General features: G+C 42.3%; 2 protein-coding genes across 3 annotated transcripts; one reads left to right on the top strand and one right to left on the bottom strand.

The window, feature by feature from the left end:
- The first annotated feature begins 39,590 nt into the window (after positions 1–39,590).
- On the top strand, positions 39,591–66,634 carry LOC109878197 (beta-galactoside alpha-2,6-sialyltransferase 2-like). Of its 2 annotated transcripts, XM_031792459.1 has the most exons (7): positions 39,592–39,854; positions 40,967–41,021; positions 52,477–53,337; positions 55,688–55,785; positions 56,169–56,270; positions 60,002–60,176; positions 64,568–66,634. In XM_031792459.1, exons 3-7 carry the CDS (start codon positions 52,548–52,550, stop codon positions 64,813–64,815), a joined length of 1,413 nt encoding a protein of 470 aa, XP_031648319.1. In that variant the 5' UTR covers positions 39,592–39,854; positions 40,967–41,021; positions 52,477–52,547; the 3' UTR covers positions 64,816–66,634. The 2 variants fall into 2 exon arrangements, with proteins under 2 accessions (XP_020326024.1, XP_031648319.1); XM_020470435.2 differs by lacking the exon at positions 40,967–41,021 and having other exon boundaries at positions 39,591–39,854.
- Positions 63,846–90,164, bottom strand: LOC109878166 (pinopsin). The gene is made up of 4 exons (XM_020470386.2): positions 89,424–90,164; positions 70,588–70,913; positions 66,885–67,118; positions 63,846–64,273 (listed from the first exon to the last, which is right to left on the bottom strand). Exons 1-4 carry the CDS (start codon positions 89,791–89,793, stop codon positions 63,929–63,931), a joined length of 1,275 nt encoding a protein of 424 aa, XP_020325975.2. The 5' UTR covers positions 89,794–90,164; the 3' UTR covers positions 63,846–63,928.
- Between the last annotated feature and the right edge of the window lie 54,015 nt (positions 90,165–144,179).

Below are 144,179 nucleotides of genomic sequence, written 5' to 3'. Positions count from 1 at the left end.
CATTCAGGCCAAAGAGTTCAATCTTGGTTTCATCAGACCAGAGAATCTTGTTTCTCATGGACTGAGTCCTTTAGGTGCCTTTTTGGCAAACTCCAAGCGGGCTGTCATGTGCTTTTACTGAGGAGTGGCTTCTGTCTGGCCACTACCATAAAGACATGATTGGTGGAGTGCTGCAGAGATGGTTGTCCTTCTGGAAAGTTCTCCCATCTCCACAGAGGATCTATGGAGCTATGTCAGAGTGACCATTGGGTTCTTGGTCACCTTCCTGACCAAGGCCCTTCTCCCCCGATTGCTCAGTTTGGCTGGTCGGCCAGCTCTAGGAAGAGTCTTGGTAGTTCCAAACTTCTTCCATTTTAAGAATGATGGAGGCCACTATGTTCTTGGGGACTTTCAATGCTGCATGTTTTGGTACCCTTCCCCAGATCTGTGCCACGACACAATCCTGTCTCGGGGCTCTACGGACAATTCCTTCGACCTCATGGCTTGGTTTATGCTCTGACATGCACTGTCAACTGTGAAACTTTTATATAGACAGGTCTGTTCATTTCCAAATCATGTTCAATGAATTGAATTTACCACAGGTGGAGTCCAATCAAGTTGTAGAAACATCTCAAGGATGATCAATGGAAACAGGATGAACCTGAGCTACATTTTGAACCTATAGCAAAGGATCTAAATACGTATGTACATAAAGTATTCTTTAAATATTTTAAATCTGCAAACATTTCTAAAAACCTTTTTTTTTATGTTTTAATGATTATTTTTATATATACATTTTAGAATAAGGCTGTAACGTAACAATGTGGAAAAAGTCAAGGGGTCTGAATACTTTCCGAATGTCAGAAAGTCAGACACTGATGTGGTTTCCAACAGCAAGGCTCAGTGTAACATGGCAGTGTTTCCATTGTTGGTAAAAGCTTTTCTTTGTAATGTTGAAATAAACATGTCTCCAAACCCCCATGTCACACACTCAAACTGTAAATATACTGAACGTGTGTACACTATCATCAATTGAGGAGAGGGGGCTTCAAATAACACATTAATTTGTTCACATCTACTGTATACATATGAATCGCAGCAAAGCTGCCTTCCGTTTCAGTCACGTCTTTCATCCCACTCGTGTGGGTCAAACAAAAACACTCTAATCATTGGTTGACAAATAATGCTTTCCACAATGCAGGCGATGATGGTGAGGAGTATGTATGGAGTGAAAGAAACTATATTTCTATTTATCACGTGATTACCTCCAGTGCTACATAAGATTCCCCCCCCTGTGTGAATCATATTGTGATACTTCAGAGAACTAACCTGAGCAAAACATTTGCCACAGACCTGTCAGCGATATGATTTCTCCCCTGTGTGAATCCTCCTATGACTATTCAGGAAAGAAACATGTGATAGTTTAGATATCCAGCTTGGGGAGAGAAAAAACATTTGCCACATTCACCACAGCGATGTCGATTCTCTCATGAGTGTATCATGATCCTATGAGAATTCAGTATTCCAATCTAAGTGAAACATTCACCACGATCACTCCAGCAAAATTATTTCTCCTCATGTGCAAAATATGATTTATTGTCTTTGGAAAACGCCTGCTACAATACTGACAGTGATATGGTTTCTCTTATATGTGACTCCTTTGCACTGGTGATTTCAGAGCCATGGAGTTTCTACAGTTAGAGCAGATAATGAAGCCTTGTCCTTTTTCTGTCTGCAAAAGCGTCCTCTTTGATTTGCGCAGGGGCCGAGAGTCATTGGTTGGCTATGAGGAGTCCTCTTCCTTAGGTTCTGTTTTGATCTGTTCAGTTGAGGCCATTCTGTCTTTGTATTCTTCACTTTGGGTTTGTGAGGACTGAGTTGAGTACTGATCATAGTCACTTTTCACCCAGGTAGGAGTGAATACAGAGTCTTCCTCCTCCTGGATGATACTGAATTCCCCCTGTTCCTCTTTAATCTGTATGGGGTTCCAGTCATCTTTCCCCAGACTGGGGCTCCACTCCTGCTTATAATGCTGCTGCTCGAGGGGAAACTCCTCTTCAGAGACAATGACCTGCTGGAAATCTGAAGGGAAGGAGAAAGGGTAAGTTAGAACTGAAATGCTGATTAGTTGGTTTTTGCAACACCAGTATTTACACACATATGAGATATGTCAGATAGTCCATCAACGCCTAAGCTCATAGGGTCTAGGATAGGATACGTTCAGGAATTGGCATCTTACCTGTACTGTTGTCGATTGACCCAAACAGTTTTTGAAGTGTATATAATGAGCAATCATTTTACCAGCAGTCGCAATCTGACTTGACTGATTATAATGGAAACGGTATGGCTCAATACTGGTATAAACACCACCAATGGTCCATTTAAAAAAAATGCAAGGGTAGTACAGCGAGCGACTTTGTCTTCAGAGGTTGTATGGTTTATTCTATTTACAATTAAAATGATTAATATTGACTAAATTTGTGATGATAATCATGATTGATATTCACTACATTTGAGACGTGTTCATTGATTTCGCTATATGAAACCGGTATGGATTGTAGATTTAGAATGTTACACCCCAAACCCTGATCAGACCAGGGCAATTCCAGTCAAATATCAGGAGGAAGATAGCTTGATTAACAGTGGCCTGCAGTTGAAGGGCTGTGGCGCAGACGGACCACAAACTGCTGCCAGCTGCGGGCCGGCAACTGTGTGTCGGAGACGGCACTAGTAAAGTGCATTAGCTGATGGAATAAAATTACTCTCATCATTGGCCATTGACAACATGGTGCTATTTAGCCACAAGCAGCAGATTTTTGACCGACATTTACATGGCGATGCTTTCTTCATTCTCGACTTGGAAGCAACCAGTGTCTTCTAAACTCCCATCGCTAGTTGCAGGTAAAACATTTGAATTGAGAAAATGCTCCATTAATTTATTTTTTATTTTTGCTCCATTAAGTAATTCAACAATGTATAAGCTACGCTGCCATTTTAGAGTATATTTGTCTTGTCTCATTGATCATTGAAAAGCAACGCTTGATTTCTGAGTTGCATACATGAAGTGTAGCCATTGTTCCCTCCATTTTTTTGGGGGGGGGGGTTCAGTCTGCCTAGTGTAAACTTGAACGTTGTGAAAATTCTGAGTTTACTGTGAACACTGAGGCTGTATCCACTTTAAGTTATAGTTTTAACAGCGGTCAAGTAGGCTACTGTGGCTATTTGATTGTAATGTAGGCCTACCATAGTGGTCTACCATCAAAAACAACAGAGAAAATACATCCCATAACATTTTAACACAGAAATAGCTGGTCGATCATTCAGCCTACAGTAGCAGACAATGTGTGGTGTTCAATGTAGGCCTATATTCCATTAGACGATTGAAAAAAAACATGCAGGTCTTGACATTAACCTGTTTCTCCACTTGTCCTTCAGACAAGGTGACTTAAAAATGTTGTGCTGTTTGATGCAAGAAACCACTTTCCAAATAAAATGCATCATTATTCCCATACCATTATTACAGAGAGTCAGACAAATGATGCTACCCTTAGGCTACTTGTTGTCTACTTAGCTTATTCAAGCCGGTCTCAAAATGTAACACTGCCCCTTTAAGACAAAAAATCTCTGTACCTTTCATCTTTTCAACCTAAAGATGACAACAAATCAGTTTTTGACAATCACAAAATGATTTATCAATGTGGATAATGTAGCTAGTTTGACCATATTGTCAATGTTAAGCAAGCTAGCTAACTTTTATTATTGGCAACGTTTGCTAGCTTATCTAGCTAGCTAAAATCGCATTGGTTGAAGAATTGTACCGACTTCAAAATCACCTGAAAACAATCATGTTGGACAAGCAATCCAGTGACTCACCAAAGTGTGTCTGGACTCAGAGCATAGGACTGGGTAATGTCCAGATTGCATAATTTCGGCAGTGCAGGAGAGACACAGAAATAAAATATCTTCAGGCCACCAATGGAATATGCCACACTAGCAACACTCCTCAATGACTGTCCTCTGGGTCATGTCTAGAAATGATGCAGCTAATGGAAAAGAGATGTCAAAAGTTGCATGTTTGAGTTCGTCAGGGAGATTATTATTTTTTCCATTTTTACTAGATCAGCAAGTTCTTTTAACTTGTCACTTCTGACATTTGCGGCATCCCATCTATCCAAAGCCTGTCCTATTGGCTGGAGTCTTCAACTAGGGTGTGAAGGGAATATAAACACCGTTCGCCTCTGCACATGTATTATTGTTTTTGTTTCGTTTATAAGACCGAGCCGAATAGCATCATGGTAATAAAAAAAATCGCAATACATAGGCTACTGTACTGTTCTAATGCGCATGTAATTATGTGCAATGATTTCCGAGGGGGGGGGGGGGGGGGGTCGCTGTTTGAAGTAATGTTTATGTTGTAATATCGCGAACTGACGTAACAGTTTTACCATTACTGATTCCAGCTTTAAATTGCCCTGTGCCATCATGATCCCTCTCAACGTATTCCTTCCCAACCTTCAATCTCTCTCTATCTCTCTATTCAATGTCTTTATTGGCATGGGAAACATCTGTTAACATTGCCAAAGCAAGTGTAGTAGACAAACAAAAGTTTATTATCGCTCTCTTGCGCTCAGTAACTCGTGGCACTACCTCTCCTTGCCACTTGGAGCCGCAATGGTAGAAGACAGCACATACAATGTGGATATGAAACTAGTACACAAATGAAATTTTATTGGTCACATACACATGGTTAGCAGATGTTAATGCAAGTGTTGCGAAATGCTTGTGCTTCTAGTTCAGACCGTGCAGTAATATCTAACAAGTAATCTAACAATTTCACAACAACAACCTTATACACACAAGTGTAAAGGAATGATTAAGAATATGTACATGTAAATATATGGATGAGCGATGGCTGAACTGCATTGGAAAGATGCAGTAGATGGTATAGAGTACATTATATAAAGTTGCATTGTTTAAGTGACTAGTGATACATTTATTACATCCAATTATGAATTATTAAAGTGGCTAGAGATTGAGTCTGTATGTTGGCCGCAGCCACTCAATGTTAGTGACGGCTGTTTAACAGTCTGATGGCCTTGAGATAGAAGCTGTTTTTCAGTCTCTCGGTCCCAGCTTTGATGCACCTGTACTGACCTCGCCTTCTGGATGATAGCGAGGTGAACAGGCAGTGGCTCGGGTTGTTGTCGTCCTTGATGATCTTTTTGGCCTTCCTGTGACATCGGATGGTGTAGGTGTCTTGGAGGGCAGGTAGTTTGCCCCCGGTGATGCGTTGTGCAGACCTCACTACCCTCTGGAGAGGCTTACGGTTGTGGGCAGAGCAATTGCCGTACCAGGCGGTGATACAGCCCGACAGGATGCTCTCGATTGTGCATCTGTAAAAGTTTGAGTGTTTTTGGTGACAAGCCAAAAACAATGGTAAAGAAATTGCCCATTGTCATACTTGAGTAAAAGTAAAGATACCTTCATAGAAAATCAAGTAAAAAAAGTGAAAGTCACCTAGTAAAATGCTACTTGAGTAAAAGTCTAAAAGTATTTGGTTTTAAATATACTTAAGTATCAAAAGTAAATGTAATTGCTTAAAAATAATTAAGTATAAAAGTAAAAGTATAAATTATTTCAAATTCCTTATATTAAGAAAACCAGATGGCACTATTTTCTTGTTTTTTATTTATTTACGGATAGCCAGAGGCACACCAACACTCAGACATCATTTACAAATGAACATGTGTTGTTTAGTGAGTCTGCCAGATCAGAGGCAGTAGGAATGACAAGTGATGTTCTTTTCTTGATAAGTGCGTGAATTGGACCATTTCCTGTCCTGCTAAGCATTCAAAATGTAACAATAATTTTTGGGTGTCAGGGAAAATGAATGGAGTAAAAATGGCATAATTGTCTCTAGGGATGGAGTGAAGTAAAGTAGTCAAAAATAAAGTTAAGTGCAGATACCCCCAAAAAACAACTTTAATAGTACTTTAAAGTATTTTTTACTTAAGTACTTTACACCACTGCTAGTACATTTCTTCACACAACAGTCACACACACATCCCTTTGTGTATGGAAAACTTACTTCATGATTCTTCTAAAGTACTTATAATGGAGTAAGTCTTTCCCTGGGCACCCAAGCCATTCCAGAGTGTGCGTCCTGACACAAAGCACTTCTCTATTAAACTAACTTTGCTCACCCAGCTGTCGGACTGTGTCAGTGGAGACAGAGGACAGCATTAATGAAAGCAGGAGGTTTGGGAAAGTGTGTTAACACTGCATTTGAAGAGCTGCCATTGACAGAGGCAGACAGGTAAGTTCCAAATGGAAACCCACTCCTTACATAGTGCACCACTTTTGACCAGAGCCCTCTAGCCCCTAATCAAAGGTAGTGCACTGTGTAGGGAATAGGGTGACTTTTAGTACACAACCAAAGTGAAATAGCACTTCCTGTCTGACAGCTCTCCGTTAGTGGAGGGTTCTCTCGAGTGGAGTGGAAGGGCGGGTACATCCCCTGGGATGCCACTGGTCTAGCGCTGTTGCTTCTGGAGAGAGAGGGATGCCACTGGTCTAGCTCTGTTTCTTCTGGAGAGAGCGGGAGCCACTGGTCTAGCTCTGTTTCTTCTGGAGAGAGAGGGATGCCACTGGTCTAGCTCTGTTTCTTCTGGAGAGAGAGGGAGCCACTGGTCTAGCTCTGTTTCTTCTGGAGAGAGAGGGATGCCACTGGTCTAGCTCTGTTTCTTCTGGAGAGAGCGGGAGCCACTGGTCTAGCTCTTTCTTCTGGAGAAAGAGGGATGCCACTGGTCTAGCTCTGTTTCTTCTGGAGAGAGAGGGAGCCACTGGTCTAGCTCTGTTTCTTCTGGAGAGAGAGGGATGCCACTGGTCTAGCTCTGTTTCTTCTGGAGAGAGAGGGAGCCACTGGTCTAGCTCTGTTTCTTCTGGAGAGAGAGGGAGCCACTGGTCTAGCTCTGTTTCTTCTGGAGAGAGAGGGATGCCACTGGCCTAGCTCTGTTTCTTCTGGAGAGAGCGGGAGCCACTGGTCTAGCTCTGTTTCTTCTGGAGAGAGCGGGAGCCACTGGTCTAGCTCTGTTTCTTCTGGAGAGAGAGGGAGCCACTGTGATTATGCAGGCAGCCCAATTCTGATATTTTTTCAACCAGTTGGTCTTTTGAACAATCACATAAAAATTCTCATCACTTGGAAATTTAATTCACAACCTCTCGGTTGCTAGCAACCTGAATGTTATGCCACTGGATCTGTGGGTATGATAAAAAAAAATAAAAGTTTAGAACCAATAGGCATTCTGTCATTTGTCCCTGTAAGGGAACCCTTTTGAAGAACCCTCTGGTTCCAGATAGAACCAATACCAGGTTAGGTTAGGATATTTCAGATATGCTTTAGGCACACACTGTTAAAGATGATCTGTAATTTGACGGTAAATTACCGTCTATTGTGCATTTTCCAGTAACCTAATGGCTGTTGGTCACTGGGAAATTCCTGTTTAATTTTCAATAACTTACTGTCAGCTGGTTGCCATGTAGTAATACAACATTAGAGCAATTTCCAGGCAACACACTCCCATTAGGTTACGGTGAAATGCAAAGGACGCTCTTAAATATCATATGCTTTTACAACAATTGCAGAACTGACAGTGTTAAAAGAGGTGCTTAACTTCTGACAACAACCATCAACCACTTAAACTGGTACAACACTTCCACTGACAGTTGGCACATATACACATATATTAGATTACACCCCCAAATATGATAATGAGCCCCACTGGTTCATTGCCCCCACCTAAATTTCAAAGCAGATGATTGTACCTTTTATTAAAAGTATTGGGTAGAATTTTTTTACCATTATACTAGATTATCCACACATGTACCCTAAAAGGAACTGACCAGTTCCATGAGTTCCTATGTGTTCCTACCGTATGTGTACCTTTGAACTTTTTGAACCACAGGGAACAACACTGTACCCTAACTGTACCCTAATTTTGAAAGTACCTGGTGACACTGCTAACACATTTATGTCCTTCCACCTAAAAGCTTGCAAGTTCAAATCCCCAAAGCATCTATGCACACTTTGCATCAAATGTCCCTGAGCACTGCTATTTTTTATGTTGGTGTTGTCAGATAATCAGAAAATGATTTAATTGATTCAGGCCAACTTTTAGCAGAGAACATACATTTATTTTTGCCATTAAATCTGTGATCAATCTCTGTCATGCCACAGATTTGGTGGTGTAGCAGGAAATTATTTTCATTCGTATGCAGGCGGTTTTGGGTTCAAATCCCAAGTGAGGTATAGACTAGTAATCAGCATTCAGCAGCATACTGTCATTTTACAGCAATAAGACCTTATTTCAGCTTTTAAAAAAACAGTAACTTGTAGTTGTTTCCTTTACTTTCCCTGACAAAGAACCCCTTTTTTGTTTGTTTTGTGTATGCTGGTCCAGCATGCTCTAGCTCAGGGATGTGAAACTCCAGTCCTCAGGGGCCTGATTGGTGTCACACTTTTGCCCCAACTAATCCACCTTGTTCCAATAATGAACTAATCATGATCTTCAGTTTAGAATGAAATGAGTTTAATCAGCTGTGTTAGCTAGGGATGGGGAAAGGTGTGACACCACTCCGGTCCCCTGAGGACTGGAGTTGTGCATCCCTGGTCAAGCTGGTCTGCAAAACCACACCCATCATTATCATATTTCCCAGCATGGCCTATCGCAGTTTGATTATTTAGAATGGTTTGTTTCAACATCTGTGTTTTTGCGTGTACATTGATTGATTCATGAATCAATTAATTTATCTAATGCTACACAAAGATGAAATACATTTGACTAAACTAATCCAATCGTTTAGTTGGACTTATTGCACTTATTGGTTCTTCCAGTTTAGATGGCTTAGCTAGTCTCATTCATCTATTTTACACTGGCAGTCATTCTGAATGCAGATTGTGGGTGAAGATAACATTCCAATTGTTGGACATTGCCACTCAGGCTGGATTCCAATGGAAATTAGATATCACTTTGGAAGTCAGCATAAGGTGACTTGATGCTGGTTTTGTGGGTAACCAATTTATGTTGGTCACCAGCAAAAATACAGCAAAGACTGGTCACCATTGCAAAAAAAATTGAAGGCTGGTTTATGTTTTTTTTTTTCATCAGGGTTGACCAAGCTACATATAGGCTATTATGGGGATGGGCCACTCAGACTGCAGGCTGCTGGTTGGGAAACTAGAGTAATGGCAGCAGCATCTCTCCCTCCCTGGGCTGTTGATGTAGAAGTAGGAAGACAGGAAGGAGAACTAGAGAGTCTATATGCCTGGCAAGGGCACATCTGGCTCGAAGTTAGTAAGGCATGAAACACCTATCTCTGAATGGCTTCTGGAAATTACAGTTATGTGTGTAGCTTCACTTTAGAAAAAAAATGTAATTTGAGGACAAGGACATTTTGAACATGACAGGAAAAATCATTGCCACTGTCACACCATTATTCCTTTCTCCAGTGTGGTGCCGATTTTGTAATCTTGTACAGGCCTCTGTATTGTGTTCACAATGGATTCTGTCCTCATCCTCGTTAGCCACTCACTTTCTAAAGAACCTGAGGAGAAAGTACATTGATTTCTAAGCATGATGGGAGAAAAGCCTCCATGGTTCCCTGGCTGGCCTGTGATGTAATTTGAGCTCAGATTTATTTTTCCACCGAATGACTTTCAGAAAACAGCCAAGATGCCATTCATCTGATTACCACTAACCTAGTTCCAGGAAAGCTATACATAATTAACACTAGAAGCTTATCACCTAAAATGGATCAATTGAAAGTGTGGGTTCACAGCTCCAATCCAGATGTGTTGGTCATTACTGAGACGTGGTAAAGGAAGAGTGTTTTGAATACTGATGTTAACCTTTCTGGTTATAACCTTTATCGGCAAGACAGATCTTCCAAAGGTGGGGGAGTGGCAATCTTTTTACCAAGGATCACCTTCATGCACGGTTGTCTCCACCAAGTCTGTCTCTGAACAATTTGATTTGCTGGTTTTAAGCATTAAACTTTTAAATAGTTCTTTGTTGACTGTTGCTGGGTGCTATAATCCTCAATCAGCACAGGCCTGTACCCTACCTGCCCTAAACTCTCTCCTGGCCCCTTACACTAAGTCTGAATTTGTCCTGCTTGGTGACTTAAACTGGGACATTCTAAACCACCTGACTTAAGTCCTAAAGCAATGGGAATCCCTAAATCTTTCTCAGATTATTACAAATCCCACAAAGTATGACTCCAAACACCCAGAAAAGGCTACTCTCCTCAATGTTATCCTCACAAATAATCCTGATAGGTGTCAGTCTGGTGTTTTCTGTAATGACCTTAGTGATCACTGTTTTACGGCCTGTGTTCGTAATGGCTGCTCAGTGAAATGATCTGTCTTGATTTGTCATAGATGCTTGCTAAAAAACTTTAATGAGCAAGCTGTCCTTCATGAACTGGCCTCTGTAAAATTATATAGAATCAGCTTGATCCCCTCTGTCGAAGATGCTTGGACCTTCTTTTTTGAGATTTTCAGTGGTATTGCAGACAAACACACCCACATAAACAAAATTGAAAACAGGTTCAGCCCCTGGTTTGACCGTGATCTTGCAGAGTTACTCCACCTCAAGAATTGCATTTGGCGAAAGGCTCGGCACACACATACTCAGGCTGACTGGCTATCGTTCAGACAAATTAGAAATACGTGCACTCAGGCTATCCAGAAGGCCAAAGTTTGTTACTTTAAGGAGCAGTTAGTTCTCTCTCTGTGGGTCTAACCCCAAGAAGTTCTGGAAAATGGTCAAAGATCTGGAGAATAAACCCTCCTTCTCACAGCTGCCCATGTCCCTTAATGTTGATGATGTGGTTGTTACTGACAAGAAGCACATGACTGAGCTCTTTAATCACCACTTCATTAAGTCAGGATTCCTATTTGACTCAGCCATTGCCTCCTTGCCTGTCCAACATTTCCTAATCTTCCACCCCTTCTAATGCGACTATCCCCGATGCGTCTCCCTCTTTTTCCTCTGCCCCGCTACAAAGTTTCTCCCTGCAGGCAGTCACTGAGTCCGATGTGCTAAAGGAGCTCCTTAAACTTGACCCCCAAAAAACATCTGGGTCAGATGGTTCAGACCCTTTCTTCTTTAAGGTTGCTGCCCCTATCATCGCCAAGCCTATCTCTCCTTTCTGGGGAGGTTCCCATTGCTTGAAAGTGAGAGATCAAGCTGATCTCAACTGTTATAGGCCTATTTCTATTTTGCCCTGTTTATCAAAACTGTTGGAAAAATGTGTCAATAATCAACTGACCGGCTTTCTTGATGTCTATAGTATTCTCTTGGGTGTGCAATCTGGTTTCCCGTTCAGGCTATGGATGTGTCACTGCAACCTTAAAGGTCCTCAATGATGTCACCATTGCCCTTGATTCTAAGCGATATTGTGCTGCTATTTTTATTGACTTGGCCAAAGCTTTTGATACGGTAGACCATTCTATTCTTGTGGGCCAGCTAAGGTGTATTGGTGTCTCTGAGGGGTCTTTGGGCTGGTTTGCTAACTACCCCTCTCAAAGAGTGTATAAAGTCAGAAAATCTGCTGTCTTAGCCATTGCCTGTCACCAAGGGAGTACCCCAAGGTATGATCCTAGGCCCCACACTCTTCTCAATTTACATCAACAACATAGCTCAGGCAGTAGGAAGCTCTCTCATCCATTTATATGTAGATAATACAGCTGTAGATATATGTAGATTATACTCAGCTGGCCCCTCCCCGGATTTTGTGTTAAATCCTCTACAACAAAGCTTTCTTAGTGTCCAACAAGCTTTCTCTACCCTTAACCTTGTTCTGAACACCTCCAAAACAAAGGTCATGTGGTTTGGAAAGAAGAATGCTCCTTCTCCCACAGGTGTTATTACTACCTCTGAGGGTTTAGAGCTTGGGGTAGTCACCTCATACAAGTACTTGGGAGTATGGCTAGATGGTGCACTGTCCTTCTCTCAGCACATATCAAAGCTGCAGGCTAAAGTTAAATCTAGACTTGGTTTCCACTATCGTAATCGCTCCTCTTTCACCCCAGCTGCAAACCCTGATTCAGATGACCATCCTTCCTATGCTAGATTACGGAGACATAATTTATAGATTGGGAAGTAAGGGTGCTCTCAAGCGGCTAAATGTTCTTTACCATTCGGCCATCAGATTTGCCACCAATGCTCCTTATAGGACTCATCACTGCACTCTTCTCCTCTGTAAACTGGTCATCTCTGTATACCCGTCGCAAGACCCACTGGTTGATGCTTATTTATAAAACCCACTTAGGCCTCACTCCCCACTATCTGAGATCTATACTGCAGCACTCATCCTCCACATACAACACCAGTTCTGCCAGTCACATTCTGTTAAAGCTTCCCAAAGTACACACATCCCTGGTTCGCTCCTCTTTTCAGTTCACTGCAGCTAGCGACTGGAACGAGCTGCAACAAACACTCAAACTGGACAGTTTTATCTCAATCTCTTCATTCAAACACTCAATCATGGACACTTTCACTGACAGTTGTGGCTGCTTTGTGTGATGTATTGTTGTCTCTACCTTCTTGCCCTTTGTGCTGTTGTCTGTGCCCAATCATATTTGTACCAAGTTTTGTGCTGCTACCATGTTGTGTTGCTATGTTGTGTTGCTACAATGCTGTGTTGTCATGTGTTGCTGCCTTGCTATGATGTTGTCTCTTTATGTAGTGTTGTGTTGTCTCTCTTGTTGTGATGTGTGTTTTGTCCTATATTTATATTGTAATTTTTATTTTATTTTAATCCCAGGCCCTCGTCCCCGCAGGAGGCCTTTTATCTTTTGGTAGGCCGTCATTGTAAATAAGAATTTTTTCTTAACTGACTTGCCTAGATAAATAAAAGTACAAAATAAATATATACAAAAATATTTATACCACTGTATGGTATGGTTCCTAGCATAGAAGGTAGACCTACAGACACCTACTCACATAAAAAAATTATTATAAATACTATTCCCTATAGTGTTTTTGCATACTAAAGTACTAAAGTGTAATATTTACTGTAGTATACTGTAGGATTTACAGTTCACTATAGTATAAATACTGTAGTTAAAGAAAATTGTAGTATATACTCAAGTAATTATTGTAGTGTTTTTGTGGACTATACTATACTGTATTATTTACTCAAGATTTTTTGCAGAGATTACTGTAGTATTATAGTGTTTTTGTTTTATTATCTTTGACATAGGCGCACAATTGGCACAGCGTCGTCCGGATTTGGCCAGAGTAGGCCGTCATTGTAAACGAGAATTTGATCTTAACTTTATTTGTCACAGGCGCCGAATACAACAAGTGTAGACTTTACCTTGAAACGCTTACATATAAGCCCTTAATTAACCAACACCGCAGTTCAAGAAGAAGAAAATATTTATCAAATAGACTCAAATTAAAAGTCATATTAAAAAGTAACACAATAACGAGGTTATATACAGGGGGCACCGGTACCGAGTCAGTGTGCGGGGGTACAGGCTAGTTGATGTAATCTGTATACTGTATGTAGGCGGGGGTGAAGTGACTACCCCCAAGTGACTTGGGGGTAGAAACTGTTGAGGAGCCTTTTGGTCTTAGACTTGGCGCTCCGGCACCGCTTGCCGTGCGGTAGCAGAAAAAAACGTCTAACTTAGGTGATCCAGTTGCAGAGGGAGGTGTTTAGTCCCAGAGTCCTCAGGTTAGTGATGAGCTTCGTGGGCACTATGGTGTTGAATGCTGAGCTGTAGTCAATGAACAGCATTCTCACATAGGTGTTCCTTTTGTCCAGGTGAGAAAGGGCAGTGTGGAGTTCGATTGAGATTGCGTCATCTGTGGATCTGTTGGGGCGGTATGCGAATTGGAGTGTATCTAGGATATCCGGGAGGACGCTGTTGATGTGAGCCATGACCAGCCTTTCAAAGCACTTCATGGCTACCGACGTGAGTGCCACGGGGCGGTAATCCTTTAGGCAGGTGGTCTGCTTGAAACATGTAGTTATTACAGACTCGGTCAGGGAGAGGTTGAAAATGTCAGTGAAGACACTTGACAGTTGGTCCGCGCATGCTTTGAGTACACGTCCTGGTAATCCGTCTGGCCCAGCGGCTTTGTGAATGTTGACCTGTTTAAAGGTTTTGTTCACATCGTCTACCGAGAGCGTTATCACACAGTAATCCAGAACAGCTGGTTCTCTCATGCATGCTTCAGTAATGCTTTCCTCGAAGAGAGCATAAAAGGCATTTAGCTCGTCTGGTAGGCTCACGTCACTGGGTAGTTCGCGTCTGGGTTTCCCTTTTTAACTTCCCTAGTTAAATAAAGGTTCAATTAAAAAAATAGAAGTGGAGGCTTTCTCCTTCAGGAAACCTACTCGAGAAATCTTTAAATATCTCATTTTTCATAACCTGTAGGTAGGAAAGAAGGAAGGACGGGCTGGGGTCTGAACAGAGTTCAGAGATTCTGCTCTTTTCTATAACATGTAGTGAAGACAACATATGGTCTTCACTTGGCATGTAGATTTCTCACTTACGGTATGCACAAATTGCGACATGAGGAGAGGAATGAGCAGGGAAAATGCTAATTCAATACTGTAGTATTTTCTGTAGTTAAAGTGTAGTGTTTCTGCAGACTGTAGTGTTTTGCAGACATTGTACTATTTGCTACGGTGTTTTTACTATAGTATTCTACAGTATGCTACAACATTCTATAGTAAGTACTACACACGATTGAGGGATAACACAGTGTGTAGTATAGTATTCTACAGTTTACTATAGAATTCTATAGTATGTTCTGTAATATTCTATAGTAAACTGTAGTATTCTTTCATGTGGGTACTCTGTCTCAGAGTGAGTCTGTCTCAGAGTGAGAAAAAAGCAGTGCCATATTTTCCAGAGATGTTATGAGTGGTTGTGCATTCTGATTAGGGTGTATGGCAGGTAAGATGCCTTTCTGTTGTAATACGCAAGTACTATTGCATGCAAACAGCCTGACTCCCATACAGTCTTGAGTGTGACCCATCACCACAGCAATTAAAACCTGCCTGCGGGCTTCTGGATCAGGTTTGCTAACCACCACCAGTCAATCTGTAAACTGAGTTATAGAATTGGTCCAAGCCACAAGGCACCTTTAAGAAGCTCTAGTCCTGAAGTCTGATCTAGTTGGCCAGTCATAAATAAAAACATAACCACCAGCCACTACCATGTCAAAGCAGGTATGAACTCAGACTTAGCCTATAACTATCTCTTTTAAAATAACAGAGCCAGCATCTAATCTATCAGTAGGGATCTCACGTTACTTCTCATTAACTGTATGTGTGTGTCTGTGTGTGTGTGTGTGTGTGTGTTTCTCCAATTACTTCTTGTCATGGAACTCCCAGCAGTTACCCTGCATGGCCCAAAAACCAAATTATGCCCCTACTCACTGTTGTCTCCAGTAATCCCACCTAGCCTCTCCCTGTTAGTGGTTATCTGACCGTGTGGCTGCAGCTCCTTTCAACAAAACACTTCCTTCCTCTATCTGCCAGGACCTTCAGGCCTGAAGCACTACAATGTTTTTCCAAATAACTGGAGGATGTTTTCTGTCTACTACAATGTCAATGTGTAGTCTACACACAAGTTTTTTCAAAGTTAAAAATATTTTGAGTTTTAACTTGCCTCGCGATCCCTCAACTATTATCAGGCAGCGTGTATTACACTGGGGTGAAACCCCCGATTATAGGCTACTTATTGACTTGTCTCTGTTACAGTACCCTGTGTGTCGACTGGTACACGGTGTAAGCCGAGGATCTGTGGCTTTTAAAAGGGTGAGAGATCATTGCGGTCATACACCTGATTGCATTAGAAGACGAGCGTGTTTCGTGATCAAACCACAGGCCTAAAGGGGTGTGCCTAATGTGCTCTCCAGTGGCGTCTACTGTGGTTGTGGAGCTTTCAGTGGTTTTGAGAGAGATTCTAAAGCCACCTTATTACACACACACACACACACACTCATCGTCATCATCATCAGCTTTCACCTCAATAACAGTCTGAAAAGCTACACAAATGTGTTGTTGCACGAAAATAGGATGGACTAGTGATAGTGTGACAAGTCCATAAATGGTTAGAACGTTAGACTCCAACCACAGCCGATGTTGCCTTTCACAATGTGTGTGGAATTATACAGGGCTTATAGAGAGAGAGAGAAAAAAGGGACTACGTCAAAAAATGGTTGGAGTGTTGGAGTGGATGGAGGCAGGCCCAATGCTTGGAGTGAGTCCATATTCCTCACAGCCTTTGTCAGTGGTGAAACGAGTTAAAGCACTTTCATGCAACTCAGCATGTACTGTCTCTGTCTAAATCTGATCCACAAAAGTAGGGCAGGATTTATATGGCAGAATGCACAAAGCCCCGGTGATAGATTCACTGTGAAGAATTCAATGGATAAAGATAAATGCTGCGGATGTCAATTCAACAGACAAAGCTATTACAGCTTAGGCAGGGAATTACACCAGTGACATTATTGGTTAACAAAAAGCTGGAAACGGCTGTTTTTTGTCATCTAAAGGTGCAATCAATGTTCGTGTGACAGCGTCAAGTAAAATATAATTTGACATTTCTGCATTATTTACAATGGGGCAACATGTACATGTTCAGATAGTCATATGAATGTACTGAATGTGCCTTTCATACAAAACACACATGTTAGGCCGAAGCACCCTTGAGACAATTGAGTCCTGGTGTGGAGAAGCCTGGCCACTCAGCATCTACTAGTATGTGTGACCACATTACGATGTACAGAACAGAGAGAGCGGGGTGATGTTTGGTGTAATTATGGTAATGCTGCGTGACTCAAGTACCCCTAATAGATGGGCACTAAGAGTTCTCTGTGTTCCATACACAGATGATCATTCTGCCGTGCCAAACACGTTCCTGCTGAATCAACTCTCGTTATGAGCAAACACGTGTCTAGGACAGGAGCATCCTGACTGCAGAGTACAGTCAATCTCAGAGAGGCAGATTTGAACTTTAGTTACTGCTCCTGTGTTTCAGCCACTAGCTGAGTGCTGATCTCTGAGTGAGTGAGTGGGTGAGAGAGCTGCCACACTATAATCTGGCTATTCCCTGTCCCCCACTGGAAAGTCTGGCTCCAGGAAGAGAGAGCACATGTGATGAAGTCATCCTCCTCATCTGTTCCCACAGTCAGAGCTCCTAGTCTCGACCCTAACCAGCCTCTCTGGGGTCTACCCTGTAACCGTTCACTGGGTTAATCAATAACTCAGCTTGCCAAAGTTTCAGACATATTACAAACATGCAGCTTCCAAATTGAAGTATTGTCACAGTAAACATGTTAAAGATGTTGCACTCAGGATAACACCATATCTGTTTATTTTGTGCTTGGCTCTACAATTGTCTACCATGGTTTATTGAAGTATAGAAATATCATCTGTATCTCAATCCCACCACAGAGTAGCCTGAGAAACCAACATGAAGTGAAAGGGTTAACAACATAGCGAGATTCTTCCTCGCATTCCTTTACACAACATCTCTCTCTCTCTCTCTCTCTCTCTCTCAAGGTAGTGGAAAGGTTAAACAGAGGTAGATTCTCTCTCTCTCTCAAGCACCACCCTAGAGGACAGAGAGAGAGAGAGAGAGAATCTACCTCTGTTTAACACTTCCACTACCTTGATCACACGATTCTTCCACGTCCTTCAAAGTCCTATAGATAGACTCAGAGGAGAGGAGGGGGAGGGGATATCTATATGCAGTGTGTGGAGAAAACCAATACATCATTCGCACCTCTTTAAGTGGTCAATGCTCAATTTGCAGATGAAATGGAGTGATTTAGTTCCTGTGGTGGAGAGAGTGAGAGAATTGGAAGGCACAGTGCTTTGAATTCAGAGGGGGGCATGCAGACGTGAGGAGAGAGGTAGCAGAGAATGGATGCTTTCCATTATATAGAATGTTCAAGGACATTACAGTTCCAAATTGTTGAAGCCATGTCGTAGTGCCACTGTATGTGAAACAGGAGAGTGGATCACTGAGCTAAGAGTGTATTACTATCTCATATAGGAACACAATATATTGTATTACCAACTTTTAAGGCACCTTGAGGTTTGTGTTGTGGAGATTGAATTCTGGATTTGATTCTATTTTCAGCACGGTGATTGTTTTCTCCCACTTGCTACAGTACCTCGAAGCCGTTTCCTTCAGATGCTCGTTTCTGTCTGCGCCGAATACAACAAGTGTAGACTTTACCGTGAAATGCTGACTTACAAGCCCTTAACCAACAGTGCAGTTCAAGAAGAGTAAAGAAAATATTTACCAAGTAGACTAAAATAAAAAGTAATAATAAAAAATAACACTAAGAATAACGAGGTTATATACAGGGGGCACCGGTACCGAGTCAGTGTGCGGGGGTGCACGTTAGTTAAGATAATCTGTACATGTAGGGGGGTGTCAATGTAAATGGTCCGGTGGCGATTTTATTAATTGTTCAGCAGTTTTATGGCTTGGGGGTAGAAGCTGTGAAGGAGCCTTTTGGTCCTAGACTTGTTACTGGACTGTGGCTTAGAGTGCTAAATGAATGCAATGCAAATGTACAATACTCTGATTGTGCCTTATCCTTCTTCGTCCGGCAGTTTTGTGGGCCTTTCATGACAATGTGTAGTTACACTAGCTGCCATCTCTTTGTTAATTGGATTATTTATATACTGTATATACAGTGTATATACACTACCGGTCAAACATTTTAGAACAACTACTCATTCAAGGGTTTTTCTTTATTTGTACTATTTTCTACATTATGAAAATGATGAAATAACACATATGGAATCATGTAGTATCCCCCCCAAAAAGGGTTAAACAAATCTAAATCAATTATACCCCCACACCATAACACCTCCTCCTCCATGCTTTACGTTGGGAAATACACATGCGGAGTTCCACAAATCTCCACCGGTCTAATGTCCATTGCTCGTGTTTCTTGGCCCAAGCAAGTCTCTTATTTTTATTGGTGTCCTTTAGTAGTGGTTTCTTTGCAGCAATTTGACAATGAAGGCCTGATTCACACAGTCTCCTCTGAACTGTTGATGTTGAGATGTGTCTGTTACTTGAACTCTGAAGCATTTATTTGGGCTGCATTTCTGAGGCTGGTATCTCTAATTAACTTATCCTCTGCAGCAGAGGGTCTTCCATTCCTGTGGCGGTCCTCATGAGAGCCAGTTTCATCATAGCGCTTGATGGTTTTTGCGACTGCACTTTCAAACGTTCACATTTCTTTACATTTTCCATATTGACTAACCTTCATGTCTTAAAGTAATGATGGATTATCTTTGCTTACTTCAGCTGTTCTTGCCATAATATGGATTTGGTCTATCTTCTGTATACCCCCCCCAACTGATTGGCTCAAATGCATTAATTAAGAAGGAAATATATTCCATAAGTTAACTTTTAAGAAGGCACACTTGTTAATTGCATTCCATGAAGCTGGTTGAGAGAATGCCAAGAGTGTGCAAAGCTGTCATCAAGGCAAAAGGTTGCTGCTTTGAAGAATCTCAAATATAAAATTTGTTTAACTCTTTTTTTGGTTACTACATGATTCCATACGTGTTATTTCATAGTTTTGATGTCTTCACTATTATTCTACAAATTGTAATTATAAAGAAAACCCCTTTAATGAGTAGGTGTTCTAAAACGTTGGACCGGCAGTGTATATATATATATACTGTATATATAAAGGATGTCTCTTTTCTCCAAAATTCCTATGGAATCCTTTACCCATGTGTGTTTGAAGTGAACGACAGAGTGAGTGTCAACTCTATCAGTCTGAAGTTAATTCAGTCAGAATTAGATTATTCTCTAATTGAAGAGTTCCATGTTCCACCCGACAGGGAATGGAATTGACCCCAACTTTGGTGGATAGGCTACTACCATCCTTCCTGGGTATGGTTGTGGTGCTGGGAGATGGTCCACTTGAACATAAAGTCCATTCGTTTCGATACGTATTTCTCAATATCTAAGATGGTAGTCTATTCTGGAGAGTGTGTTTCTGACTGTCCTATGTCACGCTTTCATGTTATTTTCATGTTCATCCACCAGCTTATCTCAACTCAAGCTGTTCGCTCAACAGAGCAGAGATATTAAATCACAATCTCCCAATTACTTTGCTGTGAAACTAAGGAAACCTATCCTTTTGAGCGAGAAATTTGAGTTATTTTTTTCTGTGGTTCTGAGTGGCTACTCTTCTGTCTGAAGCTATACAACTGGCATGGTGTCTGACCTTCAGTGCCAAACACCCCCGCCGAGGCCTGGCTGACAGAGAGAGAAAGTGTTGCATCTCTCACTCTCTCCCTGTCTCTCGTCTCCCCTTCTGTCTCTCAAAACCACAGAGACACACAGACGTGATCTCTGACTCAGACTGTAAATCAATAGAAGCCGTTCATAATCCCAGTTTCTGACGGTCGATACATTGCATTCATTTGAGTTTGGCAGCTACTATCAGTCCGTCTGGCACTCTGACACCAGCCGGTTGGATGACACAGCAGGGCTTCTTGGCCACTTACATACTCTGAGAAGGCCCTCAGTCCTGTGTTATTACACAATCACCATTTCCTCAGATCTCTAGTGAGTGAGCTTGGAGGAGAAGGAAGAGCCTGTTGTCAAATTTCCGATAATAAGCAGTTAATAGGTTCTAGCCTAGGAACAGTGTTGGGGAACCGGCTCTGAAAACAGTTTATCAAGCTACCAATGACTTCACACTGGAAGAAGACAAGCTACACCAAAGCTACCCTTAAGAAGAATATACAAAACTACTTAGATTTTTTTTTATATCGAAATCTGAAACTTCATAGACTACAAATTGCAAGAAAACAGATCACTCTGCAGTCAGAATGTGTAATGTAGCCTATTAGACACAAAAACGATATTTCAATTGAGAATTAGGCGGGTCTGCTCCTGAAAAAGAAAGGAAATTCTTGCCAGCTTAATAATTTAAATTTGTTATATTTTAGCAAAAGAAAGTTGTGTGTTGTTCCATTAATTAGCTACACCGCTACATGGCAAAACAAAGTTAACTACTAAAACACTACCAAGACTTTAGTTCAACTACCACCAAGCTACTGTAACATGTACTTCAATTACTAGTTAAACTACATGTAGTACACACCACAAGAATTCCCCTAACTTCCTTTTGTTCATGGAATCCAAACTATGATATCAATCTGCAACACAGACAGACTGTAGAGTACTCTGCATGTAACCCTATCACCAACCCCTTTCCTTTATCCACTCCCCCTCCCCATCTCCTCCCTGCCTGCCTGAGATTCTGGGAATATCCACTCTACTTCCTGGAGGTCACATCAAAGCCATCTAATCAGATCTATTATCCTCATGTTGATCTTCACCCCCTGGACATGCAGAGGAATCACAGGAAAACATGTGGAATGGTTACCACACAGACCACACTGTAATGCATCTACCCAGAGTAAACACAACATGTCATCTGGATCTTTTTGCTTTGTGCCAGTTGTCTATCCCTACCTGGGTACTCAGCGTGAAAGCTTTTTGATGAGATGTCTTCCATCTCTCATAAATATCCTTATTATGACCAAGAGGCAGACTGTAATCAATCAATTTACATTCTCCCATCATCACCGCTCTGAAGAACAAAGAGAAGGATGTGGAGACACAAACAGGTTGTTTCCCTATATACGCTTGCCAGGCTAGTCTGTTCCCCTACAGAGAAGACGTTGGTTCAATATTGAGTAATGAATATCTCTGTCCTCCAAACAAGATGGCAGGTGTTTGGCAGGAAATCAACTCCTACTGTGTCTCCATTGGAGCATTCGTTCACTCCTTTTACACATATTTACTAGTCTCTCTAGAGACAGACAGGTTGCCTCCCTCAATATTCCATTGTTCTGGCCATGGCCTTGCTCACAATGCTCCGAGGTCTGAGACTACATATTTACCAGTCCCTTAAACCCTTCCTCATCTAGCTTGCTCTGTACATTCAGACTCTGTATAGCTCTTATCTATGGCAGAATACAGGTGACTATCAGAGCACACAGTAAGTTATTGTAAAGTAGAACTTACTTCTGCTTTGCTCTGTCCTTCCACTGTAGGTTAACAAACCCATTGAGATATAGTAATAAGGCCATAGTCCATTTTGTGAGGATCAACGCACCCAGGGGGTTCGTGACTGAGCTGACGTCTCAGGGCAGCCAAGTTTACTTTTTGGCTCCTACTGCAATTTGAATGCTTCCTGTTTATTCCAGATGCTCAGTCAGTCACACAACTTGACTCAGTTCATTCCTACTGAACCTCCTCTCCTCTTTCACAATCCCACCAGCTGTCACTTCCTGTCTTGTCACAGAGACAGGGACTAACTGCAATCTGTCCCTGCATATCTGTGCGTACTGCACTGTACAGCTTGTATGGTGGAATAAACATCACATTAAAACAGGAAGAAAAATCATCCGCAGCCAATTTTCTTTGTTGATCTCCAGTTTTTAAATCTATGCTGCAGAGGCGAAAGACAAAGGATTAGACTTTGCCGTCATCATGTGTGTGTTGGGAAGATAGGCTTACATGTTTGAGGGAAGGAGTCGTTCTGTTTGACATCCTCGTCTTCTGTTAGCAAAGAGGATTGAATCAATTTGAGTGTTGCCTAGTAAGTAAACCATGACTTACTGTGATGTTTGTATGTCAGCAGCAATGCAAGACAGACAGCACTGTGTATAGAGGGCAATGTGTGTGTGTGTGTATGAGTTGCATTTCTGAATGAAAGAATTAATGGATCACAATGAATAAATGCATGAAGGAATGACAAATCGCCATTTGCAACCCATCCCTTATGGGATTAATTGACATATATTTTTTTACAATAATTCAATGTGATAATACAGTGATAGTTCTTCTTTGGGTGTTCTCTGCAGTGAGTTTTTGCATAAAAAAATATTTGTATATAATGTATGAGCACACGCTCGTGCACGCGTGACTGCATAATTGCTTCACCTAACAATGCAATTCCATTTCAGAAATGTACAGCAAGACTCCTTTCTACTCATGTATATTTCTGAGTTGCAGCACACAGGGGTGGCAGCAGAAGCCCCGCCTCAGTCAGCAGACTGAGCATCGAATATATTTGACTGAATGAAATGCCCCATTAGAGTTGGTGGAGAGTGTGTGAGGGTGTGTGTTTTTGAGAGAGAAGACTGGTGTCTTACTACTTACTCTTACTTCAAATGTTTCCACCTGATGAAACACCACATTTTAGTCTTGGTTGTCAACATGATCTAATCATTGGACCGATTTATTAGTCGCCATCCAGTCCTGCAGCTTTCTTTTATTTGACAGGTGCACAAAGAAACAATAGTCTCCCTTTTATTCACAGGAGCTTCTTTTCCTGGAATTTGTGTGCTGACAGACAGACAACAATATGTCACTTACAAAGGGCTCTCTGAGAGACAGCGGGAGATGAGAAGGCATTATCATAGTAGTAGGGTTTAAAATAAATCTGGAGAAGTAGTGCAAAAGTAGGCTCACACACACACACACACACACACACACACACACACACACACACACTAAACTAATGGGCCCGGAGAGCTTTCAGACTGCGATGGAGAGAGAAACTTATCTTCCGCAGCCCTTGTTGTGGGTGAGAGACAGCTGGAGAGTACTGGGCACCATGCTAAGCTCAGTTCCGACCCATTTGGAGGAGGACGCGGCTGGGTGCCCTGGAGGGACGGATGAATACGGGTCACAGGTAATTGGCAGAGTAGACTGGAGAGCTGAAGGGTGTAATTTTCTGCCTCCCAAAGCAAAGAAGAGATGGAAGGATGGCTCGGACTGAGCCGCTGCAAGGTTATTCAATGATGGGAGATTTTGTGTTCTGTTCCTCACATTCCTGCCTGATGCGAGAGGGAGTGAGAGTGAGTGAGTGAGAGAGAGTGAGTGAGTGAGAGAAGCTTAAAGAAGATGAAAGAGGAGAGAGAACGCTGCAGAGAGCAGAGCTACATGAAAATATGAAAATTGTTGGAGGGGGTAGATGAGGGATGATGACAGCTTACTACATGACACATTGGCATGGTACACCCTCCTAAGTGAGGAATGGGCTCTGGATTCGACCCACCAGCCAAACAGGAGGCTTATACATCTGATGACCATCCTTCAGAATCATGATGAAGGGTGGAAAGATTTCTCATATCTGAATGATACACGATGGGACCACTTCCGTTTAGACTTGCTCTTCAGGTGCAAAACACACAAAAATAAAAACCAGTGCTGTCAACAATTCAAATTGTAATCGAGTTAATTGCAGGATTTGCTGACAATCGCAAATTCAGAATTTGCTCAAATTGAACTGTAATTTAAAAAGGGACAATCCGCATTTTCTACATCCATTTTAAGAATGATAAATGAATGATATGTACCCATTGCCTCATGAGCTTAGTTCAACTGTTGTAGCCCATCAGAACCCAAATTATAAGCTTATTTTTACTCCAATGTTTCGAAACAAGTACATTTAAACAAACACTGTATAGCCTCAAAACATGCTTATGGATGGTCAGTACTTGACTCCATAGCTCTGTCTATAATTTGATAGTGGTTACATTTCTCCATGCTTTACAAGAATATTGAAGTCTTGATTCTGTCCAAAGTAACAGTAAGCAAAATCTGGTAAATTCATAAAGCATACTTTCTATAATCTCAATGGCAACTTGTGTTGACAGCGCATTGTTGTATTTAGCTGTATAGATGATGTATTTGGACGTTGTCAGTGTATTTTGAGAGCTTTCAGACAAGGCAAAAAAATATAAAAACTCTGGCAGCACTAATAAAAGCACAATCAAGAATCTTCATAAAAGGCATCCTGTAGAAATAAATTGATCTACCGATATGAATATCATTTTATATTAACAGTATCAGGTTTGGACATACCTACTCATTCAAGATTTGTTCTTTATTTATTTTTTTACAGTTTTCTACATTGTAGAATAATAGCAAAGACATGAAATAACATATGGATTCATGTAGTAACCACAAAAGTGTTAAACAAATCAAAATATATTTGAGATTCTTCAAAGTAGCCACCCTTTGCACAATCTTGGCATTCTCTGAACGAGTGGTCGGGTGATTGTGGAGGTCAGGTCATCTGATGCAGCACTCCATCACTCTCCTTCTTGGTCAAATAGCCCTTACACAGCCTGGAGGTGTGTTTTGGGTCATTGTCCTGTTGAAATACAAATGATTGTCCCACTAAGTGCAAACCAGATGGGATGGCGTATCACTGCAGAATGCTGTGGTAGCCATGCTGGTTAAGTGTGCCTTGAACTCTAAATAAATCACGGACAAGTGTCACCAGCAAAGCACCCCTACACCATCACACCTCCTCCATGCTTCACAGTGGGAACCATACATGCAGAGATCATCCATTCACCTACTCTGCTTCTCCTCAGTCCAACGGCTAGTCGGAGCGAGCCAATCAAGGTCTAGAGACGACTCTTCGCTGCCTCTTCACCAACCCCACCACCTGGAGCCAGCAACTTGTGTGGGTTGAATACGCACACAACACGCTCCCCTGCTCTGCCACCGGGCTCTCGCCTTTCGAGTGTTCCGTGGGTTATCAGCCCGCGCTCTTCCCGGAGCATAAGGAAGAGGACGGCATATCCAAGGCCCAGGTGTTTGTCCGCCGCTGTCGCTGTAACTGGAAGAGAGGCCAGTTGGCTCCAGACTACCTCCAGGTGTCGGCGACAAGTGGACCGCCACCGGACCCCGGCTACCCGGTATCATCTCGGGCATAGGGAATGGTTGTCCATCTGAGATCTGCCCCTCCGGCCCCATCCCACTTATCATGTGTCAAGGATTAAACCTGTGTCTCACAGCCCTTTGTCTCCTGCCCCTGGGGAGGGGGGTACTGTCACCCCCTGATGTTTCACCTGTCTTTGTGCTTGTCTCCACCCCCCTACAGGTGTTGCCCATCTTCCCCATTATCCCCAGTGTATTTATACCTGTGTTGTCTCTTGCCAGTTTGGTTTGTTTCGTCAAGCCTAGCAGCATTTTTCCTGTGCTCTTTTCTTTCTGTGGTTCCCGTTTTCCCGGTTTTGACCATCCTGCCTGCCATTCTGTACCTTTCGGACTCTGCTCTGGATTACTGACCTCTGTCTGCCCTTGACCTGTCATTTGCCTGGCCTCCTGTCTTTGTAATAAACTTTTGTTACTTCGAAACTGTCCGCAGCTGGGTCTTCTCCTGAGTCTTGACAGTGGGAACTCCTTCAAGACTGTTGGAAAAGCATTCCAGGTGAAGCTGGTTAAGAGAATGCCAAGACTGTGCAAAGCTTTCATAGAGGCAAAGGGTAGCTAAAATGAAAAATATTTTGATTTGTTTAACACTTTTTTGGTTACTACATGATTCCATATGTGTTACTTCATAGTTTTGATGTCTTCACTATTATTCTACAAAGTAGAAAATGGTACAAATAAAGAAACCCTTGAATGAGTAGGTGTGTTCAAACTTTTGACTGGTACAGTACATGTAAACAGGGCTGAAAAGTGGCTGGTAGCAGTAATATACACTTAAATCAAACATTAGGAACACACACGCAATCCATGTCTCAATTGTCTCAAGGCTTAAAAATATTTCTTCAACCTGTCTCTTTCCCTTCATCTACATTGATTTGAAGTGGATTTAACAAATCAAATTGTATGCACCGAATAAACAAAAGGTGTAGACCTTACCGCGAAATGCTTACATACAAGCCCTTAACTAACAATGCAGTTAAGAAAAATAATAATTTTTTAAAAGTATTTACTAAAAATATAAAATAAACAATAAAAAAGTTACACAATAACGAGGCTATAAGGAGGGGGTACAGGTTAGTAAAAATAATTGAGGTAATATGTACATGTACTGTATACCCAGATCCTCTCCACATAAAAACAATCCATCTAGATCCTGACGGTAATGTCAAGGTGTAGGCGAAAACAGAAACAGCATGGCTGAGATAGACAAGGGAAGCCAAACAACAGCTGTGGATGTTTCCTCTGTGCCTCTGAGATGACTGAGATGATTCATAAAACCACATCCGAGAGAGGGGGAGATAGAAAGATGAAAAATACAGAGATAGGTCCTGGTTCCTGCCTTATATCCAATCATTCTCTCTACTATTATTCTGACATTTCACATTCTTAAAATAAAGTGGTGATCCTAACTGACCCTAAGACAGGGAATTTCTACTGGGATTAAATGTCAGGAATTGTGAAAAACTGAGTTTAAATGTATTTGGCTAAGGTGTATGTAAACTTCCGACTTCAACTGTATGTAGGGGTAAAGTGACTATGCATAGATAAACAGCAAGTAGCAGCAGTATACAAATAAATAAAAGTGACATCAATAAGGGATCATAGCTTTTCACCTGGTCAGTCTATGTCAGGGAAAGAGCAGGGGTTCTTAATGTTTTGTACACTCGGTATACAATGCTAATTTATTTAACTAGGCAAGTCAGTTAAGAACAAATTCTTATTTTCAATGACGGCCTAGGAACAGTGGGCTAACTGCCTTGTTCAGGGACAGAACTACAGATTTTTATCTTGTCAGCTCTGGGATTTGATCTTGCAACCTTTCGGTTACGCTCTAACCACTAGGCTACCAGTCCAATGCTCTAACCACTAGGTAGCCTAGTGAATAGAATAGAGTAAAGAGAAATAATAGTGACCAATAGCAGGATCAATAGATAAATACTAATGGTAAATGCAATCAATAATCAATTGACAGCGGTGCAATGGAGTAATAAATATAATAAATGGAGTAATGATTTTAGCAGCAGCGTAGGTTGTGTCTGACTGAGTAGAGACCTGTGGATAGGCATAGAGTCAGTGTGGATAGTCCGTGGGAGAGAGAGCAGTAGTTGTTAGCCATTTAACAGTCTTGTGGCCAGAGGACAGAAGCGGTTTAGTTTGTCTGAGCCTTGGCGCATGGCAATAATAAAGTAGCTAAGTTGGGTCGGAGCTCTCAAGAAGGCAGCCATACAGTACAGCGCCATCTTGTATCTTGAACGCAGCGTGTCAAAGTGATCCTGACTGAACTGTCTGACTCTGAGCCAGTCATCTCATCTCATTTCCAAGTTCTATATTTTGTGAACTGGGCGGCTGCTCTCTCCTCGCCTGCAAGCTGCTTGGCAAACACAAGTGTGCAGACTGTGCTTAGTTCCAAAGTGAATAGCATCGTTTTCCTCTCGTACCTCAACAAAGCTCCCTAATCCTTTCAAATCGCACATTGAAATGCCGTGCTCTGAAATTTGGATAAGACATATTCTAATGAGGCATTTCTCATTCAACTGATGCACATGAGGATGCAAGATGAATTATATCCCCCCATAGTGTCTTTATCCTTGCATCTGTATTTCCTAGGTAACGCAATCTCCATACCTGGCCTAGAGTGTGTTCTTGCCTGGAGCTGTGAAACTGGTCATGTGACCACTAAACTAAACCATTTTGAGAGTTTAAAAACACATACTACGTTTTATGATCCTATAATACTAGCCTACTATACTAGCCCATTATATCCTACTATTATACTCTAGCCTACTATACCCTACTATAAAACTCTAGTCTACTTTACTAGCCCACTATATCCTACTATAATACTCTAGCCTACTATACTAGCACACTATATCTTACTGTAATACTCTAGTCTACTATACTAGCGCACTATATTGTACTATTGTCACGCTCTGACCTTAGCGAGCCGTTTTATTTCTCTATTTGGTTAGGTCAGGGTGTGATTAGGGTGGGCATTCTATGTTTCCTATTTCTTTGTTTTTGGCCGAGTGTGGTTCCCAATCTGAGGCAGCTGTCTATCGTTGTCTCTGATTGGGAATCATACTTAGGTAGCCTTTTTCCCCACCTGTGTTTTGTGGGTAGTTATTTTTCTGTTTAGTCTCTGTTACCTGACAGAACTGGTCGCTTTCGTTTTGTTACTTTGTTTGAGTGTTTCTTTGATCAATGAAATCATGAACACTTTTCACGCTGTGCTTTGGTCCACTCCTTCCGACCACAGGCGTTACAACTATAATAATCTAGCCTACTATACTAGCCCACTATATCCTACTATAATAATCTAGTCTACTATACTAGCCCACTATATCCTACTATAATAATCTAGTCTACTATACTAGCCCACTATATCCTACTATAATAATCTAGTCTACTATACTAGCCCACTATATCCTACTATAATAATCTAGTATACTATACTAGCCCACTATATCCTACTATAATATATATCCTATTATAATACTTTAGCCTACTATACTAGCCCACTATATCCTACTATAATACTCTAGCCTACTATACTAGCCCACTATATCCTATTATAATATATATCATACTATAATAATCTAGCCTACTATACTAGCTGACTATATCCTACCATAATACTCTAGCCTACTATACTAGGACACTATATCCTACTATAATAATCTAGCCTACTATACTAGCCGACTATATCCTACTATAATACTCTAGCCTACTATACTAGGACACTATATCCTACTATAATACTCTAGCCTACTATACTAGCCCACTATATCCTACCATAATATATATCATACTATAATAATCTAGCCTACTATACTAGCCGACTATATCCTACCATAATACTCTAGCCAACTATACTAGCCGACTATATCCTACCATAATACTCTAGCCTACTATACTAGCCGACTATATCCTACCATAATACTCTAGCCTACTATACTAGCCGACTATATCCTACTATAATACTCTAGCCTACTATACTAGGACACTATATCCTACCATAATACTCTAGCCTACTATACTAGCCCACTATATCCTACCATAATATATATCATACTATAATAATCTAGCCTACTATACTAGCCGACTATATCCTACCATAATACTCTAGCCTACTATACTAGGACACTATATCCTACTATAATAATCTAGCCTACTATACTAGCCCACTATATCCTACTATTATAATCTAGCTTACTACATTAGCCCATTATGTCCTACTACAATAATCTAGCCTACTATACTAGCCCACTATATCCTACCATAATACTCTAGCCTACTATACTAGCCCACCCCATCCTACCATAATACTATAGCCTACTATACTAGCACACTATATCCTACTATTATAATCTAGCTTACTACATTAGCCCATTATGTCCTACTACAATAATCTAGCCTACTACACTAGCCCACTATATCCTACCATAATACTCTAGCCTACTATACTAGCCCACTATATCCTACCATAATAATCTAGCCTACTACACTAGCCCACTATATCCTACCATAATACTCTAGCCTACTATACTAGCCCACTATATCCTACTATAATAACTCCACACTTACAAACCCCCAAATAACTAACTTTAACTAACCCATAGCCTTTGACAACCCTATTACTACCATTACTACTACTACAGTTTAGTAACTGTCACTACCACTACTATTTAACAACCATACAGTGGTGGAAAAAGTACCCGATTTTCAGACTTGAGTAAAAGTAAAGATTCCTTAAAAGAAAATGACTCAAGTAAAGCTGAAAGTCACCCAGTAAAATACTACTTGAGTAAAAGTCTGGTTTTGGTTTTAAATGTACTTAAGTATCAAAAGTAAAAGTATAAATAATTTAAAATGTCTTATTTTAAGCGAACCAGACAAAACGATTTTCTTGTTTTTTAAATTTACAGATAGCCAGGGGCACAGTTCAACACTCAGACAAAATTCACAACCTAAAGATTTGTGTTTAGTGAGTCTGCCAGATCAGATGCAGTAGGGATGACCAGGGATGTTCTCTTGATAAGTGTGTGAATTAGACAATTTTCCTGTCCTGCTAAACATTCAAAATCGAACTAATACTTTGGGTGTCAGGGAAAATGCATTCATTAAAATTTACATTATTTTCTTTAGAAATGTAGTTAAGTAAAAGTTGTCAAGAATATAAAAAATAAAGTATAAATACCCCCAAAATGACTTAAGTAGTACTTTAAAGTATTTTTTACTTACAGTTGAAGTCGGAGGTTTACATACACCTTAGCCAAATACATTTAAAAATACATCATTATCCATTTGGAAGACCCTTTTGCGACCAAGCTTCAACTTCCTGACTGATGTCTTTGAGATGTTGCTTCAATATATCCACATAACTTTCCTTCCCTCATGATGCCATATATTTTGTGAAGTGCACCAGTCCCTCCTGCAGCAAACACCCCCCACAACATGATGCTGCCACCCCTGTGCTTCACAGTTGGGATGGTGTTCTTCGGCTTGCAAGTGTCCCCGTTTTTCCTCCAAACATAACGATGGTCATTATGGCCAAACAGTTCTATTGTTGTTTCATCAGACCAGAGGACATTTCTCCAAAAAGTACAATCTTTGTCCCCATGTGCAGTTGCAAACCGTAGTCTTGCTTTTTTTATGGCAGTTTTGGAGCAGTGGCTTCTTCCTTGCTGAGCGGCCTTTCAGGTTATGTCAATATAGGATTCGTTTTACTGTGGATTTAGATACTTTTGTACCTGTTTCCTCCAGCATCTTCACAAAGGCCTTTGCTGTTGTTCTGGGACTGATTTGCACTTTTCGCACCAAAGTACGTTCATCTCTAGGAGACAGAACGCGTCTCCTTCCTGTGTTTATACTTGCGGACTATTGTTTGTACAGATAAACGTGGTACCTTCAGGCCTTTGGAAATTGCTCCCAAGGATGAACCAAACTTGTGCAGGTCTACAATTTTTTTCTTTGCTGATTTCTCCATAATGTCAAGCAAAGAGGCACTGAGTTTGAAGGTAGGCCTTGAGATACATCCACAGGTACACCTCCAATTGACTCAAATTATGTCAATTATCCCATCAGAAGCTTTGGAAGCCATGACATAATTTTCTGGAATTTTCCAAGCTGTTTAAAGGCACAGTCAACATAGTGTATGTAAACTTCTGACCTATTGGAATTGTGATACAGTGAATTATAAGTGAAATAATCTGTCTGTAAACAATTGTGGGAAAAATTACTTGTGTCATGCACAAAGTAGATGTCCTAACTGACTTGCCAAAACTATAGTTTGTTAACAAGAAATTTGTGGAGTGGTTGAAAAACTAGTTTTAATGACTCCAACCTAAGTGTATGTAAACATCTGACTTCAACTGTAAGTACTTTACACCACTTTACAAGACTTGCAAGCACACATATTTTCTTGTTTTAGTTTTGTAAATGTTATTTTAAGAACGTCAGTGTGTATTTATTCCCCACTTTACAAAAAAAATGAAATCACCTTGGCAGAAAACGCAATATCCTTGTCTGCCTGCTGCAACGCCCACCATAATGGCCTACCTCACGGAGATGCTGTGGCCATTCTGTTGATTTGAGCCTACGGATGCATTAGATGGCTGCTAGGTGATGCCTAGGCTAGAAAATTGTAATTCAACCAAGACACATTCATATCCCCATGATACCAATATCTGAAGGCTTTCATTTATATCATTGTTGCACAACAGAATACCACCTCCATACCTATGTAATAATCACTGTGGAAGTGGGACTCCATATCAGGCCGTATCATCTGGAACTGTAGGCTTACATGTTATTCTCCTCACGCTTCATTCAATATAAATGCATCCTTCTCCAACTCCTCTCATATTTATGAGACACTTTCTAAGTCTGCCAAAAACAATCCCGCTGTTACCGCTTTCATGAGGCTTGTTCGGAAAGGGGAAGGAGGATATACTGTAGCAGGCATGCTATCTGGTCATTCCAAACAATGATGGGCTTCATGAACACACATCTCTAAAACAGAATGCATGTTGATGTTCCCGCTGGAGCTAAACAGGTAGACTCAATGTTGTTTTGACGTTATTTCTTTCATGCACAGAAACTTTGAAAAAAACACAATGCCATTTATCTAATACAGGATATGTAATGGCCCATCATGCACACACGCACTCAGAAATACAATCATGGGCCACCAACGAATGTTGTATCACTGTTTAACATTAAAAACATGATATCTAATTAAGATTCCATTCATATATACAGTATGACGTCTCTGAAAAGGACACTTTCCTTACAGAAAAACCACAACATTTCACATTAAACTTAATTTGGTCCTGTGTGGCTCAGCTGGTAGAGCATGGTGCTTGCACTGCCAGTGTTGTGGGTTTGATTCCTGGGGCCGCCCATATGTAAAATGGCATATATTATATTATTAGAAAATGTGTTTTTGGAACACTATCCAATCGATCATGTTTATACATGTAGTGTCGTGTTATCACGTTGCTTTAGACGTCACATGTTATCACATTCACTTTACATAAGATCACATGGAAAAGTGTGAACTTCATGTGGTTTTAGTATCGGCTTCTTAGAGGACGAAACCAAATGTGATATTTCAGAGGAGAGGAGCAGTAGAGCGCCTAGCACCCAGCCTTGAGGGTAAGAGTATTGCTGGTTACTGTACAGCAATCAGCAATCTCATTCAAATTCCAGGCAAGGAAATCAGCACATTGGGCCAGTGGACACACACACCCACTCATTACCAAAGTTGTCGTGGAAACAACCTAGTTCTGGCTGGCACTGGGCCCGTGTGGAAGGCCCCCAAAAATTGTGAAAGACTCCAGTCACCCAAGTCATAGACTGTTTTCTCTGCTACCGCACAGCAAGCGGTACCAGAGCGCCAAGTCTAGGACCAAAAGAATCCTTAACAGCTTCTACCCCCAGGCCATAAGACTGCTGAACAATTAATCAAATGGCCACCAGGACTATTTACAGTTCGGGTGAAGTCCCTTTGCTTTTACAATGCTGCTACTCACTATTTATTATCTGTGCATAGTCACTTTACCCCTACCTACATGTACAAATGACCTCGACTGCTTGTAAGTAAGCATTTCACGGTATCTGTTGTATTCTGCGCAAGTGACAAATACATTTTGATTTGATTTGGCACATAGGGGTTTGAACTAAAGAAAGCATTGGGGTTCTGTCTGGGGACTGTACTAGCACATGAAATGTTCCCTAGCTCCCCCGAGACAGCAACAGCTAGTTATGTCAACCCAAAACATTGTTAGGAAGTCTGGCATGTACAGATATTAGATCATATTCTTCTGAATCCAACCATACAGCATACAGTGGAAACAATAGTACATAACACCTGTTAACATGCTGATCCAGAACCATCAACCAAGGGAAATAGCAGGTTGTCAGTGCTGTTATTTTGACTGATGGGGAAGAAAGCATATTACACCATCCCTATCCCACAGAGTCTTCCCCTCGTCTCATTTTCATACAGGGCTCAGCAGCTTCTTATGAACCCATGACCCACAGGCCTGGGGAGAGAGGAATGGATTTGAGTTAGAGACTGACTGACAGTCTACCGGTTAAAACTGGTTTTCATCTGCCTGCCCCACTGCTAAGCCCCACAGCCTTTGAATTCAGCTGCAGATTACCGGCAGCAGGTAAAGTGTTGGTCGCATGTTTCATGAGCTGAAATAAAAGATCCCAGAAATGTTCCATATGCACAAAAAGCTATTTTCGCTCAAATGTTGTTTACATCCCTGTTAGTGAGCAATTATTCTTGGCCAATATAATCCATCCACCTGACAGGTGTGGCATATCAAGAAGCTGATTAAAAAGCATGATCATTACACAGGTGCACACAAATGGCGCCGGAGAAGAAGGCAGACGTTTTACGTGCCCCCAACCAATCGTGTTTTTTGTTTGTTTGTTTATTTGCTTTGTTTATTTGCTTTGTTTGTAACTTATATTTTGTATATAATGTTGCCGCTACCGTCTCTTATGACCAAAAATAACTTCTGGACATCAGGACTGCGATTACTCATCACGGACTGGCAGAATCCTTTTTTTCCTATAGTCTGACGAGCCCGACGCGAACGATATACAGGTTTCTCGGGAACAGGCCCAGATCCCCATGATTTGCGTGAAGAGGAGGCAGAGAAAAAGGGTCCGGAGGGGGGGCTGCCTTCTGAGAATTCGAAGGCGATCGAATAAACCCCCAATTCCTTCCATTCTGCTAGCAAACGTGCAATCTTTGGACAATAAAATAGATGACCTATGCGGAAGATTAAACTACCAACGGGACATTCAAAACTGTAATATCTTATGCTTCACGGAGTCGTGGCTGAACGACGTTATACGCTGCACCGGCAGGATAGAACAGCGGCGTCTGGTAAGACAAGGAGCGGCGGACTATGTATTTTTGTACATAACAGCTGGTGCACGATATCTAAGGAAGTCTCGAGCTATTGCTTGCCTGAGGTAGAGTATCTCATGATAAGCTGTAGACCACACTATATACCTAGAGAGTTTTCATCTGTATTTTTCATAGCTGTTTACATACCACCACAGTCAGAAGCTGGCACTAAGACAGCATTGAATGAGCTGTACTCCGCCATAAGCAAACAAGAAAACGCTCACCCAGAGGCGGCGCTCCTAGTAGCCAGGGACTTTAATGCAGGGAAACTTAAAACTCTGGACCACCTTTACTCCACACACAGAGATGCATACAAAGCGCTCCCTCGCCCTCCATTTGGCAAATCTGACCATAATTCTATCCTCCTGATTTCTGCTTACAAGCAAAAATTAAAGCAGGAGGCACCCGTGACTAGATCAATAAAAAAGTGGTCAGATGAAGCAGATGCTAAGCTACAGGACTGTTTTGCTAGCACAGACCTCCGATGGCATTGAGGAGTACACCACATCAGTCATTGGCTTCATCAATAAGTGCATTGATGACATCGTCCCCACAGTGACCGTACGTGCATACCCCAACCAGAAGCCATGGATTATACAGGCAACATCCACACTGAGCTAAAGGCAAGAGCTACAGCTTTCAAGGAGCGGGACTATAACCCGGAAGCTTCTAAGAAATCACGCTATGCCCTCCGATGAACCATCAAACGGGCAATACAAGACTAAGATCGAATCGTACTACACCGGCTCTGACGCTCATCGGGTGTAGCAGGGCTTGCAAACCGTTACAGACTACAAAGGGAAACACAGCTGAGAGCTGCCCAATGACATGAGCCTACCAGATGAGCTAATTCTATGCTCACTTTGAGGCAAATAACACTGAAACATGCATGAGAGCACCAGCTGTTCCAGAAGACTGTGTGATCACTCTCTCCGCACCCGATGTGAGTAAGACCTTTAAACAGGTCAACATTCACAAGGCTGCAGGGATGGATGGATTACCAGGACGTGTACTGTGAGCATGCGCTGACCATCTGGTAAGTGCCTTCACTGACATTTTCAACCTCTCCCTGTTTGAGTCTGTAATACCAACATGTTTTAAGCAGAACCCATGTGCCCAAGAACACTAAGGTAACCTGACAAAATGACTACCAACCCGTAGCACTCACGTCTGTAGCCATGAAGTGCTTTGAAAGGCTGGTCATGGCTCACATCAACACCATTATCCCAGAAACCCTAGACCCACTCCAATTTGCATACCGCCCCAACAGATCCTGGACTTCCTGACAGATCCTGGACTTCCTGACAGGCCGCCGCAAGGTGGTAAGGGTAGGATAACAACACTCCGCCACACTGATCCTCAACACAGGGGCCCCTCAGGGGTACGTGCTCAGTCCCCACCTGTACTCCCTGTTCACTCATGACTGGACAGCCAGGCACGACTCCAACACCATCATTAAGTTTGCCAATGACTCAACAGTGGGCCTGATCACCGACAACAATGAGACATCTTACAGGGAGGAGGTCAGAGTCCTGGCCATGTGGTGACAGGACAACAACCTCTCCCTCAACGGGATAAAGACAAAGGAGATGATTATGGACTACAGGAAAAATAGGACCGAGCACACCCCCATTCTCATCGGCGGGGCTGCAGTGGAGCAGGTTGAGAGCTTCAAGTTCCTTGGTATCCACATCACCAACAAAATATCATGGTCCAAACACACCAAGACAGTCATGAAGAGGGCATGACAAAACCTATTCCCCCTCAGGAGACTGAAAAGATTTGGCATAGGTCCTCAGATCCTCAAAAGGGTTTACAGCTGCACCATCGAGGGTTGTATCACTGCCTGGTATGGCAACTGCTCGGCCTCCGACCACAAGGCACTACAGAGGGTAGTGCGAACGGCCCAGTACATCACTGCATCCAAGCTTCCTGCCATCCAGGACCTCTATACCAGGCGGTGTTGGAGGAAGGCCCTAAAAATTGTCAAAGACTCCAACCACCCTAGTCATAGACTATTCTCTCTGCTACCACACTGCAAGCGGTACCGGAGCGCCAAGTCTAGGTCCAAGAGGCTACTAAACATCTTCTACCCACAAACCATAAGACTCCTGAACATCTAATCAAATGGCTACTCAGACTATTTGCATTGCCCCCCCCCCCTTTACACCGCTGTTTCTCTCTGTTGTTATCATCTATGCATAGTCACTTGAATAGTCACTACCTACATGTACATATTTCCTCAACCAACCAGTGCCCCCGCACATTGACTCTGTACCGGTACCCCCCTGTATATAGTCTCGCTATTGTTATCTTACTGCTGCTCTTTAATTACTTGATACTTTTTTTCTTATTCTTCGCTGTATTTTTTAAAAACTGCATTGTTGGTTAGGGGCTCGTAAGTAAGCATTTCACTGTAAGGTCGTACACCTGTTGTATTTGGCGCATGTGACTAATAACGTTTGTTTTGATTTGTGCTGGGGACAATAAAAGGCCACTCTAAAATGAGCAGTTTTGTCACACAACACAATGCCACAGATGTCTCAAGTTTTGAGGGAGTGTGCAATTGGCTTGCTGACTGCAGAAATGTCCATCAGAGCTGTTGCCAGAGAATTTAATATTAATTTCTCTCCCATAAGCCACCTCCCACATCGTTTTAGAAACTTGGCAGTCTGTCCAACCCTCGTCACAACCGTAGACCACGTGTAACCATGCCAGCCTAGGACCTCCACATACGGCTTCTTTGTCTGTGGAATCGTCTGAGACAAGCCACGTAGCTGATGAAATTTAGGTTTATTTATGTCTGTAATAAAGCCCCTCCCAGTCATGTGAAATCCATAGATTAGGGCTAAATTTATTTATTTCAATTGACTAATTTCCTTATATGAACTTTAATTCAGTGAAATCATTGAAATTGTTGCATGTTGCGCTTATATTTTTTAACGTTCTGTACCAGTGATTTCAATTTAGAATGTTTGAGTCTGCATTACACCATTTAAATAAATGGGGGTACAGAAAGCTTTATGGTTTTAAAAGTAAAAATAGGTTTTGAAGCAATCTAAGATGAGAAAGTCTGCACATTTCAAATTTGATTTGGTGTTTGTAGCTAAAATGGTTAATTGCAGTGGGAAATGCTAAAATCGACTATTATAGCCCATGGATCTTGTATGCAAATGTGATATGCTTTTAGTTCAAAAGTATAAATATGTTCAGCAATCTTTTGACAAGCAAAAGTCAGCCTGCACATTTTAACATTGGTTCCGTATTTGTAGTTTAAACAATTCAAGAGCAGTGGTGAATCCAGGAATGACCCATTGTAGTTTATGGAGCCTTAATGCACATTTTAAATGGCTACAGTTGAAAAAGAATAAACCGTATCAAATCTCTATTGACAAGCAATCTACGCTGAGTCAGTCTGTAAGTTTTAAAGTTGGTTTGGTGTTTGTATCTTAACAGTTGAATACCTGATTTTGTAAAAAAATAATCATTCAAGTCTACGGTCCTTGAAATGCATTGGGATTAATGCCTATATGGTTGTAGTATGAAAAGTATAACAGTATCTAAATATTTTTTCAAGCAACCTGAAGACAGTCAGCGTGCACGTTTTAAAGTCGGTAGCTTTTACGGGTTTGGCACTACAAATTCCAGCATAAGGCAATTAATAAGAAGACATTTTGTTTTAATTTTAGTATGCTAGTTGTTCTTGATTTCAGCAAGCACCGCTAATAAGAGGCAGTATAAATCTAGGGCGATTATGATTTGGTTTTGAAGCCTACACTTATGCACTGCAGTATTGTAGAAATCCTGGGGTGTTTCTTTTAAGTATCTCATGTCGTACATCTGCGCTACTCTGGGTTGCTTTTCCATGGAGAGCTGAGGCTGTGCAAGGCAATTGAACATGATTAGATTAGCTGACAGTTCGAGCAACAGACTCAGTATGTTTGCTTTAAATGACTAGTGTCACTGTAGAGATTTTGCCTGCCAAGGGCATGGTCTCGTGACAATTATGGTGTGCAATGCATCAAGAATCGCCCCTATCCCTATACAAATGACATTATGTTATCTGACTCAGATAGGAAATAATAGCAAATATGTTGGTCTACTCTTCTGTGGTGGCAGGCTGTAATTGGGTAGGGCTATATTTGATGTGGAAGCTTTAGACTGTGATTCTGATCTGTCTGCAAGATTAGATAAACTAGGCATGGTGTAAATATAGTCGACACAGAAGTAAAATAGCAACTTTGTTTCAATATTTTGTCTCCTTAACTAGCAGTTCTATTCCACATCATGACAAGTAAACTGCTCGGCCTGGCACACAGTACATTCACTTATGCCCCGCCCACCCTACTCTACTCTCTCTCTCTCACCGCTCCCGCCCACCCGCTCCCCAAAACAATTATCGAGGAAGGACGGCTCTTTTATACCTCAATTGAAAGAACCACAACGCCACATTACACATTCTATAGTGTGTTGTCGAGCAGCACTGAATAGCGTTCGATTGCAACTTACCTCTTTCTTTGAAGATGGTGCGAAAGCATGCATTCCGTTTAGTCTTTGCATATCGGATCTAAACCTGAAGAAATGTCGATGTTCGCCGGAATTAAGAGCGTTTGACTAGCTCAGGTAAGGCATTTTTACCATCTTTGTACCAGACAGAGCAATCAACGATGCCATGGGTATTTCAAACAGATGGTTGTGATGAGAGGGACGCTTATATAGAGATCACAATGGGTTTCAAACTGTGCCACGGAAAAGGGGGCATGCAGAATGAATGGTTAAAACATTGTCATTGGCTTCTATCCGAAATATAGCGTGAATTACAAAGTTGCCTACATCCTAATAACATGTTCAAAACGTGTGCCTATTTCACCTACAACAAAAATATGGGTTCCCATCGAACTGAAAACGCCAGTGATATTATATTCTTAATGTCTAATTGGAATATTTCTCAATATTTTGTAACCGTCTTCATTCCTGCAGTGAACTGATCCCACAGCACACCTATTGATGAGTGTTGAGAGGATCAACACGAGCTGCCATGTGAAGGCTTTTATTTGAATCAATATTGGTTCTCAAAGTCAACTTGGCTACCTCTTACAGCACAACGAATCATACACACATTGGACTATATTGACTAATCTTTTCATAACTTTACGATGTTATTTTACATTTTGGACATGATAAACTACACTATGGACTCGCACATGTTAATTAATTCAGTGTCCATATGACCACAAATGACCATTGTGGAATGATTTGGGTTTAGGATTGAGGAGTGTCAGGGTCTGGTGTGTGCTCAGAGAGACAGACAGGTGAGAGGCAGGGTGGCCGAGTCTTGCAGCCCTGTCTGATAGCCCTTCTCAAGGCTACCTCAATACCACCAGTTCCAGGACACCTGGCCTGACACTTCTGGGTCAGTAGCCCCAGATACCAGCTGACAATAGACTACAGACTAGGTCCAGTCTGTTAAGCCACCTTTCATAGTCCTGACATCTTAATTACTGGACACCTGTGAACACCTGGTGTTGGGAATGGGGTATCCCTCCCTTTGTTTGTGTGTGTGTGTGTGTGTCAATTGCAGCCCTTTGTTAAAACACCCAATCCTAAATCAACCCATAGCACCTACTGCCTAACCCTGGATAGGTACAGCTGTCAGTAAGGTAATAGCTCCTCTTTGCTCTCTAATAATGGGTGAAGTTGTCACCAAATTGCTTTTTATTTTCCTATTCTCTCAGATCTACACAAGTGCGTATCGCTGTAGCGGGGATTTGGTGAGAAAATGACATGCAGGTAAAGAACACCTTGTCTCGCCATGTGGTGTGTTACCTAATAAGGCCAGAGGAGGTGTTGTGTATATAGCCAATGAATGCCAATATACCACGGCTAAGGGCTGTTCTTGTGCAAGATGCAGGATTCAGCCAATCAGCATTCGGGGCTCGAACCATTCAGTTTAGAATGTTAAGTAAACACCTTCACAGAAATGTGTTGGAAGACAAGCTTCCTGCGTTATGCTGCAAGATACAGCATGAATTCATTTCTGGGGCTTTTTGAAAGCGCCATGGTTTGTTCCAGACAGTATAGGGCATTTCCATGTAAAATGCCCCATGAGCACATCAAATTTGGTGTCACATGAAACTCCTAGTCTATATTTTTTGAAATGAAGGCGTATCTACTTTTTTTAAACCAAAGGCTTTGATTTCTAGCCTAACGGATGGACAAAGGGTTTTAGAAAACATCTAGCAGACAGTCTTTTATAAGCAATTAGAAATGCATCAAAACACAATAACTTTGAAGTAAAGGCCCCTGCCAACTAATATCTACATTTATAATGTAGTTTTGCAAAAATTATTAGTCTTCTGTAAGTTTAAGTAATATTGCCTAGTGTCTTGTCATTCTGTTACCAAAAAACACATATCTTTAAGTTATTTTTTAATTTCTCTCCCTGATGAGAATGGAAGATCACAGAATTAACAAGTAAAGGTAGACCTATCAATTAGCTGTAGGTTTTTACTGATATCAATTTGGTTTATGATTTATTAAGTGATTCAAACACGTCATTCTGTTAATAAATCAGTAAAAGACTATTACAAAACAACTCAGAATGACTGAAACTGAATTGGCTGCAATGGAAATTCATAGTAGTCACAAACCACTGTTGGGTCACCTGCTACGGTCTTCTCTTCCACTGGCATACTGTTAAGTTCAGCTCATAACTGTTTTCTTTCTCTTTCTGTCACGTGGTGGTCAAACCAAGAGTGTGAAAACAGTCTGGACAACCCCTCCCTCTTTGTCTCCCTGTCTCTCCAGTTAATGTCACCTCTCCCAGCTCTTACAGACACCTACCCATGAGCCCCCTCTCTTTCCATTAACTGTAACCAGCCCCTTCACCCACTGAACTCTGACCCACACCGGACCCCCCCCCCCCCCCCAAAAAAAATACAAAATATATGCATGTATTTTTTTTATTTCTATCATCTAATGTAATTCGGGTGCTTTATTAAAAAGTGTAAGAGAATACTGAGATGGTATTTCATATTTTAATGTTGGGATTTGAGTGTGCCGCCTAATCCAGTGATTGTCGTGCATTTCGGGTTAACAATTAGGCTATTGTTATTTTTGACTGTTAAAATAGGGTCCCAGAAATGTCTTATTTTTTTGTTCAATACAGATGAATTTTCCGGCATCTTTATGTGCACTAATATCATAGGCACATTTTATGTGCGGCTAATTTACCACCTGAGTAAGTGCAAATTCCCAAAACTTCAGAACGCAATAAATATAATACTCACTGCAAGTAGCCATGTATCAATCTAACAGTTTTGAGTCAGGTGACCATGTAGAAGGTGCAGCTCGCGTCAATGCGACCAATTGAAGGTAGTGCATTGAGTTGTATGGGTTGTTTAACTTGGCAATCAATGGTTCAGCGTCATTCTGTTACCGTGGAATAGCCCCCATTTGTTTTTTTTGTTGTTGCTTTGAACCCCCTGGCCCCTGCTGTGTGAGTCACGTCTGGTGCCAGCCTGCGTAAGATGGGCCCACTACAGTAGTTGTTATGAGATTTCATTCAGTCACACAGACTCGGTCACGAGGCTTAGGCTACACAACAGGGGTTCTCTCCCTAAAGCCATTCGAGTAGAGAGTTCTGATGTCTTGCTCCTCTCTTTTAATGCAAAACTGGAAACAACTGCTTGGTGAGTTTGTAGGCTAGATAAAACTGGTCCACACAAGAAGAGACATTTGGTGGTTTTTGCTCTGGCGGCACTGAGAGTCCTGAGACTGACATCCATTTTGGGATAAGATTGCAGGAAAACCGGGTCACAGGAGGTAGGACCTGATCACCACACATCCCCCTAGGAGCCCATATATGTGTGACTCATTTTTCTTTAATCTAGAGCTCCCATCAAACAAACACGGAACTTTGCTCTCCTTCCTGACAACAGATGTTATCGTGTACTTTTTCTATCCATGCATTGTGTGATATCTGCACAAATTAGGAAGTGGAGAGGATTTCTGTCAAATGAAAACTGCAATGTAATATTTCTGGGTAGTATACAGTACTGTTACAGTAGCTTCCCCCCCCCCCCCCCCCCCCCATAGTCACATGAAAGTTTCTGGGTACTTTAACTAAGTACAATTTATTATCATGATACAGTGAAGAGCATGTGTTTGCTGTCTCCCCAGTCGTAATATTATCGAGGGAGAAACACTGACAGATAAGGGAATCGCAAGCCAACACAAAACACCACTCCATTTGCTTGAAAATAACCACGTTTTTCTCCTGCAGCCATGTGGGTGTTAAGTCTCTATCTTCTACATGTGACATGAGCTGAGAGGTAGTAGGGTAGATAAGCCTGGTGGTATAACGTGTACTGTAAATTCCCCTCCTGCCATGGTTATTAGAGAGCCTCCCTCAATGTTGCTTTAGCCAGGAGCCAAAGCTACATTTACCTTCCTCCCACATCAAGAGCTTTTGTCATGCACCACATCAAGAGGTAGATTTAAGCAATAAGGCCCGGGGGGTGGGGTATATGGCCAATATACCACGGTAAAGGGCTGTTCTTAGGCACGACGCAACACAGAGTGCCATGATACAGCCCTTAGCCATGGTATACTGGCCATATATCACAAACCCGCAAGGTGCCTTATTGCTATTATAAAATGGTTACCAATGAAATTAGAGCAGTAAAAATAAATGTTTTGTCATACCTATGGTATACGGTTTGATATACCACGGCTGTCAGCCAATCACCATTCAGGGCTCGAACCAACCAGTTTATAATTATGCATATACAGTATGCATTATGTGCCATGACAATGGCAATGTAGGAGCGTTTTCTAAACAGGCCAGCAGCACATGAGAGAAGAGAATAACAGAAAAGATGGAGCTTAGCGAGGCGTGTCATTGAAGATGGAGGAAGGCATTTTGTCAGCAGAAACAGGACAGGCGGGATATCATCTCTCCACGGAGAGACCTCCTGCTGCTGGCTCTCTGGAATGACTTCTACAGGCTGTGTATGTGTGTGTTTGAGAGTGAGAGTGTGTGTCACACTGTGTGCCAGTGTGAGTTTGCGTGTGTGTGAGTGGGGGTTTGCGCGTCTGTGTGTGCGCTTGCCTGTGTGTTTGCATGACTGTGTGTGTGCGTGGGCACTGCTTGAGAGACCAGGGGCCATGTGCCAAACCCCGTGGCCCATTGTGAGACCAGCTGGTGTGTGAAGAGGGCCAGCGGTCAGTTGCGTTCCCAACCAGGCTGGAGCTGAAGATGTCTCTTTTCCACTTTAGAACATAATACCTGCTATGTCTATGATTGGCTATAAGGCAGGAACCAGACCATATCTCTGTTTTTCATCTTTCTATCTCCCCCTCTCTCAGATGTGGTTTTATGAATCATCTCTGTCATCTCAGAGGCACAGAGGAAACATCCACAGCTGTTGTTTGGCTTCCCTTGTCTATCTCAGCCATGCTGTTTCTGTTTTCGCCTACACCTTGACATTACCGTCAGGATCTAGATGGATTGTTTTTATGTGAGAGGATCTGGGTGTATGTGTATCTGTGGGGAGAGGATCTTGGTGTGTTCTTATGTGTTGACTTAGCTAATGTGTATTTGATGAAGCGTTGTGTTATTGCTGTTACAGCACTGTGTTCAGGTTGTTGCTACAGCACTGCGTTCAGGCAGGCAAATGACGCTCGTGCTCGCCCAGTTCAATTTGTGAGTGTCTGGTTGGAGAGAAAGCAGAGGGCCAATTGTGTTCCTCCTGGGGCAAGATTGTCTCTATCTGATTGGAGACAGACGTGTGACCTCTGAAACCTGTGTCCTTATTAGGAGGGGGGGGGGGGGGGGGGGGGGTGCAAGGATCAGTTTAGGCCAGCCAGCTTTCCACAAGGCTTTGTAGTGAGGAATATATAGTCAGTGCCTGTGGAGATGTCAGTGCAGAGTTCATTCATGGTGTTTTTTGCTAAAAACAAGGTTTAGGAAGCCCTATTTTTTTTCTTCTTTTTTTTCTTTTTTTTCTCCCATGCCATACTAATGCCACTCAAATCCTGCTTTTGAAATGGAGGGCCTGCTTTAGTAGCCTAGTTTAAGCACAATTGAATGGAACAAAGAAGAGACTTATCTCTTCAGAATACTGCCAGGGGGTTACCCAATTCAGCATTCAGTAGCGTTTCCCGATGCAGATAGAGGTTATTATTTCAGTTTAACCTTCCGTGTCATTCACGCTAGCCTCCACTGCACTGGCTCACTGGAGGAGATGGAAAGACCCTTTGAAGATGTAATTTTTGTGGGTGAAGTCCTGAGAGAGAGGCTGGGGCTTGGTGGTTCCTTGCCTGGCGCAAGCTCTTGCTGTGAGGGGGAATCAGCCCTCTGACTTTTCAAACCCCGTAAACTCATAATTAAGACACTAGGTTCTGGAAACACTTAACCTAGTCTGCATTAGAGGTCGACCGATTAATCGGAATGGCTGATTTCAAGTTTTCATAACAATCGGAAATCTGTATTTATGGACGCCAATTTTGCCTATTTATTTATTTATTTTTTAAAATATTTTTGTAACACCTTTATTTATTTAACTAGGCACGTCAGTTGAGAACACATTCTTATTTTCAATGACGGCCTAGGAACGGTGGGTTAACTGCCTTGTTCAGGGGCAGAACGACAGATTTTTCACCTTGTCAGCTCGGGGGAACCAATCTTGCAACCTTAGTTAACTAGTCTAACGCTCAAACGACCTGCCTCTCATTGCACTCCACGGGGAGCCTGCCTGTTACGCGAATGCAGTAGAAGCCAATCTTATCTTTATAAAAAACAATTACTCAATCATAATAACTACACATGGTTGATATTACTAGTTTATCTAGCGTGTCCTTCGTTGCATATAATCGATGCAACGCTGGGGGATGATTTAACAAAAGCACATTTGCAAAAAAAAGCACAATCGCTGGACGACTGTACCTAACCATATACACCAATGCCTTTCTTAAAATCAATACACAGAAGTATATATTTTTAAACCTGCATATTTAGCTAAAAGAAATCCAGGTTAGCATGCAATATTAACCAGGTGAAATTGTGTCACTTCTCTTGCGTTCATTGCACGCAGAGTCAGGGTATATGCAACCGTTTGGGCAGCCCGGCTCATTGCGAACTAATTTGCCAGAATTTTATGTAATTATGACATAACATTGAAGGTTGTGCAATGTAACAAGAATATTTAGACTTAGGGATGCCACCCATTAGATAAAATACCGAAAGGTTCCGTATTTCACTGAAATAATAAACGTTTTGTTTCCGAAATGATAGTTTCCAGATTCGACCATATTAATGACCAAAGGCTTGAATTTCTGTGTGTTATTATGTTATAATTAAGTCTATGATTGATAGAGCAGTCTGTCTGAGCGATGGTAGGCAGCAGCAGGCTCGTAAGCATTCACTCAAACAGCACTTTCGTGCGTTTTGCCAGCAGCTCTTCGCAAGCACTGCGCTGTTTGACTTCCAAGCCTATCAGCCTAATGGCTGGTGTAACCGATGTGAAATGGCTAGCTAGTTAGCTGGGTGTGCGCTAATAGTGTTTCAAATGTCACTCGCTCTGAGACTTGGAGTAGTTATTCCCCTTTCTCTGCAAGGGCCGCGGCTTTTGTGGAGCGATGGAACGCTGCTTCGAGTGTGGCAGTTGTCGATGTGTTCCTGGTTCGAGCTCCGGTAGGGGCGAGGAGAGAGACGGAAGCTGTACTGTTACACTGGCAATACTATAGTGCCTATAAGAACATCCAATAGTCAAAGGTATATGAAATACAAATGGTATAGAGAGAAATAGTCCTATAAATACTATATGAACTACAACCCAAATCCTCTTACCTTGGAATATTGAAGTCTCATGTTAAAAGGAACCACCAACTTTTATATGTTCTCATGTTCTGAGCAAGGAACTCAAACGTTAGCTTTTTTACATGGCACATATTGCACTTTTACTTCTCCAACACTTTGTTTTTGCATTATTTAAACCAAATTGAACAGGTTTCATTATTTATTTGAGGCTAAATGGATTTTTATTTCAAATCAAATTTATTTATATAGCCCTTCGTACATCAGCTGATATGTCAAAGTGCTGTACAGAAACCCAGCCTAAAACCCCAAACAGCAAGCAATGCAGGTGTAGAAGCACGGTGGCTAGGAAAAACTCTCTAGAAAGGCCAAAACCTAGGAAGAAACTTAGAGAGGAACCAGGCTATGTGGGGTGGCCAGTCCTCTTCTGGCTGTGCCGGGTGGAGATTATAACAGAACATGGCCAAGATGTTCAAATGTTCATAAATGACCAGCATGGTCATATAATAATAAGGCAGAACAGTTGAAACTGGAGCAGCAGCACGGTCAGATGGACTGGGGACAGCAAGGAGTCATCATGTCAGGTAGTCCTGGGGCATGGTCCTAGGGCTCAGGTCCTCCGAGAGAGACAAAGAAAGAGAGAATTAGAGAGAGCATATGTGGGGTGGCCAGTCCTCTTCTGGCTGTGCCGGGTGGAGATTTTAACAGAACATGGCCAAGATGTTCAAATGTTCATAAATGACCAACATGGTCGAATAATAATAAGGCAGAACAGTTGAAACTGGAGCAGCAGCACAGCCAGGTGGACTGGGGACAGCAAGGAGTCATCATGTCAGGTAGTCCTAGGGCTCAGGTCCTCCGAGAGAGAGAAAGAAAGAGAGAAGGAGAGAATTAGAGAACGCACACTTAGATTCACACAGGACACCGAATAGGACAGGAGAGGTACTCCAGATATAACAATCTGACCCTAGCCCCCCGACACACAAACTACTGCAGCATAAATACTGGAGGCTGAGACAGGAGGGGTCAGGAGACACTGTGGCCCCATCCGAGGACACCCCCGGACAGGGCCAAACAGGAAGGATATAACCCCACCCACTTTGCCAAAGCACAGCCCCCACACCACTAGAGGGATATATTCAACCACCAACTTACCATCCTGAGACAAGGCTGAGTATAGCCCACAAAGATCTCTGCCACGGCACAACCCAAGGGGGGGCGCCAACCCAGACAGGATGACCACATCAGTGAATCAACCCACTCAGGTGACGCACCCCTTCCAGGGACGACATGAGAGAGCCCCAGTAAGCCAGTGACTCAGCCCCTGTAATAGGGTTAGAGGCAGAAAATCCCAGTGGAAAGAGGGGAACCGGCCAGGCAGAGACAGCAAGGGCGGTTCGTTGCTCCAGAGCCTTTCCATTCACCTTCCCACTCCTGGGCCAGACTACACTCAATCATATGACCCACTGAAGAGATAAGTCTTCAGTAAAGACTTAAAGTTTGAGACCGAGTTTGCGTCTCTGACATGGGTAGGCAGACCGTTCCATAAAAATGGAGCTCTATAGGAGAAAGCCCTGCCTCCAGCTGTTTGCTTAGAAATTCTAGGGACAATTAGGAGGCCTGCGTCTTGTGACCGTAGCGTACGTGTAGGTATGTACGGCAGGACCAAATCAGAGAGATAGGTATGAGCAAGCCCATGTAATGCTTTGTAGGTTAGCAGTAAAACCTTGAAATCAGCCCTTGCTTTGACAGGAAGCCAGTGTAGAGAGGCTAGCACTGGAGTAATATGATCACATTTTTTGGTTCTAGTGAGGATTCTAGCAGCTGTATTTAGCACCAACTGAAGTTTATTTAGTGCTTTATCCGGGTAGCCGGAAAATAGAGCATTGCAGTAGTCTAACCTAGAAGTGACAAAAGCATGGATTAATTTTTCTGCATCATTTTTGGACAGAAAGTTTCTGATTTTTGCAATGTTACGTAGATGGAAAAAAGCTGTCCTTGAAATGGTCTTGATATGTTCTTCAAAAGAGAGATCAGGGTCCAGAGTAACGCCGAGGTCCTTCACAGTTTTATTTGAGACGACTGTACAACCATTAAGATTAATTGTCAGATTCAACAGAAGATCTCTTTGTTTCTTGGGACCTAGAACAAGCATCTCTGTTTTGTCTGAGTTTAAAAGTAGAAAGTTTGCAGCCATCCACTTCCTTATGTCTGAAACGCATGCTTCTAGCAAGGGCAATTTTGGGGCTTCACCATGTTTCATTGAAATGTACAGCTGTGTGTCATCCGCATAGCAGTGAAAGTTAACATTGTGTTTTCGAATAACATCCCCAAGAGGTAAAATATATAGTGAAAACAATAGTGTTCCTAAAACGGAACCTTGAGGAACACCGAAATTTACAGTTGATTTGTCAGAGGACAAACCATTCACAGAGACAAACTGATATCTTTCTGACAGATAAGATCTAAACCAGGCCAGAACTTGTCCGTGTAGACCAATTTGGGTTTCCAATCTCTCCAAAAGAATGTGGTGATCGATGGTATCAAAAGCAGCACTAAGGTCTAGGAGCACGAGGACAGATGCAGAGCCTCGGTCCGATGCCATTAAAATGTCATTTACCACCTTCACAAGTGCCGTCTCAGTGCTATGATGGGGTCTAAAACCAGACTGAAGCATTTCGTATACATTGTTTGTCTTCAGGAAGGCAGTAAGTTGCTGCGCAACAGCCTTTTCAAAAAATTTTGAGAGGAATGGAAGATTCGATATAGGCCGATAGTTTTTTATATTTTCTGTGTCAAGGTTTGGCTTTTTCAAGAGAGGCTTTATTACTGCCACTTTTAGTGAGTTTGGTACACATCCGGTGGATAGAGAGCCATTTATTATGTTCAACATATTTATGTATTATATTAAGTTAAAATAAGTGTTCATTCAGTATTGTTGTAATTGTCATTTTGGTCCTCCAATAATCGGTATCGGCGTCTATCCTATCTATCTCTATCTCTATCGCTCGCTCTCTCAAGAATCAAAATTATCAATGGGACATGTGCAGGTTGATTGGTCTGTCAGACACTGTCCCTAATCTTATGGCAGGCAGCAATTTCTCTGCATCTTCCCCCAACAGGACGGGTAGCCTACTCTCACCAGAGAGGTCTTTGAAACCTAGAATAAGGGTTTCAAATTTGGGGAAATGACACTCTAATTGTTTTATATTTTTGACATTTCGTCAGGAAATGCATCTCTGTCTCAGATTGTGCAATGGTTGCACAGCCTTTCCTCTACAGGGAGCCAGGTTTTAATGTGTCTACCCTTGTCAATGGCAAGGCTGTGCTCACTGAGTCTGTACTTTGTCAAGGTTTTGATCAGTAACCATGGTCAAATAGTTAGCCACGGTGTACTGTCGATTTAGGGCCAGATTGCACTGCATTTTGCTTTGCGCTTCTGCTTGTGTTTCCTAATAAGAAATGTAGTTTTGTTTTGACTGTGTTGTAATTTGGTTTATTCTGATTGATTGGATATTCTGGTCTTGAGGCTTCAGTGTGTGAACAGGCTTGTCAACCCAGGACCAGTTGGATGAGGGGACTCTTTTCTTTGCTCAGTTATTGGCATTGCAGGGCTTGCAGGGCTTGGTATTGATATGAGAGGGAGTCACTGTATTTGATGTTTCTAAAACATTTTTTTGAGTTTTTATAATTAGTGGATATTGGCCTAATTCTGCCCTGCATGCATTGTTTGTAGTTTTCCTCTGGACATGTAGGAGAATCTTACATAATTCTGCATGCAGGGTTTGTCCCATTTGATGAAATCTTGTTTTGCAAGTTGACCCCACACCTCGCTGCCATAAAGTGCAATTGGTTCAATGACACATTCAATTAGTTTTAGCCAAATTTTAATAGGTATTTCAATTTGAATTTGTTTTTTTAATGGCATAGAAGACCCTGCATGATTTTTCTCTCTGTTCATTCACTGCCTCATTAAGGTATCCAGTTGAGCTTATTTTTAAACCTAAGTCATTCTTAGCTTAATACTCAGCTGTGATGGCTCTGTCTCTACCACTGCTGTTTGAAAACATCAAGGCTCTCCATTTAGTCTAAAGAAGACTCCAGGGGACAATTCCACTACAAATTGGAGAAACGTCATTAATTAGCGACTGCTGTTGTGAGAGCTACACTGCGTGCCACAGCCTGTGATTACATTTACCTGCTATTATAATGACTGCTACTGTTCTTGTTCATTTGGTCATCCAATATGTCCCCCCCCCCCCCCCCCCCATTGGGCTAACTAATGGACAGGTTGGTAAGAATTGGCTGCACCTGTAAAATAACGCGGCACAGTGGTGAACGGAGAAGGACACATTCCAATATTTTTTCTGGACAACACGTTTTTCCTGAGTGGGCACACCAATTTACGTTTTGCTCAGAAATATCCTGAAACGATGCACATCACGTTACCTCAGGTTTCACCTCACAAACAAGGTCCCACTGTGGATGATTAAGCTTTTTCTATGGTGTGGAAAAACAGTCTGTCTGCTCTGTTTTCACTGTGGTACGTGGGAGAGGTACAGCACAGCTCCCCAACCCCTCCTCTGCCCCTGCCCATAGAGAATGTAAACAGACATGACCTAACCTAACCAACTCAGGGCCACAATGCTGTCAAAACTACAGTCAACCTCAACAGGATCAAAGAGTGAATACGAGGATAGATGGAAGGAAGGATTGGATTATTATTCTACATTTCCCCATTGCTTGGTAAACTAGGAATCAGCACCTTCTATTTTAAGTAGAAAGTTCTGACACGGGCAGGATACATCCGAGAGAGAGGAAGGCTTTCATGTCTCAAAAGTAAAAGACAGTCCAGTTCCGTTCGATCTTCAAAGAGGAGAAAGAAAGGCAGGGAGGAAGCATTTTCAACAAGGGAGATGTGTCCATCCTGGTCTTTGTAGTGTTTCTTATGTCTCTCTGTCTGCGACCCTGCGGAAAATCTAATTACCATAATACAAAAATCCCAAAATGTCTGTTTAAGCTAGAGATATGTTTTTTTGTTGTGTTTTTGCGTGGGATGCATCTCAATCCACTGTATCCACTAATGTTGGCCTTCCGCATCTGTTTTGCCATGTATGAATGTGTTATTCAATGCATGTCTATGGGCTAATAGCCACATTTCAAAGTTTCATCATATATATATATATATGAGGCTACTTACAGGGATTCTAAATCCGATAGCTAAATGTTTCTTAGTATTGCCTTCTTAAAACAATTCCATATGTTAGCTTAGTAGAAACCCAGCCGCGGGCCCTTAGACCGTAAGCTATTATACAGATGCGTTGTGTTGTATGACATGGGCCTGTACTACTGAAGTTGCTCATCCACTTTATTGTATGAAAATGTGCTATACTAATAAAGTTAATAAACTAATAAATCTCTTTTTAGGCCTCATCCTGAGCACTTCCAGGTCGGCCTCTAGGGGTCACTGACGGGACAGGACCCCAGCTGCACCCAGCATGACTCCCAGGTCCTCCACCATGACCCCAACCATGAAGCAGTGGAGGCAGCTGGTTCTGGTGGCGATGCTGGCCTGGCTCCTCATCTTCCTGGCCCTGCTCTCCCACTTCCTGGACCCCCGGGACGTGGAGCTCCGCTTGCCCTCCTCGCTCACCCACACCGAGACCCGCCGTCTGGCCTCCATCCAGGGCAGTCCATCGGGCATCAGGGCTTCTCCTCTCGAGGTGTCGTCCTCCTCTTCCCCCGCCAACCAGGACCCCAGCCACAGCCGACAGGGAAAACAGGAGGCCCTGGAGCTGAACCAGAATGGTGAGGTGGTCTGGAATGATGTGGGAGATCAGGAAAGGGAAGAGAAGATTAGGAGAGAGAGCCTGAGGAGGAGGAGGAGGAGGAGGAGGAAGAAGAGAGGGGGCAGAGACGAATACTACTTATCCCAGTCCAAGGCAGTGGTCCAGTGGCTGCGGAGGGGCATTGCCTCAGCGGGGATGCTTGCTCCACACCTGCAGAAGTCCATGAGGGACTACCTGCATCTCAACAGGCACCACGTGGCCTACAGGGGGCTGCGCAGGGGTAGGCAGAGCAGGAGGGACGTACTCTGTGAACTGAAGGAGCAGGCCAGGTTGAGGACACTGGATGGGACAGAGCAACCCTTCTCTGGCCTAGGCTGGGACAGGCTAGTGCCCCCACGACCTCTGGAGCAGCTTTGGGGCCAGGGGTCAAAGTTCAAGTCATGTGCGGTGGTGACCTCGGCCGGGGCTATCCTCAACTCTTCCTTAGGGAGAGAAATTGGTGAGTGCTGTAGGATAGGTGATAGACTTTTTTCCGAACATCGGCAGGATTTATAACGTAACTGTTAGCTCCAATGTAAATAAAGACACAGCTGCCAAGTTCTGGTATAAATCTAGATGGAAGTAAAGCTCAAACTAACTAACTTATTACACCCAGCAGGATGTTGCAGCTGCATAACACAACATACAAGTCACGTAATCACAAATGTATACCTTCTAACTGGGCAGAGTCATCTCCTTGTATGTCAAAGATAAACAGTTTCTCTGTTGCTGGGCAGGAACTAAGTCTGTTCTTGGTAGTGTCTTGGCCCGGCCTGAACCCAGAACTATCGTAGGCGGGGAGGTGTGTGTGGGTGAAGGCTTCAGTTGGAGTGTTATTGGGTTGGGCCCCTCTGGCCCCCGTCCCAGTGGTCTCTTCTCTCTTCAACTGTTGTCCTCACCTCAACCTCTGTTGACGACCACATTTCTCCTGACCCTAGTTCCACAGAGACTAGGCTAGCTTATCAGGAACTGAGGCTCGACTGTTGACCTTTATTCACATGAAATGAAGAGCATGTCTGGACAGACAGACAATGCAATATTACACTCAAGCTCCATCATCCTAGCTAATAACAAGTTAGTACTACTATTTTTTATTTATTTATTTATTTATTTTACCTTTATTTAACCAGGTAGGCAAGTTGAGAACAAGTTCTCATTTACAATTGCGACCTGGCCAAGATAAAGCAAAGCAGTTCGACAGATACAACGACACAGAGTTACACATGGAGTAAAACAAACATACAGTCAATAATACAGTATAAACAAGTCTATATACAATGTGAGCAAATGAGGTGAGAAGGGAGGTAAAGGCAAATCAGACTGATTGTACAAGTTATTACAGCTGATTGTCAGACTCGTCTTCATCACTACATAAGTGTATTGCTTTGGTAGGTTTGATTCACCCTTGGAATTGAACTGGCCTCTACGCCTATAGAAATCGCTCCGCGTTCAGTGCGTGTGAATGGGAACCCTGGCTTACTCTACGGGGATCTTTAGACCACTCTGCTTTGTTTTCATTCAGTAGGCTTTCGTGTTGATCGCACCAGACTGGCTTGTCACTCCTCATGTATCTGTTCATTTGATGTGATGAATAGCCCGCGTGTCCTTGAAATGAGGAGGAAGAGCCGTGACAGTAATGCAGCCAGCTTTTTACAAGTGACACTTCAGCCCGTAAGATCAGACCTCCAAAGGAAAGGGTTTGCCGCTCTCTAGTGTTGGAGTTTGGTTAGTGACTCATAAGCGTCATGATGAGCATAATATTGTAGTTTACCAGAGCATAGACTACATGTACACTGATTAAAAAATATATATATTAAACGCTACATGCAACAATTTCAAAGATTTTACTTGGTTACAGTTCACATAAGGAAATCGGTCAATTGAAATAAATTCATTAGGCCCTACTCTATGGATTTCACATGACTGGGCGTACAGAAATGCATCTGTTGGTCGCAGATGCCTTTTTTTTTTTTTTAAGTAGGGGCTTGGAACAGAAAACCAGTTCGTATCTGGTGTGACCACCATGTGCCTCTGGGATGTTTTCAGCTTCCAGGAATTGTGCACAGATCCTTGCAACATGGGACCATGCATTATCATGCTGAAACATGAGGTGCTGGCGGCGGATAAATGGCACTACAATTTCTGTGCATTTAAATTGCCATTGATAAAATGCAATTGTGTTCTTTGTCCAGACCATATCCCCACCTCCACCATGGGGCACTCTGTTCACAACGTTGACATCAGCAAACTGCTCGCCCACACGACGCCAAACACGCTGTCTGCCGGTACAGTTGCCAAGAGTGTTCATAGCTGTCATCAAGGCAAAGGGTGGCAGTTTTTGATTTGTTTAACACTATTTTGGTTACTACATGATTCCATATGTTATTTCATAGTTTTGATGTCTCCACTATTATTCTACAATGTAGAAAATAGTTTTTTTTAAATAAAGAAAAACCCTTGAACGAGTAGGTGTCCAAACTTTTGACTGCTACTGTGTTTATATATAATTTATAAAAAATGAAGACTTCAGACTATTGAATGAGATGATATACAAATGTTTTTGAGAAGATAATTATAAAAATACAGTTATTTCTTCATTTTGATAAGACATGAAAATGCAATGAAATTTAAGGTTATTTGTTTATGTAAAAAAAAAAAAAAAGTTGTGTTATTAAATTTGGTTGTGAAATTCTGTCTGAAGAAATGTTGGTCCACATTCACCAACCACATTACTTATGTAGATAAACCATGCCATTTTAATGGTACTGTTGGGTTGTTGGATGCAGCTAATGTCCATACCCTGTACTCAGATTCCCATGAGGCTGTGCTTCGCTTCAACGCTGCTCCTACAGAGGGCTATGAGAATGACGTGGGCAACAAGACCACCATCCGCATCATTAACTCTCAGGTGGGTCGCCCACTTCTCCTCCTGTGACCTTTTTCTTTGGTACTCAGGACCCCCTATTGATTGACAGTGGAATCACTGACACTCTGGCTTTTTTTGAATATGATTTGAGTTGATCTAGAGCTGAGTGAAACCGCTAGTCCGATCACTAAGACAGTCTATCCCAGCACTACCACACTTATCTAGTCAGTCATTCATGATACACCTATCACTGGGAGAGGACAAGTTGGCGTATGGGATCTGTACATGTGGACTGTAGGTGAGATGTACTCGTATTGCTTGCTGCATATTTGTGTGTCCAATACCCCAGTTCCAGCTAAGATTACATTTAGCCTGTGGGGCTGGAGAACTGTCAGTACAGCGATCAGTAATTTGTCTCCCTGCAGATCCTGGCCCGGCCCAGACATCGCTTCAACACCAGCTCTTTGTATAAGGGTATGACACTGGTGGCCTGGGATCCTGCACCGTACTCTGTGGACCTGCTCAGGGTAGGTCGCTCTGCTCTCTCACTCACTCACTCACACTGTCAGTCACGCGCTGTAGTGTATGTGTCATTAATGACTTCCTAATCCTCTTCTGGTTCATCTTAGGGAAAGTCTGGTGTAGAGTGAGCCAGCAAGCATCGCCGTTGTGGCCTTAAGCAAAGCACTTAAAGCCCTACAATTGCTCCAGGAGCGCTGCTTCCAGCAATGGTGTGTCTTGTGAGAGAGCGTAAACATTTAATTTCCATTCTAAATGGACAATAAAGTGCCTCATATTTTATACAAAACCATCTTAGGGTTTCCACTGAATAATTCAGAAAGTGTCAGTGTGTTTAGATTCAGGTATCTGGTGTGTGGCTTACACAGGACCCTTCCTGAGATCCTGGTAGCGGTCATGCTAACATTCTAGCAGAGGCTTTTCTCCAGTGCAACTAACAGTCAGTTAACCAACTGTGTGAACACGCTCAATGGTGATAGTGCTGTCTTCAGCCTTTTGATTTAATAGGGTTCACGTGTGACTCTCCAGATGCCAGGGAACTTGATGACCAACTGGGTGGTAATGAGGAAAAGCTGAACGATACGGACTTAGACTTAGACTTACTCAGTCCTGGTGAGGTGGGGAAATGGTTGTCTAGTTAATTAGTGTTCATCAACAGGCTATAACCTCTGGAGATGCTCCGTTTTGTTTTAAAGTAGTTTGACAAATTGCTGTTACATTTCCAACAATGTAAGTGTGAAAGGGAATTCTTCCGAGTTCTTTGTTGAGACACTGGTAGGGTTCCAATCTTCCATTCTCAGAGTATGCGAGATGTGATTTGTTTGTCTTGTCAGTTGAAAGAGATGGTAACTAGCCTAATGGTCCTAAAATCAATCACATTAAAACAAACACTAATTAAATGTTTCTTATGAAAACACAAATTTAGGCCTTGTCAGTTTGTTAGAATTTCCTCCTCTGTCACACAGTTCAGTTGGCAAACTTTGTTGAACGTTGCAAGTAGAGCAGATGCAATTCCTTATTTTACATGTCAGAGGGGCATGTTTGTTCTACATAGAAATATTTCTATCTGAATGTTCCATTGCCGAATGTACCCTTGTATACATTGCCTTCGGAAAGTATTCAGACCCCTTGACTTTTTCCACATTTTGTTACATTACAGCCTTATTCTAAAATGGATTAAATATTTTTTTCCCCTCATCAATCTACACACAATACCCCATCATGAAAAAGCAAAAATAGTTTTTTAGACATTTTTGCAAATGTATTACTAATAAAAAACATATCACATTTACATAAGTATTCAGACCCTTTACTCTGTACTTTGCTGAAGATCCTTTGGCAGCGATTACAGCATTGAGTCTTCTTGGGTATGACGCTACAAGCTTGGCACACCTGTATTTGGGGAGTTTCTCATATTCTTCTCTGCAGATCCTCTCAAGCTCTGTCAGGTTGGATGAGGAGCATTGCTGCACAGCTATTTTCAGGTCTCTTCAGAGATAATCGATCTGGTTCAAGTCCGGGCTCTGGCTGGGCCACTCAAGGACATTGAGACCTGTCCCAAAGCCACTCCTGTGTTGTCTTGGCTGTGTGCTTAGGGTCATTGTCCTGTTGGAAGGTGAACCTTTGTCCCAGTTTGAGGTCCTGAGCACTCTGGAGCAGGTTTTCATTAAGGATCTCTCTCTGTACTTTGCTCTGTTCATCTTTCCCTCCTAGTCCCTAACCCTGAAAAACATCCCCACAGCATGATGCTGCCATCACCATGCTTCACTGTAGGGATGGTGCCAGGTTTTCTCCAGACATGAGGCTTGGCATTCAGGCCAAAGAGTTCAATCTTGGTTTCATCAGACCAGACAAACTTGTTTCTCATGGTCTGAGAGTCTGTAGGGACCTTTTGGCCAGCTCTAGGAAGCTTTGGTGGTTCCAAACTTCTTCCATTTAAGATTGATAGAGGACACTGTGTTCTTGGGGACCTTCAATGCTGCAGAAATGTTTTTGTACCCTTCCACAGATCTGTGCCTCGACACAATCCTGTCTTGGAGCTCTAAGGACAATTACTTCAACCTCATGACTTGGTTTTTGCTCTAATATGCACTGTCGAATAGTTGACACACACACACACATACACACATATATATATATATATTAGGTCAAAAAATTGTTCCGTTTAGTTTTCGATATGATTGTTGTTCAAGAGATTTCACCTTAAAGAACTTCAAAGTTAACTTTGGGACTTTTAAAACATTTGTTATTTTATATATATATCACAGGTGTGTGTGCCTTTCCAAATCATGTCCAATCAATGGAATTTACCGTAGGTGGACTCAAATCAAGTTGTAGAAACATCTCAAGGATGATCAATGGAAACAGGATGCACCTGAACTCAATGTCTAGTCTCATAGCAAGGGTCTGAATACTTATGTAAATAAGGTATTTCTGTTAAGCTTTAATACATTTGCTAAAATTAAAATAAAACTGTTTTCACCTTGTCATTATGGGGTATTGTGTGTAGATTGCTGAGGAAAATGTTTTATTTCATACATTTTAGAATAAGGCTGTAATGTAACAATGTGGAAAAAGCCTAGGTCTTTCCGAAGCCACTGTATATGGAGAACAATGTAATAAAGTGTTTTACATGACCTCTGCTGTCTGCCACACAGAATTTTATGGCATTAGTTAAAATACATATAGGACACACACACACACACACACAAGGCCAATGATCAAGGACTGTTATTCTAATGGCCTCCACTTTGAAAGTGAAAGCCATTGTTTGTATGTGTGTGTTTGTGTGCACGCGTGTGTGTTTGTGCACGCGTGTGTGTGTTTGTATCGCCTACTGTTCTACATGCACCCAATTTGTATGGATGGGTGAACACGTTCATTGAGACTTTACCAAGAAATTTGCTCCAGACCCAGAATCCAATTTAAAACAAATCACTGTTCTGTATCTAATGCTTAAAAGGCATAATTTACAAAATGTTGCCCCATGTTATCCTAACTGTTTGAAAGAACCAAAGAGTTACCAACATGGTATCTGTCACCTAACAGCTTAATGTCACTGGGTGTCAGATCAAAGGCTGATTTTATGTTCACTCTGCGGTCAAAGCAGTGCCCTTGTACTGTAGGGAATAAGGTGCCATGTGGGATACAAAATAAGATTAACTCCCAGAATAGAGAGCTAATTAAAGCACATCTGCTGTAGTCATTCATTAATACCTGCTATGGGTATTGGTGTAACAAACCTTGACTTTAAAATGTTGCGCTGTGACGGTTTCTTGTCATCAATTTCAAGGGGATATTCATGCCTGACTTTGTTCACTGAATCGTGGACTCTTGTGTAAGCCGTGGTGTATGAAAGGAACGTGGATTTATACAACATTTTAGGGATTCCTGTGGTGGTGTTGTGAGTCAGTCAGTATGGTGGTGATGGATTCAAGAAAATCTGCATTGCAATATCTGTAACATTTTAACATACGTTCTTTCCCGTAGTCAAATAAAGTACTAATACTAATTTTAGGTGCTCTAGAAATACAGTAGCAGGTAGACTGCTCTGTAGCAGGCTGAGCTTCAGGAGTAGTTTAATTTAACAAAGGCACTGTGTCAACACTGCAGTGTTAGCAGTGAGTCTGACCCTCGGGAGATGCTGTCATGATTTTGCTGACCCGGAGTAGCAGCGTTCTATTTCAGATAGCGTAAAGAGAGATGCTTGGTGCTGACTGCAGTCTCCTCTCCTCTTCAGTGGTACGGGAACCCAGACTATGACCTGTTCACCCCGTACGAGGAACGCCGGCGGCTCCACCCCACACAACCGTTCTACGTCCTCCACCCGAAGTTCATCTGGCAGCTGTGGGATGTGATCCAGGGGAACACCCAGGAGAACATCCAGCCTAACCCCCCATCCTCTGGGTTCATAGGTGGGCATGCGCCTCTGATCATACACCCGGGCACCCACCCACCCATCAATTTATTTGTTTGACCGCTGTGTCTGAAATGGTACCCTGTTCCCCATGACGGGAACACACTCTTCAGCCAACGTGCATCGAATTCACACAACTTTATTAACCATTGAGATGCAGCACATACTGCAGGCCTAGTTCAGAACACATGGTGGTATCCTTGGTTCAAGAGGACAAGCAGGCTTTAAGGAAATGGCAGCCAGAAGGATGTATGTTGTTTTTTCTTCTTTAGTGAGTGAGATCTGCGATTGCTCAAAGGTAAAAATATAACAGAGCTTAATTGTTATTCCCTGTGTGCTCAACATCTATTTACAAGGTTACACAGTCAAGAGGGCACAGGTGCTCATTAAACGATTGGCGTTCCATCAAGTTGATTTTCGATTTTCTAACGTCATTAAGCAAATACTCATTTTCAAGTTAGCCCGGTGGGTAGGAGCGTTGGGCCATTAACCGAAAGGTTGCTGGATCAAATTCCCGAGCTGACAAGGTAAGAATCTGTCATTCTGCCCCTGAGCAAGGCCGTTACCCCACTGTTCTCCGGGGCGCCGACGACCTGGATGCCGAATTTTTTTTAAGGCAGCCTCCCGCACCTCTCTGATTCAGAGGTTGGGTTAAGTGCGGAAGACACGTTTCAGTTGTACAACTGACTAGGTGTCCCACTTTCCCATATTGTGTCCCGTGTTGCTGTTTTGGGACTCTGGGAAGAGCAGGGTGGTGAGACATGAGAAATGATGTGAATATTAGGGGTAAGATTATGGCAAGGCAAAAAAATGGGCTATTGTCAAAGCGAAGCAACCTGTTTCACTTTGAATCGTTTTTTCAAAGCGATTTCACAGTTACATCATCATGTTTCTACTTGGGTATCTATATCATTCGAAACCTGCATCAAATATTTCCACCCGGACCGAAAGTACAGAGGAGAGTCCAGAAAGAACAGCAGAATGGTGATTCATTCCTGTGTGTTGTTTTTTTCCCTCTTGTTTTGTTCTCAATTTACATGAGGCTGGGGATGGGGGGGTTACAACATAGACCCCCATGGCAATTCCTGGAATCCCAGCAGGAGGGCTTGAGGAGGTTGTCGCCCCGAGCACGTTACTGTGCTACCGCCACACGCACAGAAAGAGAACACACACTCACTGCCAGCAGCAGTGCTCAGTGAGGCAGACCATAACTCACAGAATGAGGATTGCAGTCCATTTATTTAACTGTTTTGGGGTTACAGTTTATTAGGCAGTGAGAGGCGGTGCTGTTCAGTTTGTCATGTGGATAAAGACAAGCAAGTGCCGTATGATGGCTACAGCCAGCCACTATGTGGCAGCCCAGTGGGGTGCAAGGCTGTTGACTGCCTGCTGGGATCTGGTAGGTACCTATGTACATCATTTAGACTTGTAGACTGAGGCACATGTCAACATGCAAAGTCAGATACTGCATGACTCAACACTACAGGCACAGAAAGATGGTAACTTTAACAGGTTGTGGCTTTCATACAACGCCTGGCTGTCATCCCGACATGCAAATATTGGTTGGGTCAGCATTGTTTCCACATTGTCATAATTGTAAACAACATTTCAAACTGACAATTGAACATTGATGTGATGTCTTTTGCCCAATGGGATGATAGCTTCAAGTGTTGCAAACATGCACACTTTCTGTTACACTTCTCCAACTGTTTCTGGTTTTGTGCCCTACCAACCCTGCAGTGAAATGGAAAATCCCTTCACATTGCCAAACATTTAATTCCGGTTTAGAGTGTAATACTAGCCAGTTTTACACAGTTCACCCAGATGCATCATTTATAAAATGTTCTTGCGCACAGATATGATATTAAATAGTTAATCCACAGCTATATAGTGATTTAATAACCACAAAGTAGGCGTGAACATTTTGATTTAGCAACTTAGTGCGATCGAGAAATGAACATGGTTATGTGTGATTTACACCCTTAGTTATCTGTATAAACATTGTGATTATCCTTCATATTATTTCAAGAACTGATATGAAGTGTAATATAAAAACTGAGCAAATAAAGAGGCCCAATTTGATCTCACAGATGCGGGTCAAAGCATTCAGCTTCACCAACATCATTCACATAGGCTTCATAGAAGCTTTAGAACCAATTAAGATGAACTGTCTATTTCACTTAATTGGAAATGGACACAGTTATGACCGTATACTGTAACATGCTGACCAGACCGGACACGTCGCGTGCGCCGCAAAATAAATGTAGAAATCCATGTTATTTAATTATTGCGCACGCCAACGAGCGTCTGCGACGCCAAGGGCTAAAATAGAACTCATTCCTATTTCTGACGCAGGTCGCACTGCAAGTCCGGCCTCTCCCATCTCCTCATTGGTTATACCCACGTGGGTGACTGAAAGACGGTTTTGCCGGTAGTCGTGGTAATACAATGAACGTTTAGATGCGATCACCATATAAGTTAAACGATGAAAAAGCCTGGAAGGAGGATAGATGACTAGAAACGATTCGGTTGACCGTTTTATGTATGGATTAATTGTCGGAGTAGAGGTCCTTGTGCATTTCAGGTTAAATAACAACTCAATGTTTATGTCCCAGGACAAATTAACTAGCAACAGCAAGCTAGCTAAATCGGACAAATTAACGTTAGCTAGCAAGTGCAAGATAACTAGCTAAATTGCCATACATGTTTAATGATTTTTTTTTTTACCTTTCCCCAAATTAATGTAATTGATTCAGTTTGTTTGGATATTTTAACCTGCCTGTCGTGATCGCATAGCGCACGATGGCGCACGCGCGCAGCCGGGTTGGGTTCCGTGTATAACAGTTATGACAAAAGCCTTTTAGGTACTGTAACAGTAATGACAACACTAAAGCCGCTGCAGTCTTAATACAACTCTGGGGTCTATCGACGTAACAATATGAAAACAGAAGTTGAGGAAAAATACAAGTTTTTATGTTTACGTAAACACCACCACACTGTTGCGTTCTCATGGCAAGACTTGACAGGAAGATATCTAAACCTTTTACTGAGTGACAAAGTAACAGTTGACCATCTAGCTGGGTTGGGGCGGTTGACACACCTTCCATAACATGGATCATCAACTAGATTCAGCCGCGGGCCGACGTATTTATTTTTTTCTTGAGCGGATGGGCGGGGGGATAGAACAATTGCTGTAGAAGTCAAAACAGATAACATTTACTAAAGCATAATCATTCCAAAACTTCAAATCAATTGGAGCTGCTTTCATGGTGTTTTTAGTCTTGCTTCCAACAATGTAAATTCCAATATATATTATGTATTTTGCTATGAACTTGCGGGGCCAAATAAATCCACCTGTAGGCCTCCAGTTGGGATACCCTGTTTTTATAAGATAATAGATCACAGGTTAGTTTCTGGGGTGATGACTTGGAATAGATCACTTTGTTAGTAGAAGATATTGATAGTTCTGTCTGGGTAACGTTGTAGATTAGGTCACTGACTGTATAGAAGAGTTCTCTGGTGACCCAATGACTCATGATGGATCATTTTATGGGTAGTCTGAGGCGTTCTCATGATGACAAATCACTATGGAGAGTTGTTGGGTGACGCCACATGAGAGATCACTGTGTAGACTGTTTTTTTTTTTGGGGGGGGGGGGGGGGGGGGGCGACACCAAATGACAAATGCCAGGGATAACACCATATCCTCTGTAGAGTTCTCGGTGGTGACGCTATCATATAACACAGTGGATCACTGGATAGCGTTTGTCACGTGGGGGAAAGGGGGGGTGGGTTGAGAGGGGCTTCGGGGGGTAGTGAGGGGGGTAGGCGGCTGTCCACAGGAGGTGATCTCTTGGTTGGGGTCTGGACTGGTCTGTTCGGAGACTGGGGTGGTGACTTCACGGTTGTTAGTGCTGCACTCCACTGTGTGGGGATGGTGGTTGGTGCCGGTGGAGAGCTGGGGCGTGACTGCTACGTTGTTACTGTGACCCCGGCGGTTGAGCTGGATGACGGTGGTCTTGGAAGGCATGGAGGAGACGCCGTTCTCAGAACTGGGCCGTTTGCAGTGGAACAGGATGAGGAAACACCTGTAGAACTGCAAGAGAGGGACAATGAGAGTGTATGTGAGGAGTGTTTGTGAAAGGGGGGGAGTGTGTACGCGAGAAGGTGTGTCAGACACAGAGCGAGTCACGCCCCGTTTGTCAACACGGTGTAAACCCATTTCTTCACATAAAATTTAAAAAAAGATGCAAACTAAAGGTCAGATTCCAGAGAATTTCTGTGGTAAATTATTTTGAGTCTGTCTGGGAAACTGGCCCTAAAATGCTTTGACCCATAGATTGCAGTATAAGCTGTAATGAATTAATATTTGCCCTGTTTTTAATTCCAGGCATCGTCCTGATGATGTCGCTGTGCGAGGAGGTCCATGTCTATGAGTACATCCCCTCTCTGCGTCAGACAGACCTGTGCCACTACCACGAGCACCACTACGACGCCGCCTGCACCCTTGGGGCGTACCATCCCCTGCTCTTTGAGAAGCTACTGGTCCAGAGGATGAACAGCGCCTCGCAACACGACCTCAAAACCAAGGGCAAGGTCACGCTCTCGGGGTTCAACGCGGTCAACTGTGGGCCCTGACGTTTGACCTCCTATGGCCATCAAGAGACGGCGCGTGCCGATACTAATCAAGCTACTGAAGAGACTAAGTTGAGTCAGCACTGTCGTCTGTGGGCCATGCTCTGGCGTTTGACCTTTGACCTGGACGAAAGTGAAGAGGAGGAGAGTGGTGCCAATACTAATCAATCTTAGCCTGTAGAGGTTAAGCTAGCGTGCTCCAGAACTGCTTTTGCAGCAATGGATAGTGTCAAACTGAAGCTGCTCTGGCCATCTGGTTCGGAGACCAGAGACTGTCAGGGTGTTGAAATGATAAGTTGTTTCACAAGCCGTTTAAACATTAAAAGAAGTGAAATAGTTTAAAGGCCGAACTCTGAAGTGACGCCTGCAGAGGAACTTCTTCGTTTTCGCTGAGCCTGGAAAAAGACAAAAACAGCCTGTTGCTGCTGGTTAGGATAGCAATAGTCATCAATGTTGTAAGGAGGGGGGGGGGGGGTTTAGGGCATGTGGATGTCATGTCGTATTGTGTAATGAAGTAGTCCTTCAGGAATGTATTCCTACTGGAGAGATGGGTCATCTTTTTAAGATATTGTTCTTGTGACACAATGTTGTACATGGGTGAGGTCTGGGTATGAACGTGGAAAAGTGATCTATAGATTAAAATATTGAACATCGGTCAAAGGGCATTTTTTGCCGATTCAACTAATGAGGTGCATTTCCATGTACAGGTCATGTTTAGAGCATGGAAATAGAGAATTGAAAACATGCAGTGTAAAGGGTTTACTTGAGAGGGGAGGTTTGAATTTAAGCACTTCAAAAAGCTTGTTGTGTTCCTTCTTGGTTTAAAAATATTGCAGACCTTATTTGAGAAATTCAGGGATAGTAGTGTATGTAGGTCTATGAGGAAAAACAATCACTTCTTTTCACTTTTTTTGTGTATGGACCAGTCTTAACCTAACCACTGATCTGTGTGTGTGTGTGTAAGGAACTCAAACTTGATCAGTGTCCTCGATGTACGTACGCTATTTAAAGTTACTGTACCGCAAGACCAGATGGTAACTGACAGCAGTTACTTTTCCTGGCCTTGACATGATTCTACAGCCACACTGTGTAAATGGAATGTAAATGTGGTTTGTTTGCCTATTGAAGTCTGGTCAAGTGTAATGCAATGAATGCACCTATGAATAGTTAGAGGCACATTTATAAAAAAGAAAAAAAGAAGTTGAACCTTTAACTAGGCAGGTCGATTTAAGAACACATTCTTATTTACAATGACTGCCTACCCCGGCCAAACCTGGTGTGTGCCGCCCTATGGGACTCCCAATCACAGCCGGATGTGATACAGCCTGGATTTGAGCCAGGGACTGTAGCCTCTTGCACTGAGATGCAGGGCCTTAGACCAGGAGCGCAGTGGTCTAAGGCTTTTGGTAATGGTGATAGACTTGATACTGTGCCAAATGTTCCCTGTGTGAAGTTAACTGTTAGTTAACACTACGTCTTCTAGGAGTTAACCACTACAAAAGCAAAGCAGGGGACTCAGCTTAGAAATATAAATGGACAAAATGTCCTTACGATGATTCACTTGTTTGTGTACATTGTGAATGGAATGCACAAAAACACAACAATAGAAATGTCAAGTGTTGGCTGATCTACTGTTGAGGGTAAACACTAATATTGACACCTTTTGGGATCTTTAAACAAAAATCCTGTTTTTACAGAATTTTCTATAGCCAGAATCAGTTTGTACTGAACATAATTTGTTAGTTTGTCTAAAATTTTTATTTCTTTTCCATTCTTTTATACTTAAACCGTTGTGAATAAAGATATCTTACTTGCCTTGTGAGTTGACCATTGTCTAACTAGCTGTTTAACTACATATCCCACAATTCAAGAGGAAAGGGCTGTATCTCAATTGCTTAAAAATGTATTACCTGCTCATCTCCTCCCTTTGATTGAAACATACTTGACCAGTGGAAGAAATAATGGTGGAAGCTCCTCATTGGAATGGCTTTCATCTGGTCATGTCTTTCACATCAACGTAACGAAGGAGAGGAGGTGAGTAGGGGAACATTTTTGGTTTAGGTTCTGCTCACCTGTTTGTTCATGAGTATATAGATGAGGGGGTTGATGACTGTGCTACTCTTAGCCATGATGGAGGGCACCACGGTCAAGATGGGGGTGATGAGGCCCGGGTGTCCAAAGGTGGCCATCATGGCGATCACGCCGTAGGGCATCCAGCACAGCAGGTAACACACCACTGTGGTGATCACCATGAACAGGATGTGGAACTCTCTCCGCCGTGCTGCCGACTTACGGATCCGCCCCACCTGAGAGGAAATGATCATGCATAAATGTATGTCCTGAGAGGCCAATCACATAGGAGGATGTAGAAGGACATACAAGGTCTTGTTACAATACTTAAGAGAAATGTAATTTCCTTCCTTCACTGCTTAGGCTAATCAATGTTTACATTTGTATTTTATATAAAAGCCTCCTTTCCCTCGACATAGGTTGATCGGTGTCATACTTCACCTACACTTTAAAAAAATCATCCTTCCTTGTAACAGGATAATCACTTTCAATTATTTTAATAAAGACTTCCTTCCCTAATTGACTTTAAATGATCTAAGTGATCTGACAGGACTGGATGAGTGAAGCAGGGTTTCCAGTTCACTACCTTTTACTTATCCTGTCATGTCACATCAGTTATTGCTTGAACTTCCAGGAAGGCGGAGCGCTTTTTAAAAACTATTCTAACAGGGCTACGCTTTAATCACGCAAGTCGAAACACTTAGTCTCATTACCAGGCCAGACCTGTCTGATCTGAGTATTCTGAAACACCTGTAGCCATAAAATCCATCCCAGCTGAGAAAAAAAGTCACACTAGGCAACTGCCTAATTATCTAGTCACAAGATGCTTTCTTAATAGGATATCAGTCTTATTTGCAGTGTAAGAAAGGGAACCAAGTGTTCATTTTTTTTAAAGGATACTCCATCTGTCCAATGAACACTGTCTTAATCATGTAAAAGTAGTGTTCAGTTTCTCTCTTTGCACACACTCTTCTCTCAATCCTACCAATCTGTAACCACCAACTTCCTTTCCATGCACCTCAGTCTACAGGCCACTGAAGACAGGGCATCTTTCTACAGGAAGTCCATATGAAGAAGTAGTACTGAGTGCATATTATGTGTCTATATATACATACAGTGGGGCAAAAAAGTATTTAGTCAGCCACCAATTGTGCAAGTTCTCCCACTTAAAAAGATGAGAGGCCTGTAATTTTCAACATAGGACACTTCAACTATGACAGACAAAATGAGGGAAAAAAATCCAGAAAATCACATTGTAGGATTTTTTATTAAATTATTTGCAAATTATGGTGGAAAATAAGTATTTGGTCACCTACAAACAAGCAAGATTTCTGGCTCTCACAGACCTGTAACTTCTTCTTTAAGAGTCTCCTCTGTCCTCCACTCGTTACCTGTATTAATGGCACCTGTTTGAAATTGTTATCAGTATAAAAGACACCTGTCCACAACCTCAAACAGTCACACTCCAAACTCCACTATGGCCAAGACCAAAGAGCTGTCAAAGGACACCAGAAACAAAATTGTAGACCTGCACCAGGCTGGGAAGACTGAATCTGCAATAGGTAAGCAGCTTGGTTTGAAGAAATCAACTGTGGGAGCAATTATTAGGAAATGGAAGACATACAAGACCACTGATAATCTCCCTCGATCTGGGGCTCTACGCAAGATCTCACCCCGTGGGATCAAAATGATCACAAGAACGGTGAGCAAAAATCCCAGAACCACACAGGGGGACCTAGTGAATGACCTGCAGAGAGCTGGGACCAAAGTAACAAAGCCTACCATAAGTAACACACTACGCCGCCAGGGACTCAAATCCTGCAGTGCCAGACGTGTCCCCCTGCTTAAGCCAGTACATATCCAGGCCCGTCTGAAGTTTGCTAGAGAGCATTTGGATGATCCAGAAGAAGATTGGGAGAAAGTCATATGGTCAGATGAAACCAAAATATAACTTTTTGGTAAAAACTCAACTCGTCGTGTTTGGAGGACAAAGAATGCTGAGTTGCATCCAAAGAACACCATACCTACTGTGAAGCATGGGGGTGGAAACATCATGCTTTGAGGCTGTTTTTCTGCAAAGGGACCAGGGCGACTGATCCGTGTAAAGGTAAGAATGTATGGGGCCATGTATCGTGAGATTTTGAGTGAAAAACCTCCTTCCATCAGCAAGGGCATTGAAGATGAAACGTGGCTGGGTCTTTCAGCATGACAATGATCCCAAACACACCGCCCGGGCAACGAAGGAGTGGCTTCGTAAGAAGCATTTCAAGGTCCTGGAGTGGCCTAGCCAGTCTCCAGATCTCAACCCCATAGAAAATCTTTGGAGGGAGTTGAAAGTCTGTGGTGCCCAGCAACAGCCCCAAAACATCACTGCTCTAGAGGAGATCTGCATGGAGGAATGGGCCAAAATACCAGCAACAGTGTGAAAACCTTGTGAAGACTTACAGAAAACGTTTGATCTCTGTAATTGCCAACAAAGGGTATATAACAAAGTATTGAGAGAAACTTTTGTTATTGACCAAATACTTATTTTACACCATCATTTGCAAATAAATTCATTTAAAATCCTACAATGTGATTTTCAGGATTTTTTTTCTTCTCATTTTGTCTGTCATAGTTGAAGTGTACCTATGATGAAAATTACAGGCCTCATCTTTTTAAGTGGGAGAACTTGCACAATTGGTGGCTGACTAAATACTTTTTTGCCCCACTGTATATAGATGCAGCATTATGTTATTCATATTGTGGGCAGATAGCCCATTAGCTGTTCTATAAATACATGACTGTGAACATGCAAGTGTGATTTGGCAGTTAAACTGCAGGATTACCACTGTGGTAGTATGTGCAATTAGACACTTGAATGGTAGCCTAACAATGGATGGTAGCTGCTACCAACTCAGTGTTCTTGTGGTTAGTGTCTGCCCTGAGGTTGAGAGTTTGATCCCCGGCTGAGTCGTTCCAAAGACAGTAAAAATGGGACCCGGTGTGTCTCTGCTTGGTACTCAGCATGAAGGAGATCGATTGGAGGCAAGGCCCTGCGATAGACTAGCATCCTGTCAGGGAGATGTACACCAATCTGCCTCGTGCTACAGAAGAAGGAGAGCTGTTTTGGCTCGCTTGTGCAAAGCTACTTACTCGTGGTGCTTAGTCCTCTATAATTCAGTGGTGACCGTGCTAGTAATCAGCAATACATTGACTTTGCGGGGCTAGCTGGGTTCACTATCTTAATGTATGTCAAACAAATTATTACTTAAACACGGAAGGGTGGAGACACCAGATAACGCTGACTGGGAGAGCGAGATATCACTAGGCAGTGCTTCAGCATTCTACCCAATAACTGACAGTTTTAACACTGCAAGTCTTTCTGATTATCAGTGGTTTATCAGCAGGTTCAGACCCTGACACAACATGCTGATCTGGGGCTTTGCATGAGTAAACTTGACTCTACTCTGCTCAAGCCTCACTTCTATTGTTTTATTGACGAAAACACACACACGTGCAAATGCACCCATCCATGTTGGTTTTAGGTACTGTAAACACCTACCACTTCTTCACAGGTAGATGATTACAGTTATTCAGAATAAGAAGTTTGCGTGAAGAATAGCGAATAAACAGAATATGTGTAGGCAAACATTGCATGGTGTGTTTTGATTGATTTCAAGCCATTTTTCATTTGAACCCATGTGGATAGGTGGGACAGCTCACCTGTTTGACAGCGTAGAGCAGCCTCCCGTAGCAGTAGACCATGACCAGCACAGGCAGCCCCAGACAGAAGATGAACAGGCAGATGATGTAGGAGTGAGATTGGGGAGTCTGGGATGTCCAGGTGACCGAGCAGCTGGTCCCGGCCCCCTCCAGGCCGTAACTACTCCAGCCCAGCAGGGGGGGCACTGTCCAGAACAGGGAGTAGAGCCAGGAGCCCGCCACAGCCAGCAGAGGCTTGCGGTAGTCGGGGGCCCGCTTGTTGTACACGGTTAATGTGCTGTAGCGGTCATAGGAGAGGAAGGCCAGCGAGATTAGCGACACAATTCCTGAGAGATGGATAGAGAAAGAGAGGAAGGTAGGGAGAGAATGAGAGAGAGAGAGAGAGAGAGAGAGAGAGAGAGAGAGAGAGAGAGAGAGAGAGAGAGAACAAGAGGGATGGTGGTATACCGTGATTACCCATTACATGGATTATTGCGAGACAGTCACTGAGACAGATTGTGGTGCACTGGCAGGCTACCCTTGAAAACAGACTAACTTCATGCGTTCTGTTTGGCTTTTCTAAACTGAGCCTTAATACCCAAGTAAACAATCACTTTTGAAGGGGGAACATGTGAAATTCCCTATTTTATGCGGCTATTTTAAGCAGCCCCATGAACACATCAGAGTGTGCATTACAGCAATGAAGAGTTATATTGCAGCCCCTGCAATTATGAAAACAATACTTTAGGTTTCAGTTACATTTTGAAAGCAAACTGCCTTCAGTAGTCTAAGTTCAGTGGGATCTGTGAGAAGTTGTGCACTGTGTTATGTTATCAGATAGGAGTGACACGTCCAGTAATCATATGCATATGGTTCTCTATACTGGATTTCTACACTCTTAGAAAAAGGATTCCAACAAAACCCCTTTTTGGTTCCAGGTTTAACTATTTTGGGTTCTGTGTAGAACTCTCTGTGGAAAGGGTTATACATGGAACCCAAAAGGGTTCTACCTGGAATCAAAAAGGGTTATCCTATGGGGACAGCCGAAGAACCATTTTGGGTTCTAGATAGCAGGTTTTACCGGATAATACTTTAATTTAGCCACTTAAAACCCCCAAATATATCTTATCACTTCAAGGGCAATATCATATGAATATTGGAGGCTGAGATGGTTTGCACGTACACATACAGTACGTATGTGTACGTGCAAACCATCTCAGCCTCCAATATTCATGGTGCAATAGTTTGTGTCAGGGGGCTAGGGTCCTGCTGTTATATGTGGAGTATTTCTCCTGTCTTATCCGGTGTCCTGTGTGAATTTAAGTATGCTCCCTCTAATTCACTCTCTTTTTCTCTCTCTCTCTCTCTCTCTCTCTCTCTCTCTCTCTCTCTTTCTCTCGTTGGACCTGAGCCCTAGGACCATGCCTCAGGACTACATGGCCTGATAACTCCTTGCTCTCCCCAGTCCACCTGATCATGCTGCTGTGCCAGTTTTAACTGTTTCAACAGCAGGCAGGGCTAATGGAACCATGACCTGTTCACTGGACGTGCTACCTTGTCCCATACCTGCTGTTTTGGACTCTCTACCGCACCTGCTGTCTCTAACTCTGAATGATCGGCTATGAAAAGCCAACTGACTTTTACTCCTGAGGTGCTGATCTGTTGCACCCTCTACAACCACTGTGATTATTATTATCTGACCCTGCTGGTCATCTATGAACAGAGTTCCTCTGGAGATGGGAGAATCTTCAAGAAGGACAACCATCTCTGCAGCACTCCAACAATCAGGGCTTTATGGTAGAGTGGCCAGACGGAAGCCAATCCTCAGTAACAGGCACATGACAGCCCGCTTAGAGTTTGCCAAAAGGCACCAAAAGGACTCTCAGTCCATGAGAAACAAGATTCTCTGGTCTGTTGAAACCAAGATTGAACTCTTTGGCCTGAATGCTAAGCGTCATGTCTGGAGGAAACCTGGCACCATCCCTACGTTGAAGCAGGGTGGTGGCAGCATCATGCTGTGGGGGATGTTTTTCAGCGGCAGGGACTGGGAGACTAGTCAGGATCGAGGGAAAGATAAACAGAGCAAAGTACAGAGAGATCCTTGACGAAAACCTGCTCCAGAGCGCTCAGGACCTCGAACCCAATGAAACATCTCTGGAGAGACCTGAAAATAGCTATGTAGCGACACTCCCCATCCAACCTGACAGAGCTTGAGAGGATCTGCAGAGGAGAAGAATTGAACCCTGTGGCACCCCCATAGAGACTGCCAGAGGCCCGGACAACAGGCCCTCCGATTTGACACACGGAACTCTATCAGATAAATAGTTGGTGAACCAGGTGAGGCAATCATTTGAGAAACCAAGGCTATCGAGTCTGCCGATGAGGATGTGGTGATTGACAGAGTCGAAAGCCTTGGCCAGTTCAATGAATACGGCTGCACAGTATTGTTTCTTATCGATGGCAGTTAAGATATCGTTTAGGATCTTGAGTGTGGCTGAGGTGCACCCATGACCAGCTCTGAAACCAGATTGCATAGAGGAGAAGGTATGGTGGGATTCGAAATGGTCGGTAATCTGTTTGTTGACTTGGCTTTCGAAGACCTTAGAAAGTCAGGGTAGGATAGATATAGGTCTGTAGCAGTTTGGGTCAAGAGTGTCCCCCCCTTTGAAGAGGGGGATGACCGCAGCTGCTTTTCAATCTTTGGGAATCTCAGACAACATGAAAGAGAGGTTGAACAGGCTAGTAATAGGGGTTGCAACAATTTCGGCAGATCATTTTAGAAAGAAAGGGTCCAGATTGTCTAGCACGGCTGATTTGTAGGGGTCCAGATTTTGCAGCTCTTTCAGAACATCAGCTGCCTGGATTTCGGAGAAGGAGAAATGGGGAAGGCTTGGGCGAGTTGCTGTGGGGGGTGCAGTGCTGTTGACCAGGGTATGGGTAGCCAAGTGGAAAGCATGGCCAGCTGTAGAAAAATGCTTATTGAAATTCTCAATTATAGTGGATTTATCGTTAGTGACAGTGTTTCCTATCCTCAGTGCAGTGGGCAGCTGGGAGGAGGTGTTCTTATTCTCCAAGGACTTTACAGTGTCCCAGAACTTTTTTGAGTAAGTGTTGCAGGAAGCAAATTTCTGCTTGAAAAAGCTAGCCTTGGCTTTTCTAACTGCCTGTGTGTATTGGTTTCTAGCTTCCCTGAAAAGTTGCATATCACGGGGGCTGTTTGATGCTAATTCAGAACGCCATAGGATGTTTTTGTGTTGGTTAAGGGCAGTCAGGTCTGGAGAGAGCCAGGGGCTATACCTGTTCCTGGTTCTAAATTTCTTGAATGGGGCATGCTTATTTAAGATGGTGAGGAAGGCATCCTCTACTGACGGGATGAGATCAATGTCCTTCCAGGATACCCCGGCCAGGTCGATTAGAAAGGCCTGCTCGCTGAAGTGTTTCAGGAAGCATTTGAAAGTGATGAGTGAAGGTCGTTTGACCGCTGACCCATTACGGATGCAGGCAATGAGGCAGTGATCACTGAGATCTTGGTTGAAAACAGCAGAAGTGTATTTAGAGGGCAAGTTGGTTAGGATGATATCTATGAGGGTGCCCGTGTTTACGGATTTGGGGTGGTACCTGGTAGGTTCATTGATAATTTGTGTGAGATTGAGGGCATCAAGCTTAGATTGTAGGATGGCTGGGGTGTTAAGCATGTTCCAGTTCAGGTCGCCTAGCAGCACGAGCTCTGAAGATAGATGGGGGGCAATCAGTTCACATATGGTGTCCAGAGCACAGCTGGGGGCAGAGGGTGGTCTATAGCAGGTGGCAACAGTGAGAGACTTCTTTTTAGAGAGGTGGACTTTTAAAAGTAGAAGTTCAAATAGTTTGGGTACAGACCTGGATAGTAGATCAGAACTCTGCAGGCTATCTCTGCAGTAGATTGTAACACCGCCTCCTTTGACCATTCTATCTTGTCTGAAAATGTTGTAGTTCGGAATGGAGATTTTGGTGGTCTTCCTAAGCCAGGATTCAGACACGGCTAGAACATCCGGTTTGGCAGAGTGTGCTAAAGCAGTGAATAAAACAAGCTTAGGGAGGAGGCTTCTAATGTTAACATGCAAGAAACCAAGGCTATTACGGTTACAGAAGTCATCAAAAGAGAGTGCCTCGGGAATAGGAGTGGAGCTAGACACTGCAGGGCCTGGATTCACCTCTATATCACCAGAGGAACAGAGGAGGAGTAGGATAAGGGTACGGCTAAAAACTATGAGAATTGGTCATTTAGAACGTCCAGAACAGAGAGTAAAAGGAGCTTTCTGGGGCTGATAAAATAGCTTCAAGGTATAATGTACAGACAAAGGTATGGTAGGATGTGAATACAGTGGAGGTAAACCTAGGTATTGAGTGATGATGAGAGAGATATGATCTCTAGAAACATCATTGAAACCTGGTGATGTCATCGCATGTGTGGGTGGTGGAACTGAAAGGTTGGATAAGGTATAATGAGCAGGGCTAGAGGCTCTACAGTGGAATAAGCCAATAAACACTAACCAGAACAGCAATGGACAAGGCATATTGATATTAAGGAGAGGCATGCTTAGTCGAGTGATCACAAGGGTCCAGTTAGTAGTGAGGTTGGTTGGGGTAACGGCGATTCAGACAGCTACCCGGGCCATCGTTAGCTAGCTAGCGTAGGACAGTGTTCTGTTTTTAGCCACTTCGTGCGTTTCCGTTAGTAGATTAGTGGGGTTCCGTGTGGTAGATGGGATCAATCCAAATGGCAAAATGGATATAGTAATAGTGACTCAAGAAAAATTGTCTGAGAGACCTATTCAGAAAGCAGCCGATAAGACAGCTAACGATTAGCGGGCCGCAGATGGCCATTCAGGTAACATCGCGACGGAGGAGCCAGTTGGATAACTCCCTTGTGCAGATAACGTCGGTAGTACCGTCGTGAAGGCCCGGTGGGGCTCCGCATCGGCAGTAAAACGGGTCCGGATAGGTGATTGTAGCCCAGGAGTGGTTGATGGAACTCTTCAGCTGGCTAGCTCCGGAATAATTGAAGTTTGCTCCGGGACCGACGTAAGCCAATAGTCACACGGATAGCAGCTAGCTAGCTGCGAGATCCAGGTGTAAATGTTCAGAGCTTTCGGTTGAAATCCGTGGATTTGGAGAGAAAAATAGGTCCAGTATATTCTGGTCTGTTGTACAAAACTGGCGATACCTTTTCGAGCTAAAGGATAGGTGATGACCATCAACCGTGGTTAGCTAAATACTAACGTTATCCAGTAAACTGGCTAGCTTCTGGCTAGCTTCTGGCTAGCTCCTGGTTAGCTCCTGGCTAGCTTTTGGCTATCTTTTGGCTAGCTTCTGGTTAGCACCTGGTTAGCTTCTGGTTAGCTTCAGGCTAGCTTCTATTGTGGATTTCAGATTTGAGGTAAATAATACTTTTTTTTTAAATTGGTGAGGCGGGTTGCAGGAGAGTGTTTTGAAGTTGAGTTTTTGGAAAAGAAAATATATAAAAGATATGCGAAAAAAGATTTTAATATATATATACACGGGACACGACAAGACGAGGACAAAGGACGTCTGACTGCTATGCCATCTTGGACACACTATGTTTACACATCACATATCAACCAAATGAGAAATTAAAGGAGAAAATACCTTTTCCGCTCATATATTTCTCACCATCACGGCAAGTTATGAGTTGTGAGTGTGACTGCGGTATGTGTGTATAGGGGTGTTAGGGGTGGGCTGAAATGACGCATTTGCTGCAAATGAGTCATTCCATCACTCCACATATTCCACTGTAATTACTGCGCTATCAGATATGATTTCATTGACATCTGATCAAGTGGTTCATATTATGTATTTGGAATAAGACACTGGGAAATGCCTGCAGGGTATTAGCAACATGTACATATGGCTTAATTAAATCCCAAAGTTGAGCAACTGAAGTGTCAAAATCCCTCTAATTCACTACGTGATACTCCTATCACTGCCACCAATAAAGTAGATCCATTATCTGTCACAACCTACCCAGAACCGATTCCAGTGAATCACACAATGGATAAACCGAAGTGGTACTGGTTATAGCAGTCTGTGGATCCTTCTTTTCTTCTGAGATATAATCAAATTATTTCCACACACCTGTAAAAAGGCAACTCAGTTGTGCCAGTGCTTTTCCTACAGTGAATCACACAATGGAAAATGTCACACGATGCTCTCCCGGCTGTGAACGCTTGCTTTATCCATCAGTTACATAACCTGTCTATGCTAATGACAACTATTTACAGAGCCCAATCAGGAACCCCCTATGATCCTCCAGCCCCATGTATAATGAAGACACACACACACACACACACACACACACACACACACACACACACACACACACACACACACACACACACACACACACACACACACACACACACACACAGATGAGTAACAAACCCCCTGTCACGGTTACCCTGTCATGCACACCCATCTTAATCAACTCTCTCTGTCTTCAGGCTCTTCACACACACAACCTCCAGGCACCAACAATTCATATTCATGTAATATATTGTATGTTAATAGAAAAACATGTCAATTATAATTCTAGGTAACAGAAAAAAATATGAAATTATAATTCTAGGTAATAGAACAAATATTTAATTATAATTCTAGGTAATAGAACAAATATTTAATTATAATTCTAGGTAATAGAAAAAATATTTAATTATAATTCTAGGTAATAGAAAAAATATATAATTATAATTCTAGGTAATAGAAAAAATATTTAATTATAATTCTATGGTGTGGAATATCATTTTGAGAAATTGATAATTGTGTTGGACAATTGGACATTATAATGGTAATGTTATGTCAATGTATAGAGTTGAAGTCATTGAATAGAAATATACATTTGCTTGTATATTGTAGAAGATTAACCATACAGTTCATCTAGGTTCTATAATTTGTTTTTGGAGCGGTAACTGGAAAGCCAGGTGTCGATATCGACAGTATTCATTATCTACATATACCCCTTGGCCAAATCATCCCCCAACATGCTCTCCAATTCCACTGCTAAACTGATGACACACAAATCTATGTTCAATCCAAACCTACCTCTGACCCCCCCACCATCACGCATCAGCTGTTTAAAATAAATAAAATCGCTCAAACTTTCTGAAACTCAAAATCGGCACCTTACAAATCCTCGCATGGCTTGGCCCCCTCCTGTCTCTCTGACATGCTACACATCTACACCCCCATCCGCAGCCGTCCATCCATCCTACGCTTCATGGGGGATCGCGCCTTCTCTCTCTGGAACTCTCTCACCCCTGAACTTCCTGAGTTCGGACTCCATCCGAATCTCCAAAAACAACCTTTTCAGAATAGCATTCAGCCTATAGCGTTTTAAACCGTCTAGCTCTTTTAAAAAAAAATTCTACCTATCGGGTTACAGAGGTCTTTCAAGTAGCCTCTCGATTTGAACTGCCTTCGTGAGCTTGACATTGTTATTGCTGTTGTTGCTGTTTTCCCCCATGTATTAATTATCTTGCTATTTTTGGGGTGCCGGGCGCCTTTGTGGTAATGCACTTTGCTTTTAGTATTGTCGTGTTTATTTAGGCTATTTTATGTTTTACTCTGTATGTGTCCCTAGGTATCTTCAAAGGCACAAATACAAGGTATTATTCTTATTATTTAAGATGCTGTTGCAAATGAAAACGTTGCTGTAGGAAGCTGCCGAGGCTGTTGCTTTAATAAGGACCTCTGAGCCCCGACGGGTCATCTTTCAACATAAGTTTACTAATTTATCGAGGGGTGAGAAAGTGATGTGAAATTCAGAAACAGCCTTGGCTTAGCTCTGTAGCTCAAAACAGTGGGCACATGGCTGCATGCCTGTCATTACAGATTGGATATTCAATCTACTCCACTCCACTCCCCAGTCACATTTCATTGACTCAATCAGTGTAAGGCACACAATCACACTCCCTCCTTCGAGGACCAGAGGGCGGAAAAGACGCTACAGCAGCAAGGCCAGTGATTGGCTCTTCCCTCTGGTTGACCCCTAGGGGAGCTGACCTGTCAGTGCAGATGAGGAAGCAGCCGAGTTCATCCATGTCCTTTAACCCTCTTCCCTCCACCAAGAGACTAGAGAGACAGTCAGACTCAGACCATGGTCCGTTTATCATGCCCAGGTTTCTCATATGCCAATATTCCATATTGAATTCCATTTAGAAATCGCATAGGAGTCCCTGATTGTATATATTTTCCCTCTTGAGAAACCCCCTTGCCCAATTATGCATGATGAATTTCCCGAGGTTAACATCGATTTATTTGCCCTTTCATTTTTTTTATTTGGTATCTCATCAACCTCTGGGTATCAGAATGTAACTATCTCAACATCATTATTTTCTATAAATAGATCAACAAGAAACAGTGAACCAATACCAATAACTTACCAAACTATAGTATGCATGAGAGCATCCAGTAACTCACACAGACTGAATATTTGTGATACATATATCAGTGGGCATTACATATATTCTTAATATATAATTCAATTAGATGTATGGAGTCACAAAGGATGTACAGTGCCTTCGGAAAGTATTCAGACCCCTTGACTTTTTCTACATTTTGTTACATTACAGCCTTCTTCTAAAATTGATTAAATGTTTCATCAATCTACACACAATACTCCATAATGACAAAGCAAAAACAGGTACTTTTTTTTGTTGTTAATTTATACAATTAAAAAAAAACTGAAATATCACATATACATAGGTATTCAGACCCTTTACTCAGTACTTTGTTGAAGCACCTTTGGCAGTGATTACAGCCTCAATTCTACTTCGGTATGACGCTACAAGCTCGGCACACCTGTATTTGGGGAGTTTCTCCCATTCTTCTCTGCAGATCCTCTCAAGCTCTGTCAGGTTGGATGGGGAGCATTGCTGCATGGCTATTTTCAGGTCTCTCCAAAGATGTTCGATCGGGTTCAAGTCCGGGCTCTTGCTGGGCCACTCAAGGACATTCAGAGACTTGTCCCGAAGCCACTCTTGGCTGTGTGCTTAGGGTCATTGTCCTGTTGGAAGGTGAATCTTCACCCCAGTCTGAGGTCTGGAGCGCTATGGAGCAGGTTTTCATCAAGGAGCTCTCTGTACTTTGCTCCGTTCATCTTTACCTCAATCCTGACTAGTCTCCCAGTCCCTGCCGCTGAAAAACATCACCACAGCACGATGTGTCACAGTAGGGATGGTGCCAGGTTTCCAGACGTGACACTTGACATTCAGGCCAAAGAGTTCAATCTTGGTTTCATCAGCTCAGAGAATATTGTTTCTTATGGTCTGAGAGTCTTTAGGTGCCTTTTGGAAAAATCCAAACGGGCTGTTGTGCATTTTACTGAGGAGTGGCTTCTGGCTGGTCACTCTACCATAAAGGCCTGATTGGTGGAGTGCTGCAGAGATGGTTGTCCTTCAGGTTCTCCCATCTCCACAGAGGAATTCTAGAGCTCTGTCAGAGTGACCATCGGGTTCCTGGTCACCTCCCTGACCAAAGCCCTTCTCCCCCGATTGCTCAGTTTGGCCAGACGGCCAGCTCTAGCCAAATTTGACAGTTTATGTTATTTTTTATTGAAGGAAAGCTTATAAATTGCTTTCAGTACTTCATGGACATTTGCATTGCATAGCGGTGGGTGCAATGTAACGGCGGCAGCCTATCAGAAGAGTTGGGTGTGTGGCCTGTTGTGGCTTTCAATTGGTTATTTTTGGCCACCCTTGCGAGTGAATTCCATTCCAGGTAGTGTGTTCTGTATTTTCTTTTTTATGATTATATATTTACTGCCAGCACTAAATCTTAAATGATATCTGTGTACGAACTGTGATACTGTGATACACAATTTGGTTAAAAAAATGATTATTTAAAGAAAGTGTTTTGAGTTATGGAACAAACTTAATACAGTATCTTGACAACCGGGAAATGTATTTAATTGTTTGGAACCCAATTGCAGAAAATCTGATAATTCTGGAGTGAAAAATCGACTTCGTAAAATGTTGTGGTATATTAGTAGTTATGTTATTTATTAGGTTTAACCAAAGGGGAAAAGTAAGTTGAGTGTTGAAAGAAATAGGTTGCAACTTGAAATCTAGGTTTTTTATTAATCAAATACACTGCTCAAAAAAATAAAGGGAACACTAAAATAACACATCCTAGATCTGAATTAATGAAATATTCTTATTAAATATTTTTGTTCTTTACATAATTGAATGTGCTGACAACAAAATCACGCAAAAATTATCAATGGAAATCAAATTTATCATCCCATGGAGGTCTGGATTTGGAGTGACACTCAAAATTAAAGTGGAAAACCACACTACAGGCTGATGCAACTTTGATGTAATGTCCTTAAAACAAGTCAAAATGAGGCTCAGTAGTGTGTGTGGCCTCCACGTGCCTGTATGACCTCCCTACAACACCTGGGCATGCTCCTGATGAGGTGGCGGATGGTCTCCTGAGGGATCTCCTCCCAAACCTGGACTAAAGCATGGATGGAGCGAGACATGATGTCCCAGATGTGCTCAATTGGATTCAGGTCAGGCAGGAACTGCTGACACACTCCAGCCACATGAGGACTAGCATTGTCTTGCATTAGGAGGAACCCAGGGCCAACCGCACCAGCATATGGTCTCACAAGGGGTCTGAGGATCTCATCTCAGTACCTAATGGCAGTCAGGCTACCTCCGGCGAGCACATGGAGAGCTGTGCGGCCCCCCAAAGAAATGCCACCCGACACCATGACTGACCCACCGCCAAACCGGTCATGCTGGAGGATGTTGCAGGCAGCAGAACGTTCCCCATGGCGTCTCCAGACTCTGTCACGTCTGTCAAGTGCTCAGTGTGAACCTGCTTTCATCTGTGAAGAGCACAGGGCGCCAGTGGCGAATTTGCCAATCTTGGTGTTCTCTGGCAAATGCCAAACGTCATACACGGTGTTGGGCTGTAAGCACAACCCCCACCTGTGGACGTCGGGCCCTCATACCAACTTCATGGAGTCTGTTTCTGACCGTTTGAGAAGACACATGCACATTTGTGGCCTGCTAGAGGTCATTTTGCAGGGCTCCTCCTGCTCCTCCTTGCACAAAGGCAGAGGTAGCGGTCCTGCTGCTGGGTTGTTGCCCTCCTACGGCCTCCTCCACGTCTCCTGATGTACTGGCCTGTCTCCTGGTAGCGCCTCCATGCTCTGGACACTACGCTGACAGACACAGCAAACCTTGCCACAGCTCGCATTGATGTTCCATCCTGGATGAGCTGCACTACCTGAGCCACTTGTGTGGGTTGTAGACTCCGTCTCATGCTACCACTAGAGTGAAAGCACCCCCAGCATTCAAAAGTGACCAAAACATCAGCCAGGAAGCATAGGAACTGAGAAGTGGTCTGTGGTTACCACCTGCAGAACCACTCCTTTATTGGGGGTGACTTGCCACATGTTGCACAACAGCATGTGAAATGTATTGTCAATCAGTGTTGCTTCCTAAGTGGACAGTTTGATTTCACAGAAGTGTGATTGACTTGGAGTTACATTGTGTTGTTTAAGTGTTCCCTTTATTGTTTTGAGCAGTGTATAACGGTTGGCATTGAATCATATATTTGGTTTCAACAAATGTACTTTTTTTCAATTGAGAAAACCTAACTCATTTACTTGTAAAAAATGTTAGGGTTGTACAGTGTACAGTGTACATACTTCCTTCTACACACGTACATCGTTCTACATTTGTATGTCATTCTACGTACATACAGTCACTTTGGTTTTAAATCTAAAGCAGTCATTACACCATGCTTTGAACCATGATGACTTGTGTAATCTCATCTCCCAATCTCCCGCCATCTCCATCCCATGTTAGTTCATTTCTGTGAGAGTTCTTCCTACACTCCAAAAGATCCTCCTCTCCTCACAGCATGTTCTAATCTTCAAAGATCTTTTTAATCATGTCTATCAGCGCCCCTCCAGATTACTCTCGAAACAGAGATTTGGGCCCTGCCACGCTTGAGCACAGAGAAAAAAGAAGCCGCATTCCACATAAAGAGAAATGTCTATGGTTGTGCAGATGTTTGTGCATCCCTTCTTCTGTTTGGAGGCTGTTTTTTTTGGAGAATAGACATAAAAGTTTGCGGTTGTAGTCTATTTTAGGAGAAGAGTAGATGTTCGGAGCTGTTTTTGCTTCAGACCTCCATTTTAGCTACTGCTGGGTAGCGGATGGTCGGGAGGCCAGGTTTGGAATGAGGACCCCAAGCAACAGCTGTAACCCATTACGTAGCTATCTGCCAAGGGCACAATGACTCTGCATGGAAACCTCTCTTAATTTAACCACCCAATATGCTTCAGAGGCCCAGGACATCTGTTAATTATTCAACAGTAGTAGCCACAAAAAGTCTAAATTATTGAACATTATATTATGTGAAAATGCAAGGTGCGTCCACTTTTCTCTAAGTAAAGTTCCTACATCTGTATTGACTGACCACTACAGTGCAGTTTGTGTGCACGTATTCTGCAGAGGGTTTCAACTGCGCACAGTATGGCACAAAGAAATATAATATAATTACTTTTCCTGCTTTACTTTGTGGCCGCTGGTCCACCCATCACGGTACATTGACTTCAATGGAGATGCCGGTTCTAGTAAGTTTATTTCTATGGTATCCCACCACCCACAACCTGCGGATGAGTTAAGCTCTGAGCACTATTGAGAAACAGGGAATGGATGGAGAGTGTGGGTGGGGCTGACTTTGTGCTCGGTGTGGTGTGACTAACAGAGGGAGAAATGTCTTGGTATTTCAATGCCATTCACAGTTCACACGCCATCCTGCAGATTCCATCTCAGAGGTTGAGGTCACCTTGGTGGTCCAATAGTGACAGCCAGCGGACAGGGGGCTGGATGGCAGTTTTCTTTTGCCAGGGGAGTAGTATATGGATATGTCCCTTTCACTGTGTCATTGTGGAATGGGCCACTGTTCTGTAGAACTCACACCTATAGTGGGAAATGTTGTCCACTAAAAGGACAGGGTGTGAAATGAAAGTGGTTTGGAGTTCCTGGATTCTGGAACACCATGTACTGCACCCTATTAAATTAACATAATACTTTGACATCAACACTATTATGCTCCAATAGAGGGAAGCATTGGTATACTCCAAATTGCAGTAGCGTAACCCTTCTCAAATACTCATATTCAAATCAAAATCACATTTGATTTGTCACATGTGCCCAATAAAACAGCTGTATACTCTTACAAAACTGGTGCTAGAACCGAAAAGGATTATTCGCCTGTCCCCATAGGAGAGGCCTTTGAAGAACCCTTTTTGGTGCCAGGTAGAACCCTTTTGAATTCCATGTAGAACTAGAGCTGGGCGATATGGCAAATAAATGATCATGATATATATATTTTTTGTCATTCGATAACGATAATAATCACGATATTAATCAAATCATGTTTAAAAAGGGTCATTTCTGCTTCAGACTCAAGAATGACTGAACAAACCCAAGGCTTTAATGTTTCTTAATTATTTTCAGAAGTAGAACTCACAAATAACATTTTAACTTGTAAACCCTTACAAGTCATGAGCAAGATTTTTTTATTTTTTATTTTTAAACAAATAGTGCAAGTCAATATGCATTGTAACTGTTAGCCTAACGGCACATCACAGTTGAAGTTGGGGTAGGTGTTGTCTGACAAGTTACAAGCAAGTTACAAAACAAGTCTGTCTACAAGTTGACATCAACACTATTATGCTCCAATAGAGGGAAGCATTGGTATACTCCAAATTGCAGTAGTGTAACCCTTCTCAAATACTCATATTCAAATCAAAATCACATTTGATTTGGCTTTAAAGCTGCCCTATGGCAGGTCACTATGAGGGGGAGCTGGTCGCAGGAATGCACAGGTAGCGCTTTGCCAGGTGGAGGACTTTGGGAAAGTGTTTTGGGGTGGATCTTCCAACAGTCCAGTGGATTGGTTTCACTGTCGGCACCAGGAGACTGAAGGTAGCAGCTGAGTTCCTTTTCTACCAGCTGGATTTCAGTGAGACCTGTGGTAGTGGAGAGGCTTCTTGAAAAAAACTGCCCAGTGACTTTCTCTTTTTAGCTGTCAGTTGTGGTGAAGCAGCAGCAACGTCTCCCTGTGCTGGGCTTGGGTTTTCATGTCCCTCATTGACCATCTCTGAGACAGCTCTTGCTTTATTGTGGCCCACCTTCTCCTCTTTGATGTAATGTGTTTTAAACCGAGGGTCGACCAACGAGGATAAGTCCAGGAGGTCATCATATTTCTCCTTCAGATAGTCCAAGACTATCGTTTTGATGGTTTGGGTGAGCTCTGTTTCTATACTAGGCTGTGTCAAAGACTACAGCCACCCATGTCATAGACTGGTTTCTCTGCTACCGCAAGGCAAGCGGTAGCAAGGCCGGAGCGCCAAGTCTGCGACCAAAAGGCTCCTGAACAGCTTCTACTCCCAAGCCGTAAGACTGCTGAACAGTTAATCAAATGGCTACACAGACTATCTGCATTGATCCCCTTTTTCTTGCACTTGCTCTATGCACACATGCTACACTAACATTCCAACGCAGTCATGGGTGAACAGGGAGCACAGGAGGGGACTAAGCATGCACCCCCGAGGGGCCCCCAGGTTGAGGGTCAGGGTGGCGGATGTGTTGTTGCCTACCCTCCCCAGGGGTTATTTATAAAGGTTTATAAGTATTTTATAAACTGTTCATTTCTAGTTTTTAGATCTGTAATGAACGGTTGTCATAAACAGTTACCACATTGTTTGAAATGGTGTGCTCATTAGCTGCTTGCTAAATAATCAGCTCAGAAAATAAGAGCTTGCCTGTGACACAATTACTCCAATAGTTGATATTACTGAAAAAGAATCCATGACCTGATATGTAAACACACAAAGGCCCAGAAGACTCTTCTATCTAACAACTGCAGAGGGTAGCCTAGCAAGCCAACAGCCAGGCAGAGCTATGGCATAATAGGTGCTGGGCTCAGTGCTCTGCTATCCCATGAACAGACTGACCTTCTGATCAACCATAAACACCCCTCAGCCTGTTTTCAAAACACTTGACTCATGTGATGTCACAAACACTGAGAATTGCCCTAGTTTTGCTACCTCAAACCAGAGACAAATGGGCTGGGCCGAGAGGAATTCTAGAAGGCAGAGATACTCCGAGTAGATATTGAAGGAATTCCCCTTGACCACACCCACAAATTGAGGAAAACAAACAGTATTTTCTATTGTTGCTGTAAAGTTGCTGTATTGTTCAATGTACAAGTAAACAGGTCAAAAATCACAACCTACAGTTCGCTATGCTCCAACATAGGGATATACAGCCTGCAAGAAGAGCCGATGATTTAGGGTTTGTATATCGATTACCTCTCTTTAAATGATGATTTATTCGTTTTAGTCTCTGAATCGTTTAATCAAACATTTCGCCACCCGTTCCTGATATAAGAGGGGATTCAAAACTACAAACGGTCTCCTGAAATAGCCTAGTGTGCATGGGCACACATGTCGCCTCAGTGTCGTACTCTTGACTACAGCTGCAAAGAGGCGTTGGCAGACTTATTGCTGAGACAATTTGTTCAACGTTTTTTTGTGGTAAAGGGCAATATAGCAGGTTGTGGAACATTGGTGGAATAATATAATCTTACGGTCGTTAGAAGATGTAACAGATTGGCATTTTAAAGATCAGGACATGGTTCTGCATTCTCCTTTATTGATATTCAATGATAATTAAATGATAATGATATTAAAATCCTGGCCTGCACTCACTTCTCAATTCCCCTCATGAGTGCACCTTTTGTGGAAAGCTTTGGTGGAGAAAACCTCTTGGGGCAAATTAGGAGAAGTAACATAATGGCATTTGAAGCAACAGGGCAACCTTATGCATTTGTCTTTTTTTATATTAAATTATATTGAATGATAATAATGATATTCAAAGCCCACCCTCCCTCCTCAATTCCCCTCCTGAGTGCACCCTTTGAAAGTGTGTGAATCCCCACTCCTCCTGCTGATCTTTCATCTCCATTTGATTTACAGTGATTGAGCCCAACTATGTATGTATGTATATACTCTATTCTAGTCAAGGCTCATCACACCTTTTCTACTCATATACCGTCCATACACACCATTATATACATATATATTTATGTTCCGGACACGGACATTTCTCATTCTGATATTTCTTTATTTTTATTTTTGGGGGATTATGTACAGTTGAAGTTGGAAGTTTACATACACTTAAGTTGAAGTCATTGAAACACATTTTTCAACCACTCCACAAATGTCTTGTTAACAAACTATAGTTTTGGCAAGTCAGTTAGGACATCTACTTTGTGCATGGCAAGTAATTTTTCCCACAATTGTTTACAGACAGATTATTTCACTTATAATTCACTAAATCACAATTCCAGTGGGTCAGAAGTTTACATACACTAAGTTGACTGTGCCTTTAACAGCTTGGAAAATTCCAGAAAATTATGTCATGGCTTTCGAAGCTTCTGATAGGCGAATTGACATCATTTGAGTCAATTGGAGGTGTACCTGTGGATGTATTTCCAGACCTACCTTCAAACTCAGTGCCTCTTTGCTTGACATCATGGGAAAATCAAAAGAAATCAGCCAAGACCTCAGAAGAAAATTGTAGATCTGCACAAGTCTGGTTCATCCTTTGGAGCAATTTCCAAATGCCTGAAGGTACCACGTTCATCTGTACAAACAATAGTACACAAGTATAAACACCATGGGACCACGCTGCCGTCATACCGCTCAGGAAGGAGACACATTCTGTCTTCTAGAGATGAACATACTTTGGTGCGAAAAGTGCAAATCAATCCCAGAACAACAGCAAAGGACCTTGTGAAGATACTGGAGGAAACATGCACAAAAGTATCTATATCCACAGTAAAACGAGTCCTATATCAACATAACCTGAAAAGCTGCTCAGCAAGGAAGAAGCCACTTCTCCAAAACCGACATAAATAAGCCAGACTACGGGTTTGCAACTGCACATGGGGACAAAGATCGTAATTTTTGGAGAAATGTCCTCTGGTCTGATGAAACAAAAATAGAACTGTTTGGCCATAATGACCATTGTTATGTTTGGAGGGAAAAGGGGGAGGCTTGCAAGCTGAAGAACACCATCCCAACCGTGAAGCACGGGGGTGGCAGCATCATGTTGTGGGGGTGCTTTGCTGCAGGAGGGACTGGTGCACTTCACAAAATAGATGGCATCATGAGGCAGGAAAATGATGTGGATATATTGAAGCTACATCTCAAGACATCGGTCAGGAAGTTAAAGCTTGGTCGCAAATGGGTCTTCCAAATGGACGATGACCCCAAGCATACTTCCAAGTTGTGGCAAAATGGCTTTAGGACAACAAAGTCAAGGTATTGGATTGGCCATCACAAAGCCCTGACCTCAATCCTAGAGAACATTTGTGAGCAGAACTGAAAAAGCGTGTGCGAGCAAGGAGGCCTACAAACCTGACTCGGTTACACCATTTCTGTCAGGAGGAATGGGCCAAAATTCACCCAACTTATTGTGGGAAGCTTGTGGAAGGCTACCCGAAACGTTTGACCCAAGTTAAACAATTTAAAGGCAATGCTACCAAATACTAATTGAGTGTATGTAAACTTCTGACCCACTGGGAATGTGATGAAAGAAATAAAAGCTGAAATAAATCATTCTCTCTACTATTACTCTGACATTTCACATTCTTAAAATAAATTGGTGATCCTAACTGACATAAGACAGGGATTTTTTACTAGAATTTAATATCAGGTATTGTGAAAAACTGAGTTTAAATGTATTTGGCTAAGGTGTATGTAAACTTCCGACTTCAACTGTATGTATTGTTAGGTATTACTGCACTGTCAGAGCTAGAAACAAATATTTCGCTGCACCTTAATGTCTGCAAAATATGTGTTCACAAACTATACAATGCATTTGATTTGATTTGGATTATAAATAATATATTTTTTTGTAGGGGCAAATCAAGTCTCAAAATGTAAAGTGCCAATGACAAACTTTAGAAGCATTTTTAAAACGTGAACACACTACAAGTTTGCATTATCTGCTGTGCAGGAAATTCCCTGCTACAAAAGGGTGATCAAATTAAGATCCTACATCTGTAGCCCTGAATCCACTTCCATTCCACTAAACAATTTCACACACACTGCATAGCGTCACAGACAAAAAGCTTCCTATATCTGGGTCTAGACAGATTCATTGAAGGTATCTCTAAAGTACAGTGAGATAACTAACATTATCACGCTGACAGAATGGGTCTCTATTTTTTTCTCCCTCTCTTTCTGTTCCACTTGGCCGTGAGAGTACAGAAGCAATGATTTCACACGTCAGAGTCACAATTAAACTGTCTGTGGGGCACAGATGCAACTGCTGACAACACACTATCCATAAGACAATTCTGCTGTATGTGTGACATCAGGAATTATAGTGGGCTAACCCAGTCATGTGGCACGTGGGAAATCTGGAAGTGGAAGTCCATCACTTCGCTCCAATAATGCAATCACTGTACCCCACACTACACCTTTCATCGGCAACATAATCTGATACAAATTACCTATAGACAGACAGTCCCTAGTTCAGGACTCTCCAACCCGGTTCCTGGAGAGTTAAACGTCCTAGCGCAGCTGATTCGGATTATTAGCAGGTTGATAAAGTGAATCAATTATTTGGCACAATTATTTGGCACAATGATTTCTTTAAACGCATTGATGAGGCATCGAGGCTTTGATTGTGTTATTTTGAGAAAAATATATATAGTCACTTTGGTGACTATTTTGTTATGTAACAGTTGACTAAACTCACCGAAACAAGAGTTGGCGAAGCCGTACCACATGCACCCGTGCTTCCCGTACAGCCAGCGTGCTTGTAGACTGGAGGCGAAGCTGAGCGTGGTGCCACAGAGGCACACCAGCATGTCACTCACGCTGATGTTCAGCAAAAGCATGTTCACAGGAGTCCGCAGAGTTTTGAACTTAATAAACAGGATCAATACCACCAGGTTATTGATGAAACCAAAAACCATAATAGATCCAAGGAAGACGGACATAACATGGTGTCCCGTCCGAGACAGTCTTTTCGCCGGGGGCTCGTTCCATTCTTGATCCAGAGAGCTCAGTGGATCGTCGATGCTTCCATTCGAGCTGAAATTTAAATTAGCCGCCTCGGTATACATCGTTTTCAGTGATCCACATTCGAGAATGTCTCACATGGAGAAACAATTATAACATTTCTACCGTCAATGAACTACAATAGGCTACAGCATCACGTTTTCAATTGGCAATATCAACTGCCGACGGAGTTGTAGGCTAGAGGTGGTCGTATAGAGCCCACCGGAAAAAAACTTTAACTTCATTTTGAATCCAGACTCAAGCCTTGTATCCTCAGGAGGTGCAAAACAGGCTCATTCCGCTTGGAAACTGTAGTAGACAATTATGACGTTGCAATTTGGAGTTGAAAATAATGTATAATGCAAATAGAAATAATAATAAAAGGATAATAATCAACAATAATAGTCACTAATATCCGATCAATCCAGATTAATCCAAATTTGCGTAAAATAAAAATAGTCGAAGGCTTATAATAAGATTATTATTATAAGGTGAATTTAGTTGGCTTGTCTCTCTACAAAAGCTATGGCACAGACGAATGCAATCCATTGGCACTGCTCTTCTCATAGCTCCACCACATTCAGATTAGAATGCATAGACTGAGCGCGCTTACTTGGCTGGCCTCCCTTTAGTAGCGCCGATGGGTTGCGTTTATCTGTCGTGAAGGCAACTAGAGTGTAACATAATGACGCAATAAAATTGCTATCGCCTACCAATCAATGAGAAAAAGCACTGTAGTCTCCCCCTTGTGTGTTGGTATAACTCACCCATTCCCTGATGGGTGAGTCATTTCTGAGATATATCACGCAAACAAGTCGAAGGGGGACAAGCCCCTGGTAGCTTATTTTATGGTGGGTAAACAGGGACTTCAGCTACCAGTGGTCATTATGAATAGTAACACTAAACTTACTACATTCATATTGAATTTATTAAAGAAGTTATTTAAACAAATGACACAAACTCAAAAGTGGGAGTTTGTTTGCAAAATTACATAGAATGGTCTTTCATGTGATTGTTTTCATTTTGGAGCTGAAAAATGAGGAATTCCCAAGGAAAGTGTAAAACGAAAGACTGCCCTTTCATAGGTGATCGCCGGGGGATTGAGTTCAACCACAACTCTCTCTCTGAGATTCGGCTTTACTTGAACATGAAGGACATGGATTCTCACACTGATGTTCCCTCTCTATTTCACATAATATTAAGTTGACTGTTTACTGTTCCCTGCTTCCCTATAATCTTTGTAGAATGATGAGCAATGCAGCGTAGAATATATTGCAACCTATGACACTTCCAAGACAGTTCAAGTCTTTCAGCAGATATAGCACAATCACAGAACATTATAAATATTTTAGGGAAATAATTTAAGGAAAGATTTTAAAAGTTCACAATAAGTATTGTTGACTCAAAAACCCTTTTGGAAAAACCACATGATTTCACAAGTGGTAAATCACATGATGTTTTGCAAATGTTAAATTTATTCCACCTTTTCCACATGTGAAATCAGAAACACTTCATATGTGATAATAGTTCACGCGGTGCCCTGTCATTAAGATGTCCTCAGAACGTCACGCAGTGTTTTCAACTTACATATTTGACCCACATGATTACATTGTGTATGTTTTTTTTAATACAGTAATTGTTGTTCAACATGTCCTCACCTGGGATTTGAACTCACAACCTCTTGGTTCATGGCATTCCGATTTAATTGCACATGTATTCCTACACTTTGAACTTCAAAGTAAATCTCAGCTTTGTTAAAAATACACTCAAGAAAAACGATTATATTTATCAGTGATTCAGGAATAACATTAAAACAGAATAATATTCCCCACCAACATTAGACAACTACACAGAAAACCATCGAAATTGCTGAAATAAGTCAATTAAATCAATGAGGGGAGAATAGTCCAATTAATAACTGATAACTAAGATAGCAGTGCAGATGGCACTCTTTTGCTAAGTGCTAAGATGTATTATAGGTCAAGAATCTTTAGAGGACTTTTATGAGTGCTACAGACTTTGTGGCACAGCAGAAATGTCAGCATATCCCAAATCCAGAGGTTGTGAGTTCAAATCCCAGTTGGGGTCATATTGAAAAAGTCAGTACTAAGTGATCATGTCAAATGTCATCATCTTGATTAAAGATGTTTTACGCTATTTTAGCTGAACAGCACACCACATACCTTAAACCCCCCATACCATTTCACTACTTCCCTGACAAAAAAACACATGTGCAATGTGCAGTTTTCATGTTGAGCTGAAATTCTCACATGAAAACAAGAGACACACGAGGTCAGTTGTTCAAACCACATGTTCACCTGTATTCCATTCAGAGTTCACATATTAACACCACTTTTCACATGAAGGATAATAACACGTTTTCACCTCACACATGAATTTTTGATTCACATTTGAAATTTGCAGTTTTACATGTGACAAATGTTCACGTGTGAAAATTGAATTAGCACTTTCCCGTGTAAAAATGTTTTCACATGTGAAAATCTAACTCTCACACGTGGAATTGCATTTTCACATGTGAAAAACATTCACGTGACGATCGAATTTGCGGTTTTACATGTGAAAAACGTTCAACAGTTGTCAGGTGTAGTTTCATGATATCACATTCAAATGTTGCATCCCCATGTTGTCACATTTATTTCACATGTGTAGATTCATGCTATCACATGTTGCTTTTACATGTTGTCACATGTTATCACACTAACTAGTTATATGACCGAGTTCAAACGTATAGCGAACACCTTTTCACAGGCTGCAAAGTGTACGATAGTTTTCATTAGACACACATCCATGCTGGTCCGTGGTACTCAATACATTTTGTACAGCACAGCGCTGCCAAGTTACAGACGCTCCCCCTCTCATGTCTTATCGCTTTAATAATATTTTCTTGTCCTTCATCACCACCACATCAATATCCTTCACCAAACGATCTTCCCTGGCGTACACAGATTTGAAGGTGTTACAGCAGATGCAGCGAAATGCTTATGTTACTAGCTCCCAACAGCGCTATATAATGTCTAACAAATAGAATGCAAATACACAAATAATAAAAAGATGAACTCAAGAAATGACAGAATGGGTCTAATCAACAACCCTGGGTAGATATATTAGAGTGAGCATGTGTCAGAATCCAGAATATAAATATGTGGTGTGTATAAACAGCATATAAGTAAGGCAGCTCCTAGCATCTTCCCATTTACCAAAATGGCAGTCAAGGAGAGGTTGTGCGGTGCTTCATCACCGTCATTACCACCATCACCACCACCATCATATTCATCACCACATCATCATCCTTCTACACTAAGTCGACAGTCTCTTTCCTGACAATGTGAAACAGCTGTGAGCGTTTTCCCATTTACCAACTTGGCAGTGAAGGAGAAGTGGGACGGTCGGGGTGCGTCTTCCTGTGTCCTTGCCACCGCCAGATCCTGTTAGTGAAGGATTTATGCTCACGCTGGCCGTGTCGTTTATGTCTGGTCACGCTCCTGTAATCACGCTGATATTTATGGATAAATTCCTCTGTTGAAGGCCTGTAACTCATAATGCATTGATTAACCTTGTACAAATCAACTCAAAGTGTATTTGCCGCGTACAGACATTAGCAGATGTTAAAGCAGGTGCAGCGAAAGGCTTTTGTTTCTAGCTCCAGCAGTGCAGTATAAAGTCTATAAGTACTAATACACAAATAATCCCAAGAAAAAAAGATTTAAAAAAAGAAGAAGAAACAAGAGATTAAGAAATATCAGAAGGAGCAATATCAGAGTCTGGGATATACATATGTGATGTGTATAGACAGTATGGACAATATATAAGTAGGAATAAGGTACACCACATGGCCAAAAGTATGTGGACACCCCTTCAAATCAGTGTAACTGTACTGTACTCCATATTTTGGAATGAGATGTTCGGCGAGCCATGTAGTGTACAACAGTTGTTATGTAGAATGAGTTGTGTCGAGACTACAATATGCATGCACACATCAAGTGAGTAATCAATTAGCTTCCATTTTCAGAGATCAAATTACATTTCAACAGAATAATGTTGCAGGAATGCTAATCTTAACTGTTTCTTATTTACATTTGAGTCATTTAGCAGACGCTCTCATCTGTTGTTCTGTTGCTTGGTGTATGATTCTGATAATAATCTGTCAGAAAGACAAAGCATGTGGAGCACTGGAAGAGCTTCCAGACATGGGGTTCAGCATCTGGCTGTCGCATGCTGGTCAGGCCACAGGCACAGGTCCTTCTTGACCTTGAAACAAATACAGTAGAGTAAAAAATTATATGGGTGTTGAGGGACTGAATATAGTAGATTAAAAGACGAACGGATGGAGAGACAGAAAACAGATACATAAGGCACAGTAGATTGCTCCTGAGTGGCCCAGCAGTCTCAGGCACTGCATCGCCGTGCTGGAGGCGTCACTACAGACCCTAGTTTGACCCCGAGTTGTATCACAACCGGCTGCAATCGGGAGTCCCATAGGGCGGTGCAAAATTGGCCCAGCGTCGTCTGGGTTAGGGGAGGGTTCGGCTGGGGTAGGCCGTCATTGTAAATAAGAATTTTTTCTAACTGACTTGCCTGGTTAAATAAAATTGTAAAAATTATATTCAGATGCGCTGGCGATCTCCTCAGCCAGATCCTCAGACTTCCATGCACACGCACTTCCTTGGCCATAATCGTCCACTACCTTCATTTTCGGATTCCCTCAAAGCATTTTCAACCCCCGTTCTCCACAAAACATTAGCTATCCACAGTAGTCAGCTAGCTAGCTGGCAAAATTCTATCCACGTTTTTACTTCTGACACCATTGTAATGACCTGGCTAGATCATAAATGAACAATTGTCCAGACAGAGGAATGAGTTTACGAATTCCCGGTTTATTAACCCACCTCAACATGTAATTATGAAAATATCCTAACACAGTGCTGTAATCGTCATGAAGCTATTAAGGCCCAACATCAGGCAAACTTTAGAAAATGTATTGAATAGGGTCCAATAATTATATCTGTAACATTTTCTGAAAACAGTCTTTGAATGAAAAGAGAGCTCTGTTTGAGCACAGGATGTGTGGGATGAAATAAATGTCACTCACCATTTGCCAATATCATGTGCTTATTACAGGTATTGTCCCTTAGGGAGTATGATTGCTGTACCCTCTGGAAAGAACATTGATGTTGCGTTCGGTTGAGAGAATATATCTTCTCCTTTTTCACTTTTTCACTATTTTGACAGGGAGTCATGCTGAGACCAAGGTCTATTTCACAGATGAGCTCTGTATACACACCATCACACACGAGCACACATCAATATTCACATCAACATACGAAAAGCAAAACACAATCATAGAAAACAAACACATTCAACAGTAAAAAGATCCTAAATCATGCTTTTCAGTCAGTCCAGATACCCAGATACTTTTAAGCGGGGACATGATCAATGAGAGCACCATCCAATGCACACACACTATACAGTTGAAGTCAGAAGTTGACATACACCTAGGTTGGAGTCATTAAAACTAGTTTTTCAATCACTCAACACATTTCTTGTTAACAAACTATAGTTTTGGCGAGCCGGTTAGGACATCTACTTTGTGCATGACACAAGTAATTTTTCTAACAATTGTTTACAGACAGATTATTTCACTTATAATTTACTGTATAACAATTCCAGTAGGTCAGAAGTTTACATACACTACGTTGAGTGTGCCTTTAAACAGCTTGGAAAATTCCAGAAAATGATGTCATGGCTTTAGAAGCTTCAGATAAGCTAATTGACATAATTTGAGTCAATTGGAGGTGTACCTGTGGATGCATTTCAAGGCCTACCTTCAAACTCAGTGCCTCTTTGCTTGACATCATGGGAAAATCAAAAGAAATTCACAGTAAAACGAGTCCTATATCAACATAACCTAAAAGGCTGCTCAGCAAGAGCCACTGCTCCAAAACCACCATCAAAAAGCCAGACTACGGTTTGCAACTGCACACGGGGACAAAGATTGTACTTTTTGGAGAAATGTCCTCTGGTCTGATGAAACAAAAATAGAACTGTTTGTCCATAATGTCCATCGTTACGTTTGGAGGAAAAAAGGGGAGGCTTGCAACCCAAAGAACACCATCCCAACAGTGAAGCACGGGGTGGCAGCATCATGTTGTGGGAGTGCTTTGCTGCAGAAGGGACTGGTACACTTCACAAAATAGATGGCATCATGAGGCAGGAAAATGATGTGGATATATTGAAGCAACATCTCAAGACAACAGTCAGGAAGTTAAAGCTTGGTCGCAAATGGGTCTTCCGAATGGACAATGATCCGAAGCATACTTCCAAAGTTGTGGCAAAATGGCTTAAGGACAACAAAGTCAAGGTATTGGAGGAGTGGCAATCACAAAACCCTGACCTCATCCCATAGACAATTTGTGGCCAGAACTGAAAACCGTGTGCGAGCAAGGAGGCCAACAAACCTGACTCAGTTACACCAGCTCTGTCAGGAGGAATGGGCCAAAATTCACCCAACCTATTGTGGGAAGCTTGTGAAGGCTACCCGAAACGTTTGACCCAAGTTAAACAATTTAAAAGCAATGCTACCAAATACCAATTGAGTGTATGTAAACTTCTGACCACTGGGAATGTGATGGAATAAATAAAAGCTGAAATAAATCATTCTCTCTACTATTATTCTGAAATTTCACATTCTTAAAATAAAGTGGTGATCCTAACTGACCTAAAACAGGGAATATTTACTAGGATTAAATGTCAGGAATTGTGAAAAACTGAGTTTAAATGTATTTGGCTAAGGTGTATGTAAACTTCCGACTTCAACTATATATACAACAGTATGTGGCCACATTTCTGCCCTGCTAGAGCTAGCCCCGTCAATTGTAAGTGCTGTTATTGTGAAATGGAAACAACTAGGAACAATGGTTCAGCCACAAGATCACAGAACGGGACCACCAAGTGCTGAAATGTTCAGCGTCTGTCCTCAATTGCAATACTCACTACCGAGTTCCAAACTGCCTCTGGAAGCAAAGTAAGCATAAAAACATAGCCGCACACAAGCCTAACATCACCATTCGCAATGCCAAGCATTGGTTGGAGTGGTGTAAAGCTCGCCGCCATTGGACTCTGGAGCAGTGGAAATGCGTTCTCTGGAGTGATGAATCACGCTTCACCATCTGACAGTCCGACAGATGAATCTGGGTTTGGCAGCTACCAGGAGAACACTACCTGCCCGAATGCATAGTGCCAACTGTAAAGTTTGGAGAAGGAGGAATAATGGCCTGGGCTGTTTTTCATGATTCGGGCTAGGCCCCTTAGTTCCATTGAAGGGAAGTCAACGCTACAGCAGACAATGATATTCAAGACAATTCTGTGCTTCCAACTTTGTGGCAACAGTTTGGGGAAGTCCCTTTCCCTTTTCAGCATGACAATTCCCCCGTGAACAAAGAGAGGTCCGTACAGAAATGGTTTGTCGAGATCGGTGTGGAAGAACTTGACCAGCAGGCACAGAGCCCTGACCTCCACCCCATCGAACACCTTTTGGGATGAACTGGAACACCGACTGCTAGCCAGGCCTAATCGCCCAACATCCGCGCCCGACCTCACAAATGCTTGTGGCTGAATGGAAGCAAGTCCATACAGCAATGTTCCCACATCTAGTGGAAATCCTTCCCAGAATAGTGGAGGCTGTTATATCAGCAAAAGGGGGGACCAACTCCATATTAATGCCCATGATTTTGGAATGACATGTTCGACGAGCAGGTGTCCACATTTTTTGGTAATGTAGTGTATGCATAAATCAGATACATTATTACATGATTTGGAGAATAACATATGGTTTTACTAGCATTAAGTAACAATTTTAGTTCAACAAAGGCTTTCTGCAAAATAATGAAGGCAGATTGAAGTTTTGAAATAGCCTGGTCAACCATTGGGTCAATAGTGTACACCATAGAGACTGTTGAGGGGAGGACAGCTCATAATAATGGCTGGAAGGGAGCAAATGGAATGGTATCAAACACATGGAAACCATGGGTTTGATGTATTTGATACCATTCCACCCATTCCTCTCCAGCCATTACCACGAACCCATACTCCCCAATTAAGGTGCCACCAAACTCCTATGGTGTACACAAGTGTCATCTGCATACAGGTGTATGATACAATTTTTTTACAGATAGACCAACATTGTTTATATAGACAGTAACATTGTGTCCTGTCTCTCAGGTAATATTTGAAATAATTACATGACAACTGATCCATACAATCTTTGAATTAATTAAGACTGATCAACAGCCTCGAAAGCCTTTGATATGTCAATAAAGAGGGCAGCACAGTGCTTCCTCCTATCATGCCCTTTGCCGCATCAGTTAACACCAAGTTTGCAGCATATATGGTGCTATGACCCTGCCTGAAACCAGACTGGTGAACACATCTTGTAGCGAGGAAGGTTCTAAGCTGACAGTTGATTAATGATTCTAAAATGTTTGATAGAGAAGACAATTTTGAGATAGGGCGATAGTTCTTTAGGTCAGAGAGGTCACTACCTTTGTGGAGAGGAAGCACATGGGCCGCCTTCAAAACCTTGGGGACAGCACCTGAGATAATCATCAGATTAAAAAGTGGATGAAGTTGGCTGCTAGAGGAGTAAGCATGCGGAGCACTCACGCAGTGATGTCAGGAGGACCTGTGCCAACTGTTTTGCAGCAGTAGTTGACTGCAAGTGTGCCTCAAGGTTGAGAAAGCACGGCACCACATCAGACAGCGACTGGCTGTCAGTTTAAAGTTTCTGGTGTGATTTGCGAATGGCTCCAGCAACTTCACAAGCTGCTTTAGCTTGGTCCATTCACTAGTCAACAAGTTGGTCGGTGTGGATCACGAACGGCTCCAGCAACTTCAAAAGCTGCTCTAGTTTGGCCCAGTCATGCTCCACGCTCTCCCTCAGTTTTCTTCCCTGTTAGCTAGTGATAGCTAGTGATAATGATGCACAAGCTAGGCCTATTTGAAACATCTGCATCTACTGGCAGCATCTACCCGCCATAATTAGAATCTTGAAAACCCCAATAGAAAAAAAGCTTGAAAACCCCAATAGAAAAAAAAGCTTGAAAACCCCATTTGATTTTTGGCCAAAGTTTAGAATATGTATTTTTTTTAAACATAATTTATTATATATATTTATTTTTTAGTTTGTTTTGCAGTCAAAGATATTAGCAGTCTCACTGAGGTCATTCCGTTCCTACTGTCTAGTAATTGTCAGGTGACTATTCCTGTCAAAGGGGTGCTAGTGAGCTGATTACCTAGCTGAAGTCTTAAACATTTTTTCTGTCAGAGGCGCGCTAGTGAGTTCTCAATTAATTGACGAGTACTGACAGGGTGGCACTCTTGCGGATTCTCACTGATGTGTAGTCATTAATATGAACACAGTTTGGCACTCATGAGTGCCCAATTGCTTTAGAGCACCTACATATACCATAGAAGAGAAGAAGCTATAGAAAATGGCACATTGTTTTTGTTCTAGAAAATACCGTTGTTTTGTAGCTCAATGGAAGAGACAGGGCAGGACTCATAGGTATGTTTAATTGAAAGCTAAGGTTGTTATTTAATTTGATGTCAATACATAGCTTGATTTATCTGCAGAAAATGCTATGTTAATGAAACCTGAAAAGAAGTGTATGAAAATCAGTGTGCATGAACAGTGGCTAGTTAGCTAGCTAGTTAGCTAGTTAACGTTAGCTATGTTATTAGACTGTAGCTAATGGTCATTATACATACATACTTTGTCTCTTAGTAGCTATGTCTTGATATTTTTGACAAATGTAATTAATATTCAACGACATCTCCAATTGCATTAATGCATCTGAAGACTGGGGTGTATTCCTTAGTGAAGACCATAGCCAACAGTAGTGAATCTTTTTGCAACATTAAACGTTTTGCAAGGAAAGACCGCATTTCTTATTGTACAAATTCAGATTATTCCCTCCCTGCTTCAATCCATTTGTTTCCGTTTGGTTCCTAGTGAATACAACCCTGAAAAATATGGCTGCACTCGTGAGGCTAGCCATTGTAAACAATCTGATAGCTACATATATGGTTTATTGATTAGGTATTCAGGCTGTATGATCTGATTGCTGAACTCTTTAGAATGCAACAATAGATTCAGGGCATGTGGGTGAGATATTTATGATGATACGAAAACTATGGTGATTTGAGTTGTTTGAGACAAGCCCTGAGTGTCTGGAGTGATATAGCTACAGTAGCCTGCTGTACAGCTAGCTGGCTACCACTTTCTGTTGGCTGAGGAGGGGATTGTGTCGAGTGGACAGGTTATTGGGCGGCCGGACCTCACTAGTTGCAGGATTTAATCTGGAGCGAGAGGGTAGAAAGAGGTCAAATGTAGAGTAGTTCTGTGTGAGAAGGTCCAGTGGACTCAATAGGCTGAACGAATGAGTAGCGGATGTCGTCAACCTTCTTTTCAAAGTGGTTGACAAAGTTGTCCACAAGAGGGAGGAGTATTAAGGACGGGGGAGGTGGAAAATAGTTTCCTAGAAGCTTGAAATCTTGATAGTTATAAAAAGTGGCTTTAGCAACAAATACACAGGAAGGTAGAGGAGGGTGTGAAAGGATGATAGGTTTAGTTTTCCGGCATTTTCGCTCAGCTGCATGCAGCCCTGTTCTGTAAGCTCAGTGAGTCACTCAGCCACAGAGCAGGAGGGGAGGGCTGACCCGGCCGGGAGGAAAGGGGACAGTGCAAAACATAAATTGTTGAAAGAGGAGAGTAGGGTCGAAGAGGCAGAATCAGGAGACAGGCTGGAGAAGTGTTTAGCTAGGGTTAGAGGAGTAGCTAGGGTTGAAGGAGAGGAAGACAGAAAAACAAACAAAGTAGTGATCAGAGAACTGGAGGGGGGGGGGGCTTACAGTTTGAATAGTAGGCGAACAGCCTCTAGTAAAGATGAGGTCAAGCGTATTGTCTTCCCTGTGAGTGGAAGAGGATTGGGAAAGGTTGAGGTCAAAAGAGTTGGAAAGGAATTAATCAAAGACAGAAATTTAAGTTGAAGAATGAAGAGTGGTGAGCCATCGTCAGGAAATGATCTTATCAAGGTGTTTAGCTCATTGAGGAACTCTCTAAGGGAACCTGGTGGGTGATAGATGACAACAATGTTAAGCTTGAGTGGAAAAATGACAATGACAGCATGGACTTCAAATGAGGAGATGGAGATGGACTGGCGAATGAGGGAGAAAATACAAAATCCCCACTTAGAGGAAATAAGCAGCGACGACTAGACTGAAGGGACTGAAGGGCAGCATAGGTGTCGTGGCAATTTCCTGTATTATCAAATGAGGAGAGTTGCAAACCACACACCAGTCAGACTTATACTTAAACTTCATCTTTAATAATATGAGCTTTACAATAGCCCTTTGACTCTCAGATCAATTCAGTGTCTATAATGAATTCGGAGAGTCCCTACAGTAGAATACAGATCTTTTATAGCCAAGATACACCCCTCTCAACTTACATGATGAACCACAGATCTTAGGAACTCTTCACAAAGCGCCTTTTAATTGAGAAAGGAGTATCCCTTAGTCAGATTGCATTCGCTATAAATTATCGCTCAGTTTGGTCTCTAAAACGAGGTTCTAATCTCGTTCCTGGTACTTCATAGTAAAAACATTACCTCACTATCTGGAATGCTCTTTAGGCTTTATTGGCCAAAGACATCGTAAATCACTTCTGTCAGTGCTATCTCATAAAGGCCCATCCTCAGTGGAACACACAAACACAATAGTCAACAGATTCTATTCTGTCAAATAAAACAACCATTCTAATGCAATCCAAAGATTATAATATAATTTTACAAGCACTATAACATAATCTTGCAATTTTCCACGACATAGGCTGATATGAAATCGGCAGACCAGCAATTCTATATGGGTTGTGTGTGCAGGGTACACTAAATTAGAAGGGTTGCTGCATCCAAGGGGTGGGAGCGTCTCTAACGCCTACAGAGAGGGAGAAAACAGGTATAGAAAACACACACACACACATAGTTGCCAAAGCTACAAAAGAGCTAAATTATATAATCTGAAAATAACTAAGTAAGATACTGAAGTGAGAGAGTGTGGGGAGATGGAAGTACTAATACTAATAGCTAATTGCCTTGCAGAGGTGAAGAGCATACCTCCCGGAAATAATTGCGGATAGCCTAGGAGAGGAGAAACCACTCCCCCTCCAGTACAGCCACTGATAACAAAAAATTGCACTGCCCCTTAATCCTGGTTGATGTGTCAACAACAAGTTATGAGCAGTCAGCAGTTCACACACCATGTAAGCTTCTGGGAACACAGGCAGCACTTAAAGTAGATGGCCCTAGCTAGCAAAAAGACAGAACTAGACAACAGATTCATTTTTTGTATACTTATCACTCCTGGAGATATCAAGAGTCCTCTAGCTATAGAACACAGGAGGTTGATGGCACCTTAATTGGGGAGGAGGTGCTCATGGTAATGGCCTCCACTGCTATAGAATGAAGCAAGTGGTGCTGTTGTGTCGGCATTGCCCTTGTTGGTTAGCCTGGCAGAAGTTTGTGTACTTGCAGAACATTTTTAATTTTGAATTCTACCTTTATTTAACCAGGTAGGCCAGTTGAGAACAAGTTCTCATTTACAGTGCGAAAAGCTGTGCGACAAAAACAACACAGAGTTACACATAAACAAATGTACAGTCAATAAAACTAAGAAAACAAAAATAGAAAAATCTATGTACAGTGTGTGCAAATGTAGAAGAATAGGGAGGTAGGCAGTAAATAGGCCCTTGAGGCGAAAATAATTACAATTTAGCATTAATACTGGAGTGATATATGTGCAGATGATGATGTGCAAGTAGAGATACTGGGGTACAAAAGAGCAAGAGGGTAAGTAATAATATGGGGATGAGATAGTCGGGTGTGCTATTTACAGTGTACAGGTACAGTGATCGGTAAGCTGCTCAGACAGCTGATGCTTAAAGTTAGAGAGGGAGATATAAGACCAGCTTCAGAGATTTTAGCAATTCGTTCCAGTCATTGGCAGCAGAGTACTGGAATGAAAGGCGGCCAAAGGAAGTGTTGGCTTTGGAGATGACCAGTGCAATATACCTGCTGGAGCGTGTGCTACAGGTGGGTGTTGCTATGGTGACCAGTGAGCAGGGCTTTACCTAGCAAAGACTTATAGATGACCTGGAGCTAGTGGGTTTGGCAACGGATATGTAGTGAGGGCCAGCCAACGAGAGCATACAGGCCAATGAGACATTTGGTGATAAAACGGATGGCACTGTGGTAGACTACATCCAGTTTGCTGAGGAGAGTGTGGGGGAATATTTTGTAAATGACATCGCCGAAGTCGAGGATCAGTAGGATAGTCAGTTTTACGAGGGTATGTTTGTTGGCATGAGTGAAGGAGGCTTTGTTGCGAAATAGGAAGCCAGCCAATTCTGGATTTAATTTTGGATTGGAGATGCTTACTGTGAGTCTGGAAGGAGAGTTTACAGTCTAAACAGACACCGGGCGGGAGGGTGAGGGCAGCAATCGGTTGAAGAGCTTCGACTTTTAAAAGCAGTTGGAGGCCACGGAAGGAGTGTTGTATGGCGTTGAAGCTCGTTTGGATGTTTGTTAGGACAGTATCCAAATAAGGGCCAGATGTTTACAGAATGGTGTCGTAGAGGTGGATCAGAGAATCACCAGCAGCAAGAGCGACATCATTGATGTATGTAGAGAAAGGAGTTAGCCCGAGAACTGAACCCTGTGGCACCCCAATAGAGACTGCCAGAGGTCCGGACAAAAGGCCCTCCGATTTGACACACTGAAATCTATCTGAGAAGTAGTTGGTGAACCAGGCGAGGCATTCATTTTAAAAGCCAAGGCTATTGAGTCTGCCGATAAGAATGCGGTGACTGACAGAGTCGAAAGCCTCATCTCTTCAGTGGGTCATATGATTGAGTGTAGTCTGGCCCAGGAGTGGGAAGGTGAACGGAAAGGCTCTGGAGCAACGAACCGCCCTTGCTGTCTCTGCCTGGCCGGTTCCCCTCTTTCCACTGGGATTCTCTGCCTCTAACCCTATTACAGGGGCTGAGTCACTGGCTTGCTGGGGCTCTCTCATGCCGTCCCTGGAGGGGGTGCGTCGCCTGAGTGGGTTGATTCACTGTTGTGGTCATCCTGTCTGGGTTGGCGCCCGCCCCTTGGGTTGTGCCGTGGCGGAGATCTTTGTGGGCTATACTCAGCCTTGTCTCAGGATGGTAAGTTGGTGGTTGAAGATATCCCTCTAGTGGTGTGGGGGCTGTGCTTTGGCAAAGTGGGTGGGGTTATATCCTTCCTGTTTGGCCCTGTCCGGGGGTGTCCTCGGATGGGGCCACAGTGTCTCCTGACCCCTCCTGTCTCAGCCTCCAGTATTTATGCTGCAGTAGTTTATGTGTCGGGGGGCTGTGGTCAGTTTGTTATATCTGGAGTACTTCTCCTGTCCTATTCGGTGTCCTGTGTGAATCTAAGTGTGTGTTCTCTAATTCTCTCCTTCTCTCTTTCTTTCTCTCTCTCGGAGGACCTGAGCCCTAGGACCATGCCCCAGGACTACCTGACATGATGACTCCTTGCTGTCCCCAGTCCACCTGGCCATGCTGCTGTTCCAGTTTCAACTGACCTGAGCCCTAGGACCATGCCCCAGGACTACCTGACATGATGACTCCTTGCTGTCCCCAGTCCACCTGGCCATGCTGCTGCTCCAGTTTCAACTTCCACCTGACTGTGCTGCTGCTCCAGTTTCAACTGTTCTGCCTTATTATTATTCGACCATGCTGGTCATTTATGAACATTTGAACATCTTGGCCATGTTCTGTTATAATCTCCACCCGGCACAGCCAGAAGAGGACTGGCCACCCCACATAGCCTGGTTCCTCTCTAGGTTTCTTCCTAGGTATTGGCCTTTCTAGGGAGTTTTTCCTAGCCACCGTGCTTCTACACCTGCATTGCTTGCTGTTTGGGGTTTTAGGCTGGGTTTCTGTACAGCACTTTGAGATATCAGCTGATGTACGAAGGGCTATATAAATAAATTTGATTTGATTGATTTGATGTACGAAGGGCTATATAAATACATTTGATTTGATTTGATTTGGCCAGGCCAATGAAGATGGCTGCACAGTAGTCTTTTATCGACGACGGTTATGATATCGTTTTGGACCTTGAGCGTGGCTGAGGTGCACCCATGACCAGCTCGGAAACCAGATTGCACAGTGGAGAAGGTATGGTGGGATTCGAAATGGTTGGTGATCTGTTTATTAACTTGGCTTTCGAAGATTTGAGAAAGGCAGGACAGGATGGAGTTAGGTCTCTAACAGTTTGGGTCTAGAGTGTCTCCCCTTTGAACATAACATAGTCCTATTTTTAGATGGTCAATTCCAGTACAGATGTGGCAGACAACAGACAATAAGCTATATGAGATGTATACATGTGCAAGTTTGTTTGAAATGTGTATCTCTATTTAACATTTATTTATCCAGGTTAGTTTTATTGAGCAAAAATCTATTTTTCAAGAGAGACCTGGTCCAACCAAGACAGCAGATAATAGACATACCATAATGGACCTAGACACACTATAAACACAATATAGAAGTAGACACACATACATTACCATTACAGATTTTTTGGAATGATTCTAACAAAAAACACCAGAAAAACAAACAAACAGAAGCGCATGAAACACAAGTGTTGTTGAGTTGCCGTCTTGGTAGGATGAGATCTGAGCCTTTGCATCTTACTACATTTTGTCTCCGTATTGCCCAGCACTGTGCCAGTGTCTCATACCCTCTAGCCTGCAAAATTGCATGGCAATATTGGCTCAAAAACTTGGCAGTGTATAATGGGCTATATTGAAAAGAGTCTATGCTAAACAGATTTGTGCATAGAGGATGTAAAGAAAAGGAGGGAGCATGGTGGTGGCCTCATCATGTTATGGGTATGCTTTCCATTGGCAAGGATAAAAAGAAACAGAATAGAGCTAAATACAGGCAAAATCCTAGAGAAAAACCTGGTTCAGTCTGCTGTCCAACAGACACTGGAAGACAAATCGACCTTTCAGCAGGACAATAAACTAAAACACAAGATCAAATATACACTGGGGTTGCTTACCTAGACGACATTGAATGTTCCTGAGTGGCCTAGTTACAGTTTTTACTTAAAATCAGTAATCTATGGAAAGACTTGAAAATGGCTGTCTAACAATGATCAACAACCAACCTGACAGAGTTTGAAGAATTTAAAAAATGTCCAGATGTGCAGAACTTGACCCAAATAGACTCACAGCTGTTATCGCTGCCAAACGTGATTCTAACATGTATTGACTCAGGGGTGTGAAGACTTACGTACATGAGATATTTCTGTGTTTAAGTTTCAATGCATTTGCAAACATTTCTAAAAACACGATTTCACTTTGTCATTATGGGGTATTGTGTGTAGATGGGTGAGAAAAAAACATATTTAATCCATTTTGAATTCAGGTTGTAACACAACAACATTTTCAATAAGTCAAGGGGTATGAATAGTTTCTGAAGGCACTGTGTGTACACATACATTTCATTATTACTAATGATTACAGCAGCAACACCATAGTCTCCTACACATCACAAAAATATGGTTTCTGTTTCTTTGGAATTGATATATACTGAATAAAAATATAAACGCAACAATTTCAAAGATTTTACTGAGTTACAGTTCATTTAAGGAAATCGGTCAATTGAAATGGATTCATTAGGCCCTAATCTATGGATTTCACATGACTGGGAATACAGCATCTGTTGATCACAGCTCCCTTAAAAAAAATGGGCCTCACAATGAGTCAGAATCTCATCACGGTATTTCTTTGAATTAAAATTTCCATCGATAAAATGCAATTGTGTTAATTGTCCGTAACTTATCCCTGCCCATACCATAACCCCACCGCCACCATGGGGCACTCTGTTCACAATGTTGACTTCAGCAAAATGCTCAACCACATGATGCCGTACACATGTTTTCCGATTGTGAGGCCAGTTGGACATACATCCAAATTCTCTAAAACGATGTTGACTTATGGTAGAGTAATGAACATTAAATAATTTGCCAACAGCTCTGGTGGACATTCCTGTACTCAGCATGCCAACTGCACACTCCCTCAAAACTTGAGACATCTGTGGCATTGTGTTGTGTGACAAAACTGCACATTTTACGTGGCCTTTTATTGTCCCTAGCACCAGGTGCACCTGTGTGATGATCATGCTGTTTAATCAGCTTCTTGATATGCCACACCTCTCAGGTGGATGGATTATCTTGGCAAAGGAGAAATGCTCACTAATCGTGATGTAAAAAAAACAAATTGGGCACAAACTTTGAGAGAAATACGCTTTTTGTGCGTTTGAAACATTTATGGGATCTTTTATTTCAGCTCATAAAACATGGCACCAACACTTTACATGTTGTGTTTATATTCTTGTTTAGTGTATATAAAATGTTTAATTTGGAGTAAGGCTAATTACGATCTGGAGGTTGGAAGGCTGTCTGAATCATAATTACATCACATGCCAAACTCTGAGGCTCATAATGAGGAAATAGTTGAGTGTGTTCCCATTGTACCAGATGTTTTTGGGTCCATTTAACAAGCACCATGCTAACACCTTTCAACCAGATGCTTTCAGGAACAATCCAATGATTAACTCTGGAATTCCAGATTTACAACATACAGTATCTCACATATCTATCTCCAATCTTGTGAGGATTTCAGGAATATTACCTTCTCTGTTGATTCGATTTGGAGTAAATCAAAGCCCGTGTTATAGCCTTGAAAAGTGTACAAATAATAAACAACAGAAGTAAAAGGAAATATCATCGTCGTTTCTTAGTTCATAAATTTGACATGAAGAGCATGATTATAAATGACTGACAGCAATAATCCCTTTTCAACCTAACCCTGCACTTTTGAGCATAAACTGTGAATGTGTACTAGTTCAATTGCATATATTAAGATTTATGAAATACTTGCTAACATTATACTCTACAAAGTCACTATAAATACCATTGAGTAGAATGATTTACCTCATAGAAGAGGCACTGATATGAGATCATTAAAGAAGACTGTATTCTTACAGACCTGTGTGGCCTTGTCCAGTAGACTGGAGGATATTGGCGTATCGACTGAATAGGTCTAGCAAGTGGACATTGATATCGGCACACAAATGCATTTCCTGCAGCAGCAACATCAACGTAGATTGTGAATGAAATGCACACCCTCATTGTGTATATACAGCACACACTGGAGTAATTCAGATTCTGTTTGGGGACCTGGGGGCAAAATAGTATAATGACATAGAATGCAGAATTTGATCCATTCAAGCTCTTTGTCTTAATTTCCCTCTGTGTTTTCCCCGGCTGTCAAAAGCCTCAGTCTCAGGTCTTAGAGCCCCTGCAGTGATTAAGAAATATAACATTTGGTGCTCTCGATAGGCTTGTATGGCATGTGGGATCCACTGCTACTTTGATGGAGATGGATTGTATTTGTTGTGATATTTTCTGGACTGGGAACTGGACTGAACTGGTTTTGTCTCAGGGGGTGGGGAGAAATAGAAGACGTAATTTCCATTGTCATAAAAGGTTAAGGACATGTTCTGTTTTTACTATAAAGCAATAGTCACAAGGGTCATTAAAAGTCCAATACAACACTACAATGTAATGTATGCAGCCTTGGGCAAGGCAACTGGCAATATTGGTTGTTCTTTTCTCAGAATGTTCCATCTGCATATACAGTTGAAGTCGGAAGTTTACATACACCTTAGCCAAATACATTTAAACCCAGTTTTTCACAATTCCTGACATTTAAGAGTAATAGTTAGTATATTACATTTACGCAAATCATGAATGCTTTTAAAAACATATATATTTATTATTTTCCAAATAAACTCTATATTTCCATGGGTAGCCATGAGAAAGACCCCCCCCCCCCATAGCGATCAACTATCATGGATTGCTATGGGGGCGCAATTGGGCGATGTAGACTTGTACACCCAACATTAACACACACACACACTCTCTCTGTGTGTTGTTACAGTAGGCTAACGTATGTCAATGGTTATAGGAACAGCAGTAACATCAGTCAGGATTTAGGCTGCCAACTGCCTAGCCAGGTGTAGCTCAATCTTGGGTGCAATGATCCCATTCCCGCACTGACTGTCTGTGTGGAGGCTCGTTGATTAAACGTATCGTTAGCCTACATGCTACACTAGCAAAGTTATAAATTATATAGCCTATATTAGCCACGACTTACTGTTCTTTGTGCAGCTTACAATGACGAACAAAGATGTTGAGCCTCCTTCTGTCATTTGCTTCCTTCATGTTTTGCAAGTTGCAATCCGTTTTTTGTTGATACAGCATAGTCTTTATATCTGGGGTATCATCTTTCCAAGGGCTCCATCTGCATTCACCCGCCAACGTTCCTCTGCACTGCCACACACAACTTTTTCTCAGCTGGCACAATTTGATTGGTTGCTGTCTGTTTCAAACTGTAATCCGTTAAATGAAGAGTTGATGCGCTGCACACTTTCTTATATTTGGGCTTGGGGAGGGTATCAAGTCAGTTCGAGTCAAAAGGCTCAAGTTCAAGTTAAGTCACGAGTCATTGGTGTTAAAGTCAAAGTTGAGTTGCAAGTCATCATATTTGTGACTCGAGTCCAAGTCAAGTGACACCTCTGACAATAAGTTGGGTGAATTTTGGCCCATTCCTCCTGACAGAGCGGGTGTAACTGAGTCAGGTTTGTAGGCCTCCTTGTTTCGCACACGCTTTTTGAGTTCTGCCCACACATTTTCTAAAGGCTTGAGGTCAGGGCTTTGTGATGGCAACTCCAATACCTTGACTTTGTGTCCTTAAGCCATTTTGCCACAACTTTGGAAGTATGCTTGGGGTCCTTGTCCGTTTGGAAGACCCATTTGCGACCAAGCTTTAACTTCCTGACTGATGTCTTGAGATGTTGCTTCAATATATCCACATCATTTTCCTGCTTCATGATGATATCTATTTTGTGAAGTGCACCAGTCCCTCCTGCAGCGAAGCACCCCCACAACATGATGCTGCCACCCCCATGCTTCACGGTTGGGATGGTGTTCTTTGGGTTGCAAGCCTCCCCCTTTTTCCTCCAAACATAATGATGGTCATTATGGCCATTCTTCCTTGCTGAGCGGCCTTTCAGATTATGTCGATATAGGACTCCTTTAACTGTGGATATAGATACTTTTGTACCTGCGTCCCCCAGTATCTTCACTAAGACCTTTGCTGTTGTTCTTGGGTTGATTTGCACTTTTCGCACCAAAGTATGTTCATCTCTAGGAGACCTTCCGGAGCTCCTTCCGTAGCGGTTTGACGGCTGCATGGTCCCATGGTGCAGATGAACGTGGTACCTTCTGGCATTTGGAAATTGCTCCCAAGGATGAACCAGGCTTGTGGAGGTGTACACTTTTTTTCTGAGGTCTTGGCTGATTTATTTTATTTTCCCATGATGTCAAGCAAAGAGGCACTGAGTTTGAAGGTAGGCCTTGAAATGCATCCACAGGTACACCTCCAATTGACTCGAATTGGCCAATCTGAAGCTTCTAAAGCCATGACATAATTTTCTGGAATTTTCCAATCTGTTTAAAGGCACAGTCAACTTAGTGTATGTAAACTTCTGACCCACTGGAATTGTGATACAGTGAATTATAAGTGAAATAATCTGTCTGTACGCAATTGTTGGAAAAATTACTTGTCTCATGCACAAAGTAGATGTCCTAACCGACTTGCCAAAACTATAGTTTGTTAACAAGAAATGTGTTGAGTGGTTGAAAAATGAGTTTAAATGACTCCAACCTAAGTGTATGTAAACTTTCGACTTCAACTGTATAATAGCTTTTCACTTCCGACAAGTTAATTTGACAAATGTGTTTTCAGAAATGTCGTCTGAAAATTATCCAGGTTATGATGATGCAGAAAGTGTAAAGTAAATCAAATCACTGTGTTTCCCCTTCATAGGCAATCTGCACCACAAGCATACGTTGGTTCAGACAGCCATGAAAAGTTCATTTTAGACAAAATGTCACTTATCTCTGCTTATTCATGCTGTTATCTGAGGATGGGCTTGTCAGAGAGCTGGAATACTCATGTTACCTCAAACAGCTTTACAGTCTTCCACAGTGTTCCGGAACTTTTGCGGCTCTCCCTCCCCCTCCAATTGGCAAATCTCACCATAATTGTATTCTACTGATTCCTGCTTACAAGCAAAAATTAAAGCAGGAAGTAGCAGTGACTCACTCAATACAGAAGTGGTCAGATGATGCGGATGCTACGCTATAGGACTGTTTTGCTAGCACAGACTGGAATATGTTATGGGATTCATCCAATGGCATTGAGGAGTATACCACCTCAGTCACCGGCTTCATCAATAAGTGCATCGATGACGTCGTTCCCACAGTGACCGTACGTACATTTCCCAATCAGAAGCCATGGATTACAGGAAACATCCGCATCGAGCTAAAGCCTAGAGCTTCTGATTTCAAGGAGTGTGACACTAATCCAGATGCTTACAAGAAATCACGCTATGCCCTCAGACGAAGCATCAAACAGGTAAAGCGTCAATGCAGGACTAAGATTGAATCCAACTACACCGGCTCTGATACTCGTCGGATACTGTACTGTCTGAACCTTATTCAATTGGTTTAGGAGTAGATATACACGCACATATGCAATACCGTACTGTCTGATCCTTATTAAACTGGTTTTGGATTAGATATGCACGTATGTATGCAATACTGTTCTGTCTGAACCTTATTCAATTGGTTTAGGATTAGATTTACACGCACATATGCAATACTGTACTGTCTGAAACTTATTCAATTGGTTTAGGATTAGATTTACACGCACATATGCAATACTGTACTGTCTGAAACTTATTCAATTGGTTTAGGATTAGATTTAAACGCATTAAATGCACGAATGCATGCATGTATGCGCGTAGGCACACACAAACGCACACACACACACAGACACACACACACTAACTATAACGAACCGCATATGTTTCAACTTTATTATGCCAACATCCCCTTTTCAAAATGATTTCTCACCCTTTTTCCATTGCGTTAGATTCTTATCAAACAGGTTAATGAGAAGTTACAAATGTAACAAAAATCCCCATTGAATCCAAAGTCATGGCATTGGAACGTGTATACTAAACGGCTGGTGCATCCAAAAACAGCGTTTTTATGTCAAACAGTAAACATTTAGCCTTATTTAGACATAGCACTGATAGTTTTAAGCTATGTTTGGTAACTGAGAACCTCCTTAGGGAGGGAATACTTGGTAGACTCTACTGGCCCCTAACTCCCCATCTGGCTCAGAGGTAGCTCTCAGTCGCTTGTCAAGTAAGCAATCCATTTTGATATTTACATTCCACCAATTATAAGTACTGTATCACTGGGCTCAGAAGAAGCTAGAAACATGTTGTGACTGGATTGCTGGTTTCCCAGGTCCCCAATTCATACCCCATGACACAATTGTATACTATGATAGAAATGTTATCTATTAAACCACATATTTCAAGAGGTTGGCTAAAGATACTTTTATCTGGGCTCCCTAATGGTGGAGTATGATCTCCCTTTAGATATGACTGGTCCAGGTTGTGGTGAGGGTTTTGGTCTGGCTAATCATGGGTGCGAAGGTTAACTAGGGACTATCTGTGATGACGTGCAGATTGTACCACTGTGAATGGGGGCATGGAGGGATTGTTGCTGGTGCCACTGCCGGTGTTGGTATTTATTTCCTGACTCAGGCATGCATTCCTTGTTAATGATGCCCACGATGTTGCTATGCTTGCTGTTGTCAGTTGTTTTGGTTCTAGATTAGGTATTTTTGGAGGCTCTTAAAATGTGGTCGGTCAATGTTTATAGCTTTCCATTTCAGTTTTGCCAGGCCGTCATTGTAAATAAATGTGCTCTTATTTATTAAGTGTTCTTAGCCTGGTTAAATACAATAAACAAATAACAAGTACTAAATCTACTACTGGATATTGTTGCTGTCCAGCTAATGTAGTATGTTATAGGATGGGAGCAGTTGTAGTGATGTGACAGCCAGACAGATGCTTACCCCAATGCTCTTTCCAGTCTGCTGAATGCTGGATGGAAAAGGCCAGGGGATTGCAACATCTTAAGCATTGGTCCTTATATCCTTCCTGTTTGGCCCTGTCCGGGGGTGTCTTCGGATGGGGCCACAGTGTCTCCTGACCCCTCCTGTCTCAGCCTCCAGTATTTATGTTGCAGTAGTTTATGTGTCGGGGGGCTAGGGTCAGTTTGTTATATCTGGGGTACTTGTCCTGTCCTATTCGGTGTCCTGTGTGAATTTAAGTGTGCTCTCTCTAATTCTCTCTTTCTCTCTTTCTTTCTCTCTCTCGGAGGACCTGAGCCCTAGGACCATGCCCCAGGACTACCTGACATGATGACTCCTTGCTGTCCCCAGTCCACCTGGCCGTGCTGCTGCTCCAGTTTCAACTGTTTTTCCTTATTATTATTGGACCATACTGGTCATTTATGAACATTTGAACATCTTGGCCATGTTCTGTTATAATCTCCACCCGGCACAGCCAGAAGAGGACTGGCCACCCCACATAGCCTGGTTCCTCTATAGGTTTCTTCCTAGGTTTTGGCCTTTCTAGGGAGTTTTTCCTAGCCACCGTGCTTCTATACCTGCATTGCTTGCTGTTTGGGGTTTTAGGCTGGGTTTCTGTACAGCACTTTTAGATATCAGCTGATGTACGAAGGGCTATATAAATACATTTGATTTGATTTGATTTGGTCTGGTCTTCAACCCTGGTCCTGGTTAGTGATTTGTGGAATCCGGTTTTGTGTAGTGTTTGGGTAATGCTGAGCTAGAACCAAAGCCTGCAAATCCTGAAGCTTCAAAAAAGCCCACTGAAGTGAAATGTTATGAAAGTTATTTCATAGACCAGCTGCCTTGAGGAACATGATGTGAGAAAGAAATATCTCAGTGTTGCTTGCCAACCTAATCATGTTGTGTAAAAATGAGTTGGTTATGAAATAAACATAATCATTTATGCAGAGTTACATGCGTTTCAGTAGCACTGTGATCTTATATTGAGCAGTAGACAAGATGGTGCCGGAGAACAAGACTGACGTTTTACATATTCCTAACCAATTATGTTTTGTTTTTTGTGTCTTTGCGTTGTTTGTAACTTATTTTGTAACTTATTTTGTACATGTTGCTGCTACCGTCTCTTATGACTGAAAATAACTTCTGGACATCAGAACTGCGATTATTCACTACAGACTGGCAAAATCATTTTTTTCCTTTAACGAGTCCGACGAGCCAGACATGAATGCTTTTCCGGGAACAGGCCCAAATCCCCATCATTTGAGTGAAGAGAAGGTGGAGAAAAAGGGGCCAGAGGGCGGGCTGCCTTCTGAGAATTCGTAGGCGGTCGAATAAACCACTACTTCCTTCCATTCTGCTAGCAAACGTGCAATCTTATGATAATAAAAATCGATGACCTACGCAGAAGAGTAAACTACCAACGGGACATTCAAAACTGTAATATCTTATGCTTTACGGAGTCGTGGCTGAACAGCAACAATATCAACATACAGCTGGCTGGTTATATACTGCATCGGCAGGATAGAACAGCGACGTCTGGTAAGACAAGGGGCGGCAGACTATTTATTTTTGTAAATAACAGCTGGTGCACGATATCTAAGGAAGTCTCAAGGTTTTGCTCGCCTGAGGTAGAGTATCTAATGATAAGCTGTAAACCATACTATCTACCTAGAGAGTTTTCATCTGTATTTTTAATAGCTGTCTACATACTATCACAGACGGATGCTGGCACTAAGACCACACTGAATGAGCAGTATTCCACCATAAGAAAACGGGAAAACTCACCCAGAGGCAGTCTTTAATGCAGGGAAACTTAAATCCGCCTTACCAAATTTCTATCAGCATGTTAAATGTGCAACCAGAGGGAAAAAACTACTACAAAGGGAAAAAACGACTACAAAAACAGACTACAAACGGAAGCACAGCCAAGAGCTGTCCGGTGACACGAGCCTACCAGACGAGCTAAATAACTTCTATGTTCACTTCGAGGCAAATAACACTGAAACATGTATGAGAGCAGCAGCTGTTCCGGAAGACTTTGTGATCACGCTCTCCGCAGCCATGAAGTGCTTTGAAAGGCTGGTCATGGCTCACATCAACACCATTATCCCAGAAACCCTAGACCCACTCAAATTTGCATACTGCCCTAACAGATCCACAGATGATGGAATCTCTATTGAACTCTACACTGCCCTTTCCCACCTGGACAAAAGGAACACTTATGTGAGAATGCTATTCATTGACTACAGCTCAGCATTCAAAACCATAGTGCCCTCAAAGCTCATCAATAAACTAAGGACCCTGGGACTAAAAACCTGCCTCTGCAACTGGATCCTGGACTTCCTGACGGGTCGCCCCCAGGTGGTAAGGGTAGGTAACAACACATTCGCCACAGTGATCCTCAACACAGGGGCCCTTAGTGATGCGTGCTCAGTTCCCTCCTGTACTCCCTGTTCACTCATGACTGCATGGCCAGGCACGACTCCAACACCATCATTAAGTTTGCCAATGACTCAATAGTGGGCCTGATCACCGACAACAACGAGACAGCCTATAGGGAGGAGGTCAGAGACCTGGCCGTGTGGTGCCAGGACAACAACCTCTCCCTCAACATGATCAAGACAAAGGAGATGATTGTGGACTACAGAAAAAAGAGGACCGAGCACTCCCCCATTCTCATCAACGGGGCTGTAGTGGAGCAGGTTGAGAGCTCCACATCACCAACAAACTGACGTGGTCCAAGCACACCAAGACAGTTGTGAATAGGGCATGACAAAACATATCCCCTCAGGAGACAGAAAAGATTTGGCATAGGTCCTCAGATCCTCAAAAGGTTCTACAGCTGCACCATCGAGAGCTGACTGGTTGCATCACTGCCTGGTATGGCAAATGCTCTGCCTCCAACCACAAGGCACTATAGACTGTAGTGCATATGGCCCAGTACATCACTGGGGCCAAGCTTCCTGCCATCCAGGACCTCTATACCAGGCGGTGTCAGAGGAAGGCCCTAAAAATTCCTGCCTCCCTAGACTGTTCTCTCTTCTACCGCACGGCAAGCAGTACCGGAGAGCCAAGTCTAAGTCCAAGAGGCTACTAAACAGCTTCTACCCCCAAACCATAAGACTCCTGAACATCTAATCAAATGGCTACCCAGACTATTTGCACCCCCCCCCCCCTTTTTTACACTGCTGCTACTCTCTGTTGTTATCATCTATGCATGGTCACTTTAATAACTCTACCTACATGTACATATTACCTCAAATAACCAGTGTCCCCGCACATTGACTCTGTATCAGTAACCCCCTGAATATAGTCTTCCTATTGTTATTTTGCTGCTGCCTTTTAATTACTTTTTACTTTTATTTCTTATTCATATCGATTTTTTTAAAACTGTATTGTCTTTTAGGGGCTCATAAGTTAGCATTTCACAGTAAGGTGCTGCTGTATTCGGCACATGTGACTAATGCAATTTGATTTGACTGTATAATTGACAGGTTACATCGCCATTGGTGGATTCACTTGATTTGGCAAACATGTAAACAGAGAACCCAACAAATCAACCTCACTTACCCAGTCAGTTTGAGTCTGTGAGCATTACTGGGGTGGAATCATAGAAAAAAATTATCTAATTCTAGTTCTATGGCTGGAGCTGCCACCTTTTAAAGAAAATAGCCAGATAAATACGAAATACTTGGTAACTAATTTAGTTAATTGCATAATGTTTTCCAGCGTATCTGTACTATATTTGCCCTGCCCTCTTTTGAAAGCATATTGATAGTTCCCAGTGTCGACCCGTCATTCAGGGCAGGTGGGGCAGAGCCATGGTCTCTTTTTTGTTTTCTTCAGTAAGGCATCTCCAAAATGCAGAGGTTTCAGCCTAGCTCGGTGTTTTCTGTGGTGGTGGGGCAAGGCAGCAGGAAATACGTGGCATTACGCTGTGATTGGCTCAGTGTTCTGTCACTCATGGGGAAACTAAGTCACCGTGAAGTGTAAAAAGAGACCTCGAAAATGTTAGCCCTTTGGCTGCTGACATTAGAAGTGCACATCCAAGAAGGCTCAAGGTCATTGGCCACAGATAAAATGACGCCAAATCACGTTATATGTACAGTAGCTTTGATTGGACTGATCATGTTAACATCATTCTTTCAACATTTTTGCTGGCAGTCATCATCATGAAACAAGTCGACAATCTACTGGCAAATCCTTTTCAATTCTTGTCATATGAAGATAAATCATGAAGAGAAAGTATAGATAAAACGTATCAGTGCTCATCGGCCATTGGACATAAACATTACACAATCCCAAATTCAACAATGAGACCAAAGATGTATTGTATGCTACTGCATAAATTATGTAACATGTCAGGGAGATATGTATGCTGTAGCTAAGAAAGTAATAACGTCTCAAAGAAATGTAGGTAAATGCATAATGTTTTCCAGCTTATCTGTCATCTATTTGCCCTGCCCTCTTTTGAAAGCATATTGATAGTTCCCAGTGGCGACACATCAGGCAGTTTCAAAGAAAAAGCCAATTATATCTAACAAAAAAGCCAATTATATCTAACATAATTGCAAATGGCTTTTCATGTGATCAATTAGCCTTTTAAAATGATAAACTTGGATTAGCTACCACAACGTGCCATTGGAACACAGGGGTGATGGTTGCTGATAATGGGCCTCTGTATGCCTATGTAGATATTCCATTTAAAAAATCAGCCGTTTCCAGGTACAATAGTCATTTACAACATTAACTATGTCTACACTGTATTTCGGATCAATTTGATGTTATTTTAATGGACAAAAAATGTGCTTTTCTTTCAGAAACAAAGACATTGATAAGTGACCCTAGAATTCTGAACGGTAGTGTATGTTGTGTAGTAAGCTGTTAGTAGCCCATGTGCCTCACACTAATCATCTGGTCCCTTTTCCACTCTTAATTAGCCTATAGCCTGTTTTAGAGAATGGTAATCATCGAATATTGTACGAGCTTTCATTGTCTGCTTATATGCCCCCGTTGTTTAGCCTACAGTTCTGACTTGGTGTACAGTGAGAATACTGTAAGAACGGCCCATGTTCTGAATTCTGTCGCTGTACATTTCAAAAGTGCTGAACAAATAGTTATATTAACAACGTCCGTCCTAACTTTCTCATTAATGTCTAAATCAAAATTACGGACTGCCTCTTATCAGCTCGTTCCCTTATGCCATAGTTTGTACATCTCAATTGCCAGTAGAAACCACATTTGTTTAAACAAGTCAGCCATATCAGCGTTTTTTCAAAGGCAGTTAATGAGGCTGAATGAACAATTTCACTGCCAGACAAGGATCCGCTGATAGCCAGGTGTAGCAGTGGTAAGGTGTTGGGACTGCTGTTGGGACTCTGTTGGGACAGCTGTTTGTAGGCCCTAACAGTTTGTGGGCACCGTTTGTCACCGTTATAGTGCAATTAATGTATTGTTTAGTGTTGTGTTGTGTAGTGGCTTTGCTGGCATGCAAAATAAAAAATAAAAAATGTTTTAATTTGCCCCACCAAGATGTTACATGTTATCGCCACTGATAGTTCCAAAGCTTGATAATTTAAATCAAAAAATTTATATGTAACATGTCTTCAAAATCAATGTCAGTACAGCAGATGGTAAGCGAGACATTGATGTCGATGTTTTGGCTATCACGTATCTGTCAGTCTCCTTATTTCATCATCATGTGAGTCTGAACCATTAGCAAGTATTGTTGTAACCTTTACAGTGTCCACAGACACTGATTGAAAGTGAGGCGTGTTTGGGGAGGAAGCAGAGATGCCCCAGGGAAGCGTGCCAATATGGCATATTGAGGGGAGAGAGGCGGTGGGGGTCGGGTGGCATGTCTACGGGAGAGAGGGGATGGCGGTGGATGACATGGCGAGGGAAGAGAGGGGTGGGGGTGATGAGGGGGTGGATGCCCTAGAGCACACCCACTCAATGATGGCAGTGGATGAGTTCAAAGAGGGTTGATAGGGTAGACTGATTGATGTCATTTCAGGAGGTAGACTGATTGATGTAATTTCAGGTGGTAGACTGATTGATGTCATTTCAGGAGATAGCCTGAGGTCATTTCAGGAGGTAGATTGATTGAGGTCATTTCAGGTGGTAGACTGATTGATGTCATTTCAGGAGGTAGACGGATTGCGATCATTTCATGAGGTAGACTGACTAAAGCCTGAGAATACTGAGAATACATGTATTTAATAATGACAACAATTCCTTTAATTGAATCTCATTTTATCTTGTAAAAAAAGTTTAAAAATGATCAAAAATGAGTGCAACAATTTTTGTCTCCAACAAAAAATAAAGCCAAAGAGTTTAAAGGGGAATTTCACCCTGGGGGAATCTGGGTTTGCTTTAATCATGTCCGAGGACTTTCTAGGTCTGTGAGATATGTTTCACACATAATTGCCCAAGAGGAAGGCAGGTCTGGGCTTTGCGCGTTGAATGATATACCCTATGATGGCTTTGTCCTTGTTCAATCGAGCCATTGGACGTCTTTCAGTGATGTTCCTATCAGCAAATGTATTGCTTAATATACAAGCTGACATTTTTTTTCAATCTTTGAAAGACTACAACTTATGTGGGGCAGTGCTTTGTGCTCTGGCACTGTCCCTCCCCAAGGCAGGTGCCTTTGAAAGGGAAGCGGACACTAACAGCACAACCCTTTGGGCAAAAGTAAAAGAACTGACCAGACCACAAAAACGTCAAGTGATTCCTCTCATCAACACAGCTTTTTTTTATTGCTACATTCAACCTTACATGTTTCAACCGGAATATAGTGAAGAGGATTCGGAACAAAGCATTGAATTTAGCTCGATGCTCAGCCAATGCCAGCACCAAGAGGGTAGATTACAAATATTGTGGCTAGCTAAGTAAGTTATTTTTCCTGCAAGCCAACTAGCTAGCTAGTTAACTTTAGTTTATCTACTGAAACCCATATTGTGTATTGCTTGCTAACACACTACTGTGTTACAGTGGGGGGAAATCTAATAATTTTTTATGTTTGCTAACTTAGGTAGCTAGGCTAAGTAAGCTAAACAACTACAGGTAGCCATATCTATGACTAAAAATAAAATAGGTTTTATAATCGAACATCTATTTTTAGTCATAAATATGGCTACTAAACAGCAAGCTATAACGTTACTGTCACGCCCTGACCTTAGATATATTTTTCTATATATTTTGGTTAGGTCAGGGTGTGACTAGGGTGGGTACTCAAGTTTTTTTATGTCTAGGTTTTTTTGTATGTCTATATTGGCCTGATATGGTTCCCAGAGACAGCTGTTTATTCGTTGTCTGATTGGGGATCATATTTAGGTAGCCATTTTCCTCATTTGTGTTGTGGGATCTTGTCTATGTATAGTTGCCTTAGTGCACATCAGTAGCGTCACGATTCGTTTGTTCATTCATTCGTTTGTTCATTCATTCGTTCGTTCGTTGTTTTGTTCAGTGTTTCGATTTATTAAAATTATGTGGAACTCTACTCACGCTGCGCCTTGGTCCGATCTTTATGACGAACGTGACAGTTACAACCAGCCACCTACAGTAAAGCTAGGTTTACCAGCAAAAGTTAGCACATTACTGGAATTGACTAGCTAATTAGTCTAGAAATTGCTAACTTGTTACTATGCACCAGGCCTCTCATTTGTTACCATGCGCCAGGCCTCCAGCAACTGTAAATAGGTTTACTAGCTAGCTATGTAACATAATTGACAAGGGTTGACATTGACTATGATTATGACTGTGGATGCATTTCAAAATCACAAAATTATAGGCAAGACACAAGATAGGATTCCAATCCGATGTAAATAGCAATTATTGTCTATCCAGCAATCTAGCTAGCTAAGTTTATTAGCTAACAGTGAGGAGAAACAATAACACAACAATTTAACTGTTGTAAATCTCAAACTGATAAACTGGTTTTACTATGAAAATATTTGCCTACGCATGCCTGTTTTAAACATGGCTGTAGCTAGATACTGTCTGCCTACTTACCTAGGTACATTTGTACAGTCTGGTCAATGTGCAAAGGTTGAGGGTTAGGCCATATTTCTTTCTATTAGGTTATTGTTCTAAATGTAATCTCTGTGCCTATGCACATGTACTGTATACATGTTCAACTAGTCTACCCTAATAGTGTTATGCTGATACAGTTCATCTGTCATTCAAACTGTGCAATGGAGTATAATTCATTATATTTTTTTGTCTTACAGACAATACTTTGTAGTGTCTGGGCTTCTTTCTGGAGTGGATTATTGGAGAGAAACATAATTCCTTTGCCTGAATGTCATTGTAGCAGAACTGTATCCCGTGAACTGAATCCCTCTCGATGGATTGGACATTATGTTGGATTTCATGCAGAAGATTACTCAAAATGTGCTGAATGGTAGTCTGATCATGACAACGTTCCTCCCACAGCTGTACAAGTGTTCCCTGAACTTACTGTACAGTATGTTTATTTGGAATGGCAATTTCATCATGACCATCTCTCCCAGCATCTGTTGATCACTAGTTCTCTTAGCTAGATTGTTACACCAGATAATGTGATTTAACACTTTTTTTTGTACGTTAGTTTTACCATATAACATTCTTGTTGAATACCCAGTTCTCTTTTTGAGTTAGTATTACATATTGTACACTCCCCTGTATTTTAGATTTTGACAAATAACAATTATTTTTATATATCTGTAACGGTTTTCTTCCTCTTCTGAGGAGGAGTAGGAAGGATCGGACCAATATGCAGCGTGGTAAGTTTTCGTCATTTTATTAAACTGAACTGAACACTACAATACAAAGTAAACAAAAAGAACAACCAAAACAGTTCCGTCTGGTAACTAATACAAAGACAGAAAACAACTACCCACAAATCATAGTGGGAAAACAGGCTGCCTAAGTATGGTTCTCAAGTAGAGACAACGATAAACAGCTGACTCTGATTGGGAACCATACCAGGCCAAACACAGAAATACAAAAACATAGAACACATAGAATGCCCACCCCAACTAACGCCCAGACCAAACTAAAATAGAGACATAAAAAAGGAACTAAGGTCAGGACTGTCGTCGTCCTCAAGACCACCTCCAGGTATCGACGGCAAGCAGATCACCACGGTATAGACTCGGACAGAAGGTATGGATCTGCCCCTCCGGGTTACAACCCACAAACTCTCCCCACGGTTTATTGGCCCGTTTCCCATCTCTAAAATGAGATGGGAAACAGGTGACACCCTTCAGGTGTCACCCATCTTCCCCATTATCCCGTGTGTATTTATACCTGTGTTCTCTATTTGTCTGTTGCCAGTTTGTCTTGTTTGTCAAGTCAACCAGCTTCTCCCCAGTCTTTCTTTTTCTCTCCCTCCTGGCTTTGAACCTTGCCTGTCCCGTCTCTGAGCCCGCCTGCCTGACCACTTTGCCTGCCCCAGACCCTGAGCCTGCCTGCCATCCTATACCTTTCCCCCACTACTCTGGTTATCAACTCCTACCTGCCTCGTCCTGTTGTTTGCCTGCCCTGTTACCAAAATAAACATTGTTACACCGACACAGTCTGCATCTGGGTCTTACCTTCAAACCTGATACATAATGTTGCTAATATAGTCATGACTATATGCCGGGGCAGAGCCAGGGTGAAATTCCCCTTTAAGTGGAGCCTGGGTTTTTACCTTCTCTTCAGGAAACAATACTGTTCATAAACCCATGCAAAAGTCACTCATAAATTCAACGGAATGGATTCTTCATTGAACCATATATCGAAAAGACATTAAATGAGATATTCCTCATAAACTAACTTCAAACAGACTAGCCAGAGAGGGAGACAGTGAGATGCAGTCTCTGCGTGCTAAGGATGAAGATGTGGGGTGTAGTTCTAGTGCACGATATTCCTGAGCTGCTCTGCACCTGCAGTCTGAGAGTACATCTTACTGGTTCTACTCAGCAGACAGTCAGCATTGAGATCCTTCTTTGTTGAGGATTGCACGTGTTTATTCTAGTCTGGGTCCCATATCATTTTGTGCCATATAGCCAACTCCTATACTGTAGTAGTTGTCATGCCAAACAATGACCATCTAGTTGGCAATACAGCAGAAACAGATCTGGGAACAGGCTAATGTTGTTCTGAATGACACATTTCACCCATGCACCCAAGTCATGAACTTCGTGAGGGGGAGTAACTGCAGTGATTTTCTTTGGGTTTCAACCAAAAAGGGGATTTCTCTCTAACTCCTCAATGCTTTAAAGCCCAGATTCTGACCGGAGTTAAGCGTGCGTAAATGGAACGTACTTTCCTTTTATTGCTTTTCTCTATACGTATTCTGATCTTAAACTTAAGCATGAGAATAGCATGCTATTCACCCACTATTCATTAGGAATGTCTACATATACGTTGTATTCTGACCTAGACTTAATTCCCTCATAATTCCACCACCTTAATGCCTGAGGAAAGCATTAATAATGCAGAGAAACTCTACCATTTCCAAGTGAAAAAAGCATCTAATGTATTCTTTTTTTTGATAGAAATAACAGCATTCTTCATGCACTGTAATTTATAAGATCTACTGATAAGAGCTAGGTAAATTAGTAATCCGTTTGGAGAAGGGGATTGTAAATACCCATAGCAATTGTTTTAGATGATTTTTCCTTATGATCCCTGGAGACGAATGTGAAAACAACCATATGGAAGCAGACTGAAAATCATATCAACATGACATATATAGCGTTCTCTTTTCCACAGTGAGATAGGATATATTTAGCTGTGCGATTGGTCAGAATTCTGTCTGAAATATGGTCCAACCAGCAAGTGTTTCACTAGGAAAATATTCTAAATCCCTTGCTGAATGAAACCTAAAGCTAGCAACATCAAAGCAACTTTGTAACGACAGACCCACCAGTGTTTTCAAATCTCATTCCAAAATCATAGGCATTAACGTGGAGTTGGTCCCCCATTTGCTGCTCTAACAGCCTCCACTCTTCTGGGAAGGATTTCCACTAGATGTTGGAACATTGCTAAAGGGACTGCCTGGCTCGCAGTCGGCGTTCCAATTCATCCCAAAGGTACTCGATAGGGTTGATGTCAGGGCTCTGTGCAGGCCAGTCAAGTTCTTCCACTCTGATCTCAACAAACCATTTCTGTATGGACCTCACTTTGTACACAGGGACATTGTCATGCTGAAACAAGAAAGGGCCTTTCCCAAACTGTTGCCACAAAGTCATGTCTGTAACGGCTCTCGTTTGTAGAATGAAGAGTGGACCAAGGAGCAGCGTTGTAGGCGTACATCGTCTTTTTATTGATGACACCAAAACAAAAATAACAAAGACAAAAAACTAAAGCGCCCAGTTCTGTACGGCTAAGAAACTAAACAGAAAACAAGATCCCACAAAAACCCAAAAGGAAAATGACAATTTATATATGATCCCCAATCAGAGACAACGATAGACAGCTCTGATTGGGAACCACACTCGGCCAAAAACAAAGAAATAGAAAACATAGACTTTCCCACACGAGTCACACCCTGACCTAACCAAACATAGAGAATAATAAGGATCTCTAAGGTCAGGGCGTGACAATGTCATTGTATGCTATATCGTTCCCTTTACTGGAACTAAGGGGTCTAGCCCGAACCATTGAAACCAGCCCCATACCATAATTCCTCCTCAACCAAACTTTACAGTTGGCACTATGCAGGTAGCATTCTCCTGGAATCCACCAAACCCAGATTCATCATTCCAGAAAACACATTTCCACTGCTCCAGAGTCCAATGGCGGTGAGATTTATACCACTTCAGCCGGCTCTTGGCATTGCATTGGTGATCTTAGCCTTGTGTGTGGCTGCTCGGCCATGGAAACCTATTTCATGAATTATTTTATTTATTCTTTTCACCATGAAAAGCCCATTGACACCCAGAGTCTCTTTTTTCAAGGGAGACCTGGCCAAGAAGGCAGCAACAATCAATATATTACAGAATTAAAACATACAAATACACTACAACAAGATCCAGCATAAAAATAGAATTTACACTCCTCTGTCACAGAGTCCCCCATCAATATGTTTAAGTCATTCAGTGGCACTAACACATCTAGATGCAGCATGGATTGTAGACTATTCCATGCCTCTGCTGCACAAGACGAGAAGGCAGTTGTCACAGTTTTCTTGTGTCGAAAGAGAGGAGGACCAAAATGCAGCGTTCATGTTTGTTTTTTAATAAGAAAACTATACATGAATAAACTACAAAAACAACAAATGTGTAAACCCAAAACAGTCCCGTGTGGCAAAAACACTGACACAGGAGACAATCACCCACAAAACCCAACACCAAACAGGCTACCTAAATATGGTTCCCAATCAGAGACAATGACTAACACCTGCCTCTGATTGAGAACCATATCAGGCCAAACACAGAAACAGACAAACTAGACACACAACATAGAATGCCCACTCAGATCACACCCTGACCAAACAAAACATAGAAACATACAAAGCAAACTATGGTCAGGGTGAGACCACAGTCTTGCCTAATACTGTAAATGTCCTAAGGACTTTAAGTAGCAACCACTTAGCAGACCGGGTATGGTAACTGCTGGTGGTGAAGGAGACCAGGCTGCAGAGGTAAAGAGGGAGTTTACCCAAAATGTCTCTGTAGATGAACACATACAAATGTAGCTTTCTGCGCGTATAAAGTGAGGTCCAACCTACCATTTGGTACAAGGTGCAAAGGTGGGTGAGTGACTTGGCATTTGTAATAAAGAGCAAGGATGCATGATAAACAGAGTCCAGTCATTGTAAGACGGAGGAGGCTGCATGCATATACAACAAGTCACCGTAATCAATAACAGAGAGAAAAGTGGCCTGAACAAGCTTCTTTCTAGCCGTAAGTGGGAAGCAAGCCTTATTATGAAAATAAAAAAACAATTTTAATTTAAGCTTCCTCGCAAGATTATCCATATGAACTTTAAATGACAACTTTAAAGGACAACTTGTCATCCAAACATATACAGTGGGGCAAAAAAGTATTTAGTCAGCCACCAATTGTGCAAGTTCTCCCACTTAAAAAGATGAGAGAGGCCTGTAATTTTCATCATAGGTACAACTGTGACAGACAAAATGAGGAACAAAAATCCAGAAAATCACATTGTAGGATTTTTAATGAATTTATTTGCAAATTATGGTGGAAAATAAGTATTTGGTCAATAACAAAAGTTTATCTCAATACTTTGTTATATACCCTTTGTTGGCAATGACAGAGGTCAAACACTTCCTGTAAGTCTAACACAAGGTTTTCACACACTGTTGCTGGTATTTTGGCCCATTCCTCCATGCAGATCTCCTCTAGAGCAGTGATGTTTTGGGGCTGTTGCTGGGCAACACTGACTTTCAACTCCCTCCAAAGATTGTCTATGGGGTTGAGATCTGGAGACTGGCTAGGCCACTCCAGGACCTTGAAATGCTTCTTACGAAGCCACTTCTTCGTTGCCCGGGCGGTGTGTTTGGGATCATTGTCATGCTGAAAGACCCAGCCACGTTTCATCTTCAATGGCCTTGCTGATGGAAGGAGGTTTACACTCAAAATCTCACGATACATGGCCCCATTCATCCTTTCCTTTACACGGATCAGTCGTCCTGGTCCCTTTGCAGAAAAACAGCCCCAAAGCATGATGTTTCCACCCCCATGCTTCACAGTAGGTATGGTGTTCTTTGGATGCAACTCAGCATTCTTTGTCCTCCAAACACGACGAGTTGAGTTTTTACCAAAAAGTTATATTTTGGTTTCATCTGACCATATGACACTCTCCCAATCTTTTTCTGGATCATCCAAATGCTCTCTAACAAACTTCAGACGGGCCTGGACATGTACTGGCTTAAGCAGGGGGACACGTCTGGCACTGCAGGATTTGAGTCCCTGGCGGCGTAGTGTGTTACTGATGGTAGGCTTTGTTACTTTGGTCCCAGCTCTCTGCAGGTCATTCACTAGGTCCCCCCGTGTGGTTCTGGGATTTTTGCTCACCGTTCTTATGATCATTTTGACCCCACAGGGTGAGATCTTGCGTGGAGCCCCAGATCGAGGGAGATTATCAGTGGTCTTGTATGTCTTCCATTTCCTAATAATTACTCCCACAGTTGATTTCTTCAAATCAAGCTGCTTACCTATTGCAGATTCAGTCTTCCCAGCCTGGTGCAGGTCTACAATTGTGTTTCTAGTGTCCTTTGACAGCTCTTTGGTCTTGGCCATAGTGGAGTTTGGAGTGTGACTGTTTGAGGTTGTGGACAGGTGTCTTTTAGACTGATAACAAGTTCAAACAGGTGCCATTAATACAGGTAACGAGTGGAGGACAGAGGAGCCTCTTAAAGAAGAAGTTACAGGTCTGTGAGAGCCAGAAATCGTGCTTGTTTGAGATGACCAAATACTAATTTTCCACCATAGTTTGCAAATAAATTCATAAAAAATCCTACAATGTGATTTTCTGGATTCTTTTTCTCGTTTTGTCTGTCATAGTTGAAGTGTACCTATGATGGAAATTACAGGCTTCTCTCATCTTTTTAAGTGGGAGAACTTGCACAATTGGTGGCTGACTAAATACTTTTTTGCCCCAATGAATAAGCCACCAGATGTGACAATGCTAACCTTCTCTGGCTGAGTGCAGACTCTGGTAAAGGTCATGAATTTAGTTTTTTGTACATTCATGAAAAGTTTGAGACCATAAAGGGAGGCCTGCAGTGACTGAAAAGCAGTCTGGAGCTCTTCAACAGCCTGAACCAGAGAAGGAGCACATGAATATATGACTGTGTCATCTGCGTATAGATGCAACTTTGCTGGTTGCATCCCATTTCCCAAATCATTAATAGCAATTGAGAACAACACAGGAGATAAAATTGAACCCTGGGGCACACCTCTATTAATCTCAAGAAAGCTAGACTTGTGATTGTCAGTATATACACATTGTGTTCTGTCAGAAAGATAGTTCCTAAACCAATTTACTGCCCCTTTACTGAGACCAATGTTACTGAGTCTAGCTAGCAACAATTGGTCAACGGAATCAAATGCCTTTGATAAATCAACAAACAGAGCAGCACAATGTTGCTTTTTATCAAGTGCATTTATGATGTAATTTGCCACTGCCGTAGCTGCAGTCATTGTGCTGTGCCCCGATCTAAAGCCAGACTGAACACCGCTCAGTATGTTCTTTTCAATTTAGATGTTTTTATAACTGGAATTTCACTAGGGATTCATAGACTTTGGCCAGGATAGGGAGTTTGGAGATATGACGATAGTTATTAGCATCTGAGAGATCTCCATCTTGGAGATCCCTCAGATGAAGCTCCTGATGAACAGTTATTGTGCTGATGGTGCTGCTAAAGGCAGTTTGGAAGTGAGTGTTACATCCAAGGACAGACGATTTTTATGCGCTACGTGCTTGAGCATTCAGCGGACCCGTTCTGTCAGCTTGTGTGGCCTACCACTTCGCAGCTGAGCCATTGTTGCTCCTAGACATTTCCACTTCACAAAAACAGAACTTACAGTTGACCGGGGTAGCTCTAGCAGGGCAGAAATGGACTTATTGGAAAAGTGGCATCCTTTGACGGTTCCACGTTGGAAGTCACTGAGCTCTTCAGTAAGGCCATTCTGCTGCCAATATTTCTCTATGGAGATTGCATGGCTGTGTGCTCGATTTTATCATCTGTCAGCAAAAGGTGAGGCTGAAATAGCTGAATACACTAATTTGAAAGGGTATCCACATACTTTTGCATATACAGTGCATTCAGAAAGTATTCCGACTTTTTCCACAAAATAAATGCGTTACAGCCTTATTCTTAAATGTATTAAATTGTTATTTTTCCTCATCAATCTACCCACAATAACCCATAATGACCAAGCAAGACATTTTTGCAAATTCTTGATGCTGCCCTCACCGTGAATCCCTGTAGGGATGGTGACAGCTTTCCTCCAGATGTGAGGCTTGGCATTCAGCCTTTTACTGAGGAGTGGCTTCTGGCCAATACCAGAGGCCAATACCAGAGTGCTGCAGAGATGGTTGTCCTTCTGGAAGGTTCTTCCATTTGCACAGAGGAACTCTGGAGCTCTGTCAGAGTGACCATCGGATTCATGGTCACCTCCCTGACCAAGGCCCTTCTCCCACAATTGCTCACTTTGGCCGGGCGGCCAGCTCTAGGAAAAGTCTTCGTTGCTCCAAATTTCCTCCATTTAAGAATGATGGAGGCCACTGTGTTCTTGGGGACCTTCAATGCTGCAGAATGTTTTTGGTACCCTTCCCCAGATCTGTACCTCCACACAATCCTGTCGCGGAGCTCTACGGACAATTCCTTCGACCTCATGGCTTGGTTTTTGCTCTGACATGCACTGTCATCTGTGGGAGCTTATATAGACAGGTGTGTGCCTTTCCAAATCATGTCCAATCAATTGAATTTAACACAGGTGGACTCCAATCAAGTTGTAGAAACATCTCAAAGATGGAAACAGGATGCACCTGAGCTCAATTTCAAGTCATATAGCAAAAGGTCTGAAAACTTACAGTATGTAAATAATGTGGAACATTTCTAAAAACCTATTTTATTTTGTGATTATGGGGTATTGTGTGTAGATTGATGAGGGAAAAAAATATTTAATACATTTTAGAATAAGGCTGTAACGTAGCAAAATGTGGAAAAAAGTCAAGGGGTCTGAATACTTTCCCGAATGCACTGTACAGTGTATATTAGACCAGAATATTTTATTAAATTTGTGACTTTACCTTTTACAGAGCCATGAGTAAACCTGTAGGAAACCATATGCTGAAGTACTGAAATTCCCACAGAAGACCATTATTTCTATCAGGAATCAAGATGCAGACACGTCAAATTGACAATGGTTTAATGTTCCAACAGGGGCAGGCAATAGACAGGTCAAGGCAGGCAGGGGTCAGTAAACCAGAGGTGGGGCAACGGTACTGGACGGCTGGCAGGCTCAGGGTCAGGGTCTGGGTAGGCAGAGGTCAACAATCCAGAGGTGGGACAAAGGTACAGGTCGGCAGGCAGGCTCAGGGTCTGGGGCAGGCAGAGTGGTCAGGCAGGTGGGCTCAGAGTCAAGACAGGCAAGGGTCAAAACCAGGTGGGCGAGAAAAACAGAGACTGGGAAAAGCAAGAGCTTAGAACAAAAACGCTGGTTGACTTGACAAACAAGATGAACTGGCAACGGACAAACAGAGAACACAGGTATAAATAAACAGGGGATAATGGGGAAGATGGGTGAAACCTGGAGGGGGGTGGAGACAATCACAAGGACAGGTGAAATAGATCAGGTTGTGACACTTTCTTAATGTTCTTGAAACAGTTTGAGAACATGACTTTTATTAGAACCACGAAGTGAAGTACAGAAATTCTCAAAGAATTCTAATGTCAAACATGTAGGAAAATGTTCCTTTGAGAGGAACCAGCCTGTAGAAAGATGAGCTCACCCTGCCCAGGTAGGCAGAGTTTATCAGGGACAGAACACGGTCTATTTACAGCAACCATGTCAGGTCAAGGCAGAACAGGTCAAGGGCAAAAGGCGTCCAAGAAGACAATAAATCCAAAGGAATATAAATCTATTTGTAAAAGGGGTCATACATTACAGGCACTTAGGGAAAGGTTGAATGTGAATTCTCAAAGTGCTGGAATGCTCTCAAAATGCCGGAACACGTTTCTGAAATGTCGATCTCAAACCTTTGCTGAAATCGAGCAGTGTAATATGACAACAATTCATTTTAATCATGGGTCAGAAAATTATCAGTTCTAGGCAGCGAGTGCAGCGAGGCTTGGGATGAAGGGTTACCACGGAGATTGGAAGATGATATTCTAAGGCTCCATACAAGCATAACCATATATGAATCTGTTATGAAGATTGTTTTCGTCAGTCACCATGACTATGACTACGCCTAGTGGTTAGAGTGTTGGACTAGTAACCGAAAGGTTGCAAGTTCAAATCCCCGAGCTGACAAGGTACAAATCTGTCGTTCTGCCCCCGAACAGGCAGTTAACCCACTGTTCCCAGACCGTCATTGAAAATAAGAATTTGTTCTTAACTGACTTGCCTAGTTAAATAAAGGTAAAATTAAAATTAAAATAAAAAATGTATCTGTTTAACATAGCATCACACATAACAACAACTCCAGGACAACAAGTACCCAAGGTTGACGGAGAATTGTGTAGGTATAGGACAACAGACGGCAGAAGTTCTCAATGTACAGAATGCTGAGTGTAACCTCACGCCTTTCAAGTGTTGCTAAAGCTACACCGATGTTCTGAATGGTGCTATGCATGACAGTGTCTGTTATCAAGGTCAGAATTTGTTCAAGGGGAAATAATGAAGACTTCCTTTCAGCCATCCAACTCAAGTTTCATTTAGTTCACGCAGAAATGTGTACATATTCTATTCCACTCTCTCTTATCAGCAATGTGATTGAGACTAACTGAAGTGAAGCGTGCTTTGTTTGGGTTGATTAATTTTGCTAACGAGCTGAGCACATTCTTCCCATTCGAAAGAAACATTTGTTATTAACCGTATGCTCATTTTTCACTTACTGTTGTCATTGAATAATGTGAAAGCACAATTTTATGCAGTATTGCATGTAAATACGACATTAGCCTAGAGAGTCGTATCCATCTTCTACAGACCTTCAACCCTTGCATCTCCTGACTGCCTAACTCTCCACTGACCATTGTTCATATCACACAGACCTATACAGTATCTATCCCTCCATCTCCCTTATGATCATCATTAACAGGTTCATGACATCCATCAATTCACTATGGGGAAAGTACACTGCAGTCGAGCCAGTCACCATGGGATTCATATTCCCTTTAATGATTATTATTGAGCATGACTTCTTCAGCTCTAATAAAACATCTGCTTTGACAACGCTGAGCAGCCAATTCCTCACCATAGCAACCAATCATGCATTCTCTTCTATTTCATGTTTGTGGTAGCTTACCCCTAAATGTCATATTGACAGAAAACAATACATAGTAGAGGTGATGTATTCTGTAGTCCATTCACATAGTGTATCCTAACCTTCAGGAAGTGTCAATAGTTTATTGGATTCATAATACTTTAATCAATGACATTTTGTTTGCCGATATGTTTTGCGGTCGGCAAGGTGAAATGGTCAGTTGTGTGCGTACTTGTGTACTGTTAAGGGGTCAGGGGCTATGGTAACACACTGTCACAGCTTCTGCTGAAGTCGTTGCCTCTTCTTGTTCGGGCGGTGCTCAGCGTTCGACATTAACGGTCTTCTAGTCATCATTGATCCATTTTTCATTTTCCATTGGTTTTGTCTTGTCTTCCTACACACCTGGTTTCAATCCCATTCATTACATGTTGTGCATTTAACCCTCTGTTTCCCCTCATGTCTTTGTCTGAGATTGTTTTGTGTTGTTTATATAGGTGTGCGACGGGGGTCCTCGTACCAATGTGTAATGTGTATGTACATTTAGTGTTTGGAGCATGTTTAGTGGACATATATTAAAAAGACTCCATTACACTCGTTTTACTCTCCTGCGCCTGACTTCCCTGCCACCTATACACACGACTCTGACAGAATCTCTGACCTAATATGAAGTCAGCAGGAGAAGGTACTTCGCTCATGGAGGTGGAGGAACGCATCATGGAACAAGCGGAGGAGATTGACAGTCTGAGCGCCGCCATGGATCGAGTTGTCCAGAGTATGGACCACTGGGAGAGACAAGCAGTTTTTCCATCGCCTCCACCACCACAACTGGGATCTTCCTTGAACGCTTTCCCCCCTCCTGAACTTAACAGGATCCATGTATCTCTACCCAAGGGATACAACGGAGATACTGCTGGCTGCCAGGGTTTTCTCCTTAAACTAAATTTGTATCTGGCCACGGTCTCCCCAGTTCCATCGGACCGTGAGGAGTTGCACCCAGCGCTGTGTGTAGAGTGGAGGATGTGGCATTGGACCATTTTGAGGAGTTCACCCACCATTTCAGGACAGTATTCGACCATCCACCAGAAGGCAGAGCGGCGGGTGAGCGCCTCTATCATCTGAGGCAGGAGACGAGGAGTGCACAGAAGTTTGCTCTGGAGTTTAGGACCCTGGCTGCCGGCGCTGGATGGAGCGACAGGGCCCTGATCGACCATTACCGTTGTAGTCTATGTAAGGACGTACGTCGGGAGCTGGCCTGTAGAGACACCACCCTCACCTTCGACCAGCTGGTGGACATGTCTATTAGGCTATGTCTCCCCCCTGCATTCCCAGTATAAGGCGCTAGTAGATTCAGACGCGGCTGGGAATTTCATTGATAAAAGTTTATCTTATAGTTTAGGGATCCCTATTGTTTCTGTGGATATGCCTTTCCCTGTTCATGCCTTAGATATGCCTTAGATAGATTGTGTATGATAACACAGAAGGGTCAGAAGGAGAAGATTAGTCTTTTCCTTATTGATTCTCCTGTGTATTCTGTGGTGCTAATCCTACCCTGGTTAGCTTGTCACAACCCCACTGTTTCTTGGCCACAGAGGGCTCTCACGGGGTAGTGGCGAGAGTGCTCAGGTAGGTGCTTAGGGGTTTCCGTTGGTGCTACTACGGTGGAGAGTCCAGACCAGGTCTCCACCTTGCGCCACCTCCCCCAGAATATGCCGATTTGGCTCTCGCCTTCTGTAAAAAGAAGGCGACTCAATTACCACCCCATCGATGGGGGGATTGTGCGATAGATCTCCTGGTAGACGCTGCATATCCCAGGAGTCACGTGTATTGATAGCTATGGAGACATATCTCTCCGAATCCCTGCGTCAGGAGTACATTCAGCCCTCCATTTCACCCGTCTCCTCGAGTTTCTTTTTTGTGAACAAGAAGGATGGCGGTTTACGCCCGTGCATTGATTATCGAGGTCTCAATAAAATCACGGTGAAATATAGTTACCTCTTATAAGTACAGTTATTGAGTCAATGCACGGGGCACGCTTCTTCACAAAATTGGATCTCAGGAGTGAGTACAATCTGGTTCGTATTCGGAAGGGTGATGAGTGGAAGACAGCATTTAGCACCACCTCAGGTCATTATGAGTACCGTGTCAAGCCATATGGGTTGATGAATGCTCCATCAGTCTTCCAATCATTTGTAGATGAGATCTTCAGAGACCTGCACGGGCAGGGTGTAGTGGTGTATATCGATGATATCCTGATATACTCCGCTGCACGAGCCGAGCATGTGTCCCTGGTGCGCAAAGTGCTTGGTCGCCTGTTTGAACATGATCTATATGTCAAGGCTGAGAAATGCTTGTTCTTTCATCAGTCCAACTCCTTCCTAGGGCATCAGATTTCCACATCAGGAGTGGAAATGGAGAGCGACCGCATTGCAGCTGTGCGTAATTGGCCGACTCCAACCACGGTAAAGGAGGTGCAGCATTATTTAGGGTATACGGGGTTTTGGTCAGGTTGCTTCTTCCATTACCTCACTGCTAAAGGGGGGCCCGGTGCGCTTGCAGTGGTCGGCTGAGGCGAACAGGGCTTTTAAGCACCTGAAGACTCTGTTTACCTCGGTTCCTGTGTTGGCTCATCCGGATCCCTCTTTGCCATTCATAGTGGAGGTGGACGCATCCGAAGCTGGGATAGGAGCAGTGCTCTCTCAGCGTTAGGGTACGCCACCGATGCTTCGCCCCTGTGCTTTCTTTTCGAAGAAGCTCAGCCCGGCGGAGCGAAACTATGATGTGGGGGACCGGGAGCTGTTAGCTGTCGTAAAAGCCTTGAAGGCGTGGAGGCATTGGCTTGAGGGGGCTAAACACCATTTTCTCATCTGGACTGACCATCGCAATCTGGAGTACATCCGGGAACCGAGGAGCCTGAATCCTCGTCAGGCAAGGTGGGCCATGTTTTTCACTCGTTTTGTGTTTACTCTTTCTTACAGACCAGGCTCCCAGAACGTTAAGGCAGATGCATTGTCCCGGCTGTATGACACAGAGGAGCGGTCCATGGATCCCACTCCTATACTCCCATACTCTCAGCTTTGTGTTTGGTGGCGCCAGTAGTGTGGGAGCTGGATGCAGACATTGAGCGGGTGTCACGTGCAGAGCCCTCTCCCCCCTCAGTGTCCAGCTGGTCATCTGTACGTTCCGTCTGCTGTCCACGACCGATTGATCTATTGGGCCCACACGTCACCCTCCTCTGGTCATCCTAGGATAGGTCGGACGATGCACTGTCTTGATGGGAGGTACTGGTGGCCCACTTTAGCTAAGGACGTAAGGATTTATGTTTCCTCCTGCTCGGTGTGCGCCCAGTGCAAGGCTCCTAGACACCTGCCCAGAGGTAAGCTACAACCTTGGGGAACGTCTGGGAGTCTCAGTTAGTCTTACCTCAGGTTTTCACCCCGAGAGTAATGGGCAGGTGGAGAGAGTTAACCAGGATGTGGGTAGGTTTCTGCGGTCTTATTGCCAGGACCGGCCGGAGGAGTGAGCGAAGTTCGTGCCCTGGGCAGAGGTGGCCCAGAAATCGCTACGTCACTCCTCCACTAACCTTTCTCCCTTTCAATGTGTATTAGGGTAGCAGCCGGTTCTGGCTCCTTGGCATCAGAGTCAAACTGAGGCTCCTGAGGTGGACAATTGGTTCCGGCGCGCGGAGGAAACCTGGGAGGCAGCCCACGTCCACCTTCAGCGCGCCAGAAAGTTGGTGCAGACCGTCACTGCAGTGAGGCCCCCGGTGTTCGCACCAGGGGACAGGGTCTGGCTCTCGACCCGAAACCTGCCCCTCCGCCTGCCCTGCCGGACTTCTGCCGAAGTCATTGCCTTTCCTTGTTCGGGCGATGCTCGGCGGTCAACGTCACCGGTCTTCTAGCCATCATTGATCCATTTTCCATTGGTTTTGTCTTCCTACACACCTGGTTTCAATCCCATTCATTACCTGTTGTGCATTTAACCCTCTGTTTCCCCTCATGTCTTTGTTAGAGATTGTTTTATGTCAGTGTTGTTTGTATAGGTGTGCGACGGGGTCCTCGTACCCATGTGTAATGTGTATGTACAGTACATTTAGTGTTTGGAGCATGTTTAGTGGACATATATTAAAAATACTCCATTACACTCGTTTTACACTCCTGCGCCTGACTTCCCTGCCACCTATACACACGACTCTGACACACACATACATTGCTAAGAGTATGATTTTGGACCATGATGCCCTTGGGCACTTGGGAGAAAAAGCAGAGGAGCAGGAGGAGGAATACACAACTGTCAATATGTTGTCCTATATCTGGAGGAGCATCTTGATGGGTGGAAGAGTTCAACCACCGCACACACAGTCACACACACACACTTTAGGACCTCAAAGGACCTTAATAACGTGTCAATACAAAAGCCTCAGATCAATATGCAACTGCTGATACTAGTCAGCTCCACACTATTAGCCCAGGTAGGATTCCTGTCTTTCTGTCTGATATCTGCTTTCTTTTGCTCATCTCTACCATCTTGTTAGACTCTTAGAAAAAAGGGTGCTATCTAGAAAAATGTAGAACTCTTTTGGGATCCATGAGGAACCCTTTCCACAGATGGTTCTACATGAAACCCAAAAGGGTTCTCCCTGCAATCAAAAATGGTTCTCCTTTTGGGACAGCCGAAGAAACGTTTTGGAACCCTTTTTTCTAAGAGTGTATGGCTGCTAACGTATAAAGAACGGGATATCCTCTATAGAAATAAACTGGGAGATAAATTGGGAGGAAAATAACTAAACATCTACATTTAATACAGTAGGTATTACTTTAGCATGCATAGTCCTAGATTGTAATTGACATTTCCAAATCACTGACTGTCAGCGGTTACATTTAATTTCTGGTTTTCATTTTCTTTCAACCCTCAGGCAGATACCCATGCCTCAGTCTGGGATCTATTAAGACAGATACATGTATGAGTCAGACTGGACCGGGTATCCATTACATCCCTCAAGTATTGTTTGCAATATAAGATTGATTAGTCTTTGAAAGAAACATGAGTTGGAATGGAAGACTCCTCAGTCCGGTCCTGAAACTAAACATTCATGCATTACAGGTATGAATTATTTGATTTCAGATGAAGTCATTGCTCTCCATATAAAATGATTTAATTTACGAGGGCCAAGTTATCTTCCATGGATTTGTGTTTGGTATTAAAGAATCCTTTGTGATAAAAGTGTTACATTTCTCTTCTCACTTCCATATGAGCATTGAGAATATTGTATGCCCTTCCACTAAAAAGAATACAGACACGTTGTCAAAGTCAAAGTAGTCCAAACACCTCAAGCATTCTCTCTATACATTCTCCCTATACATTCTCTCTATACATTCTCCCTATACAATCTCTCTATACAATCTCCCTATACAATCTCTCTATACATTCTCCCTATACAATCTCCCAATACATTCTCCCTATACAATCTCTCTATACATTCTCCCTATACAATCTCTCTATACATTCTCCCTATACAATCTCTCTATACATTCTCCCTATACAATCGCTCTATACATTCTCTCTATACATTCTCCCTACACAATCTCTCTATACATTCTCCCTATACAATCTCTCTATACATTCTCCCTATACAATCTCTCTATACATTCTCCCTATACAATCTCTCTATACATTCTCCCTATACAATCTCCCAATACATTCTCCATATACAATCTCGCAATACATTCTCCATATACAATCTCCCAATACATTCTCCCTATACAATCTCCCAATACATTCTCCATATACAATCTCCCAATACATTCTCTCTATACAATCTCCCTATACAATCTCTCTATACATTCTCCCTATACAATCTCGCAATACATTCTCCATATACAATCTCCCAATACATTCTCTCTATACAATCTCCCAATACATTCTCCTAATACATTCTCTCTATACATTCTCCCTATACAATCTCCCAATACATTCTCCCTATGCAATCTCCCAATACATTCTCCCTATACAATCACCCAATACATTCTCCCTATACAATGGATATACAATGTCAGTCCTATTTTGAAGATGGAGAAAAGTGATATTGTATGCTGGAAAGGCCGGGGGAAATTATTCAGAGCTGTTTCGAATGCCAAGTTGGAAAGGAAGTGTGGCACAGAATTTATGTAGAATTCTGGGGTAATAGACAATTTGATTGAGACATTCCCGATCATCCAACAACAAACGAACAAAGATGGAGAGAAGATGGAAAGAATCCTGGTGGACTCAAATAAATAAAAACCAGAACAGAACATAAAAAATAAATCATTAGCAGGGGTGAAATTGTCCGTAGATGGCCTCTTGTGCTGTGTCTGCTGTGATTGGATTATCACTGGTAGCCAGATCAAACAGTCAGAAAATAGGGAGTCTGGAAGAATCATTTTCTTTTGGGGTTTTGCTTCTTTTCGTTTGCTTGTGTGTGTGTGTGTGAGGGAGAGGGAATTGAATTAGACCCTCGATCGATCGTCCCTCCAAGGGAAAATACCATCCAAATCTACAAATAAAATACATTTTCCGTTTGTTTATCAAACACAGATTTTCCTCCAAAGTACAAAGAAAGAAAGCCTTGCTGTGGTGCTACTGTACCTCCATTAAATATCCCAAACTATGGAGTGTCTCCAGTTGTACAATGTGTTAGTTAAGGTTATTCAGAATAACACTAAATTATATTTAAAAAGATGGGCTATTGAACATAACCAGGATAAATGCCCAATTGCACTGCCCAATGGTCAAATACCCTTCATGCTAATATAATCTGCAGTAACCTTTACCTTTTACAGTGCTGTATGTTCCAGTCTCTCCTATAGTGCAACTGAGGGTCAAAATGTGTGCAGCCACAGCCAGTTCCCAAGGAGACATGATCTGGGAGTTACAGCAGAACAGTTAACTATAAGGGAGAAGGTCAAGAGGTTATATAACATAGGATGCATTCCAAATGGCACCCTATTCCCTACATACTGATTAAGAGGGTTAAATGCAGACACATTTCGGTTGAATGCATTCAGTTGTGCAACTGATTAGGTATCCCCTTTCCCTCCCCACTACGGCCCTAGCCAAAAGTAGTGCAGTATATAGGGAATAGGGTGCCATTTAGGATGCAGCCTACAGCACCATGGCACCTTCTGTTTATCCAACATATTGTGTTCATTCATGAATGGGAATTTTAAGGGTCTATAAATGGAGTGTTAAAAGAAAAGAAGAAAAGGAAAATAAAGTAAAGTAAATTAGCTTAAAGAGCACCTCAGACCTGAGAGAGAGAGAGAGAGAGAGAGAGAGAGAGAGAGAGAGAGAGATTGATTGATTGATTGATCGAATGGGAAAAAAACGTGTTGAAAATGGTCTATCTATCTATCTATCTATCTCCAGGGTGGAAAGGTGGTAGGGGTTCAAAATAGACCAACTGGAAATTGAAGGCAGAGGCATGAAACAGGCCTGGACTTCAGTTCTACCTAATACCTCAGGCTAGAACCTTTAATCCATGGCTCTGAGAGAGTTTCTGTGGAAAAAGCAGCCAGAGGAAACAGCAACCACATGTCTTGATGTATTAAATCTTCTCTCTTCCTTCATGGTTGTTTGCTAGAATGACCTGGAGTGACCTATACTGGGGTTACACTCTAAAAACGAGGGGTTCAACAAGGGTTTTTCTAAAATCTTCAAAGTTCCACGAAGAACCTTATGGTTCTCTGCACTGAAAAATGCCCCCAAACGATTATTCCAAGAACCCCATAGGGGGTGGGTTTCATCGAGGAACTCCTTAGTTGGTGGGGGTTCTTGCAGCTGAAACATTTGGATTTAAATTTGAGACGACAGCAGGTGCAGGCACTTAACTGAAAAAAAAGAATATCTCAATTTAAGGTAAGGTTTGTCCCTTGTATGATATATATTGATATTGTTTAATGATGATACCATCCATCTTTTCGTATTTTTGTAAATGGCTGTTGTTTGACACTTTCTCCCTTTTAAAATTCTTTCTAGAACAAAAAATGGATACAATTCAATGGATATCAATCAACAGAGGTAAGAGTATGTTGAAGGCTAGCTGCATTGGGATCAGATGACTGCTGACTTTAGTGTGTGTGTGTGTCTGAGTCTGCAGGTACTGACAAGGAGGCATACAAAGGTATGTAAATTGGTATTGGTATGTTCTGCAGATCACATGCATCATCTACAGTTCATTTTAATTAACGGTTTCTCTAAAACCTTATAGGACTCAGTCAGCAGCCATCTTCCTCATCCCTTACCTCTTCAATGAAAATCCCAGAGGCCTCTACATTATGGACAAGGTATAGTATGTGTTTGAAACCATTATCAACCCGTTTGTTTGTTTTTTTCATTCCCATTTACCACAAAACCAAGGTATGAATACTACCATGTGCACGTTTTGTAAATCACATGTATAGTTACTATTTTGGGGATTCACAGACTTCACCCTACACCTGTTATTCTAATGATTCTGATTTGCCACTAAAATCATAATAAACACTGATAACAAAAATATTGTGTTATTGTTGTTGTTGTTATGCATATTATTAATAATAATAGGGGAGGGTTCCCCCACAGTTTCAATTTGAAGAACCCCAAAAGGATAGCCCAGGAACCTTTTCTTTTTAGAGTGTAGGGTTACGGCTAACATTAGGGTTGGGGAAAGGGTTAGGGTTGAACCGGGATGTGGACATGAATAGGGTGAAGAGCTTTCATGTAAATACTGCAATGCAGATTCTATTGATTTGATGGCGACAGAAAATTAATTGCAAGCAACAACACGTGTGACGCAATTGGTGCTTGTTGCTATGCAAACAAGCTGGTATGATGCCAGTTCATCAAATCTGTTATGTAGATACTGAATGACAAGTTAATTATACAACAATCTGATCTTTTAATTATGGTTCAATTTCAATTATAACAGGATTCATTCAGGAAATATACTTGTAAATAAATATATACAGTTGAAGTCAGAAGTTTACATACACTTAGGTTGGAGACATAAAAACTTGTTTTTCAACCACTCCACAAATTTCTTGTTAACAAACTATAGTTTTGGCAAGTCAGTTAGGACATCTACTTTGTGCAAGGCACAAGTCATTTTTCCAACAATTGTTAACCGACAGATTATTTCACTTATAATTCACTGTATCACAATTCCAGTGGGTCAGAAGTTTACATTCACTAAGTTGACTGTGCCTTTAAACAGCTTTGAAAATTCTAGAAAATGATGTCATGGCTTTAGAAGTTTCTGATAGGCTAATTGACATAATGTGAGTCAATTGTTGGTGTACCTGTGGAAGTATTTCAAGGCCTACCTTCAAACTCTTTGCTTGACATCATGGGAAAATCAAAAGAAATCAGACCAGACCTCAGACAAAAAATTGGAGACCTCCACAAGTCTGGTACATCCTTGGGAGCAATTTCCAAATGCCTGAAGGTACCCCGTTCATCTGTACAAACAATAGTATAAAAAAAAGTATAAACACCACGGGACCACTCAGCCGTCATACCTCTCAGGAAGGAGACGCGTTCTGTCTCCCAGACATGAACGTACTTTGGTGTGAAAAGTGCAAATCAATCCCAGAACAACAGCAAAGGACCTTGTGAAGATGCTGGAGGAAACATGCACAAAAGTATCTATATCCACAGTAAAACGAGTCCTATATCGACATAACCTGAAAGGCCACTTAGCAAGGAAGAAGCCACTGCTCCAAAACCGCCATAAAAAAGCCAGACTACGGTTTGCAACTGCACATGGGGACAAAGATCGTACTTTTTGGAGAAGTGTCCTCCGGTCTGATGACACAAAAATAGAACTGTTTTTCCATAATGACCATCATTATGTTTGGAGGAAAAAGGGGGAGGCCTGCAAGCTGAAGAACACCATCCCAACCGTGAAGCACGGGGTGGCAGCATCATGTTGTGGGGGTGCTTTGCTGCAGGAGGGACTGGTGCACTTCACAAAATAAATGGCATCATGAGCAAGAAAAATTATGTGGATATATTGAAGCAACATCTCAAGACATCATTAAAAGCTTGGTCACAAATGGGTCTTCCAAATGGACAATACGCATACTTCCAAAGTTGGGGCAAAATGGCTTAAGGACAACAAATTCAAGGTATTGGAGTGGCCAACACAAAGCCCTGACCTCAATCCTATAGAACATTTGTGGGCAGAACTGAAAAAGCATGTGTGAGCAAGGAGGCCTACAAATCTGATTCGGTTACACCAGCTTTGCCAGGAGGAATGGGCCAAAATTCAACCAACTTATTGTGGGAAGCTTGTGGAAGGCTACCCAAAATGTTTGACCCAAGTTAAACAATTTAAAAGCAATGCTACCAAATACTAATTGAGTGCATGTGAACTTCTGACCCACTGGGGAGGTGATGATTGAAATCAAAGCTGAAATAAATGATTTTCTCTGCTATTATTCTGACATTTCACATTCTTAAAGTGGTGATCCTAACTGACCTAAGACGGGGAATATTTACTAGGATTAAATGTCAGGAATTGTGAAAAACTGAGTTTAAATGTATTTGGCTAAGGTGTATGAAAACGTCAGACTTCAACTGTATATATAATTGCACCATCGTTTGATTCATTCAATATTAGGCACATAAATCCTAAATGTCAATGCAGGAATTTATTTTAAAAACTCTTCTTACCAAGATACATTCACACACTGACAAGCAACATGTAAAGCATTCTTTTAACCGGCCTACCCCGGTTTGGCCTGGGTAGGCTGTCATTGTAAATAATCATTTGTTCTTAAAACTTCTTGTAACTAGGGGGCAGTATTTTCATTTTTGGAAAAATAACGTTCCCAAAGTAAACGGGCTATTTTGTCAGGACAAGATGCTAGAATATGCCTATAATTGACAGCTTAGGATAGAAAACACTCTAAAGATTCCAAAACTGTAAAAATATTGTCTGTGAGTATAACAGAACTGATATTGCAGGCGAAAGCCTGAGAAAAATCCAAGTGATTCATGTTTTGAAAGCTCTGCTTTCCAATGCATCCCTATTGAGCAGTGAATGGGCTATCAACCAGATTCCTTTTTCTACGTATTCCCCAAGGTGTCTGAAGCGTTTTGACGTAGTTTTACGCATTTATGTTGAAGAATGAGCGTAAGAGACTATATTGCGTAAGTGGTCACCTGATGGCTCTCAGAGTGATTCTTGCGTAAAATACAGAGGTAGCCATTTCTCCACCCGGTCCTACTGAAAAGCCAATTGTCCCGGTGGATATATTATTAAATGGATATTTGAAAAACACCTTGAGGATTGATTATAAACAACGTTTGCCATGTTTCTGTCGATATTATGGATCTAATTTGGAATATTTTTCGGCGTTTTTGCCTACAAAAATAATCTTTTTGGAAAAAAGGAACATTTCCTATCTAACTGGGAGTCTCGTGAGTGAAAACATCCGAAGTTCATCAAAGGTAAATGATTTAATTTGATTGCTTTTCGGATTTCATATTTTCAAAATCTGAGATGACAGGGTGATTAACAAAAGGCTAAGCTGTGTTTCAACATATTTCACTTGTGATTTCATGAATCTGAATATTTTCTAGTAATATTTATGTCTGTTGCGTTATGCTAATTAGTGTCAGATGATGATTACGCTCCCGGACCCGGGATGGGTAGTATCAAGAGTTAACTGGCTTTCCTAGTTAAATAAAGGTTAAATACAAATAAAATTGAAATAATAATAAATGTAAATCCAACCTAGAAATAAAAGTGATTTGATTACATGAAATGCAATTTCAATAAATCCCAAAAGGTAATGAATGCTGCATGTCATTTTTTTTAAATACGTTTTAATCCCTCCTTGATTTTCTAGAATAGCCTTTACCTTTACACTTTTCACAAACAATTTATGGTATGTTGCCTGTAAAAAAAAGTGGCCAATGTTCATATGACCCTCTTTCGAGCAGTCCCATCTTTAGCACATTCCTGCCGACATAGTAATGGAACTGCTCATTCCGTTCACCAGCTCCAGAGGTCTACGTCACCGGCCTTCTAGGTGTCACTGAATGGGATTCATTACCACAAACCACAGACTGTCTTGTCTCATTACAGACTGTCTTGTCCCCCCCCCCCCCCCCCCCCCCGACGCGCTGCATCAGGAAGACACAGGGACGACACAGGGACGCAGCACGACACAGGGACGCGGTGCTCTCCAGGTGACACAGGGACGCGGTGCTCTCCAGCTGATACAGGGACGCGTGCGGGCCGGTCAGGGCACCGTCGATGAAAATCGAAGTGTCCAGGATGTCCACCACAGGAACCCAGCACCGCTCC

The sequence above is a fragment of the Oncorhynchus kisutch genome, linkage group LG16, assembly GCF_002021735.2.
Source record: "Oncorhynchus kisutch isolate 150728-3 linkage group LG16, Okis_V2, whole genome shotgun sequence".
Lineage (NCBI taxonomy): Eukaryota > Metazoa > Chordata > Actinopteri > Salmoniformes > Salmonidae > Oncorhynchus > Oncorhynchus kisutch.
This window is presented reverse-complemented; position numbering and strand designations above follow the sequence as displayed.

Bases quoted from the DNA above. Each gene is read 5' to 3' on its own strand.
- LOC109878197 (XM_020470435.2), top strand. From the start codon at position 52,548: ATGACTCCCAGGTCCTCCACCATGACCCCAACCATGAAGCAGTGGAGG. The intron at 53,338-55,687 runs GTGAGTGCTGTA...CCCTGTACTCAG, and splicing joins TTCCTTAGGGAGAGAAATTG to ATTCCCATGAGGCTGTGCTT. The intron at 55,786-56,168 runs GTGGGTCGCCCA...GTCTCCCTGCAG, and splicing joins TCCGCATCATTAACTCTCAG to ATCCTGGCCCGGCCCAGACA.
- LOC109878166 (XM_020470386.2), bottom strand. From the start codon at position 89,793: ATGTATACCGAGGCGGCTAATTTAAATTTCAGCTCGAATGGAAGCATC. The intron at 70,914-89,423 runs GTGAGTTTAGTC...TCCATCTCTCAG, and splicing joins CTTCGCCAACTCTTGTTTCG to GAATTGTGTCGCTAATCTCG. The intron at 67,119-70,587 runs GTGAGCTGTCCC...ATTTCCTCTCAG, and splicing joins TGCTCTACGCTGTCAAACAG to GTGGGGCGGATCCGTAAGTC.